Below are 141,354 nucleotides of genomic sequence, written 5' to 3' on the forward strand. Positions count from 1 at the left end.
GCCATGATGTGTATACAACCAGAGCAAGTGATGTCAAGAATGAAAAAGTTCATACCTGCAACATGGTTACATAGTCCCATTTTTATCTTGAGTCTTTCTCCCTCTTCTACAAGACAAGAAAAGGAATGAATGCAATAATCAGTAGAACTTTGTCAATTAGAAATGACTTCCAGAGTGCAATGCAATCCTTCCTTTTGCAAGTACAAGCCTTCTTTACTGCAAGGATGCTGGGGAAGTCAATAAGCAGATGTGGCAGATCTTATACTGGTGGTGTTAATAAAGACTAGAAAGACTCAATGCTTTTAAAATAGGGAAAATCACATAACACATATAAAGTAACACTTCCATCCCTGACAGTGTTCAAGGCCAGGCTGGTTGGGGCTCTCAACAACCTGGTCTAGTGAAAGGTATCCCTGCCCATGGCAGAGGGGTTTGAACTAGATGATCTTTAATCAATACAAACCATTCTATGATTCTATGACTCTATGATATTTCCTATTTGCATGTTTTAAGTAAGAGAAAAAGTGTGGGCTGTCTTGATCATTCAGTTCCTGTTTGATAATAAAATGTATGAATTAATCTAAAAAAGTATGAATTAATCTAAAAAGCTACATATATAAAACTAATAAGAGTCTCTCCACTCCTATTTTTGAATTTAAGACAGGATTGGGATAAAAAAGGAAGCCCAAACAACTCACAGTATAACATAAAGAGAATAAAATACATCATATCTTCATTAAAGGGATCTTAGCAGATTTGACTGACCATAAGGATTTGTAATATTCCAAAGGGATTGTGACAAAAATCATTGGTTTAAAGTTTCATACAAATCAATTATATCTCCTTCCAAGTACTTGGAAGTCTTTCAAAACCAAAAAAACTAGTTAAAAAGTGTTCTTTCTGGATATTTCCATTAATCTTTCAAACATCCACTTTGTCAGATAAATTGAACTCACTGAACACAAAATATCTACACATAGATAAACATCTTTGCATTTGTGGAATTCAAGCCACTGCCCCCATAGAGCTCAGAAGATGCAGAGTCATACTGATAGTTGTTTTACTAGATTGCTTGTTTCGTTGTGTGTGTTGTTTTTAGGGAAAAACATGTATCTCCATGGTTCCACCTAACTAATTAGAGAAAACTTGCTACCATGTGGGACTTATGTAACCCTTTCTGTGTTTAATTATTTGCTACTATATTTTTTTCTCATTAGGAATCCAAGTCACTAACCATGTTAGATGGAAAAATACAAGTGTAATGATGGCTGCAACTGGGTTTTGCCTCAGGAAATGCAGTTCTAACACATTGCCTCAAGTGCCTGCCTATATATTTGGAGATGGCCAAGATACACAATTTATACCATTCGGGCATTCTCCAGACATTAGAAGTGGGATAGAATTTTCTTTAATCCTAGATTTGCCCACTTTTCCACTTCACCAGCCAAAAAAATGTGTTTAGAGGATGCGTTGTAGGTGCCTGTGGCAACTGGATATATTTATCAGGGCATCTGTTGTTGCACCTTTTTACTGCTCTGTCAGAAAAATATTTCCTTTTATTATAATTGGAGTTTTCAGTTTTCTGTCAAGAAAGCCCTCCAATATTCAGAGAGCCTTTTGGTATGTGTTATTAGTGCCAAAAAATAAAGTTTTACCAGACATCTTCCCAACATTTAATTTATATGCATCACTGCCTATTTTTTATTAGGTGTTATTTGGTATCTTTTCCACTCTATCCCTCCTCACAGAAGAAGAAGAAGTCAACCCTTTTCTCTTAGTCTCCACTGTATATACGTATTACAATTTTAAGCCAAAACTGGGCTTTGTGACCACTATATGTTTTTTTCCCATAAACATGCAAGCTGTAAATTGTCAGTTTTTTAAGCCACCTGTGTAACAGTACAATCTGAGCTTCCTCTGCAAGTGTACTGCCATTTGTGTTTTAATTTTACAGTTATGCCCTGTATTTCCATAGGGAACCTCTCATTTCATTATCTCTCCTGGATAGTGATGCAGGGCACCAACTTCCATGATTACTGTACATGGCAGTCTGATGCTTTTAACCTGAAGGGGAGCTCAGCAGAAAATGTTGTAGCAGAAATGGACAGGGAAATCCCTGCTGTGGCTGCTGCACAGGTCTTGTGTCCCTCGTGCTCCCATTGTTGTGGTGCCAGGCTGGGTGCTACCATGGGCACTGTCCTCACTCTGCACATGGGGAAAAATAGGGCTAACAAAGATTTTACTGAAGGTTGTAGAGTTCTGGTGGGGCTGGGCCTCACTGGGAGGAAAGAGACAACTGAGGAGGCCAATCACCAGTCTTGTAGCTCTTTAAGAAGATCCTCAGGTCTGATTTTCTAGCTTGGCTTCAGACTTTCCTCCACACTATGAACATGCTTGGTGATCACTGGAATGTGCAATAACTTGGTGTTTGTCTCTGGACTGGATGCTGAATTGCAAAGTCAACCTGACCTCAAACCTGACTCACCACTACAGACTTGCCTGTGACCTGGACTTTTGGTCAAACTTGGCTCCAGTCACTGGACCCTGTCTGCTCTCCTCCCTCGGGGGCTGTGGCACTGTGCCAGTGCTGACCAGCTCTGCTTCTGCCTTGCCACCAGCCTCATTTCCTGTCTTGCCCTCCCTCAGGGGAAGGGAACCTGCCCTTGCTGCTCCCTGGCAAAGGCTTTCCCTCTGATCTAAACAAAAGAACACTGAAGCTTCTAAAAACTAATATTTTTAAAAAAATACAGGAAAAAAAAAAGCAACTGATTTTCTCCCCCTAACTTTCTCAAGAAGGTATTTTGAATGAGGAGTTTCAGGAACAAATCATCCCAAGAGGGCACCTGGTCTGGAACATTTTGCCTCAATGGCTGGAATGTGGCAGGTCTAAAAATCTGCTCTAAGTGCGTCCGAAATTCTTATAAATACTTCTGTGGCATTTTGCAAGAAATGGATGCAGGGGATGAGGAGAAACATAGAGAGAGGGGACTAGGTAAGTCAGTGAGGCATCGAGAAGGAGCTAGAGGAAGCAAAAGGAGCAGGTCAACCTTTCCTCTGCGGGAGCTCCAGTCACTCCTATGAAAGAAACATGAACCGAAAATTGACTCGAGCTGCTGCAACCAGATCGGATTCACCAGCATGGTGTAAGAGAACAGGCAGGAATTTCAAGTGGCATCTTGACCAGTCGCACTCGGAGCTGATGTACTTTTGAGAAGTATGGATGAACACTCTGGTTTAGAGAGCTAAATATTATTCCTGCTATTGCCATGGGACTGTATGTGCAAATGAATGTCATGCAAAAAGGGTTTAGCAGGAATGAAAATTATGACAGCCTACAAGACAAAACACTGAGTAGGGTAGTAGAAGTGAAAAGAACTCTTAAGTCAGACTCCTGAACTTAAGCCTTTGTTTAATCTCAGTGACTGATTTAACTATGAGGAAAAGAAAGCCTTTGCTCATGATGTATTCTTTTATCTTTCACTGAAAAAGCTTCTGCATATAAGACACAAAACTCACAGAGAAACACTGAGAAATCCCTGGTGAGATTTATCAGACATGAGAAATAGCACTGGTGTTTTGTATATTTGTGGTTCAAATATAAGTTCAATATGTACATATGCCATCTTGGAAGTGAAATGGAGCTGATAGTGCTTAAAGCAGCTGTAACTTTCCCCTCCCCACACACTAGAGAACCAAAAACTGGAGAAATCCCTCCTTGAAAAACTAAACATTTTCAAAAATACTTACTTTACTGTGTTCTGTTCATTAAATCTTTGGTTTATTTTTGCTTTGTTTCCCTCCCCCCCCCCCCCTTTCTTCCTTCCCCCTTTCACATGCAGCACAGATCATTTACAAAGAGAATTACAGGTGCCTTCTTGAGAGTAATGATCCAGGAGAAGAAGAAAGGGACAACAGACTTAGGATGTTTTCTATTTATAAATCCTAACCAAGAGGTTTCTGTTCCCTCTTATGCAAATTTACAAAACTGTCTTGTCTTGAAAACAACAACCAAACCACAAAACCATTCTGCTACTACTTTTCCAACCTTACTATAAAATAATTCAGATATTGAATACCCTAGTGCTTTGGGGCTTGTTTATTTTTTCATTTGTGTGTTGTTAAAGAACAATTTTTGTAAGGCTGACCTAATATATCTGTGATTTCTTGTGGGACTCTTGAATGGAAGTGCTAGGGAGGAGAAAAGCTTTTATGTGGCTTTCCCTTCCCCATTTCTTATTTCCTGATCTAGAACCATCTGATCTTGGCTTGTGCCTAAATGCAAATAAACCAAAGCTGTAATTGCGGTGTAATGGTGTCACTGACTTTACAGAAGAAGGTTTCATCACAATGTTCCCCCTTCTTCCCAAATCCCACTATAAACCAAAGAAAGAAACCACTTCAGAGCAAGGTGAGGAGAAGCCAGAAAATGGTTTGTGATGGCAGGAATTAGGGGAACTTAGTTGAAATTAGGGATAGCAATGTGTATTGCCATCACTCCATGACTTAATGAACTTCAACAAGCCTGAGTATTTTTAAAGGCCCTTGGGGCAGCAGAAAGAGAGTTTCAGATCTCTGAAAACACTGAAGTTTACTGGGGGGTTTCCATCAAATTACCAGCTGCTGTGGTTAAAAACAAATCCTGTCATAATCTACTTTGTTAATTCTTTGTTTGTAAAGAAAAAGAGTAGTACTCATAGACAAAAATCTTATGTAGGTCACTAAGGTTGCAAAAAATACTGTGTAAATGCTGTCATAAAACCAAACAAAGCAAAATTATTCTGCTGTGAATAACATGTGGTTACCATTTGTTTACAATTTAGTCCAGCTATCAAAACAAGCTAAACATTTTGCTAAATGGTTCACAGTCATTTTAGAAAGAACACAGATAAGGGGAGGCATATCCAGGATTTGCTCTTCTAGTGTCAGCAGTGCTGCTGAACCTCTGCTCCCTCTGCCTGGGCAATAGGCAAGCTACACAGGCTAATTGTATATGCTGCTCACTGTGCTGTCCACCGGTGAGCTGATCCCACTGAAGCCATCCCAACATTTTAAAAGAAAAGAAAGAAATGCAACAAATTCCCTCTTTGTTTCCTTTAATTCTTTATGATAGAAAGAATTTAGAAAGAAGAGTTGGGTCTGGGGTTGACAACACATAGTTTTCTTAGTATTCAAATGACTTAAGATCAGCAATTGTAACTTGTCTGGAGGATAAACAAGGAAATATTTTGCACTAAAGAGCTGTTGGAAGTGATGTGCAGAGGGGGAATGTCTGGTTGCCTGTGGAGGCTGAAGAGAGGCTTGCTTCAAAGCCAAGTTTCAAATATCATCTGTTTTCACTATAACACCATGTAACAAAACAAGCCTCAGTAAAATTTTCATTTAAGTGAGGGAGAATTTAGTTGTTTTGCTTTTTTTCCTTGTCATTTCTTCTCTAATTCAGAAAGATGTTTGAAGGAATTTTGTTTGCTTGGATCTTGAATGTAAATAAAGAATGTTCACTGCCCAGGAAGGGATGAAGTGTTGCAAATTGGAACTAAAAATATAATCACATTGGGAAGTTAGGGGTGTGTACGTGAGAATGTGTATGTGTAGATGCATTTTTTTTTGTGAAGTGAAAGAGCTTATATAACAAAAACTTTCAAAATATAAAGATAAAGATTCTGTCTATGATGAAGTTAAGCATCAATAAAAGTTTTTTTTCTCTCCCAAGTTCACTGTGTTTTCATATGTAGGCTAGACAAAAAGAGATCAAGCAAAACTATTAAGTGAAGACAGGCACTAAAGTGAATTTGCTACGCAAACCTAAAATCACAAATGCTGTCTATCTTCTAGCTAAGCTGAGGTGCATGTATTATTGGAGAAAGGACATAAAATGCATTGGTGGACAATTGCTTGCAACTGACAGATCCAAAACCTGACACAGATGAGCAAAATGACAGCTGATCCTAAGTTTCACTCTTACAGCAGGGCAGTAAGAATCTTGGCAGGTGATTTCCATGTGATAAGGAGGCTCCCACAACAGGGATACATACTGAAAAATTGCTGAAGTATGGCATTTGAAATTGCATGGCTGCTACCTGAACTGATTGTGTGACATCAGTTGTGGCTGTGGCTTGACTGTGTGCTCTGCGTGTGAATAAAATGGTAGTTTAGACTAAAACGAGAAGATGCAAAAAAGAAGCTCCAGAGTCAAAGACACATCCTCATGGAGGTACAGTCAATGCTCTACTTTATTCCAAAAGATACACACATTATCAAGGGTCCTACAGGGTTCATACGCTGTATTCTAACTTTCTATTGGTTACATTCTTTTTCACACACTATATCTATAACTTTATTGGTTCTACTAGCCAAGGCACATTTCCAGGCCGCCCCATCTTCTGGTTTCTCACACCCTGGATAACAACCTCCTTCCTTGTTTTCCTCTATGCAGCTTTCTGATATCTGCTGCTGGAGAACACAGGTCCCTGCCATTCGGCATGCAGGCTGGATTGTGCAAGCAGGCCTGAAGCAGTATATGTCCTGCATCATCTAAGATTCTCTCAACATTAGACACCCAACAGAGACATACTAAAAGCTAACAGACACACACACAGATCATAACCTCTTTTCAGAAATGAAAAAGGAAGCTCTTTCAGGGGAAGGTGGGGCTCGTGACTCCTGAAGTCAAGTTTTTGGGTCAGCAGTGCCCCCATTGTACATCATCTGGCAACCCCCCCCAAAATGACAGCACGTCCTTTACTTATCACACTGCCCTAGCAAAGGCATCTGAGGAAAAAATCCAGTGCCAAATACTTGGGCAAGATTGAGCAATTCAGTCCCTGGGAGAGGTGAGATTAGCAACACAGGGAGCAGCAGCCAGCTGGGGCCTGAGGATGGGAAGCTGCATTTGGTCCTGCTGGTGGCTGAGGCTCATTGCAATGCCTGGACATCCTGTGGAGAGTAACAGCATGTAATGGAGCAAAGGGATGGATGCCCAGGAGAGACAGGTCCTGGAAAAAACAGCTAGTGCAGGGTGTGCTGATATGTATGACGATATGGACACAATAATTGAAATGGAAAAAAACATCCAGAACAGGAGAAAGACAAATTTAGTTATGCAACACACTGTTTATACAGCAAAAGGAAAGTTTGTACTCCCACCTGATTTCCTGAGGACTGCCTTACACAACACCAGCACAGCGTGGTCCACTTGTGAGCACAATATAAATAATTCCCGAAGAGAACTGTCCTATTGTTCCTGTCCTCTCTGCCAAACCTTCAGTCACCACAAAAGCATGGCATCTCTCTTGATCCAAGCTGGTCACATTTTGAAATGTTTTCTGGTAACTGCATACTTAGAGCAAGAAGTTCAGGGAAATGAATAGAATTTGATTTCCTAGGGAGCTTGAGCATGTGCCTGACTGGCTTTGATTTCTAAGATGCAAGCTCTGTATTTCCTACAGCAGGGCTACAGACCACAGCCTTATGTTCATAAAAAGCTATGGGACACAACGGAAACCCTGTTTAACTGCACCTCAGATTCTAGCTGCTGATCAGACCAGTTGCCACTGGTTATAATCTCACTGGCAATGTATCAGTGTTGTGCTGTCCTGCTGATTGGCACAGGGCTTGAATGAAGAAAATCCAGGTGACAATCCTATATTTGAGTTAGGGCTGTGACCAGAGGTCTAAAAGCTTCTAACTAATGAGGGGCCCTAACCTTAGGAGAAAAACATGAATGAGAACTGAGCAGCACCCTTTTCTGGCATGGACTGTTACATTATCTCTCCTTTTTACTTAGCTATTTATTTTCATCAAACCCATAAGGACCCTGATCTTTGAGATGTCTTGCTCTCCCCAGTACACAAATGTGACTGAAACTAGCCAGTAGGTTCTGAAAGTTGAGAGAAAGTAAGGACAGACACATGTATAAAGTGATGGTTTTTCCATAGCAAATCTGGCTGAAATACTTTCCTCTATTAAACTACACAGAAGCCATCAGAGTCATCCTATAAAATGGAAATGCTCAAAAAAGAGCTTGGTTTTAAATATGGTAACAGGTAAGCTCAACAATGTTTGAAGAGCAAGGATGCCAGGAGGCTGGAAGAACCAGTAACAAAGCCTCACATTTACAACAGAGGAGGAGGCAAATACAGAAGCCAAATGTGAGGCAAGTTACAGTGAGAAAAATACTAATAATAAACCCCCACCCATGATACTTTAAATGTATTCAGCTGTTTTGAAATTTTCTTCTTGATGTATGCTTTTATGCAGGCAGGCAAGCTTTTGAGATCAGTTCCCTAAACCACATCAAACACATGATAAGGCATTATGGACCTAATCCATTTTTACAAAAATACTGGCTGTCCTGTGAGGAAAAGGCAAATGATGAAACAACTGAGAAAAACACAACTCATTCTCTCTGCTTGTTCCCCTCCCTACTTCTGATCTACTTTAAAAGTAGGTGAACTGGATCTCAACATGCAAAAGTATTCCCTTTTAAAAAGCTGTTGGGAAGCACTGAAGAGAAATCAACACTGCAAGCTGTTCATCATGAACAGTTTAGTTCTTACTGGGGAAAGATTCTCCATGCCCTGGAAAATGGTCCAAACTGTGCTGTAAGAAATCACATCAGGATTATGGAATCTGTTGGGAGCATGGAATCAACTGAATGCTAGAGATCATTTGTTTGAAAGCAAAAAGGATAATAATCACAGTTCTTAGGAGAGTTATTATTTAAACTGGACTTCACAAGTTTTCTTCCACTGTCCAATTCTTCACAGCTTGTTAATTCAAGTGTACTCAAGTTCTCACCACTACAAGTGACTGTAAGGATAAGGTTTATTAAACAGTTCATGGTAATCACCTATAAAAAAACCAGTTTGTATAAACACAAAAAATTACTCTCAGATCCCTTTCTTCTGCCCTTGTATTTTCAGCACTCAGGTACATACTCTTTTCATTAAAAGACTGGTCCCAAGCTTAGCATTCACTTTACTTCAACTTCTGACTCTACAGACCAGGACAGAAGCGATAATTTCTAGTGAACATATATTAGAACATACAAGAGCTTGAGAAGCAAAAATTATATTACCTAAATCAGGGAATACTGTTATCTATGAATTCATTCCTTCAGGGAGAGGGCACCAGTTTTGAAGTCTGAAGCAAAGAAAACCAACTGTCTGCACAGTGAATGTTTATTCAGAATTTTCCTTTCGACCCATTAACCTGAAAATGGGAACTACACTGAATGAGAAAATAATCCACTAGTTTAAGGTCAAGACACTGCCTTAATTTTTTTTTTTTTAAATGCAAATAAAACTGAGTGCTTCTCACCCAATGACCTGCATTTTAATTTATGGTCATTTCAACTTGTTTCTTCAGAATGTGTATAAGTATTTGGAGACACATCCTTTGCTAAGCTTGTTTCTGTCGCTCATTTTTTGTATGGTATGAGGTATATTATTTTAATTTTCTGCTTGATTTCCCTCATAATGAACTAGCCCATGGAGCTCCCTTAAAATAATAATGTATTAGCAAAGTTAGACAGTCAAAACCAAAGTAGGAATATCCAGAGCTTCCCAAATCAATGCAAATATTTTTGGGAGCAGTAGCAAACTTGTAATTTAGCACTGAACATCAGTCTCTGCTCACAGCTGGAGTAAAATCTTGGTGTCAGGAAAAGGGACTGCAGGAACACTGCAGTGTTTCTCACATCTTCCCTTAAAGTGCTCTATTGATTTTTACCAGAGACAGAACTGCAAAATTAAGCAAGCCACAGGCCCCAGCTAATGTGGCAGTTCCTGTTTTGCTTGTAAAGTGGCCTGAATGAAGACACCATCACATGAAGTAGCAGAACAACGCTTTGGACACTAACGCGGGCATTTGATCTGCAGGCATCTCAGACAACAGGATGCAAAATGTTCTCAAGGGTAAGAAAATATACATCCCATTTTGCAGACAAATCCACCGGAAGACTGTTACCTCCTATCAGCTTTTGAGAGAGAAAACTGAATTCCCAGAAAGATTAAGCCTGTGATAGACTTAAGTTTCATGCTACACAACACTATGGAAAGAAAAATTGACCTGATCACATGCAACTCAAAGTTCTGATCTTAGCAATGTTCTCTTTTTCCAAGTACAGGCTATAGTTTGTTATAATTTTTTTTTGCAGAATGTCAAACTATACACTTACTGGTGTAAATAATACACGCTGGAAAGAAAAACAAGAGAGAGGAAGAGACTCAGCTTGGAAAAAGAACCATCAATTTTCTTTTCAAATGTAGCTGAACAGAAGAGTTGAGAGGGAACAGATTAATGATTACAAGTGCTAAACCAGGACTTCACTGTAAAGTTATTATCATGTCCAGATGTTGGTTTTGCCTTTGACAGTTTTTTGAGGTTTCACTTACGTAAATACAGATATACATCTAGTCTAAGGGCATCTACCTGCATTTAAAATGCCTGTAATGCCTTCAGGAAACTGACCTTCATGCATTCTGCACTCCTGTTCATCCTCAAAATGAGGAATATGGTGATGGGATAAAAAAGTTTGTTTAAACATTGAATATAGAATTTACTAATAGTACATAATTACTATTAACAGATGCATTCAACAGTTTTTCCAGCAACATACTGCAGTAGTTTTCATGCCTACAAATTGTAATATTGGCCCAGATGATGAGTTCAGATCCATGCAAAATTTGGGTTTATTAGATGTGTATTTACTGACATCTCTTAATGCATACTGCATCTTTTAAAAGTTCTTTGCTCTTAGAAGCCTTTAAAAATAAAAGTCCCTTAAAAAATGGACTTCTTCCCTTGAAAGTATTACGTATATCTGATTACTGTGCAGCCAAGTTGAAACACTCCCTCCATCTTCTATTCCAAAAGAGATGGCAAATAACGAGCAAGTTGGAATATTCTCTGCTTATAGTGTTTAGCTTGTGGTTAAGGACTTTCCAACTTTCTGCGTTAGCTCCATCTCACTAGAAAACTGCTGTAGATCAAGGAGGACTAGCACGGCTGACATAATTCAGTCTCAAACCAATCCTCCCACACTTAATAGCTCCTTGTGTCCTAAACTGAAACATCTCAGATTGAATTTGGCTACAATTTAAAAGTAAAGGGATGAAGGATGTGTTCAGCAGATGACACTGGCAGGAACAGAATAGCCTAATGTGGTCAGAGGTTCTGAAGGTGGTGTTGGCACTATGGTTGCTGATACACTGAACGTAAAAAGGGAAGGTTTTATCTATTTTTTTCCCTCTGGTTCTTCACAATTAGACATTTGGATTTTTTTTGTGCAGTGTGCCACCACTCAACTGCGAGGTAAGACAAAGTGGCAAGATTTTTCTTAATGTTTCTGCAAATTACCAATGTTCCACTATTCCAAAGTAAAAATCTATCTGGAAAAAACCCTGAAAGTCTTAAGCAGTTAAATTCACCATGCCTACCAATGAAATTGTTATTCTGTGGCATATATAATTACCAATTAATTATCCCTTATTTAACAAGTGACTGTTGGCTAGAGGTTCTCTTTTTCGTTCCTCATAAATGTACATCTGCAGTGATCTAAAAGAGATTTTTTTTTCCCGACTAAAATTCCTTTACACAAAAAGTTTCTTCAGAATGTTAAACAACTGAAGTTATACCTCCTTAAACGTCTTTTAGTAACCTTGTTTACTTCTCTAGAAAAATAGTTAACCACTATGTCTCAAGGCAACTCTTAAACCATGCTACTTCCTTACATAGGTTCGTATCAGTTTAAAAGTATCGAACATACAGTCCTCAATAATTTCAGTCTTCCTTAAATTTGCTTGTTAGAATAGAGTTTATGGGATGATCAGTTCTCCTCTAGTCAGAGTGCCACCTTGGCTTAGGTTAAACTCCAAACCCCAATTTTCAACACTCTCTCCTTAAGGTAGCAGGTTGATGTAACTTCAGCATGATTAGTTTTGGAGAAACACAAATAGCAGAGATTTCAGCAGAATTTTCACTATCTTGCTTAGAACAACACACAGGAATAAAATAGAATCACAACTTTGGTTTACAAAGTATAACTTTAATTATACAGACTCCTTAAATGAGTTTTTAAATATAGATTTTAGAAAGTCACCAGTGTTTCAATACACACTTTCTGAAATAACATTATCACATTTACTTTTGAAATACTTATTGCTAATATGTTAATATCTGTCGACTTTTACCAAGTGCTAACTATTGAATATTTTTGTTTAAGTGTTCAATAATTAACCCATCACTGAAATACCATCTCTAGACATTCTCTAGTGCATATATGCTTTTGTAGGGATTCAGGCATTACTCTGATTTACAGGTTATGGAGAGCATAAATATGTCTGCTAGACTCAGATGTGAGCCATGTTTAAGCTACAGAAAAAAAAAAAAGGCAGCTAACCCACTGAAGTGGCATAAGTAACTAAGAGAGAAGGTATTGACTCAGTCATAAGGCTAACAAACTTACATACTTAGCTTCAGTTTTAGTCTTTTCTTGGTCTCAGAAGAATGTGAAATACCAGAAAATTAATGATTGCCTGGCACACAGCACTCTGGTATAATCAAAATAATCTGGGGAATTCAAATAGATTGTGAAGAATTTCATGTGGAACAAATTATATTAAAGAAGATTCTTAATGAAATGTCATTTTTGACTCATGGTAGTTTGGAGAGGAGTCTTCAGGGCCAGTCAGGCTTGAAGTGTATTTCTTTATATTGTTCCCCAATGTATACATCAAGAGGTGGTAAGGTAGTTTTATCATTATACAAACTGAATTTTACATTCTTTGCCGAAATTATCAGCAAAGGCACCAACTTGGAGGGGATTCCTCATCCTATGGAAACTGCTCATCCAGAGCTTCTTTTGAATAAGCCCAACAGCAGCCAGAAAGTGGTTTCAACAGACCCACATGACAGTGGACAAGTAGAGAATTCTATTAATAATAATAGAATCAATAATTCTATTCTATTAATAATCACCCAGTCCCTTGCTTTTGTCACAGTATCACCTTCAAACCAATCTTGAAATGTTGGTAGCTTTCTACAACACTGCAAGCTGAATTCGATACATAACTCTTCTACAAAGTAGGAGTTTCTTTAACAACTTTGTGCAGATTCTACGGTGGCATTGAATAGCAGGATATGCTTTGAAAATAGACTCAAATTGGGTTTTAATATTTTTTCACTTGTATTTTAGTTTCAAAACAGAGTATCACTGATTTGCAATCACTATAAGATAGCTGACTTACACGTAATTCTTGTCATGTCACTGCAGATATAGTATATTGGGAAAAAAGTACAATTCATCAAATTTTCATTTTCAAAAGTTACTTTACTTGTAAGTTATGAGACAGAAAGAAAGCAACTTAGGTTAAATGTTTTACAAACAAAATCTAAAAATGATCAGAATGCAGTTTTAGAGACTTGGAGGTTTAGAGGTGTGGAATTCTTAGAGTTCTATGAAGTAATTCCTGAAGAATCAGAAATGAATCTGAAATTATGCAGCATAAAAACTGCAAGGATCTCATGATTCATTTTTATAGTGGAAAGGTTCAGGTTGAAACATGCTGCCTGTTCAAACTTTCTGGAAGAGAATGCAGGGCGTCTTAGTTCTTAAAAACGCTGTCGGATAAATCGCGTCACCCATGTGACCCACGCAAAACCATTGTCTGCTAAAGCTCCAAACACATGAGCACTTAACAGGGGTTTCCAAAGGCTGAAATCAGTCTCTTCAGTCACTAAATGAAGATTCACTATCAGAACTGTCTTCTGGTTTGCCATCATCTCCCCAAGCAGGCACAGGGGCATCTGGGGTCCTGCAGGCAACAAAAACATTCTATGTTGCAAATCCAGCTGAGAACAGAAGCAACCCAGTATTAAAGCTAATGTGCTTTCCCTACAACTGCATACACTTTATTTCCACAACATTTAACACATTAACTGTTTATGGTTCACAAACTCACACCTTAGTGGTATTGCTTCACCTACACCTGAAAGATAAACACTAGAAACTGTAACTCACTGGACATCAAAACTTTGCAGACATCAGACTGAATGCACACCTTTGAGGTTGTTTGAAGTAATGACAGATCACTAAGAAGTGGCAAACACTTGTAGAAAGAGTTGAAAGCAGGCAGTAATGATTAATTCAATTTTTTTCAATCTTCAGAGGTTCTAGGGCTGAAAGGAACATTCTGTACACCACTGAGCAGTGTAAATAGTACATGAAAAAATAAGACAGGAAATGAACAATATTGTATCCAACTAAAACTGCAGGGATAATTTAGAGAAGCAAAAAAAGAATTACTCACAGTGGAATTTGGCTAGAACATTGGGTTAAATTTGACATGCAAGAACAGCCATGGGATTTTTATGGACTACAAATGATCAAACCTCTAGTATTTAGTTTTAAAGGGAATATTTAAAAGGGATCTTAATATCATGGCAAAACATTTGCTTGGGGAATCTACTGGAGATGGAGGGGAGAGAAGCAAGCCATCTAAAGAGTAACTAACACTACTGCCTGAAGATGTTGGCTCTCTGGAGTCTCCCTTCTGAGTATGTAATTAGTTTGACATACAAGCAAGACTGAGCCTGATGAATTCTGAAAACGAGGTAGAATATATGCAAATAATTATACTTGGGAAAAAATGATATTCAGAGAAACCAGCTTCCTGTATGACAGTTAACATCTCTTGGATAAAATATCGCATTTTAAACTGAGCTGATAATTATATTTTTCATCCTGTTCTTATTTATCTTGGTGGTTCAGAATTTCTTTCCAACTTTAGTTCTGTTTATTATAATTTGTCTGTTGTGAATCCCTAAGGTACCCTCAAAGTGTTTCTAAACACTTTGGGTGCAAAGATGAGACGTGTGTTAAAGAACTGTAGAAGAGCCTTCTCCCTCTCCCCTGCACACCTCTAAAACAAATTAAGAAAGCATTTGCTTTCTCATGCAAATACCACTTCACAATATTATTCCTTGTTGCCGTGGTAATGACAAAACAGAAGAGCTGTGCAAAGACATGTGATCTGGAGAGAACAGTGCAAAACTCTCGTCTAACAAGAAGAGGAAGATGGCACTGAATTCCTTTAGTTTGTGAGAGGTGGACAAACTCTTCTGGAGTTGAAGGCAGGCAAGAGAGGAAAGGTAAGAAATGGAAGTTAAAAATAAATAAATTGGGAGTTTGACAGAATAGGCAGTTACCAAATGCTGTAAAAAGCTGAGGAAGGAGCAATAACAGAAGTGGAACAGCCAAAAGAAAAGAGTAGAAACAACTCTATATTATTAGAATTAGCATATCTACAGCCACAAAAACCATGCTCAGTCACTGGCAAGTAGATGGGAGAGTGTGCAATAAGTGAGTGAGCCCACAGCAATATGCACATTTTCCTAATTTTCTTTGGGACTGAGTGACTAGGCCTAAGGAACCTGAAGACCCAAAAATTGTGGTGTGAATGGCAAGATACATGTAAAAAAAGAACTCTATAATATCCAGACAAGAAAGCAAGAAAATTGAAAGAATAGCCACCCTCCACTCCTTAAAATATTCTGCATTATGCACCTTGCCAAACAATTAGCTTTCTTTAACCAGTTTTCAAACCCACAACATTTGAAAGAAAATCTGACTAAGCATTATTATTGCACAGAATCTTTGAAGATGGACTTTGGGACCAAACATATTCTGCAAGCCTCAATATACAGTAATAATGTTTCTGTCTTAACCCAAACCAGAAAACCCGAAAGCAGATTTTTTTTAAAAAACAGCTTTTGAAATTTTAACCTTTTATTAATCTACTACAAAAATCCACTCAAACACAAAGAAACAACAGCATTTATGGAAAGGTATGGACTTGAAATGCCGAGTAAAAAATATAACACATTTAATACACATATAGAAAAACCATGTTTGATAACCCTCAGACTTGCACAGGGTCTTACTTCTGCTCTTTTTCCTATTTCTCATTCAATCAGTAAAAAATACCAACTGAGGAATAACTATTTTAGGTTTATTTAGACACTGAGAAGTAGCTGGGAGATAAATTGACTGAGCATGTGATGATACTTCAGGTTTATTTTATTAAACAAGTTGCTAGTTTCAGAATAAGCCTTTACAAAATGTAATAAGACTTCACTGGAAAGGAAACATGGACTTTCTAATACACTGACAGTTTCTGAAGAGGATGTAAAAGTGCTTCAAACAGTTTGGTGGCTATAATGTAAGAATGACAGTTAATACTTTCATCTATTTAACAAATTCTGTGAAATATTACAGTAAAGCTAAATTAAATGTCAAATGTAAAATAATCCTAAAATTAATGTTTATGGTCACTATGACAAGTAGCTTTGAAAATTAGTATCTATTCTTAGTAGTCTTCACATCAGGTTAACTCAATCAACAGCCAAAATTTCAAACTGCTGACTTCAATTTACACTGACAATGCTGAAGTCAAGTTGTACACTCCATCTGCTGAGGGAATCTGGAAACAACTGTGCTGTCCCTCATGCATCCAGCAAAATAAAATTGAGTTTGTTCTTATTAGTCTACAGTTTTGACATTTTGTTATTGAAGCGTTGAAAGAAAACATCTGGGAAAAACCTCACACCCTAAACAGTGCAGTGAAAATGGCTACTGACATTTTATTTGATTTCTCAATGCTAAATGCATGTTGGGAAACGCTACACTGTCATTGCTATGTCCTTCTCCTTGAACCTCATCACCTCTGGTTGGCTTGGAAGAAGTGCTTTCATATCCCCTTAAGCCTGGATGGTAAAGTCCTGCAGCTTGCTGCTGGGAGGGTACAGTACTGACCCACGTACATTCTAGTCTCTGTATATCCTGGGACATGCCTTGGACTAGACAATGCTGAAAAGACAGCTCACACTTGAGCTTATATCCCTTCTCCTTTGATAATGATGGGCCTCTTCAGGCCTGTAAAATGCTAAAAAAAGCCTTTCATGGAAGACTTCAAAACCTGTTTTAATGCTGATAACTTAGACTCATAACATCTTGAGCAAGCTTTTCTAAGCACACTTCTTTCAAAGTTTTGTAAATGCATGTTGCACACCAGACCTACACAAAGGTACAAATTACTTACTCGAGAAGATCTGGATTTAGTCCTTCAGAAATCATTTTGTTTCGTATTGCCATTACAGGAACACCCTGTGTAGCAGGAGGAAGAATAACATGAAACTGCTGGACACAAACCAGTGAACTAAATTATGCAGGTTCATTTAAGCCACACTTTCATACAAATTTATGCAGGTCACTTGTCAAACAAGAAGATGGAATGATAATCTTAGCTGCCATCTGTATGAATCTAGAAGCAAGGAATGATTAAGATTAAAGGCCCTTTTAATCCATTTTATATTTATGGCAAAACATCTAGAGAAAGTTGCAGAGAGAGAATCAAGTCTGGAGACATACATTTGCATATCATGCAGACAAAACCAGGAAGGTGAAGTTATCTGTATGGATAAAAATGTGGAGAAAGCACAAAGACATCACAGGACAGCTGTGCTAGGAAGATAAAGAAGACTTGGACATGCTGAACGCATACCCAAGAGAGAGAGGAAAACCAGGAAAGTGCATCTGCTACCACTCCAGAAGGATACCTTAAGGCAGTGAGAAAAACTGGAAAAGTCTAAAAAGCATGCAGAACAAGGCAAGCAGGACATGAGAACAGAAGCACAATTTAAAAGTGACTTGTCTGAATACAAATGTTTGTGCAGTCAGGCTTAAATTTTCTATGACTTGGGGACAGATTTCAGCCAACTATGTACATGTTAAAAAAATTCCTTCCTCTCACTGCAAGTCATTCCACAGCTTCTGCACTTTATTTTATTCATCAACACCTAAACATCCCATCATCTTGGATCACATACCCAAGACCCACTTTATCTTATGAGAGATACATTCCAATAAACTCCTCCTGTGTTTCCACTAAAGCCGCTCAAAGGCAACTTGTTGCTTTGCCATCTCCTGTTGGAAACCATCAGAAATACCATCTGGATCACTCCATGCCAATACAGGATATGGTGGGGGGGTGGGCAGCTGGGGTGGAAAAGAAGGATACAATTTCTGATTTGAAAGGGACAAAGCTACAGCTCTTCTAGCAAATGCAGGAGAGGCCTCACAAGCCAAATGAAAAGTAGTGTAGGACTCTTTTTGCATAGAAGAAGTATCTTTTGTCCAAAAGTAAGTAAAACAGTGATAAAACAAAGGGCAGCCAGAGAAATATGTGGTGCTCTCGACTAGCTAACCTGGCAAAGTGCATACTAAGGTAGCTGCTTACTGTGTTTTGCTTGTGCAGTTTCACAGTAAGAATCACAATCAAGACTTGTGCATGAACATTCTGGAATAGCACACAGACAGGTACATAGTATCAGCAATCTATCAGGCACATTAGCAAAAATGTCACTCAAATAGTTGCATGGTAATAGCCTGAAATAAAGAACTTCTCAGTATTTCACAACTAATGTACAATACGGAGGTGAATATTTTGAATATTCACTTGAATATTTCATGACAGCTTAAAAATTCACTTATTATAGTATAGACATGGACAGCACAGATTGTGGGTCTATAAACCATTTTGTACTAATGCTTTTTAAAGCAAAAATGAAATTGAGTCAGGTCAGGCAAAGCAAAATTCATATTTGCTTTTAGTCAAAGGGAACTTGGTACAGGAACTTCTGAGAATGGGTTGTTCTTATGTTGACACTTGGAGTAGTGCTTTATTCCAACATTGTGTGCATCAAAATCTGCAAGAAAAAACCTCTCAGTACCTTTATATATCACGGATTTACAAAACTAATGCAAAGTTTAATCAAAACACCCTTTAACAGTGGACTTCTTTCCCCGAAGGAAAACAATTAAGATTGTACTTATATCTGTTAGATCTGTATACAATCTTATATCTGTATACAATCAAGGCATTACAATTACTTTATCCTTCATGGTTTCATAAGTCTTAATCTGGAAAAATGTTTTAATACTAATATTCTAATACTGCTAAATCTTACTAAAATGAAACAGAAACCTATTTTAAATCTAAAGATTAACTACATTGAGCACACAGGTCCACTGAAATGGCACATTTGTACTTTTCTAACCTACAAGCCAGTACTAAATTTCCATGGTATTTGTCTTGTTTAGTTAAGATTTGAAGTAATCCAAGTCACTGCATACTCAACAGTGCACCCCAGCCCTACTCCCAGACAGATCCTGCAGATCAGGAAGCGTACATGTCCTGGAGAAGCCACAGTGCAAGTGGCAATCTTGTTGTAATATGGGTTTTATTTTTCCATAGCGCACAAAAACTCCTGAAGATCGGTGCACTCTCCACGTTTGGTTTTTATTTCAGTCCTTAAAAGCCAGGACCAATCTATTATCAGGTCAGTCAGAGTCCTGGCATCTATACAGCCATTTCTGGTGTTTAGAATCAAGTCAGACTATTTGTACGTTAAACATGAAGTTTATCTCAAATCGCAGACTGCTCCTGTCCCACTGTCAATAGAAGCATTCCAAACATTTATTTTAGCAAATATGATACTGCTTTTTAAAGATTTGTTTGAATATTGTTGTTGTATATTTTAAAAAGTAAGAATTTAGTATGTTCAACTGCACTCCATCAAAATGAGTTTGTCACTATTTCACAGGAGAACTACCTTTAGTGCAGAATGGTGCTAATTCTTATACACTACAAATACAGTGAGCAATAAATAAATCGTCAGTTCAAAAAAATCTTCAGCTAGAAACTTAATTTGGGCAAATAAATGACACCAACTGAAATACTTGACTGGAGGAGAAGACAAGTTTGGCAAATACAAAAACAGACATTAAATTGTAGTATGTTAGTTTGACTTTCCTACCGCACTGTTTACAACTGGCACAGGAGTCCCCAGGAACTGCCAGTACAAAGGAGAAATATGGAAAGTGAGATCTCACTCCTCTAACAGTCACAAAAAATTCAAAGTAATTAGACCATCCAGCACTTTCACATTGACTTTGAAGTCTGGCATTAAATCAATACACTAACACAGTGTTCAACTCTGCTACTATCCCACTGCTAAATTTTCCAAGTGGTTTGTAACAAGCTACCCATAAAGTGCCAATTTGTGATTCAAGTGAAAAACAAGGTCTGGAACATCATCCAAAAGACCAAGCACACCAATTGTAATAATTTCTCTGAAGAATGAGTGAAATTGAGAAGTTAGTTTTAACATTTTACTAATACTATGACATAGTCATACTTTCCAGAATTATAATATGTATCATAGAGGAAATTTTCCACTGACAGATCGAAAATAAAGACAGGTTATTTTCTGTTTCCAATCTCATTTTTAATTTTGTGGATGTGAAAAAAAGAGCTCTTAAAAATGTCATGAATAGTCTCCCATTCATCCTTTCATTCCTTCATTAGCTTTCACACGTGTAAATATTGAGATTACATTCATTTCTTTCCTATTTATCTGTAGAACAGAACACAGATAAAGAGGTTAACAAAACCTGCATCATGAATAACAGGAAACTGAAGTGGAACCACACAGTGAAGCAATCACTGTATCTCTATTTTAGTCTCTACAAAAACATGAAGTACTCCTGTTCTGGATTATACTAGCAAAGCTGTATTTTGTACCCTACAGCAAAACCAAACTGTAATCATGTCTGTATGCAGGGAATGACTCCAATTCTGCCAGAATAACTACATTTTCAGTGGCATCTTCTGTGACTCCAGCTAATATCACTTTGCATTACACATTTCACACCTTCAGTTCACAAGTATATCAGCAGAATTTCATAGAAATATCTTGCCAGGAGCTGTCTGAGGGAATATATGACATTAACTCATTTATTAGAGAAGATGTGCTAGAAATATTGTGATGTTATCCTAGCTTAAAGATTACTGCTGCAATATATGTTTTCAGACATTAAATGTTCACTTACAGCTGTGTGTGACATTCCACCTAAAAATAAAAGAGTAGCCAAAGAATGACACGAGAACTGACTTACCACTTGTACCATTTTGAGATATCTGGCATATCTTGGATCCTTGGCCACAGTTGTGACATTTTCTGTAACTACCTCCGTTTTCTGTAATCCTTCTTCCTGTACACTGTTCTGCTGTATATGAAGAAGACAACCTTTAATGGGTAGGTTGTACAGACCAGGTGCATGAAGAGATTTCAATCCATGAAATTTGATATTTAAGGTGAAGTGCAACTCTTCTTCATCAAGATTACAAGTTATTGAACAATACATGAAAACTCAAAAAGCCTCTAATAGCCCTGTTAAATCGTACTTAGTGAATAACACAGCACTAAAGCTAAGCGTTCCTTTCATAAAAAAATACTTTTAAGGATTATATCTATAAATCTCCTCCAGTAGTCCAATGCATTTTTTCCTCAAAATATTTATTTGATCCCCTAACAAATGTTTCATACAGATCATGTAACTTTTAAACTCTACCTTTCAGTATAAATCATTATCTAAAGGATAACGTAATGAAATCAAAGAATCCTTGAAAGTATTTAATTTAAATAAAATGAAAAACGACAAGAACTTCTACTACTATTTAAAGGAACACAGAAAACTGTATTTTTACTATAAAACCAACCATTTGAAAGCAGCACTGGAAACCTCCTTTCAGAAATATCTGAACTTTATATACTTAAATATACTTTATTAACTTTAATATCTGGGAAGAAGAACATTTTAAAGAAAATAAAATAATGGTGAGTTGTAGCACTAAACCTGCATTATATGGAAAAACTGTGGTTTAAACAGGTTTTAAAATGGCTTTTGGTGGTCTCTTTGCAAACACATGCTTCTTCTTCCCAGCAGCCCCCGTGTTACCCATGCAGGAATGTCCTGGGAAGGTGTCCTGAGGTGTTTCCCATTGGCCTTTGTTAACACCTTCTTGTGATTGGGTGTTCCTGTAAGCCCCTTGAGACTTCTAATTGGTTACTCTGTGAATCCTCCTAAACCCTATAAATGTAACATCCCCAACAATAAACACTCTCTTGCCTCCTCTCCACGCCTGGTGTCCTGTCTCCCTGCGGGCCATGGGGCCACGTGCGGGGGGGAGGGGGGAGCACCTCTCCCCTCCAGGCTCAGGGCCTGAAAAGCCCCCTGAGAAACCCCTGGAGTTCCCTTTCCCCATCCTTCAAATCGTCACAATGGTTCTTCAGACGGAAACGGAACTAGAACTGGGCCGCCCCATGTCGTGGGTGGGGAAAGGGATCCAGAGTGAGTCATTTTCTGACGTGGCTGAAACACACAGTGCTGTCCATTCTGTCTCTCATGCTGCTGCCTGCAAATCAGAGTTATAATCTCTGACAGGCAGGCAAAAGCAGCAGAGCACTCCTGCTACTGCTGCTCCACAGCAACTTCCACCAACTAAGAGAATGAGCAGAGGTTGAAGATTCCCTGAGAAGAAACCGTAAGGGGAAACTGGGAAAAGAAGTCCACCTACAAATGGGCCGAAAAGCCTCACTTAGTTAAGTGGTGATCACAGGATTTAAGTCTGGGTTAAAAAACTAACTATCCATACATATAAACCCCACAAAACAACACAAAATTAATTGCAGGGATAGGATCTTAATGTTGATTGCTTGTAATAAGTTGGCATTTTCTGTACATAGAGAATAATATACAGAATATATTATAGACTGTATACAGAATATATAACTATGCTTCATTACTTACTCCAGATTGAGGTGATACTGCTGTCTGTTGATCTGTAGTAGCTTGTGCCACAGGACCATTTGTAACATTATTTGTATTTGCACTGGACACTTCAAATTTGACATCTTCTAGGCCAGGAATAGAGGATAACTGAATGCATAAAACACCATCAAATAAGCAATAGGCACATCAGAAGTTTACATGTACCATAAAACCTGCAGCATGCTGCCTACCATATATTGCTCAGCTAGGCTTTACATTAGTAAAACTGTAGCTCTTTATCACTAGTTTTGGTATTTTGATTGGGGAAAAAAGACCCCAAAATCTCTCTATTCAGGTGGCTTCCACAATAAAAAATCCAAACCAGTCCATTGGAGCTGTCACAGTTAACACAGAGGCGCAGCACAGGAAAGGCTTCCACACCTTCCCAGAATTTTGCTGCTGCACTTACCAACCACACAAGAGCCATGCCATCTCTGCTACTTCTACAGTGAAAGAAATCATGACAAGAATAGCTCTATCACCTAACAGATGGATGACTGGTTACAAATTTTTCAATTTTCTACACATTTCACTCTTTTTTAAGGGAATGCTGAGAGTGGGTATTAAACACAATGCATATTTATTTGAAGAAAGTTCTATTTAACACAATTATGAAGAATTCTGCAAAAATCATCAATACTGATAATTCATAAATATTTTGATATAAATGAGTTATTAAGCACTGTTCATACTATTACACTATTTTTTTCACAAAGATCTTAATGAACAGTTTCAAAATGTCCCTCCCCTGCTCCCAGAAAAGCCAACCAAAATTGCCTCCCTCATTACTGAAAGAAGTACTGGTTAAAAAAAGCACAGTGGGTGGCTTATTGTCTTTGGGATTTTGATTTTAGTGGTTTTTTTTTTCTTTTAGGAAATTATATACTATATAAGACCCTAGATCATATCCTTTTGTCATTTCAGCTAAAGAAGATACATCCGACACATTTGCAGTAGCTTAGACTCACATAAGATCCCATTTCAACATCAAAGACTTACAAGGCTTCTATCTAGTTACTTATACCAGTTGAAATCCTTGTAGCCCATACAAAGATAATTCTGTTTTATAAATGGAGCAAAAATTTCTTTATTAGAGTTTGCTAGCAAATGCTATTTTGTACTGCAACCCTGAAACACAGGCTGCATATCAGAATATCCGAAAACGTCTCTCCATTTTCTTAAAAACAAACATCGCAATAAAATCAACACAAGTAAGGTACCAAATAGTTCAGCTGCCTTTTCAAGATCCACGTGCTCCTTTGCTGTTCCATATGCTTAACAGAGACAAACTCAACGTTTCTACTATGTGCTGATGGTTCCTTTCTTCCGTATCAACTACACGTTCAAATGTTACACGGTATAAGTAGCAAGGCAGGAAAAGAGGATTTTTGACATCAGGATTCCGTATTAGCTCCTTCAAATCATTTTGAAAACCTATTTGCTCAATTCAGACTACGAAAAGGAAGATAGTTTATGTAATCCAGGAGGCTGTCACTGCTAGAAGAACAAAGTCTATATACGTACAAACCTTTGCATCCAGAATATTGAGTGTTGTTTCGATCTGTTGAATACGGAGAGAGAGTGCTGACAATTTCTACAACAGGAAACAGTCAGGATGTGAAAACACTTCCCTAGGCAATTCTACATATAAAACAGTTTGCATCTAGATAAAAAAAATCACTGTTGTCTTCTACCTGTTGGAGGCAGAGTGTAAATGAGATGATCACATTAGGAAATAAATGAAGCAATGACAACTCAGTACAGTAGCTACAGTGGTTCAGATTTTAAATAATTTTACTCTGCAGTTAGTTTTCCCAAATAATGACTGACAGAAATGAAGACAGACTATGTACAAAAGAAAGCCAAAGTAAATAGGGTATTCCTTTGGGGAACTGGAGACTAATGGTACATATACTGTACTCTCACAGTTATCAAAAGATCTTTCTTCAAAGCTTTTTCCAAATGTGGAAGATGAAAAGATGTGATATGTGCATATGTAACAGAGCAAATACAAAGAGAAAATCTGATAAATACAGCAGATAATTCGAAGTCTGTACAGTCAAAATGCACAATGAATCAGAACTAACCAGACACTTTATATGCTCCAAGTCCACCTCAATCAAATTTCGACACTTTTTTAAATACAACTCAAGTTTTTCTAAATTACTCTATAAGAACTGTCAGTCTTTTAACTAATCATTACCATACTCTACCAGACCTGTCCAAGAGAAGTTGGCTAGCACCCTGGCTGGCAGATATGTACCACTCTGACAGCTTTCTGGCATGTTGGCAAGATTCTGCCTGGCTCTGAGGCAGAACTTTAACACCCTAAGAAAAAGACAGTTCTGCCAATATGCTAGAAAAAGTAGAAAGAGACTGACAGGAGTTAGTCTTTTTGGATAGTGCACTGACTTGTTTACAGATGGTCCTTTGTTCATGAAGAGGAGTTAGTTCCTATTGGAAGGAACTATGTGCCCTACATGTAGCTGGGTAAGGGGGAGGAAAGATGTACAGAAGGCAATTATGTAACTTTATGGGTCTATTTGACTAGACAAGAGCCAAGAAATTTAGAGTTAAGGATGGTGTCAGCCCTAATTTTGAATTTCTTGGCTTCTGCTGACTTATACCATGACCTTTCACATTAAAAACACTTTGGTACTTCACAGACACAAAAAACTTTTCAAGGAGTTTATAAAGCAACTATTTAGTCTCTTTAGGTTAGCTAATAACTGTTTTATTAGGTGGACTTCACAGCCCTGCTCCATGCTCAAAGTGGCTTTAAATATCTGTGTTCTGATTTCCAGAGTGCCTATGTAAAAGGCAATATTGAGATTGTGTGACAAGGGAGTTTTGGACAAACGACAACAGCATCATTAGGTGGTTACACTGTCCCATGTACCAAATTACAAGGAGTTTAAAAATCTAGGAAAAATTACTTTTTCTCCTCTGAAGCACCATATATTGATGCAGTAGCCAAATTTTATACTTGTCACGGGTCTGGCTCTAAACTTTACTAACAAGTAACAGAATTTCTCAGATTACACGGCTTAGTCTAATTGGAGTTGACTGCTGCCCTAGCCCAGCTGGCTAGGGCTGTATAGAAGTCTTTGTTGAATAAACTAATGAACAGTTACAAAAAAACCACTAAAGACAAAAAGGTTAAGCTCAAAGCCACATTAGAAAACACCCTTTCTACAAGGGAGGAAGCACTCTTGTCCTGTTCAGTGGACAATACTAGTCTTGTTGGTCTGCTATATTTTCACTGAATCTAAAGTCACCACAAAAATTAATTAGCCCTAAATATTTTTATTTTTCTCTTTTTTTTACAGCAAACTGAAGTTAAGGGCTTCAAGTTCTATACTAACCAGTTACCAAAACCATCATTTTTTCTACATCAAAATTATTTACATTCAGAGCTCAGAGTATCACCCTTTTTAATTAAAGGTGGTAAAATCTGAAAGAAAGTTCTGATGCACCATAGGTATATGGCATCCTTCTTCTATAACAAGTCAACAGATACAGATGAAGTTGCTCAGAACAAATCCCATGTATCAAAAAGTTCAAAGACTGTGCCAAATGCAAAAGTTTAAGAAAACAGGATTGAATGTGGCATAATCAACAGTTCACGTGGATTCCTTGGGGAAAAAATCTGTCTTAAGCACTTACTCAAGAGAAACCTTGAATAGAAAGCAGACTAATTTTTTTTGTTGTAAGCTACCAGTGCTACTGCATCAAAAATATTTAAATGAAGGGTTCTCATTTCTAGATTTCTTTTAATTGTAAAAACTAACAGCTGGGAAAATAATAAACATACCTCTTCACAAACAGTAGAAAAGCGGTTCAGAAACTGCACTGTATGAACCACAAACTGGTTTAGAAACGCTACAGTTCTTTTCTGCTGAATAGCAGGAACCTGCATCAAAAAATGTAAGAAAATTAGGTTACACAGCTATTTCAATTTTCAGATTTGGATTCAAATATCTGCTAAAAAATGCCGATGCTTTAGAAGAAATTATTTTGGAAATCTGTTTTAAGTGTGCTTGCTATAAATGCCTGCATATACAAATCCTTTTTTAAGACACAGATACATATATGTGCATTCATACAAATCCTTGCCACTAAAAATCTACTAACATGACAGTTGAGAATTTGCAGGATACATAGAAAAAGCAACAAGACCTACATAAATGAAGGACTGTTATCTTGTTTAGGAAAACGGATTTAGATGAAATTGTGAAATTTCCTGAAAATTTGTGTTAATGTTTCTTAAAATCGGTGAGGAAATTACAATCTCTCCTTTTGAATTTTAAGAAGGAAAAGCAAACTTGGTCATCCATATTAATACTCAGATGCAACCAACAGCATCACCAAAAATAAAGTGTAGTGATGTCACTGTCTCAGTATTTAGTGGCTACCCATACTGTTTCTTACTTGTAAGCCCAGACTACCCTAAAATTACCAAAAATTATTTTCCAAGTGAGATCCAATACTCACATACTTTTCAGTATAAAAGGTAGAATCTTAAGTTTGTCAAAAAAAGGTCTGGTGCCCATAATGTAACAGACAATTGGCATTTTTATTTAAATCATTACAGAAGACTGGAATCAGGAACTTTCACACAAAAGTTTATATATAAAATTATAGTGCCTCAAGATTAATTACCATGGACAATTGTTTTAACCTTCAGAGAGTAAATTTGCCTATGAAATTGTCATTGGTTGAAGTGAAAGATTTAAAAGGAAAAATTGCAGCCAAGCTTCAGCTGCACTGAACATCAGTTTGTGAACAGAGTGAACAATTTTAAAACGTCCTGATTTTTTTCTGACACTTTAGGTGCTACTATCTCAAGTCTTCAGCCTGTGCACCTGTATAGCTGGGTTTGCTCAAGTTCAGTTCTGTGGTTCCAAAACTAGTCAAACAGTGCTTACGATCTTAGCAGAAACCTGTGGGGTGGCACAGAGGATGGAAGGACCATTGGGGCAACTGAACTGCCCAGTCTTTATGCTCAGTATTTGGGAAACAAAGTTTTTTTTAAAAAAAAAAAAGTTTTTGCATCTATAAAAGACATGAATAATCAGCTTTGCACGGGATGTGCCTCACAGACAGACGACTGAAACGGCTTAGTCTTTAAACATAACGCTACCGCAGACTTTGCGGCAAAACCCACTGGAAAAGGTGAACCCCGGAGACACGGCTGAGGACAAGAGCCCGCTTGCTCCCGGCTTGTCCCCGCTGCGGGAACTCGGCCGGCGGTGCCAGGGCGGCCCCGGCCCCTCATCCCACAGGGAGCTCCCCCCGCCCGCGGTCCCGGGCCGGGCAGCGGGGCCAGGCGGGGACACGGGGCTCGCCCAGCACCAGGGCCAGCGCAGCCGCCGCCGGCGGAGGAGGAGGAGGCGCGACAGCTCCGCACCCCCGGGCCACAGCAGCCCGTACCTTGGTGAGGTCAATGCCGGAGCCCACGATGGGCAGCCCGTCCTCGTCCATCCCCGCGGGGCCGGGGACGACCCCGCAGCCGCTCCGCGCACCCCGGAACCCCCTCGGCCCGGAAACAAAACCTGCGCTCGGCGGGGCGGGGCCGAGCCCGCTCCCGGCGCGGCTCCTCCTGGGAAGCGCAGTTCCTCCTGGGAAGTGCAGTCCCGGGCAGCAGCCGCCGTGGCCCAGCTGCTCGTTAAGTATTAACGTGCTGCTTTTCCCCGAGTTTGTGCGGTGTCAGTGGTCCCAGCCGCTGGCGTGGTCCTGAGGATCCCACTGACTCACAGCACTCCACAGCCTCAGGACGTGGCCCTGGATAATGCTGTTTGGGGAGATAAAGTGTCATCCCCTGCGGTCAAAGGTCAAGGAAAGAATGAGAAAAGCCAGTGAAGAAACCGCATCTGTGCTCGTATGCATTATTTGGGTGGGGAGGGGCCTCGCTTCGAATGCGGGGGATAAAAATAAGGAGAACTGAATGACCTTGGGTTTTTCTGAACAGGACAACACATGGCTGCAATAATGTATAAATGATTCCTGTACCTTAATGCTTATAGAAAAGGAAAAAAAGGGGCAGGTAAGCATAAGCATGGCCTGTCTACAACGTTTTTGTTTTGTTCAGCAGTACCTGTCACTGGTTTCAGCTCATCCTCATGCTCAGGGAGTAGGTAGGTCTACCCTTTCAGCCAAGGAACCTCAGAGGTACCAGGCTCCAAGGAAATGGGGACTAGACCAGAGGTTTTCAGGTGTTCCTCTGGAAAAATTCCCTAACTGTAAAATAACCAAACTCTTCTTTTTTCTTTTTTTCTAATTTTAGAGTGGTTGCTTGTATTCTTTTTCTCTACAACAGTTTCAAAGGACCGCGCCATTTAGAAGTGGGGTCCCAATATGAAGATGGGCTGAACCCTTCCAGTGCACTGCATCATCAGAAGGGGTTTCTTGCCTCTCTCTCCCCCCTACATATGCCCATTTCACCATTTGTCTGTTATAGCACACAGTGATCCTTCCCTTTAGGTGGTTCCAGTCACCATCTTGGTGGAGAACTAGTGTTAGAGGGTCTGTTTTCTGCTTGGTTCACAAATCAAATCAGCCAAAGTGTTTGTTGAACACCAGAGTCTGGTGAGCAGGGTTACAGAGTAAGACCTAGTTGGTTTTGGTAGCAAAAATACAGTTAACTCTGCTACCTCATGCAACTTCATCCGTGACATTTCAGCAGAAAGGCATCAGAAGTACTTCTTTGTTGGCACACACATCTGATTTTTTGTGTTGTGCTTGATTGAGCTCTACTGGCTGAAATTGATAGGCACAGTGAAAGCTTAGGAACAGGACCTGAACTCCTGGTACTGCCAATTTGTCTGCCATCTATGCTAATAACATTTTGAACATGATGTCTACAGTTCTACAGTTACATACAACAGATTGGGAGCTGAACAGAAAGTATACTTAACCCCATCTTGTTATTAAATAATTTCTGCATCTTCTACAGGTCTTCTGTAACCTAAGACATCTATTCTCTGGGATGGCCAGACAACTGATTGGGATCAAAACCATTAAAGAGCAAGTCATTAGAAATCTGAGGACATGTTGCCTCTATGGAGAGTCAGGACTGGCAACTGCATACAGAACATGCATCTACCCTACCCCAAGCTGATTAACTGTGAATGAAAGATGAGAAATGACCTTTAAATCCCCAGAGATGTGGCTCCAGACAGAACATTACATGCACTTGCATCTGTAAGTAAAACCAACTCAAACAGTATATGGAAGTAGTATTTACTGGGTTATTCCATGAAAACTGTCATTGACTCTCAGAATTCATTCTCATGCTAGCCAGGAATAATTGAAAAAAATCTATCCTTTGGAAAAGGCCTGGGATGTCAAACTGCACACTGACTTCCCAGTTCTGATGTGTGGGCTAAGTTTTGGAGAATCTAAGCTAAGCAATGAAAAAATCCTAGAATGATGATGTTTGTTATAACATTCAACAAAAGACTATCAACAGTTCAACCTATTAGGTAAAACTTTGCTTCATTTAAATTCAAAGGTTTTGTACTACTGGAAGGCAAGACAAATTGGGGTGATCTGGAGTCCTCGTTTACAGCAGTAAATCCAAACAGACTGTAGTGAGGAAAATATTTGGTGTGAAAATTCTCCATGGTTACATCTGAATACTGCCACATTTAATAAACCCCCCCCCAAATTCAGGGCAGTTAAGAAACTACCATAGTCTGAGGCTATGAGTTGAAAGCTTCTCCTGTGATGAGATGAATAAGGATGCACTAATTACTGTAATACTCTGAAGATTAAACCCCAAATGTGCTATGCCAATTTTGGTTTAAAATTTACCAAAATTCTCAATTTACTTCCAAATTATTATAGTTAAGCATTCTACAAATGCACAGACAGAAACAATGGTGGCTTACCTAGAGCACTTAGTTCTATTACTCAGGTTTACATAAAATTCTCATTTATTTACTGAAGCAGCTTTTTTTTTTTTATTACTTTCACAACATATTTATTAATAACCTGCTGTCAAAAGCACATCATGATTACTCTCTTACTGAGATAGTATAAAAAAGTTTTTTGTCTATACTGCTTGAATTACTGAACAACTTGTGATTCATACTATGCTTTGGAGTGCTGACGTGTTGTTGGCAATTTCTCACCTTTCCCAAAGGAAGGGCAGTGGGCTAATCTACAAAGTTCAGTGAGTTTAGCTTTCAGTTCCCACCTTATAGGTGTTGTGTAAATTTGTGTTGGGCAAAGGAGCTGCTTGTTTAAATTATTTAAGTGAATTATCTTGCCACCTTAATTACCTCAAAACCCCCCACTAAATTATATTCAAGAATTAATCTCATTTATCATAAAGTGTCTATAATACAAGTTTTCCAGGCGATGGCACAAAAAATTAATGATGTAAATACATAGTCAGATCTTATCTGAATGTTTTGGTCTGTAAAGCTGGATAAGAAATCTCACAAGAATATGCTCTACTGTGAACTTTCTGGTACTTCCTGCTTTTAATTTGGCCAAACATACTACATAAAAAAGTGCAACGCAGCACTTTTTCTCCCAGCTGGAGTTAGGAAATGCAGGGTATGAAAAGTGAAAAAACAGACAACAGAGGAAAACGATCCAAATTTTCCAAAACTTCTTACAAAAGTTTTAATTGAACTGGTTTGCTCAGCTGTAACTATAAGTGACTGATCTCCCAATGAGAGGATTTATAAAAAATAATTGAGTAATAATATCTTGATTTATTGTGTGTACTATTTGAAAATATACTTTGTACCAGCACTCATACTGAATGATACATGTCAAATTGAGGAATAAGTATTAAACAGTACCTAACTGCTGGCAGTTTATACCCTGTGTATGTGTTCATGCATATGGAGGCATTTAAAGGCCCGGTCATGTAGCTCCACCTTTCCGTGAGGGAAAGATTAAAGACTGTTTCAGAGTTACTGAAATGAAGTTTAGTTGAACATTAGTATTTTTAAAATGTTAACTGTCAGGATGCTGAGGCTAACTTGGAGTGCAAAAGCCGTGTGTACAGAAAACTGATCAAAGCTCTGTCTCCATCATTAGTAAAAAATATTTGTCTTGTGATTAGGGTACACTGAAAAGTAAAGGGAGGAACATGGGTTTCAAAGCATTGAAACCAACCTGCTATATATAATTTTATTTTGCACAAAATCAGAGCCTCTGGTCAACTGCAAAACAAAACTGCACAAGCTGAGAAAAACTGGCAAGTGCTACTGTAGCTCACAAGGTTCGTATGCATCTTGTGTGCTTATATACTGTTACAGGTCCCAGGACACAACACTGGGTTAGAATCAGCCCAGAACTCAAACAGCTATACAACTGAGAGACAAGTTAAACAGAAACAAAAAGCTGATCCAAAAAAATCTCCAGACATGCTGTCACCTGATCCTCCACAAGGGGCAATAGTTGTTTTTAATGAGGTGGTCCAATGAACAGCTGAAAAGGTCAGTGTGGATTAACATTTGCTTGATTTCCCACAGAGTGTTCTAAATCTGTGCCTGCAAAGGGTATTCAGGTAAAGTTTTCTCTATGAAACTGATATTGCCTCAATGATTCTTCTCTCAACTGAATTTAAGCTAAAAACCTCCCCTATCTGTATGATCTTGGTATGTCAGAGTATGCACAAATCTCGGAAACGGAGTTCAGAGAATTATCAACCCTTGACAGTTAAACAGACTGAGAAATACAAATGTTAGGTGTTATGTAGGTTTATTTTTAAAAAAAAGAAAAGAAAATGGAAAGTAAATGATAAATCATTTGGAGTTCTCTGAAAATGGCTTGTCATGTTGCAGTTTTCCAAGCACTGTGCTAAGGCAACATCAGAGGATTAACTAATTATTTTGTATGGAAGAACATGCTAAAAACATTAGCTGCTTGCCTTTTTGTTTGTTTGTTTGTTTTTGTTTTTTGTTTTATATCCACATTACTTTTTGCCAGTATAAAATGAAGAGCCTGGAACTTGGCAAGATCATTCTTTGGTAAACAGTTTTAAGTAGTCCTTAAAAACAGTATTAAAATTGAGCATTGTGGCTTCTGAATTAACTACAGAACAAAAGAATTTCTGCCCTTTATCCTCTTGAATCTTAAGCAATTCTAAATCAAAAAAGTCTCAGTCAGAGTGCACCTGCACATACCTAATGCAAACTGCCCTTGTCAATATGAGTACTGGGTATAGTGTATGATATTCTGCATAGCTAAGAGCTCTGAAAAGCTTTGCTCTGAGAAAGGACAGAAAAAAGCCAAATCTGTTTCAGTTTCACTACACACCAGAAGGACAGTAATGCCCCAGACCAATCCTTCCTTCCAGATCCACAAAGAATTTTATCTGTGTCTGCAAGCGAATTAAAGCACCTGTTAAGCCTGCAATCTCTGGTCTAACTATGGATACAAGATAAACAAAGCACTGTTATCTTGAAATATCTTCCACTCTCCTTATTTTACACTTTAAGCACACACCAATCAAGACTGGAACTTATAAGGAACTTTATATTCATCTTTTAGGTAAATTTCAGTGGCAGTTGTAAAGCAAAAGTTCTCAAGGAACTAAAATAAGTCTTACATTTTAAAAGGTGACTGTACTCTCACTTATTGTTGTCCTACTTCTGAATTGGTTTTATGTGTCCTGCATAAATAGGAACAAACAACAGAACAATTTGAAATATAACTACTGCTGATAAGGATGGCTATGATGCTACAAGGAGCTGTTACACTAGCTGAACATCTTGATGTCCCTTCACTTGCAAAAACGTGCAAAAAAGATACTGAAGACAGGAGTTATGTCTGTCTTTTTCTTCCTTTACTTCATTTCTGGGTCTTGTATGGGAAGGACAGGAAAAATATGCTTCTAGAAAGCAGAATGTCTTTGGTTTTTCCTGTAAAGGCTGGAAGTAAAAGGCTGTAAACAGAAAAAACCCCACCATGCTGTTTGACATGCTTGAAGTAAATCCCTCTGTCATCTTAAGAGAAATAATACTGCTTCAAATCATCATTCTGATTTTACCATTAGCTTCTTCACTGTTCGTGGTAATTTAAAAAACGTTCAGGGACAACATTTTTTTTCTTATAAGACAGTGATGGTTGGGAAAGTTAATACAGAGACAGGTGTTCTTTCTGTAGGTACTCTGGACAATTTCAGAGTACTTGAGCTGTGTTAGTGAGATCGTCAGACTGGGGTTGCTGGACATAAAAGCCCTTAAAAAACACTTAAAAATTAATTTTACACCAAATACTATATTTAAAAAGTACATTTTATTTTAAGAGAAATAACCAAGTATCAGATGTACGATAACCAATTTTACAAAAGCTCTTACAATTGCAAGCTAAAAATCAAACACAAATGATTCATACCTTACTTGTTCCTTTCTTATGTTCTCCAAGTGAATAAATACAATTACAAAGAGTAAATGTCTTCATTTTAATAGAAAACAGGCATTATGCTGTAAAGTTTCATATTAAAGGCAAATGATTATTTTACATTTCAGTTACCCAGAAGAAAATTTTATGATCTCCTCCAACTGCACATAATGGAAGAGTTCTGTGCCATGTCAAACCAGACCCTACAGCTGCAGTTCCAGTAAGAATGGGCTTCAAAAAAAGACAGAGAGAGAGAGAAATATCAATGCAACTTCCCTTATAAATGATTTCTATACCACGTATACCAAGTTGCATAGACAAATAAACACTACAGATTAAGTACTCCTTAACAAATACAGTTAAAATACAACAGAAATTCAACTGAAAAATCTGATTCTCCTCTTAGTTTCCATAGCTACTTACTGCATTTAAGTACAGCAGAATAGTCCATAATAACATATTGTTTCAACTATTTACATTATTATAAATGTTATTGTTATTTTAAAGGCATACTTTCAAACTTAAAAGCCTTTTTAAATGAAATTATTTCTGTTATTTCAGTGTGCTCACAAATAGTATGTTTGGAGGTAATACTCTTACTGTAAGTAGTACAAATGTATGCTGACTCCAGCAAAACCAAAATATTTCCTATGCTTTGCATTTTCATTCATGATTTAGAACGCAATTAGTTCAAACCAGTAAAATACAAAACTAGCTGGTTTTAGCCTCCTTAGTATTAGAAATATCGACAAATTTATTAAATAACAGGTTATAGGTGGTTTTCTTCCCCTTAGCACTGATATGGCAAAGAAAACTAAAACATATAGATCAAGCAGCCTTTAAAATAGCAGGTTAGGTGTGCTGCAATTTTTTTTCCTTAGTATGGATGTCACAAAACAAAATAAAATAGGTACAACAAGAATAATTTCTGGATGGTTTGGGCTAGTTTTTAATTGTAGCTTTTTAGTATTATGAGGAGAACAGATGAGACTCAAAAATTTACCTGGGGATGTCCTAAGTGATGAACCAGCAGTTGAGTAGTTGTCTTTCCTGGATATCCAGTGGTTGCAAACAGATTTTCATTCACTCGGGACCATCTATGAATAAAATGAATGTACTTTTCAAATACTGCTGTCACATGATCAGTAGTGCATACAAAGTGGAGTTCTCTCCCTTGTGACTGTGTGAGGATGTCAGATATTCTACTAACAGAGAATAAATTTAGCCAAATGGCTTGTAAATGCCTCATATGCATGTTGTTGTTAAAAAGAAAAAAAATCATGGGAATGTAACGTGTATACTAAATGTGGGTCTATAAACTTTATACACCAAGTTTATATAAAGTTTATAGACCAAGTTCCCCTAAAAATGACTTAACTGAGACCAGGTTCCTAAACTCACAACTGCTTGTATAAACATAGATTTATAGATTTGTATAGACAAACCCCACAGAATACAGACACCACATACCTGAACAACCTGGCTCGATCAACATGGACGGGTCGCTTATCCTGTGGATAACTAAAACAGACATTCAGGGTTGCTCTGCAAACAACTACAGCTCATAATGTAAGTACCAAAAGCATGTATCATTTAAACAGTGAAAGGGACACATTGTCTACTCTCTGTGAAGCACCTGAGGGAAAAATAGAGCATTCCTGCAGCTTACATCTCAGTTTGGAGTAGGAAAATTGAAGTAGTTATCCAGTTTATTATGGATCAATAATTATCTATTTATGACTTAGAATGAAACTTTAACACATAAAACTTAAAATGAGAGGTAAACAGTGAGATTCTGTCTCAAATGGACAAAAAGACAGACAATGTTATTTTTAACAGATAAATATTGATAGATAAAGATGAAACAAAGAATACCAGGGAATGGTCTGTACTGATATCATAATTACTGATAATTGTTAATTTATTTACTGAATAGTTTATGCAATATATAGTGCATTGGGACTATATGATTAATATGATTAAGGCACTGGAGCATCTCTCTTACAAAGAAAGGCTGAGGAAGCTGGGCCTGTTCAGCCTAAAGAAGAGGTAACTGAGGTGGAACCTCATCACTGTAAGTATCTGAAGGGAGGGCGTCAAGAGGATGGACCAGGCTCCTCCCAGTGGTGCCAAGCAACAGGACAAGAGGCAATGGGCAGAAACTGATGCACAGGAAGTTCTACCAGAAAAAGAGGAATAAATTCTTTACTGTGTGAGTGACAGATTGCCCGGAGATTCCAAGACCTGTCTGGATGCAATCCTGTCCCCTGTGCTCTAGGATGACCTTGCTTGAGCAGGATGGTTGGACCAGACGAACCACTGTGGTCCCTTCCAACCTGACCCATTCTGTGACTCTGTGACTGACACGTTGTATTAGCCAAGTAGCTGCATCTCCTCACGTACTGATTAAGAACAGAATAAAGAAACCTCTCTCATAGGTATAAAAATACCTGGAGCGAGTGATATCCCAGATCAGCCAATCACTTCCAGCAACTGCTCCAATTTTAAGAGTATTTTTTAAACACCAGTCTGCTGACATCAGTGGTGTTTGTTCACACTCTAGGGAGAGAATGGCCTGCTGTGTAATTAGATCATAGAATCGGATTGTTCCATTCTTCTCTGCTACCATCAGCTGTTAAAGAGAAATTAATAGAATGTGGTAAACTTAGCATGTAATGAAACAATACCTTTTCTACTCTATAGAAAACTTAAGAGTACATTTAAGCAAACATTAATAATACTAAAATAGATACAATTTTTCACTTTGTACCAGAAAACATTCTCCTGGACCCTCTTCTACCAATAAATAAAAAGCACTTTAATCTATACTACTGTTACACTGTTATACATAATTATTTTAACTCTATGTATCTATAGGTATCTATGTATATAATTTTGGTGGTTAGAAACACCAGTTCTTAACCACCAATGCACTGTGCTTTTAGAATTTTAAAGCAAAATGTTATTATTTTAGAATGGAAAAGTTCCTTTTCTGAGTTAAAAGAACTGACTGACAGACATAGTGCTGTAAAAAAGAAAGGGTTATCAAGCACTGGAACAGGGTGCCCAAGGAAGTGGTGGAGTCACCATCATTGGAGGTGTTCAAGAAACAATTGGACCTGGCACTTCGTTGATATGGTGGTGTTTGGTCAAAGGTTGGACTCGATGATCTTAGGTGTCTTTTCCAACCTAAATGATTCTGTGATTCTAAACACAGTATTAATCAGTGTAACTGTACAATCTGATTTTATATAACATCTCTTACTTCATCCTGTAACAGTTTGCAACAGATTTTATCTAAACTTTTTCCATTAAAGTAATACATTCAAGCAGTTGTTAATTACGTACTGTAGGAAGAGCTTCCTGATTAAATCATAGAATGATAGAAGGTTTGGGCTGGAAGGGATCTTAAAGATCATCCAGCTCCAATCCCCCTGCCATAGATATGGAGATGTTCCACTAGACCAGGTTGCTTAGGGCTCCATCCAACCTGTCCTTGAACTCTTCATGGAATGAGCATCCACAATTCTGAGCAGCCTGTTCCAATGCCCAGATGACAAAATGAGATTTTTCTCCATGAGGTGCATTGGTTCTTAGATAGTCATGAACAATAATTAAGAAAGGCAAAGAACCATAAGAAACACTACTCTGATCACATTTAAGTTTGTTTGGAAAAACAGAACTGTCACCAAAACATGCTTTTCTGCAAACTAAAGGACATGGTGCAGTAAGCATTTTCACCTGCAATAAGCTTTTCAGTAACTACTAAGTCTGTAAAGTTTTATGAGCATTTTGAAGGGGCTTTCCTTTAAAAAAATATGAAATCCTGTGCCTATCTCTGATAAGAGTCAATAAAAAGACATGCTAATAATAAGTAAGATCGTGTACTATTGCAATATTTTTTAGCAAAGCTAGTAATTTTGTTGTGCTAACAAAGTTGCCCAGTAACAAACAGCAGCTAACGCGTTCAAGTGTGATCCTGTCTGGATCAACAGTTTTCCAAGCTTTCTTAGTAAGGACAGATACTGATATTGGTGAAAATGTGATGAGAATAGAGCTCCTTCTTCCCTATTGCTATGTAAATACTTTGATATCTTATTTGACTGCTTTCTTCTGTTTTAAGTATGTTTTTTGTGGTAACCTGAACAACTATTTGTAGCTGCTTAACACAGTTACTGATAGGCACAACAGGAATAATAAATCCAAGACAGCAGGGACTAGACCCTTAATGGAGCTGGATATTTGGATACATATCAGCTGATTCATCCTCCCCAGTACAATAATCAGATAAGTACAAAATCACAGTCCATTGATTTGATTTTTCAAAATGTATTTCATATATGGCAAGCAAGAGCAACAACAAAAAAATCCCTTGCTAACTTCAAACAGATACTTTTCAAAGCTTGGCATGCACTATAAGAGTCTGTGTTTCTGGTGAACTGTGTTACCGTAACTGAGTAAAACCCAAGCTTTTCTCTGGTAAGCTTTTCTCTGGTATTAATCTGTAAGTTAATATGCAATCAGCAGAACAGTTATCAACAACAACAGATGTATGTAATAAAGATGGAATATTTCTGATGGGAGGAGTAAGGGACTGAGGGTAAAATGACAAGAATGGTAACGAGAATTAATTTACAGTCACTTCACATTAGCAGATCCAACGGATATCCAGTTACAATGTACACTAGCTCCCCAAACTTCAATGATACAGCATCAAAGATTCATAGTTTAGTTAAGTCCCCCTCCTGTTTTTTTAAAGGTGATGAGGGTGAGAAGCTGAAAACCACAACCTTAAAAGCCTCCTCAGGATGCCAGCAAACACTCATTCCAGGAGAACGTAAAACAAAATGGGCCTTCTCATTTCCTTCCAAATCCCAGACCCTTAAAAAAAAAAAAAATAAATTGACTGCAAATACATTAACTTTCAGTGCCTCAATACATTCACAAAGGAAGTGACCAAATAGTGTTCATGCTGTATCACTTCAGGAAGTCAGTAAGAGTGGTCAGTGCTGCAGATAATGTATTTTAACACTGATGAGCCAGGCAGAGCCTCCATTTAAGTATCAAAATAATTTGACAATTTAGTTATCTGAACATGATATCTGGATGAGATGCTCCCACTTTTTTCATAAGTCACCACTACGCCTTTGTACTGTACCATAAACTCAGTGTTGGTCCAGTTGATACAAGCAACTTAGAATGTAGTACCAAGAAACTTAAATCATCCACATTGCCATGTAAAGGATAAGACCATGCATTAAAGTATTTTGGTTGCCTAATATATGAGTTTCCAGCATTTCCTGGTAAGACAAGTTTGAGTAATGGAAATATAAGAATCCAGAAATGAAGCTAAGGTAAACAAAAGGATCTATGGCAGAGGTAACATGAGGCAACAAAGGGTCTTGGCAAGCTTTCAACAAATAAATCACATGGGACAGTTTATTCTTTTCCTTTAGAAAGACTTGCAGTAAGTATCAAGCAGCCATAACAATGTTAAAAAATCAGCAATATTTGGACAATATGGATTGACAAGGAAGTGTATGCTGAAACTCCAAAATTAGGTGATGACTGAGTTTTCTTTGGATACATTCAATATGACTGTTAATGAGCTATGAAGCTACTTTGTTTATAAAATGCAACAAAACCAAAACTGAACCTCACAGAAACTGATTTTTTCCCTACAAAATCAGTAGCTCAGTTGTAGGACAAACACATCACAGTTGTGAATATCAGCCTGAACTACAAGGCTGAATACTATTTATATGCATTTGGACACTGAAACATACACATATATCCTTCCTCTCTGACATGCAAAACCTTGGAAACAGCCAATTTTTAAAGTTGTGTTCTGCCCAGTCTTTTGAGTTAGATGAGTGGCTACATACTATTATTGTTTATTTTAGAGGATTTTTGCTGACTTCCTCCAGACTTTTTCAGTTTATATCTCACCAGGGTGCTTAGAGTCTTATATTTAAGAGATTTCAAAAAACTCTTAAATAATACATCATAAGTCTAGACAAAATATATGGGAATAAAGTAAATATATTTAATGAACAATGTTGTTTTCTTGTGCCAAACCACAACAGATCAAATATTTGTTCTCCCTGCAGAAAACACAGGGTCTCTAATCTTGAAGAATCAGTGTCCTTATTAAAAAAAGTCAAAACAAAAAGCTGACAAGTGTTTAAAAAATGAAATATCTACTTGATTAGGTAATTTAGAAACATACAATACTTTCTTCTACTGCCAAAAATTTTGCCTTGTAGATTTGTCCAAGTCAAATCAACACTTTCCATGTGTATTTACTGTGCAGGGAGAAAATTATGATACAACAGAAGATGGTGAATCATTTTGGCAAAAGGAACAAGCCATGATGTTTCCTTCCCTGAGGTGAGTGATGTTATTAGGTGTTGAGACCGAAATTTATATTTTTACCTCCCTAACTTTGTTATTTATAAAGTTACCAGACTTGTATCTTGTACTTTGTAGGAATGGCAGGACTGCTAGTAACAAAGAGTGGAGGGAAGGGATAAAAGCCCCTCTTATATTTCTTTCTTTCTTTCTTGATATCAACGATGGTCTAATTTAGTTTTGAAAAAAAGAAAACCCAAACAAAGCCCCAAAAAACCAAACCAAGCAATACATATCAAAGTAGATCTTTGTCTGAATGCAGCAAGTCTACACAATTACATATGTGTTCAATTTCTTTGTGACTAACCCAAGTAAAAAATGTGCAAAGACCAAAAATTAGCCAAAATGAATTTCAATTACTCAGTTACTCAGTAATCATAACCAAATCAGCTACAGATGCTAAAGAAAACCCCTCTACTTTTGTCTACATTCCTATCATGTAAATCAATCCAAGACGACTGAGCATTTTGTCTCCCATTCAAAACTCTTGAAACTTTACTAATATTATCACAATTTTATACCAAAGTAAACTACTGTCTACTTTTCTCCAAACATCTGTATCTTTCATAAACCTGCAATGTGTCACCCTCTTAATTCTCCTCCTCCCTTCATCAACTATTGTTGTATAGACTTGTTACTGGGCTTGTGGTATTTTTTTCTGATGTTTAAAAAAAGCTCCACAAAAATTTAATGGGGAAAAGTCTGAATGACTGCAGTTGAAATAATGGCCAAAGTTTGATTAATGGAAAGTCTCAAAAATAATATGTAACCTGCTCAGTAAATTAATTATTTTTTAAAGTAACTAAGGACTGAGAAATTATATACTGCAATACTCTCAACATTTAAACAAACACAAAATACAGACACAGTTGCAAATGCTGTTAAATCTTGAGATATTAGAACATTTCTCTTGTCACTCACATCCTGTAATTAAACAAAGAAATGACAACTGCAGTTATCTCAAAGCTTGAAGATATTCAAGCTCCCTTGGATCAACTATATTTTATGTCATATGCATGAATATGGATAATGACATGCTGCATATGTGCATTAATTTCATCATACAATGGACTTTTATTACAGTCGGCAAAGTATTTATTTGAACTCTGAAAACCTGTCTTGTGGCAATGGAGATGATCCTTATTTTATATTCTAATTTTCTGAATTATGAATAATTCTAACTAGCAGAATCAAATCCTAACTGCACTTGCTGCAATAGTAAAAGAACGAAACCATATTGCAATCTTCAGGCATTTCTCAAATCACCAGAAGATGGAAGTAAAAGTAGGAATTCTTCCAAAAGAAGATTTCAAATAATTTTAGTGAGTGGGGTGAGGGCTAGAACAAACCTTGACATCCGATAAGATTCCCAACCACAAAGAATGATCAACTATACTTGAACCATTACTCAAACATTATTCATATCCAATGTGGTTTTGTTGTTTTGTTGGGTTTTTAATATCTAACTTTAATATGTTTCTTTATATCTCCATCAGAAATATTCCATGTGCAAGGAAAATCCTATCACTTCTGAAAAGCTTAGAGGACTATAGAGAAAGGAAAGATTCCTTTTACTGAAATCACACAAAGGTAAAGTGAAATTGTTCCTAACTGAGCACAAGGAGTGAGGATATCTCACTAAAGGAAAATGGAAGTGGACAGATTAGTTAACACTGCAGAGAACACAACCAACATTGGCCTTATCTAAGGTCTTCTGCCAACTCCATATGGATGTGGTTATCAAAGATCTGGAGGGTACTATGCAGGACACATAAGAATAGAAGGCTGAAGTGGAATTGCAGAAATTCCTTCTACTGGTCAGGTGAAATATTCAAGACAATTTCTAGTAATTTATTTTATTTTACTGACAAAGAATTCAAGTTATCTAATGCGAAACCAGAGACCACACAGCATTTTTGAAAAAATGTGAAGCTTCATTTCTATCCTTTCAACCAAAAAAAAAAAAAAAGTCTGCTAAGAGTTATCAGGTTATTGTTTCCAATACAGATGTAAAACTAAATGCTGTAGTATGACTTTTACTGAGAAACTGAACTGCAATTCTGCCAATGACTTTCTAAAATACAAGTTGACTTCTAAACAAATCTAATGCAATTATTTCTATTTAAAAATAATTTATAGGCTAGACTGTGTTCTAGCACTGTGTGACCCTTAACATAAATAATAATGTGCCACACAGGAAATTACTACATCATCCTCGTATTTTGAAGACTTCCTAACTAAAAGCCTATTCACCCACACTTAAGACCAGACTGAAATAAGATTCCAAGTATTTGCTTCGGAAAGTGTTTTTTTTTTTAAGCTGATGGGAGAGCAGTTAATGTTCGCACTGCGGTTGTGAAGTACAACACAAGTTGGTTAATATTTGCATTGTGACTGTAAAGTATAACAGAATTGTGTAAGACCACATTCAGGGGAACAGGGATACATATAAAAAGTGGGTAAATTTAAAAACTGGACTCTTAAAAAATATTCAACAGTCTTCTTTATTTTCCTCAATTATAATGCAGAACTAGCTTGATAAATTGGAGTGAGCATACCTCAGAAAGGACAGGTATTTTGGTGTGACATTTCTTATATGAAGAGAGATTGGAGAATCCAATCACACAAATGGATGAAGATAGAACAACATGAAATAAGACACCTTTTATAAAAACATTGGTAAAAATCCATAACTGACTGCACTAAAATGGGAAGATACAAATAAAATATAATTTTTATAGGTAGAAATAAGTGATAATGACAACTTTTCAATACAGCCAAAGGCTGAAATATTTATTGAGTACACAAGGTAAGATTCAAGTGCAATGTGCAACATGTGCTGGCAATACATTAAAGGACACAAGACAAACAAAATAAACAAGAGTTACCATTAGCTTTCCTACATATTGTCTAGAGAAAAACCTACACAAAATAACTGGGGCATAAGAGTACCATGTAAAAAATATATGCTTCAGATTACCCCCCCTAAAACCAGATGGAACACATTTTGATAGTCTAGTTGATTTAGCTTTCAGAGATATCAAACTTTTCCCCCAAATCTCTGTCCAGGGAGCAGAGCTAACCTTCTGATGGACTGGCATTTATGTTACATGCAACATAAACACTCAACTTCACAGTGACTGATAAATTAATTCACAAAATCATTCTCTATGAAGTGACATGAACCATGGCCTAAGCAATTGAACAGAACTCAGAAAGAAATCAAAGGGAAGGAAATGCACAGATAGAGTGGAAGACAATGCAATCGTACATTCTTTTGCACACAAAGAGAGAGGAAGACGATGTAGTTTAAGGAATAATTAAAATTAAAGAAAAAGAGAGAGTGAGGGAGGGAAAGGTATGGATCAGTCCTTTTCAACTTTTTAAAATACAAACTTCTATGATACCAAGGAATGGACAAGCAGATTACTTTAATTACACATAAACATTATATAGAATTTTGACACTGAAATATGAAAGTTAGATTATGAAAGAACTAGACTTAAAGGAAAACAATTAGATTAAATTCAAGAGGCAATTTACTTTTCTGCCATGACCATATTTGGCTTTCAGCAGTAATGTAGAAATATCCTAAATTTGATTTTTGACTGCACATAAGAGATATTTACTTTTGTTACTTCAGTTGCACTTAATTTGTTATCACATAAGATATATAAATGAAACTGAGTCAAATTTTTGTTTAACATAATGTTAGTTATTTCAGCTATTTCCTCTGCCATTTCTTTAGGATTTTGCAATGAAACATTAGAAATATTTTTCTATTTTTAAAGAAACATTACAGCAATTCTGAAATGTGTAAACAAGTGAAATGAAGCAAAATTTTAAAACTGCAATATCCTGCCAAAGATACAGTTTAACTCTATGCTTATGAACAGCTTCATCCATCTTGAAATATAGCCATGCCTGGGACCAAAAAAGAAAGTAATATATGATATTTAGGACTCGGGATTTGAATTTTTCAATCAACTTTCCAGATGTAATTTTTAGCTACAGGAACTTAGATTTTTAATATAAATACAGTTGTAAGTAACTGTAACACAGTGAGTTTTAAGAGTGTTCCAAAGGTGTCTTCTTTCAGAAAAGCAATTTTTTTAAGGCAATATTAGTTTTGACATTTTTGGTGCAGTGAAACATTAGATTATTAAAGTGTACTGCATATTTACATACCAACACCTCTTTACTTGTCTGTGAACGCACATAACACTTACTCACAACCACCTGACACAGATGACCACTGCAAATATTTTTATGCAAGAGTATTTTTAGTTCAGCTCTACTTCACAGCTGGAAAAAAGTCTTGTGTTGTGAGATCAAGGCCAACAAAGACAACATGCAAGAAACAACAAGCATTCCTGAGTGACACAGCAGCAGCTGAAAGGTAAGAATACTGAATAGAACCAGTATCTGACTTACACTGTCTGTCCTCCAGACTTACACTGTCTGTCCTCCAGCCAAAATGACTGAACCCAGCTCTGAGATGCCACTGTTGCAGCAGCTTGTGGCATGTTGTTGCATGTTGAGTACGTGCAAACTGAAAATCTCACTTCCTTAAGTCTCTGCTAAACTTACTGCTAAACTTTCTACTGAGTGAAAGCCAAAGAAGACCTAAACATGTTTGTATATATTCATTATGTACTGAAATATTGTATTACACCTTTATTAAGACTTAAAAGTGGAACTCAAAACTTTGTGTCCTTGTACTAACTGTTAAAGAACTTTATTCCACCGGTATTAACAGATGATGTGTCCTGAGAACAATTTCAGAATAGAAACTCAGTACAGACAGGAGAATTACTCCTCTTCTTACATTACTGCTGAAGCAAATTACACAGTAAGTTAAGAATGATTTTGGTAAGTCCCAAGGAATGCATTTTCCATTAGTTTTGAAAGTGTAACCTTTAAATTCAATAGAAAAGGTCTTCATGCCCCACATGTATGAATGGAAAAAATAAGAACTCAAGTAGCCAAAAAAAATCCTACTTATTTCCCATGGCTTTTAACCAAAGACTTTATGGTTTATGGCATAAAATGTCCTTCATAGTTACTAAGCTGAAATCTTGTTAGTATATATTAATTATATCATTTTTAATTCCTTTTAAAGTAGTATCAATTAGACTACTGGTTTTAAAACAGTTTTCTTTCATCCCAGGAACACTGAGCATTTCATAAAATAAACAAAAAAAGGCCACCTGGTCAAACAGCTTTTTGCTGAATAAGCCCAATATGAGTTTAGATTTAATAAAGAAATCAAGGAGAGGAAATAAATCAGAACAAGCTACACATAAGTCATACATTTCTACTATTCATTCCTAATGATTTCTGTTGGAAATACAGACAGGGCATCTATGGAGAATCTGCCTACTCGTCAAAGTAGCATTTCTGAGTTCCTCATGGGTGTTAAAATCACAGGCCTTTAAGATTTTCTATTTAGGTAGGACAGAGTAGCTCAACTAAAGCTACTAAACTGTGATTTATATCAGTTGATATAAATCTCATACATAAAATCTCATACACTGAGTAATCTTTCTAAGATCCAATCAATTCTTTCCTAACAGGTAGAAGATGGCTTTAATGAAAAATGACATTTTTTTCCCTGAGTCATTTATATAGGAATTGATATGGTGGTAACTTCAAAGATCAAATATACAATTCATATAATCGGAGAAGAAACTAAAACAGTTCCTCAATTGAGAAAGTTTTGAATTATCACAGTTATCACAGAGAAAAGATGATGCTTTCTCAACTCTTGCTGCTCTGCTGCAGTGACCTGCAAAGCCTGCACAGCTGCCCTTCTGCCACTCCAGCTGCTTTGAAGGGATAAGAATAGCAGCTTTTAGCAGATTCAAGGACTCTATTAGAAGAGGAAGATGAGTGACCTTTTAATAAGGAAAAACTCCTGTACTACAAAACTTTAACCAGCCTTTTCCAAAGCATTAAACCATGTTTCCCTTCTACTTCCAGTAATATATATCTAAATACATGGGTTTGAAGCAGCTATAATCATGGTATTTTGAGCTGCCAGTACCACTGTGTAAGTATTATAATGATTTTAGGCTATGTCATCCTCACCTCCTGGTAAGGCTAATAAATTTGGGTAAGCAGACAAGTTCACATGTGTTGATTTTAAACTTGACTCGTCTGATGACAGAATGGATAGAGAGGGTCTATATAATTCAGAGCTGAGCTATGCATGGCTTTTATTACTGTCCAGCATGGGAAAAAACAGTGTATGCAATTCCAAGACACAATAGTTTTTTTCACATTGAGTCTAGTTGGTTCAAAATATTGTTTTGAAAAAAAAAGAACTCAAGTCACAACAAAAAGCCAGTCTGCAACCTATGTTAACAAGAACAGTCCATTTTTTGTCTTGTTAGTGGACTGGCTTTGTCAGTGGGCCATGAAGGCCAACTAAAAATAAAAAAATAAATGCTTATTTGTTTAAGTGAACATGTAAGGTATTCACACATAGAAAAAGTCAAACACTACTATTTCAATAGTGCTTTGAACAGAATGCATACCTGCAGGTGTGATCATCACTTACGCTTGCAACCTCTTGACCTTCACTGGGAGCAAACACCAGATCATTAATGTAATCTGAGTGGCCATCAAATGTCTGTCAACCAGAAAAAAATAAATACTTTTACTTTAGAGAAAAAAAAAAATACTTTTACCTTAGAGCTGCCTGCTCCATCAGCCCACAATGTATTTAATAGAACTGCTAATGGAAAGATGTGTAAGATAAAACTATCATTTTACATAGAAGGTAAAACAAATGTTTATCGGTAACTGGGTTTCTTTAAAATATCTAATTCATGTGTAGATTCACACTGTAGGTGAAAATACCCCCTCACTATTCTTTGTAGTTACCACAGAGGTCAGTTTGATGCTTTTGCTTGACAGAGATCAGTGAATCATACTAGAGCTTTTTATCCTTCTTTTGACCACTGAATTTTGAAGGTAGAAGATAACAAATCTCAGAAACAAAGAGGAGAATGAGCAGGAAGTGAATGTGTGCATGATCTACCCATATTAAAGAACTCTGATTACTGGTAAGAAACTCTGAGCTCTGAATAGTAATTTTTCCTACGGGTTCCTGCAAGCAGCAATACAGTTTATCCTGAAGGAGCAATAAACCAGCCACTTATCCAGCACATGTCCTTTTCCAAGCAGTCAGTGCACAAATTGCCTAAGAGGATAGGTCTACTAAAGATGGCAAGCCAAAAGGCTACCTTTAGAAAAAACAGTGAAAAAACACGCAGTGAAAGAAGAAGAAATAGAAGACAATGCACCATCAAGACCTTGAGAAAATCAAAAATGAGGAAAAGCAGTAGAAGCAAAATCAAGCAAGTCATACAGTACCTCAGCAATTACCCACAATTTCTTTTAAGCATTTGAGAAGAGCAAACACAGTGCATTGTGCTCTCTGCTTTACAAGCTGTTGTGCTTAAGAGAAAACAAAATGGGGTATAGCTCACATTCTTCTTTTACTATGAATTAACAGATCATCCATTCTCAAATAATAGGAGACAAGCACTCATGGTGTGAACGCACATGTGAACTGCCAATCAAAAGCAAACATCTGATGTTCTATCAGAAAGCATAAAGTCATTTCAATGGAAACCTTGTTACTGTGTAATTCTTCTCATCTGATGCTTCTTAATCGTGACATTTTTATTTCTGACTACTGCAAATAATTTATCTGTAACAAAACCCAATTTAGCAGCACAGCTTTTCTGAAGGAAAAAAACCCTCCAGTTTTAGTAAAAATTAAGTTATATAATTCTTATGTATTTTGAAGACTGTTCAGTTATCTTGGCCATAATATCAAAACACCTCTTCCCCCCCTTAATTCTATTAAGTGTTTTGTATTTATCTACAGACATCAGTAATCTTTTGAAGTTTACAGTATCATCAAAAACCTAAAGTTAAATTACTTATACACATTTAGTAATAAGCAAGTATGCAAAAGTCATCTCACTTAGGGTCCAGTTAAAGTTTAAAGTACTTTCAAATTCATTCACGTGGGGGCTAGGTATGAATAAATCATCTCAGGTCTCATTAGAAAAAAATCAGCTTTCTCTGTCTGTGCATTTATACATATTTACTCTCATTAAATACATCTGTGGTGTTTTTGACACGCAAATGTCCATATGTAGATATATCTGGTATTGTTCCATCCTCTTCTATTCAGTCCCACTGATTAAGTCTCAAGGCATAGCTGCTCTTGTTTTGCCCAGCAAGGTATCATAAAAATGAGACAAAAATATCCTATGGATAATAGCATGAGATGGAGAGATTGCAGAGGAAAACAAGGTCAAATGAAAACAAGTTCCACAATTTCTGAAAGGGAAACACACCACCTTGTCTCTAAGTATAGCTATTCTGAGGAACAAATTCAGAACCGATAAAAAAAAATATTTCTCAAGCACACACAAGAACTAAATCCCCCTCTCTAAAAATTTTATGAATTCTTCACCAATTCAGTAGAGAAACATTTCCAGCAGCCAACTTTATTTTTTCCAATAGGTCCTAATTTTATTAAAACCTAATGGATTATACCAGAATGAATATATCATAAGACGATGCTAAACTATTTAGACAGAAATGCCAATTTTTTGAAAATTTTCAGCATTCTGAAAAATGCCTCATTTTACTCCCACGGTTCTGATGAAATATGCTTTTTATTAAACAAAATTTGAAGCAGGAGAAGGAAGCCATAACTCATTTCCAAATGAAAACCTCAAAAGAAGAAAAAGGTTTCATGAAGATCCATCAGTCATATTTTACCTTTTGTTTTTTTTTGTTGTGGGCTTGATCCAACCCATAAATTTTGGATTAGTTGTGTTGACAAAGTAATGGAAAACTCGGTGTGCTTCAAGTTCCTTCTTGATGATTACATCAAGACAGCCTTTCCATGGGGAAAACAGAGTAAGATTACTCAGTCTATCCCTCCAGAAGCAACACATACAAATTGTTTACTATAAAAGACAAAATGTTCAGAGATTACATTGTGACTGTAATCACATACTTCCTTCAGCATTGTTTGCAGGTTCTGTACCTCTCCTGAAAATCCCATGTGTTAAGTATGCATTATATAATGGATAAAAGTTTTCCATGCGTTCATTCTGAATTCAACCTAAGGTTTATGAAACAGGCTTCCTGAGGTATCAGTAACTGTTACTAAGAAGCCACTGTATCAAACTTTATTGAAAGCCAGCTCAGGGTAGTAGCTCATGGAGAGTTTGTGAACAGTTGAGACTCTGCATGTGCTTTAAATCAGAGTTAGGCTTTATTTTTTTCTTGACAAGAAGTCTAATGATTGTCTAGGGATAAGAAATTAAGACCATTACCCAGAGAAAGGATTTTCCGCACTTTCTATCAAAAAACCCCAGAAGACATTTCTGGAAGACAACTTTTACCAATATAAACAATAAACACACTAGTCCACATTCTTTCTTTTCATTAATGAGTTGCCTGCTAATAGGTAAAAATAGCTATCACAGTACGTTCTTAATAAAGTTCTTAGACTGTTAATTCCAGTGATGGAGCTGGCACAAACAACTTTAACAAACAACTTTAACAGCTTTACTGTTAAATTCAAGCCATTTGTATTGAATAGGCACCAAACAATTACAGAATCATTAAGGCTGGAAAAGACCTCTGAGATCATTGTGTCCAATCATTAACCTAACACTGCCAGGTCCACCACTAAAGCAGGTCCCTGAGCACCACATCTACATGTGTTTTGAATGCTTCCAGGGACAGTGATTACACTACTTCCCTGGGCAGCCTCACCACCCCTCTAGAGAAGACATTTTTCCTAATATCCAATCTAAACCTCCTCTGGCACAACTTGAAGCCATTTCCTATCGTTCTATCGCTTGCTACCTGGAGAAGAGACTGACTCCCATCTGGTTACAACCTCCTTTCAAGCCAGTTGTAGAAGGTGATAAGGTCTTCCCTGAGCCTCCTCTTCTCCAGACTAAACACCCTCTGCTCTCTCAGCTGCTCCTCATAGGATTTGTGCTCCAGACTCTTCACCAGCCTTGTGGCTGGACACGTTCCAGCACCTTCAATGTCTTTCTTGTCATGAGGGGCCCAAAACTGAACACAGGATTTGAGGTGCTGAGTACAGAGGGACAATCACTCCCCTAGTCCCGCTGGCCACACTCTTTCTGATACAAGCCTTGTTAATCCAAAATAAATTAAAAAATTAAGAATTTAGATGCTGAATTTAAGTCAATGAAGTCTGTAGTACCAGGCTCATCCCACTGTTTCATTATTTCCACTTATTATCCACCCATCAGTTACAATGTTAAAGTAACTTCACATTCTGCTAAAAAGTTAAAAGATTTAATTCACACCTTAACATTAAAGTCTGTTGTCTGAAATACCATAAAACTGGCAGATACGACATAAATAGATAACTTTAATAAGGAATGACAGAACTTTTAGAACTATTTGGTCAGAAATGCTATCCAAGTTGATAATAAATATGTCAGTTATCCCACTGCCTTGGTGGCAAAGTCACATAAATTGACCAAAAATGAAAGAAGGAAATTAAAGGTATGTGCATGTATGAAGCAACATAAAAAGCATTTTCTTTAAAGACATTTTGGCTTTGGTAACATCCATCTTTACTTCTTATGCCATGCTTTTATTCATTCTGTTATCAGTATGACCAGATAAGTGACATCCACAATTCATTTAGCATGACAACTGTCATTGTCTTACTAATACAAGCCAACAAACCACAAAAAAAGTGTATTATTTTCTCCTTTATACCCAATAAACCACTCTCAGCAAAAGAGGCATTATTATATTCTAAAGCAGTAAAAACCAAGGAACACTCCCCCAGGTTTCTTTGTATTAATTAGCTTTGCTTATTCTTAGATAAGACCTCACAAAAAAAAAAAATTCAAACTGGATAGCACAGATATCTAACTGACAGTAGTACTCGGACTGGGACATTGTTTCAAAGGAAGGACTTTGAGGAAAATCAAAAGATCATGTAGCCGATAATTACAGTTATTCCCACTCTAAAACCAGAAATGTATATACAATACAATAATTATCCCTAAAGATGATGGATATAGGATCTGTCACAGTTCTGTGCTCTATCTCATACAGTACATCAAGCAAAATGAGCCAGAACAACAGTTAAAGATTAGACTTCACTAAAGACTAAATTACCTTTTAAAAATCAGTTTAGCTGCCCTTACCTTAAATTCATTCTTGTCTTGAAGGTCTGAAGTAAAGAGTCTTAACTTCCTATCAGAAGCTGCAGTACAAAACCTGTACTCAACAGACAAAAAAAGGCCTTTCAGTCAATCAACATTGCAATGGTTGACTTTTTAGCAGTTTTCCTTCACTTTAAACCTGCAAAGTGACACGCAAAGGAAAAATCAGATTTTGAAAAATACCAAAAGCATCTATCTTAGCTTTTCTGCTTTGGCAACAAGTAGAGTTATAATTGGAACTTATCAATAGTGTGTATCAAGTGCCAAGAATACTTTTCCATAGACAGAAACACAAAACATTTCACAAAGCTAAATCTCAACCAATTATCAATTATCCATTAGCTGAAATGTCTTTCATAACTGCCATCGAAACTTCCCTTGGAAGAAGTTAAGAGGCAGAGCACAGAAAAGAACCCTCATTATCAGTGGTCTAAAATACCAAAACATAAAATTCATAAACCAATTTCTAACATATTTAAACCAAAATACTGTACAAAAACGCAGCAGTAAGCAACTATCATAATTCTGAAGAATCATACAAACTATTGAGAACATTTTAATTCTTAAGTGCACATTTAATAGCTAACTATCATTCTAAGATTTACACCTCAGTGTCTCTCATAAATAGTAGTTGATCTGCTCTAAAACACAGCAGACTATGCAGACCACTACAAATAAATAGCTTTAAATAGCTTTATAGAGGAAGCCATTACAATGATCTCGTACTTAGAAAAGTTCTTAAATCCTTTTTCACAGATGTACAAAGAATGAACTAACTACATCTGAGGTCCATGAAAATAATGAAAAAAGTATTATTTACTGCTTGTTCACTGGGGACAGGGTCAAGGGGCACAAGAAGTAGAACAAAAAAACAAACAAATGAACAAAACCAAACAAATCACCAACAAAAAAATAAGATAATGTTCTACTGAAGTGTTCAGAGACTTCATCAGTGATTTCTCAAGAGTTAGATTTCACTCATAAGCTTTGAACAGTCTAGTATTAAGGAACTAGGGAAAACAGATAGGAGACAAGGATTCATTGTACTCATTTAGTGTAAGTACCTTATCTGGGGAGGTATAGCATCAAGTCTAGTTTCAGGACTCCATGCTATGGCGTCAACTCTGATTCCGTGGTGAAATGTTCTTAGTGTCTTATATTGCATGCCTTCCACTTCTGCATCCTCCTCCTACAGAAATATTGCAGTTAGGTGATTCAGAACAATGTCTTGGTGACTTCTAACAAATCAGATTGATATGAAATGGAAAGGCTTTCAAAATTACACATATCTGGGATCTTTTTAGATTGTAACACCATCAAATTGAAAACCTGGAACACAAGGAAAGTATTAACTTGAAATATTTAAGTACTTAAAAATACATTAAATGACTGTAGTCTCAAGCCAGAGGCCAGAGCAGAGTGAAAAAACAAGGACTGACTTGCAAAGATGCTGAGCTCATTCTTTGTCCAGGTAGCATCTTCACAGATACAACTAAAGCCACTTATAACAGCAGGGTAAGTAAGTACACACTGCAGTGAGGGGAAACAACGTGAGCAAAAGCAAGGATGTCATTTAAGCTCCCTTTTCTCTGAGCTGCTTTTACACTATGGAAAAATGCTAGCACTTTCAGAACAGCAGTCTTCAAACAGCAGGAGCTAGAAAGGTGACCTCTATCATCTAACTATAATTACAAACTTGTTTATTCTTCCCATTGGTGAGAACACCGGATGGTGAGAAAAATGAGACGAGCTGGGGTTGTGGACTCCATCAGTCAGTTGACCTCCAAAAAACTTCCACAAGTTTTCAAAATATCTAATGGATACTTCTACAAAATTTTCTCTATGTCATAATTCTGGTTTATGGTAAAGAACCTTCTGTATGCCTTCTGCATAATGTAGAGGCTAAGCAGAACCTAGCTGAGGATGCATGACAATATCTACAGTATTCAATGCTTCTCAACAGGGAGCAAGAACAGCATTTTCCTCCCCTACTTTGACATACTCAATGACTCCACACGTAGAAGAGAAGTTATGAAAATTATAGAAAAACTACCTTGTACCAGTGGTTGTCAAAATTTTAATTGCTTCCTTTTCAAGGCCTACACTAGAAACAAGGTAGAGAGCAATACAGATGACAGTATGTTTTTATGGTCTTTCAGAAAAAATTCCAACAATAAGACCTCTGGGAATAACAATAATAAAAATACCAGTTATGCTATTATTCATAATAGACAAAGTACAAAAATAATACTGTATAATAGAGAAGTGAGATGAAGGAAAAAAAACTTAAAAATTTCAAACCATTGTCTCCAATTGATTTTCAAGCATCTAGGCAAAAAACTCCACCTAATTAAAAACATCTTATACAGCATAAGAATATACAGTACTTGGTATTTCACATTTTAAAAACTTTCACAATATGATGACTAAATAATTTCAAGGTAAGAAAACACATTTTACTGTTTCCAACAGTCTGTGAGAGAGATCCAATAAAAACAATTGGGGGGAAAAAAAATTAGGTAATTATTTCCACAGTCCTTCAGCAGAAGAAATACCTACAAAATTAGCACAGACATGTTAGTTCTAACCTTGAAAGTAGTTGTAATCTTTTCTGTTTCACAGGCTAGCTGAAAGCTTTCGAAGATAATTTAATCTAAATAGCAAATGTATGTAGAACAAAATATAACTGTGCAAAAATGTGCCAATTACCAATAAAGAACAATGAGCAAAACAGAGATTAAGTCACATATTTCCTAAGTTGGGCATTTAAGTTCTGAGACATTCACCAACATTAGAAGAGATACTAACATGGGATTACTCTTCCAGTAGAATACTTCCGATTTCTTTGCAGTCTACTCAGAGGGTACAGTGATAGAATGAGAGGTAACAATTTTAAATGGAAAGAGGGCCAGTTTACATTAGATATTAGGAAGAAACACTTTACTGTGAGGGTGGTGAGGCACAGGAAAAGATTGCCCAGAGAAGTTGTGGATGCCCATCCCTGGAATTCTTCAAGGACAGGTTGGATGGGGCTTTGAGCAACCTGGTCCAGTGGAAGGAGGAACTAGATGACCTTTAAGATCCCTTCCAATCCAAACCATTCTGTGATTCTATGATTCTCATCAAAAGGAACTTTATACCATCCCATTTATATCAGCAAGATGGTATTATATCAGTGTGTATTTTATATATATATATACAAACATATATATATATTTCTATTTTCCTGAAGAACAAGTATCCCAGACTTGTTAATGTAATAAACAAGTAAAATTGTCCCGTTTACATAGGGAGAAGAGGAAAGTGGCCAGTCTTCCTATAGCAGAGGTGCTGGCAAAGGAAGTTTCAGGACACAACTAATAAAATCAATAATAGCACAGACTAACCTGAAATCTGCAGGTCCCAATAACTACGTAATTATTGCCACCATAAGCAATGAGGGAACACGCATCTCCACTGTCAAAGGGATTGAATTTTACCACATGCACATAATCTTCACAATCCACAGTGTAAGCAATGTTTCTAGTAGAATCTTGCTTCATTTTCAGTGGACTAAGTCAAGGTATCACGGAAGCAATGTCTTCTCCAGGATGAAAATCTACATTCCTACACAGAAAGTTTTAAAAAGCAAGGATTACTCATTTGCATAAAGAAAAAATGTAAAAGGTATATGTGCCAGAGCAAATCAAAATTTCCTGAAACATCATATTTAAGAACATAAAAGCTGCACTTAAGCTTATTATTTTCAGATGTAATGTAGTTTCATCAATTAAAATATTTACTAACCTAGCATATGTTCAAAACTCTCTACAGACTTCAGCAATGACTGCAGATTTTGTGCTACTCTTGGCAACTCAATAGCAATACAAGAAATTAAGTATGTGCACACACCAGAAAAGTCACATACTGTATTTTAAAATTTTCAACAAATTACAAGAAATGACACATTACTACCTTAAAATTCTCTTTTTGTCTACCTCTTTAAAGATTATCAAACTACAAGTAGAGTTAACCAAAGCTACAGAACTGCAAATAAAAGTAACCATGCATAATCTTTAAACATGATTTCATGATTTATGCCTCCCCAACTGCAGAGTACCTATTACCTCTATGTACTAGAACTTGTACTTTACTGTATTTAACCAATTTAATAAAAAATCAGGTTCTTGTGCTAGTGATTTCAGAATCAGTCCTTTTAGTCCCAGTACAGATTTGATGTTAGTTTAAGCCCTTTTGGGAAATCAGACTTTTAACTACACAGCTCGTGGAAAACCAGCTTGAAATCTCAGACCTTTGCTGTGTTAATGATCTAAAGGTCTCAGCATCCAAGACTGAACATTTTGGTTGGGAGTCAGCCAGGTTTGACACGGGCATTACTCAGACACAGAGAGGCTCTCCACAGTTGTGTGTTTATTTATCAATTCATCCAACAAACCACCACTATAAACACTTAAGCCATATAACTTGCATAGCTTTGCTCCTAAGGCCAAATGCAAGTTCTAACCCTATCTGTAGTTTTCTTCCTTTAAGGCTTCCCACAAATACAAGCCATTATAGAACGATAGAGTGTTAAGGGGTTGGAATGGACCTTAAGGACCACCCAGTCCCAAATCCCCTGTCCCGGGCAGGGACACTTCCCACTAGACCAGGTTGCTCAAGGCCTTATCCAACCTGGCTTTGAACACTGCCAGGGTTGGGGTATCCATGGGCAACTTGTTCCAGTGTCTCACCACCCTCACAGTGAAGAATTTCTTTCTAATATCTATCTAAATTTGCCCTTTCAGGTTGTACCCGTTAATCCTTGTCCTGTCACCGCAGCTCCTGACAGAGTCCCTCTCTGGCTTCCCTGTAGGCTCCCTTCAGATACTGGATGGTTGCTGTGAGGTCTCCACGCAACCTTCCCTTCTCCAGCCTGAAGAGCCCCAGCTTCCTCAGCCTGAACCATCAGCCATCAGACTAGTTTTAAGTGAAAATACCAAAAATATCATTAGCTCCATGACTTCAGGAAACACGCTTAGGGCAACCGAGCCGCGTGGGTGCCCGCTACCTCCGCCCATCCATCCGCCTCCTTTACCCTCGTACTTCCCCCTTTGTCCCTTCAGGGCGCAGCTGCTACTCCCCGGGGAGGCTGCCCCGGCTCCTCCGGCCCGGGGGTCCCCCTACCCGCACCTCAGAGGCCCCTCTGCGGACCCGGCCCCCGCACGGACCCCGCACGGCCACCGCCGGTCCCGCTCCAGCTCCGCCCCTCCCGCGCCGGGAGCGCTCCCTGTGCTTCCGGGGCAGCGGCGCCCGCGCCCATTGGGCAGCGCGGCGGATTTGAACGGAGCCCGCGGGGCCCCGGGAGCGGCCGCACTTCCCGCTGGAAGCGCCGCCGGCAGAGCGGGAGCGCCCCGGCCGGCCCGGGCTCGGGGGTAAAGGCGCTCCAGGAGCGGCGCGGGGGTCGTGGCTGTTCCCGGGGCGGGACCGTGGGAAGGGGAAGGGGCTCCCTGGGGAGGGCGCAGCGGGAGCTTTTTCGGTGCTGGTGATGCCAATGCCGGCTCTCAGGGGTTAGGGGTTGCTCCGCAGGGTTTTTGGCTTGTTCGGGCTGTTTGCCCGGGAGTTTGCTCGGAGTGGCAGGTATTGGCCCTTGGAAACCTCTCGGAGCAGGGAGAAAGGGAAAAGCCTCCGGAGAGGTTTTAATCTGTCCCACGCTGACTTGCAGCTGCCCAGGTTTCAGAACTCTGTGGCCCCCATGTGACTTCATGTCAGTGGAAAAACAATAAAGTAGGTTGTCCTCTTCAGAGGTTTTGGAGAGTGAGAAGGTGTAGTTGCTGTTGCAGTCTTGCTTGTTGTCTGATGTCTCCTGCTTTCCCTGCCCCTCGCACATGCTTCATCCCGTTTTCCAGTCGTGCCAATCACCAAAAAACAAACGCAATGTGAGCTCTGCCTTAGGTAGGTGAAATAAAGCAAACAATTGGTTTTGTGTTCTGGAACTAAGCAGTATGGGTATTGCTCCTCTACTATCACTGTGGTGTTAGGGAACTTTGTTTCAGAAGAGAACAGATTTAAAGGCAAATTTTTACTACAGTGTCTAGTACCTATGTCTTGACAAATGCAAGAAGGTGAAAAAGATCAAAGCATGGAGTAGTCCAATTATTGTCAGAGGAAATAGGGGAGATAAAGACTTACAGAATTAAAAAAAAAATAAAGAAAGACTACATAGGTAACAAAAGTATTTAGAGTTGTCTTAGTTAGTAAGTCTTAGAAATACTAAATCTCTTTTTCCAGGTTTCAAACATGCTCATATACCCTGATCTGAATGTATAGTGAATGCAGAAACTACAGGAGACACTCTGAGACTGCTTTTGGAGACAAAAAGACTGTCATATTTGTGATAACATTCTTTTATGTTGGTATAATGTACAAGGAAATTAAGGGATCTTCATGAAGGCGTGACATACTTTTAACCCCTTATCTTCACAGTTGCTTTGTCACAGTGAGGCAAATCTGGTTAAGTGGAAAGAGTTTCTTGAAGGAACTTGATCTCTAAGAAGATACAACAGGATTTGCGCAGCTTATTGGAAGGCGAAGTCATGCATATACTTCTGGCATAGTTATATTCATTTTTCTCTTGATTATCTCTGTTTTCTACTCTAGACAATGATTACTTTCCAGCAAAAGATTTTAAACTTGGTCAAGTGTTTCAGAAGGCAATGGCGTTTGTTTTCAAACTCTGAAAGGACTACGGTATGTGGAGCAGACTGCATGCTGATGGCATTGCAACTGTCCATGGCTGAAGTCAATAAACAGGTTAGCATTCTTTTCAGTATGTTCTTGATACTTAAACTTCGTTCACTTACTGCTTAGGCACCAACATGAAATGGCACTTTTGGTCACTTCATTGCTCTTTGTTAAAACAGGGTGCATCTGAGGGTCAGATGCAGCAAGGCACTAAAATTAATATGATTATTGAATCAGGACTTAGGAAAAAGAACTGCAAGACAGATGGGAGGATGGAAGTGCGTTAAGTGTATATTTGAGCTCCAGAATTTAATATTAAACATTAACATATTTTTGCTGATCATGTAACTTCTGTTTATTTCCATCAAAATTTCCATGTTTCTTTTGTGCTGTAGATCGGAGTGGGAGAACTATGGCATTTGGGACACATCTTTTTTCTGAGTACTCCAAAACTTCTTTGGAATGACATGAGAATATCAGTATAAAACTGATTTGGTATAGTCTGCATGAGTTGTGCTTGCAACAGTCCATTTTTAGCTGCCATTTTTCCTGACACTCATCAGATGAAGAAGACCTATATAGACATATAAGTTGTGAGTGTGCACCCTGTACCAGTAGGAATTATATGGCTTTCTTTGCATCTGTACAAGAGGTGTCTGTCAAATGATGAAGGGGAGGTGTAACCCTGAGGTGCCTCTGAAAGAGGCACTGTGGCTTGTTAAAGCAGGGTGATTGGGCATTAGCAGTCATCTGAAACTTAGATACAGTTGCAATATACAATCAGACCTTTGCACGTGTTTAATCTAATAAGAACTGTTGCAATATTCGTTTTCATAACCTAAAGATATCTTTTGGGATCAGTGAACCTAATTATTGATGAAAATAATAAGTCCGTTGTTGGAAGACTTACCCAGATGTTGCAAAGTAAATCAAATATGGAGTACAAATCTTTAATCTGAAAAACCAAAACAAACATACCAAATCAACAAACACAGCACAAATGACAAAACCACACCAAAGTCAAATCTCCAAACCAATAAAAAACCCAAACAAACAGAAAACCTTCTTCAATCTGTGTATGCCTAGTTGCAACATATTATTGAAAAAAAATTGCCACTTGTGCTGGAAGAAGATTATATCTCCCAGGAACTATTTCCAGAACCACTTTTTAGTGTAAATGAGTTCATCACCAGAAAAAACTTTGTAGTCTAGAATGTGCAGACTGGGGGTATGTCTTGTCTAAACATTAAGTATAAAACTAGACAATTCATTCCCAATGTAATAAATGTCACAGCAAAAAACATTAGAATCCCAAGATTCTGTATTAGTACTCCATAAAATGTAAGATATTCCAACCAGGGGCCTGATGTCCTCGCAATACTTGTGTAGGTAAAATCGGAAGATTAGCATGTGTGCATCAAAATGAACTCCTGGAAAACTAATTACCTATGGAGGCAATCACTGTTTGTCATGTTTGTTGTGATTCTAAGGGAAAACTACAAACACTTTTCCAAAACCAACTCTGAGAATTAAAATGTGTTCTGTTGGATGCCAAAAAACACAGACATGAAAAAGATGATATTTTTATGGTTTGTTACTCCTTGTTTCCTAACAGCTTACAGTAAGTTTTTCCCTTCTACTAGAGATAACTAGTTTGTTCAATTATTTCCTTTTTCCTCCAGTGAAGATTCCTCTTTTCCAAAAGTATGTTTTCTTTCAGAGATGATCTAACAAAAATTATAGCAGTTATTTTCAAGTAATTGAATTTTAAAATATGTAGCTTCTACTTCAGCTCTGAAGAAAAACCAAATGTTAAGAACCTGATTTGGTTTTTCTGATTAGTTGGTCTAATAAGACAAATTATTGGTATGTATAAACCGTATGTGTGAATTAAAACTATTTTAGCATTTGCACGTGCTGCCTCTGAAGTTCAGTTTCTTCAGGTGGGTATATGTTCATAGTGTTAGATTAAAATGTGTCTGTTTTATTTTGTTCAGCACTGAAACTTCAAACTTAGATGTAAAGCATTACAGCTGTAGGCATGTTCCTTGTTAGGTCTCTGATTTAAATAAAGTATTTTTTTATTATTGGTGTAACACCTGTAGGATGGACATCTATTGTAATAATAAAGTCAATTACTGCAATAAAAATAATTGTGCTAATAGGCTATTGACTGGCTCTAATGGAAAAAAAAACAAAACCAAACCAAAAATCCAACCTACCACAAGCAGCAAAAAACCCTATTTTCTTTATGAGACTGGACAATTTTAATCAATTTGATGTTTTAACTGTTATCTCTATCTGCAGGAGAAATGAAAAATAACAAAGCTTTTTGAAGAACTCCTGGAAATTTTAAAAGTTTCATAATCTATTAGTCTTAAATTTCACCAGAATGAGGGTAGCAAACAGTCTGATAAACACTGATCAAGTAACAGAGATGAAAGAAAAAAGAAAATCTATGCTTTGAATTCCTCTGAAAATACTTTGTTTTGTACCACAGTCGTGGCCATATGGCATAAAGACAAGTGGCATAAGGTCTGTAGAGAAAGCGAATACCTTTTACCTAGATTTGTTAGTACAGATCTAAAATCTAGGAACACTTTCAAGGGAAGAACCTTTCTTAAGGTTAGAAATAGAAATAACAGTTTTCAAGATGAAGTTCAGTTGAGGCTAATTGTTTTGAGTGTATTTGCACTTGTGGATCAGAAGGGGTAGAAGATAGGTTATTAGGTCAAATAATTAGCTTGTCATTTTCAGACCATGGTTGTTTTAGGTAGTAGTGGGGAAAACCAAAATGTATAAAACAATTGTTTTTCCTGAAACTGTGAGTTTAAATTCTCAGACTACTCTTATAGGTGTTGTAAATCTCTTCTAGCACTAGAGCTGTCATACTGACAGAAAAAGTTCTTTAATGTTAATTTTAGAAATATATTTTCCCTTAGTGTTTGTATATTTCTGGTCTGTACAGAAGCAGTTTTGGTGTGTGGTTTGGTTCTACTCTGTGCTTCTGTGAGTGCATTTTGTATACTGACTGAAGAATGTTATGTTCTGCTCAGTATCTTGTATTTCTTGAAGTGATTTTCCCAAATTGTCCTGTTTCCATGATGGCAAATGAAGAAAAATGCAGAGTTGGTTTACAGTGTTAGTCCCTTAAACTGTTGTATCTGTCTCCCTTTTGGTAATGAGACTCTCCTACCAACCTGGAAGCAATATAATATGTTGCTTGTAACATATTGTAATGATGCTACCAAGAGACATTGTCTTGGCTGTTCTTCAGTATGATTAATTTTTCACAGAATCACAGAATGGTTGAAGTTGGAAGGGACCTCTGAAGTCAGCTTATCCAACCTCCCTCAAACAGGACAACCTGGCAATGCCAGTTGCCCAGGGCTTTCAGTTGCCCAGATGTCTTTCAAATGTCTCTGAGGATGGAGACTCCATAGCCTCCCTGAGCAACCTGTGCCAATACTTCAAAGTAAAAAAGCATTTCCTGATGTTCATAGGGAACCCGTGTGTGCTTCAGTTTGTGCCCATCACTTCTGGTCCTACCACTGGACACCTTAAGAAAGCCTGACGCCATCCTCTTTGCACCCTCCCTTCAGAAATTTATATGCATTGAGGAGATCCTTCATGAGCATTCTTTTCTCCAGCCTAAACAGCCCCAGCTTTCTCAGCCTTTCCTCATACCTGAGATGCTCCTGTCCCTTAATCGTCTTTGTGGATGATTAACTGAGCTTTGTTGGACTCCCTCCAGTATTGTCAGTGTGTCTCTCTTGTGCTGAGGAGCCCAGAACTGGTCACAGTACTTGAATGTGGTCTCACCAGTGCTGAGTAATCACCTCTACAAGGGGCAGGCTCTTCTTCAGAAAAAAGGTTGCAGTAATAAATATTTAATTGGATTTTTTTTTAAAAGCAAATGATTTACCGAGACTCTTCTACTGTAGTTTCCCATAACCTCTGTAACCAAATCATAAATACTTAAGTTATTGTTTCTTGTATTTTTGTGTTGCTTAACGGCTGGAGTTGTTTTAACTGTGTCAAAAAACTCTTGCTTACTTAAATATTGAGGCATCTTCCCCAACTTATCAATAGGACTTGTCTCCTTCTCCCTCCCACCTCTCTCCTCTGTAGTATTACAGGTGTTTGTTTTGAGGGGTAGAGGGGGGAGCATGAATGTGGTATGTGTGGGTTTTTGTTTTGTTTTGTTTGTTTCTAGCCAAGAGGGTTCTAAATTTTTGGTCATGTGTTTTTATTACCACTGTAATTGATATTGTTGACTTCAGAAATTACTGTTTTGTTGGCTGGATGACTACAATATTTGCTTTACCTGTTTCATGATTCTGTTGTTGCAACTGCTGTTCTATTGACCCGTACATACAGTAACTCTCTAGTTCTCCTTAAACAGAGAAGACCTCTACTCTCTTTGACCCTGGTGCTTTTTCCTTTGACACCCCCTGCTGTCCACACCCCACCCCTTCCCCCCAAAACAAAAAAAAGGTCTTCGGTACCCATGCCAAGTAATGCTGTAATTCCTGTAAGCTCGGGATATCGGCCTATACCTTCACTGCTTCTGCAGATTGCAATATAACAACTATCAGATGTCCATACACTTGTGTTTACATGAACCAGTTTCTAAATCTCTGCACGGCAATGTCAACATTTACTGTTATAGGATATTTAGTCAAAATGCTGCTTTATACTACTTCAATGAGCTTTTTATACCACTGTTTGGGAACTTCTCTGTGTGAGAGTGTATGCAAGCAACAAAGGCTTAGTAGGACTGGAGGTGACAAGACTGCAGAATCTCACAGAAACTCAAGGACAAAGCCAGAAACAATACTGCAGTCTAGGAGCATGCCTAAAAATAATAGAACTAGAGAAAACGTGGGTGATGGGTAAGCACAGCAGTCTTTTACACACATATTCCAAAAAAGGCTAGTGATCATATGTTTGTGGAAGGTGGGAGACAACGTTATTGCTGAAGTACACAACTTTCTGTTTTTTAAAGCAATTTTCTGTAAAAGTAAAGTGAAAAAAGTTGATTTTCTATGTAGTTAGCCCTAGAAAACTTGCAATACCTACAAAAATACTAAAAAATGGTGTCTTTAGGCATGTAATGTTGCTACTGGATTTCAGATATTCTAATATAAGAGTCCAAGGAAACTTAGCATATGACTCTATCTGGAAGTGAAGTGAATGGAACCAATAATATATTATTGGTTCTATGCATATGAAACAAAATACTTACCATGGCTATAATGGAATGAAAGCATGGGGCTTTTTGAAATTCCTTAAGCTAAGAGCCAGCTGACATATGCTTACTGCAAAACAGTACATTATTTCTTTAATTAATTTTAAAACCAGATACTTGACCAATGGACTGTGTAAGTAATAGAATACAGCATCACAGTGAACACCTGATCACGAAGGTTAGTGTCTGAAATGCAATTTTATTTGGATTTAAAATATTTTTGCAGCACTAATATAAACTTTGTTAATCTCTGTGAGCCCTTGATCTGGTGGGGAAAGGTTTTGATTTATTAGATACCATATGAAGTAGTACTTTAACTTAGTACTTCTGGAGGATTTTGTTTCAAAACAAAGTGAGAAAACATTTTTTTTCCCAATCTACTTCTGTTTTGATCTGTTTAAATTGGATTATTATATGATTACATGTTTAATTTTTCGAGAGGCTGAAATGCAAGTCAAGTGCTTTTCAGAAAACATATATGACATTTTGATATTCTGGTGATATGTGGAATAGCATGTAAGTTCATAGAGTTGATTTATCATAACCCATGCACAAATTAGAAGGCAAAAAGTGCTCTGAAAGTAATATGTATGAGTACTCTCATTTTCACTCCTAGTTTTTTTCCTAGACAATATCAAAATAATTGACTTTCAGGATTTTGGAATCATGTATTTAACCAGATCTGTTGAGAAAGTTGTGCTAAATATGCTAGAACCCTAAGGAGGCGTCATTTGTGTTGGATTGACTTAAATTACTGGTCTTTCTCATATTTTTGTGTTTAGTGTTATGTTCCCTTGCTAATGGTGTTTATAGGTAATTAATTTGCTTAATGTGAAAATGTCATGAAAGAGAATTAAACCGTTCCGGGTTTAATTAGACAGGCACTATCTGCCATTATGGGCATAGCAAAGCAAGGCTTGTTACTGGGTTGCAGGGCATTTATATTCTGTTACACAATGAATTACATGGCAGCTTTTTTTTACTGCCATGTGTTGGGGAATGCTTTAGACACCAGTAGCGTGGACTCTGTTTCTTTGATGAAAACTGGAAAATTTGCTACAATTGCAAAATTACTTATTGCACATAAATATGAGGTCTAACTCGAATGAGAGGAGCTTGGGTGAAAAAGTTTAGCAGCAGGAAGTGGGGCCTGGTACATAGATCAAAGAGCAGTGTGTGGGCAAAAATGAGGAGTCTAGTTGTGAAAGAGAAGGTGGTAAGAGCAAGGAGTTGGAAGAGAAGGCAGAGGGGCACTTGAGACAGGGAGACTGGGCCAGAAGCTGGATATGAGTGTGGTCTATGCTGTATAGTTAACGTTAGTTGTGGTGCTAGTAACAGATGGGTGTGCATTGCTTTAATGTATTTATTAGAAGGATCTAGCAACAATGTTATGCTAAAGTATAGCTGTACTAACACAGGAAAAAAAACACTCAGTTTTTTTGACACATTTTCCTAGATTACTGCCGGAAGCAGTGTTTACTGCCTTTGGGAAGTAAATACCTGCCATGCTGAAAACTATTTCTGCAAATAAATAACTTTTAGGCAAGAAGTAGTCCTATAACATTCAGTGTCTTTTCTTATGAGTAAAGACCAATATACATATCTGGTATTTTAAAGATCAGGAACAAATACTGCGTATAACAAAGTTCAACTGTAGATGCAAAGCACTGGAAGAACTTCAACTATAAGTAAGAATTTGTTTATTATAAACTTAGATGATAATAGTTTTTTCAAAAATATATATGCAACTTGTTTTAAATTTATTTTTTAAAGCTATGCTGAATATGAAACAATATTTTTTGCTTTTTTTTGTTTTCTATTAGCACCATGGAGACTTCACAGTATCACTTAGTGATGTGCTGGAAACTTGGAACTATTTGTTACATGACAAACTGGGATTATCATATGAAAACATGAAAGAACCTGAAAATTATGCTGATGTAAAAAAAGCCTATCACACCTTCTTAGCAAAAAGCAATATGTTAGATCTAGTAGACATATGTCAGAAGTGCTATAGTCTTGGACTTTTACCTGAAGATGAAAGCATAGCTCCTGTAAGTATTATGTTTGTTTGATCTCTGATGTTGTTTTGGCATATTTTTGGTTCTGTGGATTTATGACACTTTTAATTATACACAGGATCTCTGAGTTATTCATAAAAGTTACTTAGTGTTTCTATAGGGCAAGCACTTGAGTTTAAATTATTAGATATTTTAAAGAGATTTTAAATTTACTCAAAAATTATTTCTTCCTTTTGTCCTGCTGGATGGGTGAGCCCCACAACTCTTCTATGAATATATTGCTCCTTGCCATAAGTGGAAATGAAAAATTAACTGTAGAAACTTGGTAAAACTGGAATAAATCTTAGTAATTAACACGTGCCGTGGAGTTTTGGACATATGTTGATATGCAACCATTATATTTTTAATTATTCCCATTTTGAAAATACTATTCTCTTTAAGCAAAAACTTTGATTTATGTTTAGTTCCATGTTAATTTTTTCAGAATCCAAAAGAGGTTCCACTTCAACCACTCAGTCACAGCTCTGTTGCAGTTTGTTGCAGGTCTTTTGTTTGTTTGGGGTTTTTTTATGTGTTTTTTCCCTCACTGTTTTCACGAGAAAGACAGAGAACTTGAGTGGGTTAATGAGCTCTTCCTAAACTTGGCATAAGATATTAAATATTCTCCAAAACATAGGTTGTACTTTTAAAGACTAAAACCAAAAGTAGGTTGTAAGGGCTGTGTTAACCTCAAGCATGACCAAACTGGCAGAGACGTAGGTTTACACCAGGTTTTAAAACCACTTTTGCTTTCTAGTCATCTTCATATTGAAGTTTATTCTGATCTTTTTATTAAAGGTTCAATTGTTGGAATTCATTTCTGGTATAACTAATGTGCAAGAAAATAATGGTTCTGTTCTTCCTACTCCTTCTACACAAGTTGACAGACAGGGCCAGGAGAATGTGAAGGTAAAAATTATTCCTGTCTGTTGTAATGTTCTGTTTGTATTGAAAAGTTAAAATATAGCATCGTTTCCTTTTTCAATTTTGGTATTCAAATGTGACTGGTTTAAAAAATATAGAACCTGTGTATTCAAACTCTGTATGATTTGAGTGCATTGTAGGTGTGTACGGGGCTATGTGCTGAAATTTATGTCTGGGAGACAGTCCTTTTGTTGCAGGCACCTAATGTAGACTTAATCTGCATTGAAACACCAGGGAATAAATTTTTCTACACGTACAGCATCACTCAGACATTGTCTTGAGTAAGCGTTAAATGATTTTCCCAATGCTGCAAAATGAAGTAAACTTCTTTGATTTCATTTTGTTAACTCATACTCCCTTACATACAGAAGAAATCTAAATAACCACTGTAGAGGCAACTGTAGCAAAGCAAACAAAGTTTGGCTGTCCTGTAGAGGAATTGAGGACTCTCTAGGAGTACTGGGTTCTTTCCTTTTACCCTTTCAACCACCAAAATAAGAACTTCTGAATGCTATATAACAATGCTTGAAATGCTCTAGCTTTACTCATTTCCAAACTTGCTTTTCCCATAAGTGGCAATTTCAAATCAATATTTCAGTATAACTCAAAATATTTCTGAACAAGAAAATATTTTCTGAACTCTCACCTAAATAGCACTTGTACCACTAACATAATGGCTTTCTTGCTGCTCTGACTTGTGCAGTAAAAATATTCTTTGCTTTTTTATATTCTCTTAGGTCTGTCTTTGCAGGCTGGCACACATACATGTTAGGTTTTGATACTGTCTGCATTTTTGTTGTATACATTCTGTTGAATAAGAAGACATTCCATAGGAGATATAAGTTTTCTCATTGTACTTTCCTCTATTAATGGCCTTTTTTTGATCTTTACTTGTAGCAAAACTGCAAATTCTTCTGTCCTGGGACAGAATTTGTCCTGTTATTCTTACAGGGTCCAGAACATTGCTGCAGTATTAGCAATTACAATGTTATATTTTGGTTATGTGGGTCAGGCTGGGTCACAATTTTTTGTCCAAACTCAGTCAGTGGAGTTTCTTTGATTGAAATCCCCTGGAAGTCAAGAGAAAAATCACTTGCAGAGCTGGCAAGTAGTTTAAAATCTTAGTCTATTTGAAGTTAATGACAAATTCTTAGTTAGTTTAATGTTTGCCTTGGGATAGAAAAGGTATATATGTGAAGACATTTTTAACTAGAAATTTATAACCAATTTTAATAACTAGAGATCCGACTCTCAAATATTTTGTGAATATTCAAGAATAGGATGTGTAATTCTTGATTATTTGCCATGTTTGCTTTTCATCAAGGCTTCCAGAGTCCTCACAAATAAAGTAGCATTTTGGAATTATGCAAGGTGAATTTCTTACTCTTCCAGAAATCATATCAGTACATGTCTAATTAGCTTTAAAATAAAATGGAACATAATTTAGCAGTGGGGTGACCAATTTGTTTTCTTATACAGGCATCAATCCTGGCAAAGAAGTCTGTCTGTTCATATTTAAACCTGTTGGTGAATTCTAAGGATGATCTGGCATTGGCTCACATTCTAAATGTTCCTGACAGAGGACTTGGTAGAGAAGCCTTCACTAACCTGAAACATGCCTCACAGGAGAAGAAAATGTCCATTTTCCTGGTATGTGTGTCAAATGAAACTCCTGTCAGAGTCAGTGAACTTCCTGTGTAGGGATAGGACTCCTCAGACTTTTCCTGCTCCACCATGTCCCTCCCTTAGGAGACAGTTCTCTGCAAACTTCTCCTTCCTGTGGGCTGCAGTTCTCTGTAGACTGCTCCAGTGTGGGTCCATTCCATGGGATGCGGTCCTTTAGGGACAAACTGCTCCAGCATGGGACCCCTACAGGATCACAAGTCCTGCCAGCAAACCTGCTCCAGCATGGGCTCCTCTCTGCATGGATCCACAGGTCCTGCCAGGAGCCTGCTGCAGCACTGGCCTTCTAGAGGGGTCACAGCCTCCTCTCTTTGGCTGCTGTTGTGCAGTTTTGGTTTTGGTTTTCCCAGGAGCTGTTGCTGGTGGGCTCAGTCTGTCTTGGAGCTGGCTGGCAGTGGCTCTATCATATATAGGGAAAACTTCTAGCAGCTTCTCACAGCAGCCACCCTTGTACCACCTGCCTACCAAAACCTGATCATACAAGCTCAATACAGCAATGAGATTTAGTTTAATAAATATCAGAATGCAGTATTAACATTAACCAAACCAAGCTACTAATAATGCATTACAATGTGTTTCAGTTTTGAAGTGCTGTAGGTGTTTTGGTTAAATAGTAAACCAGCATTTTTATGCATGTTTGTCAAAGTTTAGACATCTGGAACCTGAAATATTTCTATGAAGAAATTTCTTTTTCTTAGAGCAATCTGGTGACAAAATCCCTCCTTTGAAATGTAGACTAGAACAGAGGCCGAAGTTTGTAAGTGTAGTATTGCATTTTTTTTCAGATTTGACTCAGAATTTGGGGAGAGTAATGCTTTCTAGTCACTTGTAGCTTAATCAGTCTTGAAATAGTCTTTGAGATGAGATTGATATGGGACATTTCTGCTCATTTTTACTCTCAAAGGCAGAGAACTAGAAAAAAACCCCTTCAGACAGTTTCGTAGTCTTTCTCAATGCCCTTGTATAGGAATTTAGAAAGCTACAGCATAAACATACAGTGCTCCCAGAGGCTTGTTGCTAAAGAATCTAGTCTGGTATGTAAGGTGCATTTATCCTTGCAGTAGTTATAGTCAGCACAGAGCCATCTAAAAAGTAGTTCAGATAGGGTAAATAAGAATTTTTTTCTCCAAAGAACCACTGTAGTCCCTCATATTCAAAATAATCATTAAATTTTGCAGCAGAGTAGTCTTAGTGCAGACAAGGATAAAACAATAGGGGTATGTAGCAGGCACTGAAGCAGCTGCATTCTTAATTTTTGTTGTTTAATGAATACAGAAAATTTGTGAAATCTTGGTTCCAGTATTAATTATTTTAGCTCCTAATACTCTGTTAACATTGTAAGAAGCCTGTATGTGTTGGGACAGGATTTACTACCTCTTCTTCACAGTTACCAGAGGGAAAACTTCTCTACCATGTAAAGAAGTCTTCTTTTCTGGCATTTGTCTTGTAGAAATCTTTCAAACCTAGAATATTTTCCCTTGGGAAGGCAAGGTCCTATGAACTGTGTACTTGATCCACAGGAAATCTTTAGTACAAAGACAGGAATACTGGCAGGTTTACTTTCTTTGCTGGAGTAATTCCAGTTTTACTCTTTCCAGTCCTAAGATCTTTATGATTTAGCTCCGGAGTCTGAAATTAAAACTTATATGTGGAATTAATATTACTGAATGTGTGTCAAGTGTATTGGATTATCTTTACTTTCACTTTTCTCAACAACTGCTAGGATTTTTGTTCTGACTGTTACCTTAAGATTTCAGGGGTTGTACTCCAAGGTATACTGCTTTTGACACATCTCTTGTTTTCATTGTTTTGTAGCATATAAAAATATATAGAACTTTAAGAATGATAGAAGCCTTGTCATCATTTTTCATAAGATTTGAATATACATGATTTGCATCTCTGAAAATAGGTATAATACTGAAGTCAACTTTTACATGTTTATCTTAAAATTGTTCTTGGGTCATAGACAGCCTTCAATATAAGAGTAGTTTTTCTGAGGCCAGCATGAGTGTTTAAAGAGCATCAATAGCAAGAGTTCTATACCCTGTTTTAATAAGTTTTTTTCTACGCTTTCAAAGGGCTAATATAAATATCAGATTCACTGGGTCATTTTAACTTTGGCTTATATTTTCTTTTTTTAATAATACTGAACTATTTAAGTATTGATCTTGCAAATATTTGTGGTGAGATGTCCAAAACTTTTCATTGAGGCGTTCTATTGATTTCAGATAAATTATTTCTGCTATCAGCCAGCTGTTATACACTGTTTGGAAAACTGTGGGAGAGGCCCACTTCAACCTGTGCACAGTTCATGTATGTCTACAGTTTCATATTTCTGAATATTTCTCCTAATAGATGGCAACATCTTTTATCCGAACCATAGAACTTGGAGGAAGAGACTGTGCATCTTCTTTATATGATCCTTTAAGAGCCCATGTAAAGGGGCTCTCCAACTTTGTTACTTTTATTGACAAGCTGCAAGAAATTGTTGGTGAAATCTTAAATCCCAGGTAATAGATTTTTTGTTATATTTTTGTCTTGTTGAGCACCTCTTATTCTTGTGCATGTGTTCCAACAAGAAGGAACAAAAGAAAATCAAATAATGTACTTATTTAATAATTCAGAGTAAGTGAAAATTAAACCTTGTTTTAAAATATAACTAATTGAAAAACAATTGGGGTAAAATTATGGCTTTTCAAAGAGTTTTTTTGGTATTAAATTTTTGTCAAATCTATGTATGTATGGTGAATTGGTTAGTTCCCTAGTTGTAAATGAGCTTACAAAGATTTCTATCTTGTGAGTCTGGTAAGTACATAAACTGACATGCGCTTTACTTCTTGATAGTTAATGACCTCCTTTTTGTCATTTAATTCTTTTTACTCTTGTGTAAAGGAGTCTTTATTGCTGCAAAAAATGACAATGTTGGTTATTTAGCCTTTCTTTTTTTCTTTATTTTAGCTACATAAGTGAAGCATATGAATTATTTCTTAGGAAGGCTCTGATGGAGTAGCTGATTTTGAATGTTTTTGAAGAACTGAATTTAGTCTTTTGGGTAGGCTTATAAATGTGTGATTAATTAGAGAAGTGGAAATGTAACACAGGAATTTGAATTGATAAGTGCTGGCATTGCTACAGACAGAAGAACTATTTTCTTAAGCTTTATAGAAATTAGTAATTTTTTAAATTTACAATCAGTAATTTTTCCATACAAAACTTTAGCAAATCAGCTGTAATAGTTCTGTCCTTGATACTAAAGACTCTTTTTTTAGTTTGAATTGAATCTAATCCTCACAGCAGAAAACAAGATGTTATAAGCAAAACCATAAGCGTTATTTAAGTTTCTGTTCAGTTTACGTTGAATCTGGAAGCAGAAGTATTTCTGAAGTTGTTTTGCAGTTTTTTTCTTACTTTTTTATTCTACTTCTTTGTTCTTTCAACATTCTGGGTGCCAAAGTTGTACTGTCTGTGCTGGTGATTAAAGAAAACTCTTAGCTCAACGTATACTATATGCTTTTTTCTTTATTTAAATCCTATCTAACACTGTACATTGACTAAAAAATGAGAAATGGAAAAACATTTATGTGCATGAACTTACTTTTCACAATGGAAAGACCACATTATCAGGTATACACAGTTCAGAAAAATATAACATAAAATGCTACATCTTGTTAATTATCCCTCTATTTAAAGGGGAGGATGTTTACATGTGACAAAAATCAGAGTGGTATAGTTGCTGGGAATTATCAGTTTCTAATTGCATGAATTCTTTAGAGCTTGGAAATTCTTTTTGGCATTGAGATATTTATTCTGTAGCTTTCCATGCTGTACCTGCTGTCCCATTTATTCTGGGATATAAAACTTGTTAAATTCAGATTCCGGTGTGCTCATTAAGTTGAGAGAATACATACAGGTATCACTGGTGGTCTCCCTGAGTGGAAGCTGATGGTACTGTGGTGTTTCTAGTATCTCTCTCTATGGACCTTATAACCTCAAAACGTAAAATACTAATATTGTCTTTATATATGTATCTATATAGTAACTCGGTGCTTATAGAAATATACCAACCAGTTAGCTGTCTTTGAAAGAATCTTCATTACTATGCTCATGTTCTCCAATATTATAGATCTAGTATATGCAGCTTAGAAACAGTGAGGGTGACAGCACTGGTCAACAAAAAGATGTTTTTAAGTCTTTGGTATGTCACATAAAGGAAGACTGTCTGTGTGTCCTGCCTGTGATATGGCAGTTGTTGTGAATTTCAGAGGATGCGGTTTTACACAAGAGATTTGTAAAACTCCTGCAAACTAAAGAGCAGAGTTAAAAAAGCAGCAATGCAACAGAAGTTTCTATTGCTTTGTCTTTAGAAGCCTGCTGAGAAACCCAGGAGCAAACTGGACAACCTGTCTGCTGCGCTGCTGTTTCTCTGATGCAGAGATTAGCAAACCTGCGATAACCAGGTGTCTGTATTTGCTACGTCACTAGAAAACTGAAGTATTTTTGGTTGTTTACTTAGTGATTGGAGGTCTGTTATTTCAGTTTCGTCTTGATACAGTGGAGATCTTATGAAACTTGTACCTGCACAATTTACAAAGTAGCTAAAAACGTGCTGGGACATGGTGGGACACATGCTGAAAAATGTTTTCTTCATCTACTTCAATCAAGTCCTTTGCTTTGGAAATCTGGAAACCAAACTGAAGATGCTGGACACTGGTGGGATTTGCTTAAGGATATCTTGAACATAGTGGGAGATATTGTGCAACCAAGTAACTCCTAATCTGTGGAGAATTAAAAAAATGTGTTTCTCGTCTCCCCATCATTCAGCTAAGAAAGTGAACAGTAGATGAGATGAGGGAAGGAAAATCTGTCAAACAGAGAAGAAATTTAATGAAACTATGATGATTTGTTTTAACTGTGGCACTCCTGATAGCAGGAGATATGGAAAGATAGAATGAACTTTGGCAGTTTCAAGGTGTATTCACTGAGCAGAACAAACATTCTCACAAATCTCTGGCATGCTGAAATAGTTCAAGTTTGCCTCTCCTTGTTCTCCAGATGCTTAAGATTAGAAGAAATCGCTAATCTTTCAAGAATCAGTAACATGAACATTCCTTAACATTTGAGGATGCTATAAAACTTGTAATGCTAAAACTGTTTATAGATACTGTACATATAAGACTTGGACAATGTTTATACAGTAAATGGAGAGCTTGGATGTTCTTTTTTGTGCCTGCTTCTTGTCAAGGAACATATCAACAATGTATTTGTCAGTGAAGTGGATGACTATTATACACCTTAGGGTCTGAAAATTCTTGTTGGTGTGAATGAAAAAATGCAGTACTAATTAATCATTCTGGAAATTCTTTTCTTTAAGGCCAAAAGAACTTAATATATTTCTGGAATGACTTTTTTCAAGCTCGGTAAAAGTGTGACTTAAAACTGAACGATGGGAAGTCTTTTGTCGTATTGGTTGCTGCACTTGATGGTTCATATAGGGGAGGTGTGCATATACATATATATACTGGTTTTGTGGAGTAGGAAAGTTGGGAGATTGGCAGCACATCTTCTCCTAGGAGTTGGGCCCTGCCCTCGGTGCAGGCAGTGACCACTGGGTGTCACCATCGCCCAGCTCACATCGGAGCTCGTTCGAGCTCTCCGTGTTGTTTCACTCAACCCATTGGAGTAACAGCGGAGCTTCGGAGCGGGTTTGCATTTCGGGTCCCTGAGCAGCCTCCTGCAGCCGGTTGTAGCAGTTATACAGCTCACCTTGATCATGTGGATTAGTGCATTCAGCTTTCCCTTGACAGAGAAAAATACTATTTCTTGTATGTTGCCTTTGTGAAACTGTGACTGCATCTGGAGATGCAGTATTTTGGGAAAGACAGCATATTGTACTTTATCTGGGCTTGTGCTGAATGTTTGAGTTAATTGGACAGCTTTCACGCAGCACTGAAGTTTTGTGGTCTAAAGTTACTGGAAAGTTGTGTGAGTGAATGCAAAACATTGTATATAGGATTCCTTAAACTTAGAATCATAGAGTAATTCAGGTTGGAAGGAACATCGGGAAGTTTTTGGTCCAACATCCCACTCAAACCAGGGTTAATTATGGGGTCAGCTCAGGTTAATCAGGGCTTTATTCAGTCGGGCTTTGTGCAGACTCCATCCTTGGAGGTTTTCAATCTCCCTCTTGGCAACCTGTTCCACTGCTTGTGTCTTCATGGTGAAAAGTTGTGGGTTTTCTTTCTTATATAAAGTTGGGACCTCTCTTGTTTCAATTTATGTCTATTGTCTCTTTTCACTAACTGTCAACATGAGGAGGCTGCCTCTGTCTTCTTGGTTGCCACCTTGTAGTTATTGGAAAGCTGTCAGTAAATCCTCTCAGAGCCTTCTCTTCTCCAGACTGAACAAGCTGTTCCCTTAGCTGCTTCTCACAGGGCATGTCTCCCTGACCATCTTGGCAGCCCACTGCTGAACTCACTCCAGTTTATCAGTGTCTTTCCTGGACTGGGGGCCCAGAACTGGATGCAGTATTCTAAATTTGGTCCAACGAGTGCTGATTAGAGAGGGATAATCACATTCCTCAGACTACTGGCTACGCTACTGTTAATGCAGCCAAGGATACTGTAGGCCTTCTTTGCTGCCAAGGCATACTCCTGGCTCAGGGCTAGCTTGCTGAACATGCACCAAGACTCCCAGGTTCTTTTACATAGAGCTGCTCCCCAGCCTGTATCATTGCAAGGGATTATTCCTTTCCAAGACTTTGCATGTGTTGTTAAATTTTGTATGGTTCCTGTCAGCCCGTTCCTTTTGTCTGTTTAGGTATCTTTGCGTGGCAGCTCTACCCTCAAGCATATCGACAGTTCCATCCAATTTGGTATCATCTGCAAACTTCATAAGCATGTATTTTTATCACTGAGTCACTACCAAAGACAACAGAAAAAAGCAGGTTTCACGATTGGCCCCTATGGTACTCCATTTTTACTGGCCTCCAGATAAAGTGCAACATGTTTACTACTTTCTGAGCTCGATCATCTAACCAGTTTTTTCCTTATCTAATTGTCCATCCAACCAGACTGTCTTTTTTTTCTTGCAGTGATTTACTTCTCTCTTTGTCATGGACCTCCCCTGGTCACCATGACTTTTCAGAGATGGTATAGAGTGGTCTGATGGGTGCATTTGCCAGTTCTATTAATATTCTTGAATGCAATCCATTTGGTTCTGTGTGCTTGTATGTACTCAGTACTGGCAAGTGAAGTCTGATTTGATCTTTATCCACTGCTGACAATTCTTTTCTGAAAGTGTTCTCTAACCAGGAGCCTGGGAGACCATCTTGGTGAAGACTGAGGCAAAGAAAGCAGACAGTCCCTCAATTTCATCTGTGTCCACACTGTTGGACTGTGCCTTTCAGCAAAGGTTCCTCATTGTCTTTGTTCAGTAGGTGAAGCTCCTTTAACATTCCTTGTGATTCTCAGCTCCAGCTGAACTTTGATTTTCCTGACAACAAACCTAGATGCCCAGGCAATGTTTCTAGATAGTTTGTAACCCATCCCTTCTTCACCATCCTGTGTGAAGCCCTTTTGCATTCAAACTGTCATCAGTTCACTGTTTGAGCCAAACTGGTCTACCAATATTTCTACATATTTCCCTAAGCATTGTGATGCTTGTAGTATTATTGTGCTTGTAGTATTATTTTTGTATAATATAATTAATGTTATTATAATTAATAGCATCAAATTTCCTGAGCTCCTTTACCATTTATAACTTTCTCACATGAGATTCCATGGCTGCTTATCAAGAATCTTATTCTGGGAAGAATACTTGTTTAGTTTTACAGAAACTTTATCACCAGACTTAAGTAACTTAGCTTGGTATGGAGAATATGAAGAGTCTCTCCAGTTTCTTCCACCAAACTAAAAGAGAAATTTTAGCCAATACAGCAAAATCATTATCAGCAGCAATGTGGAAAAATACACAGCAAGAGAATTCTTTTTTGCTGTGTTTTTATCATGGATCTAATGATCTGCAAAACTCCAAAGGGTCTAAGGTAGAGTCTTCACCTAATATAAACTTCTGTAGGGTTTAAGAAATTAGAGTAATAATGCAGGCATCCATTGTTTGAGGTGGAATTTTTATATAAATTCCATCAAAACACTGTAAGTATTTTGATATAGTTATTTTTTATTTTACAGATGTATTCAATATCTAGATAAGTTCACTGATATGATTTTATTGTTGAAATTTTGAAATCTAAGTTAACGTGAACTACTAATTTTCTTAATTTATTCCTATAACATAACTAGAAAAAAACACATTAGAGTTACCTTAAAGGCACAGCTCCTGCTCTGTTAGGAGCATTTGTATTTTGTACTGTTTCCTATATAAATTTTGTCCCACTCTTCTACCCAGGTAAATGAAGCTGACATCTGCTGCTTTGTGTCTGAGAATGGAATTACTGCTGCTCTCTTTCTATAGCTCTAAATTAAAAAAATTAGATAACTGTTCAGTTTTTATCAGGTTCTAAGACATCTTATAAATCCATAACAAAGAAAAAAGGCTGTGATCTCCACCCCACTCCATGATCACTAGGTGTTTGTGATCTGTTGTAAGATATTTGTTCCTACTGCCTAAGTCAGATAGCTATATCTTTATCATCTATTTTTTACCTCTGCTGAAGTTGAAATGAATGAATTAAAATGTTGACCTTAGTGTAATAGAATATTTATATATTCTTTTCTGTTCTTGGAATAGGCTTGAGGAGTCTGTTCTGCTTTTTATCAGATTTTGAGTATTGTCCATTTTCCTCAACTTTTTTTTCTTCTTTATGCTACTTTAGTCTTTTCCACAAAAGATCTATTTCTAGAAAATAAATAAAAGTACTCTTCATCATATTATTTTTTCATACTAAGGCCTCAATTCTGTAAGAAGAGTTCTTGCCAATGCCATTTAGATTTTTGGTAAGGAGAGGAGTTTGTTTAAGTGTAATCTCAGTAGGAACCAAATAGACAAAGCATGCTCTTAGTTTCTTATAAATTAGTTACCTCTACATAAAAAAAAGATGGTTTGCTAAGGAAAAGGAGGTGGAAATAGTCAGCTGGGACTGAGATGATATAAGGTGAGAAGGGTTCAAGTGGGCACAAGATCTGAGAATATTTTTAGTAGAAGCAACCAATGAGAGAAGATATGATTTGTCTGATGCCTAGTTAACAGGTAGAGTTTTACATTGTACTTTTTTTTAAACTCTCTTTAGAAACACTGGTTCAAATAAGGCATTTTTAGCATATGATTCATTTTATCTACATGTAGACATCTGTTTTTCTCTAGCTCACAAGACAGGTGAACTGAATCCCACCTGAAATGTCTACTCTTTTAGTGCTGGTTAAAGCTGAAAAAGTGAAGTTATTCCTTCTGTCAGTTGATCTAAAATGTTTGTGAATTTTTTAATTGAAAAAAAAGTTAATTTAACATTGTAAAACTAAGCATTTAGTGGCTGCTAGTGAAGTCTTAGTTAAGTAGCCTGAGATAGTCTTTAATTGTGTAATCACATGCTTTCCCCTCATCCACCCACCTGGCAGTCCTGGCTGTTGTGGATAAGAAAAAAAGAGTGTAAATTTAGACTGTGTAATGGAAGAAGGTAGTGTTTGACCCTTTCCAGCTGGTGAGGCAAATGAAGAATAGCGATTATCTTAATTAACTGTGCAGGTGCCCAGTGCTACTTGTATAATAATAGTTTTTCTTCCAGCATACGTACATATATATATATATTAAATGTGTGGAAATGATAAGATGTAGATAAGGTCAATATATCTGTAGACAGAAAGAATTGAATCTAGTTTTCATGGGGAATTTCAGTCAATCCTTTCACCTGCTTGTTTGTCTTGGAGTTCTAGGTTCGGTGCAGTATTTATGGAACAGATACTCCTCATTTAATACAATACTTTTCTCTTTTGAGGATATTATTTTGAAAAGTGTAAGTTTAGGATTGAGGAAAATAGAGCAGTTTGGCAAGAAGCATCAAGAGACTTGGCTACAATTCCTATGTGCACCTCTGAAACACAACTCTTCTTCAGCAGTGCTTTCTTCTTACCTCTGGACAGCTTGCAGTGGATTTTATTTTCCTCCCTTTGAACTTTTCATTCTTTTGTGGTTAAATTGAGTTGTGGGGTTTGGAGCAGTGGTGCAACAGCATCTATTTTATTTTTTTTTTAAACTGTCCTTTCTAAGATCTGGATGAGTCTTGACTTGTGGACAGAGAGACTTGACATAGTAACTTTTCTTTTGGCCATGTACTTACATTGTGCTTAAATTTCTGCAAAGGGTAATTTTTTCTACTTAATGAAGCCTGCAAATCTGATATGAATTGAATAATCTTTAATCTGTAAAAGTGTGGAATTGCTGAGAATTGTGGGGAAATACTTGGATTTTACCCAGAAAAAAGAAAAAAAAAAAAAGAAAAGCTTCATGTTAACTTCAGGTTTTCTAAGTTATTTGCAGGAGTCTTGTTCAACCAGAATAAACCAAAACAGTAAAGTCCCTGGCTCAGTTCCCTTCATGTATTTTAACTGGAAACAATATAAACAAACTATTTTTCCTCTGACTCAATTCTTATTCTTACCTAGTTCTGCCCAATTATTTTATATTTTATATGAACGTAGACATGCAGAGTTTCATGTGGTGGAGGTTCTCCCAACTAGAATTCTAAAATTGATCTTCAGAATATACCTTTCTTTGAATTTGCAGAGTAATCTTTTAGGGTAATTCGGCAGGAGTGTGAAGGACAGCAGTAAGCATAGAGGAACTTGAAAATAAGTTATCAAGTCACTCTTGGCTGTGTGACCTGGAGTAATAAAGCCATTACTTCGGGTTTTTGACAGAACTGTGATTTGCAGCATTATAGATGTATCTAAAAATTCTATTGTAAGTGCCAGTAGCAACTCAAGAGTTCAAGGTCTGTGAGTAAATATGGAGTTGTTTTGTACCGTCCATGGTATGGTTAAATCTGTGGTGTCCGAGCTATATTGATGTTAGGTTACAGTCCACATGCTGCATTTCTGCTTTGATCTGGATTATAAACCTAATTAATAAAAAAAAAAAAAAGCTTTTAGGAAGAGGTACATTCTGATGCAGGAGAGTTGAGTAGTTCTTGTAACACCTTATTTTCTTTGCCCAAACTCAAGCAATGATAAAGCATACTTAATGTTTTGTGTAGATAATGGACAAAATTATTAAGCTTTTAGCTCGAGGGTTTATTCTGTCTTTCACAAAGTCTTAATTAGTTAAGACACGTTTGCTGAAGAAAGAGATTATCAGAATGTGCCTTTATAGCAAACAGTGATGTTCACGTGGTCTAATTGCTATCTATTTAAATAGAATTGAAAGCAGATTGGAATTTTGAAGCACCTTCACAAAGCACAGAAGACTCAGAAATTTAATAGGGTATTAAATGGGAATGCATGTTTGAGTGAAAAATGTTGTTTACTCTTAAAAGTTTATGAGCAAAACAGTAACTGTAGGTTTGAAGAATGTACTTCTCTTTGAACTTTTAAGAAGTTAGTTTTGTGTTGCAGCTCTAAGTATTATTAAATGCTAAATTCATTACCTTTCCTTATAATTTTCGGGGTTTTTTTATTTTTTAGCAAACTATTATGTTGGACAATACTTCTACACTGCTGTTTGATTTAAAAGATCAAAGCTGTTCTCTTTGATTAACTGTGAAGACTGGCTATGTTCAACATTAATAGGTATACTAAAGTGTTGCCAAGATTAATGTGGAGATGACCCTGTGCCTATTTTCAGAATCGCAGGGGGGCGAATTCTGTCAACAGTGAAGATGCATTTGATAAAAGGCCGAAGCAATGGGGATCCTTTCTGTCAGGCAGTAGAGGAAGTTGTACAAGATTTGGATTTGAAGATTAAAAATATTATCGATTCACAACAGGAAATCTTGACTGCTAGCACTACTGGAGTCAGTCCAACACGGGTAATGGGACTTCTTTTGTTCTTTTTACTATTTAGCTTTTATAAGAAAGCAAATGTCTTTCGCCTGTTTTGTTCTTTTCTATTTTTAAAGGAATATCTGTAATCTTTTCCTAACAGTACAGAGTAGTAGTGTCATTTCCTCTACACCATAGTTTTAAACCTGTTGAAAGACTTACACTTCAGGATTACACTGTGGATTTCAAATAGCGGATTTGCTTAAATTAAATTTCTTACCTCGAAATTAATTTATTTGTGCAGTTATTATAGATGTAAATACTTAAATGTGTTGGGTTTGCCACTAATTGAAAGGCAGTAAATCTCTAACAAATTTCCAAACAAAAGAAACTCATGAAAGTAGAATTAAGATTTGAGAACATATATCAGTAATTTTTGATTAAAATACACAAGTTTAATTAGTTCAGCATCAAGTATTTCAAAGTGTAAGACATTTAAAATAAGGTTAAATATGAAAAAAGTCTAAAACATGGTGAAATGTGGAGCGGGAGTGGAATAAAAATAAAAACCTCAAGCATTTAATATATAAGTTTTTTTTCTTTTGGTGTTTCAAGACACTAATGAAACTATTAATGATTTTAATAATTTTAATCATTTTAATGATTTTAATAATTTTAGTAATGGAAGGAATCAGGGTATTTAAAATTCTGTAAGACAAGTATAGAGAGCACAATAAAGGAGTCTGGTAAGAACGGGTGGAGGGGTCCTATTCTGATTAATTGGTGATAAATTACATTAATTTGAAAAAGTCAAGTCTGTTTTGCCCATGATGGTAATTGGTAAGTGAATAACCTGTCCTCATCTCCACCCCTTGAGCTTTTTTTCAAGATGTTTTCCTGTTTTGTTTAGGAGGAGGAAGGATAGAGCAGCTTGGCGAGCAACTGGCAGCTTGTCAGGGTCAACCCACCATAGTCCTTTGTGGTGCTCAGTGTGGGCCTGAGGAATTAGAGATAAGGACAGTAGTTGAGAGAGGTAATGGGCAAAATGTGGACTGAACATTGACAGAGAGCAGTGTAAGTGTGTGAGGAATTTTTTTTATGTAATTGTGAAGGGATGAGGGGTAGAGTGTTTATAAATTGTTTCCCTTTGTCAGTGTCGTGTTTGTTATTTTGGTTTTGGTGTAGGAAATTTTTTGTTGATGTAAATGAAGTCTCGTGAAGATTTGTGATGAAGGTATATTTTAATGATTATTCTTAAACGTGATTCATAGAGACAAGGGGTGGAAAAGGGAGATTAGACAAATATTAAGACGGTGATATCAAGCGGCATCTGTTAGTGGAGCTTGGTGTGGAAGAACATTTTACTAAACATATAGAACAGTAGGTTACATTTTGTAATGAAAAAAGAAAGCAAAATTGAAAAAGTCCCATAAGATTTCCAAATTAATTAGAGCTCTATAAAGAAAATAGAGCATCTGAACTGTTCCATTAGGATCTCAGGACAGCAAAGATTAACGCTTTGTGCTGGCTTTTACATAGAACTTGGGTTTTTTGTTTTGATTTTCAATTAATAAAGAAACTCCCAAACCCCGATGCTCTATTTTTTCAGGAAAAATTATTATATTCAGAGTAAGTTCTACTTTTGATAGGATGTTATGTTTTTTCATATGTAAGAGATTGAATTATTTCTTTGAGTGCAAATTTAAAATATGATCTTAACTATAGAGGTGAAAATTATGCCTCCACTAGCTCCTGGGAAGGCTACTTCCTCATAAAATGTACCTGAAAAGAGTTACTTTGTTAGAAAAATGTTTACTTTTCTCCTGGCAGTGGCAGTTTTCTTCCATCATTGCTCAGTTTTCCTGCAAATACCTGTTTTATAAGAATCTAGAGCTCCAGGAAAAGTTATTACTTTATGCAGCAGGAAACAGTACTTCATGTTGAAGCCTGCACGAGTGGCTAATAGGAATTATGATTAATTTCTTCCTAAGAAAATTACTGCTGTAAATGGGATCTGGCTGGTGTTTCTGGAACTAACTAGAATAATCTGAAGTAGCCAATGGTCATTACCCTTGAAAGACTGAGCAACTATTTTATTTAAAAAATAATTTGATTCATGATTTTAAGCTTACTTATTAACCAGGTTTTTTTATTAAAGGGATTATTGTCTTACCCAGAGTTCTTATTGTGCCTTGGACAATAGGATTTTTGCCCGTGTTTAGTTCAATGGGGCGCCATTGTTGTAGTATTTGAGATTTCTGAAGGTTATTTTTTGGTAGTTAGGAGGTCATGTTATTTTCTAAAGATTATTTTTTCCTTTGTGTATTATCAGTCAAAATTATTCCAAATTTGTACTTTTGTCATTAAGACAAGTTTACCATGACACATGTGACATTCAATAAAAATCTATGTTGTGGTGATGTAATGACTGAAGAGGTTCAGAATAAATTTTGAGGAAATTAAACAGTACTGAAATAGGCCAATTCTGTAAAGCCAAGTAAGAACCATTTCTGTAATTGCTATTTCTAGCTATTGATTATAACTTATAGTAGCTGACTGACATGTGTTGCTATGGTTTCTTGAAAGCTACATACACTAATTGATGTAATCAAATACAGAGAGAAATAGAATTTTATCTTTTCAAGACTGTGTTTAAAGCAGTTCACTGATTAGATAAATGCAGTTCACTGCTTGTCTTGTCCTTCAGAATATAGTCAGAGTATTCAGTGTTGCTGTGTATTGGTAAATAAGAAAGCCTATAGTTTTTTAAAAACTACTACTGTGTACTAAGCCCTCAATTTCTCTGTGGAATTCCTAGTACCTTTAAAGAAAAATGTAGCAAACTTGCAGTTCTTAGTCCCATAGTGGCTATGGATTTCTCCATCTGTACTGCTCACTGTTGCATTGAGCACTTCCAGATGTGGATTATTATTTTCTTTAAGGAATTCTTTATTCTTGTGAAAAATCATGAGGAATTCACCCTGTTTCAAACAACAGGAAATGGTGCCAAAGTACCTCTGTTGTCAAATATTGATGGAAATCTCACTTTTAACCAACTGCTTTAGCAGATTCAGTTGGTCAGAGGGGTGGACTTCACCAGAATGTTTTTGTGTACCAGAAAATGGTGTGTTAATTTTCACTGCAGTTTCATCACAGATTTGTATATTTTTCTGTGTGACTTGCTCATCAGTGTGTACTTGTACCTGGTAGTGATCTAAACTCTACTAATTCCTTGGGATAAGAAAAACTTTCCCATGGAGAAGTTTGCCATGTTTACTGCAAAAGGGAAGGAGGGAGTTCTTACACCTTGTGCTGATGTGGGTTGCTTTTGGAGGTGAGATATTGGTCTGACTTGTTGACCTTTCCTGTTTTATATTCCTTCTTATTTACTTTCAGCCAAAATTGCATTCCATAAATCATGGCACTGCATATTGTGGCAGAGATACTGTAAAGGTCTTACTAGTTCTTCTGGATGAAGAATCTGTCCATCCTCCTACCCAGAACAAAGCAGATCTGTTATATGACAATGAAAGCTTAAATTTATTTGGAATCACCTCTGTTTTGACACTCTTCAGGTGAGTATTAAAAGGTTTTTTTGGGTTTGTGTTGTGCTAGTTTGTTTGGTTTTTTTTTTTTAAAGATCCAATACTGAGTGTCTAACAAAGCGTTGATGTTACTTACACAAGGCAAATGACCAAAGTGCAGTCTACTGTGAGATTAGGTGTAAAGGGAAAGCATTTTTAGCGGAGTCTTGAGTTTTCAAAAGTATTCTACCTTCTAATTTGTATTTTCTGTAACTTCAAGATACTTTTGTAACATGGACTTTGAGTACATTTCTGGGCTGCACAAACCCCATGAAGATAATCCTTTGCAGCACATTGCAAATACTCATCTCTTTAGTTTGTACTTCGAAGTTCAAATATGGGCTGTCCAGTGACAGATTAATATTTAATTTCAAGATACCTAAGTTGGAAGATGGAAGATCTTAAAAGTTGAAGAATTGAAGAGTTCCACTAGATTTATTGTTCAACCTCTTTTATGAAACGAAAGGAGCAAGCACATTCTAATAAAACTTTAAAAAAAATTTTAGCTATTAGGAATTCTAAATAAACCTATAATCATTTTAATATAAAAGTTTATAACAACACACTATGGAATATTTCTTTCACTTCTCAAATACCTGTGGATAGCTGTAGCTATATGTTCCTATTTCATTATGTAACAAGCTTGAAATAACCCTGATTTCAGTCTTTTGTTTTTCCATTGCTTCAGATTCAGGTTAATGCTCTGTGTAAATAGAATCAAGGCCCACATGAATTCCTCTGAAACAAACACTGCTATTCAGAGCTAGAAACTTGACTCTTTTTTTTTTTTTTAAAGCAACTCTCCAAATTAAAATAGACTTTAAATCATTTATTTCTGAAGAAGATTGCCCACTGGGTTCTTTGGTTTCACTCACTTCACTTAATTTTTCAGCTAAACTAATTTTCTTGAATATTCCCCAAAAGGATAAGACATTTATTTGACCTCAAATCTTCTTGGTGTAGGTACAAGCAGGTACTGCTATCTGAGAATTTATATAATAATCTAGACAATTGTTGTGTTTTCCTTAGTAATTCCTATTGGTCAATTTGGTTTAGATTTTATGTTCCAATATATAACTTTCTAAATATTTATCTATGTGTTTCCATATACAAATTGGATTTAGGATTAATTTGCTCTAAGAATTGAAATTATGATCCTAAATAATTATTTTAGGAATAAAAAATGAAACTTGCAAACAACACCTATTATCAATTTTTATCAAATCTTTGTGTTCTTCATCTGTCTAGCAGCTGTAAGGTTTCAATTGCTTTATGAATGCTGAACACTTCAATATTCCACTGAATAGCAGCTAAGGTGTCACTCTGATTTGTGCCAATGTGCAGGCATCCCTACAGTACACTTTTTAGTTATGTCTCAAGTATTTGATCAAGAGTGTTTGCAGCTTTTTTTGTCCATCTGTTATTAGTAGTAAATCTGGAACACTTTACCCCATCTATGGAAGTATCTTTGGTAATAAACATCACCACAGTTTTCAGATTCTTGATAGTCTGAGTTTGTGCATCAGATGGTTGGTCACCTCATATGATAGTTTTTGGTTTATGTTTTTCAACCACATAGTAGTTATTATTTTGAGATTTTTCAAAATGCTTTTTTTTTGTTTCTAGAGATTTCATTACTCAAGAATCCTAGAATATATTTAATTTATTGTGAGTAGTTTTGTCTGGATTCTGGTTGGAGAGAGCACTGTTACTTTTCAGGTGAAGACTGAGATCATATGAGAGCATCTTTTTTCTCAAAACATCGGCATTGCAAGAAGTTTTTTTCTTTGTTTTACTCTTAATAAACTTCTAGATAGATTAGGTAGATTTATCTCTCTGCACTGAAATCTTGAAAAAAGCTGCTACTGAGAAGCAGCTACTCTGTTGTTTAATATTTTACAGGCTTTAATTAAAAATATTTTCATCATAATTTGTGAAATGCATGCTTATTTGGAAACTGAAAATATAAGCCCTGTATTACATCCCTTTGTTTTAGAAGTTTCTAAACCAAGCTGAAGTTTTTCTTACTTAATCTGCCCTTTAGTATATCCTTCACATATTTTCCTTCTGCAAGCACCTCATTCCAATCTGCTGGAAAATATTCTCCTTAGATATCATTATAGAAGTTCAAATAAAATTCTCTTGCTAAATTTTTTGTATTTTGAAGATATGTGCAAGGCAGAAGTGTGCTATTTTTACCATAGCATTTGAAATTTTTTTTAAGCAAATATAAAAATGTAGTGATTATATTGAAATCAAAGTAAGGAGGTTCTGATGTAATTAATGATATTATTTATGTTTTAGAGTTAAGTTTTACGTGACCATGGATTAAATATTTTCATAACTTTTTGCAATAAAGGTTCTCTCTTTCTGGTTTTTGCAAGTTCAACAGGTATTCAACATTTGAGGCACCTTTGTGTTTGCTGTGGATTTTTGTATCCTTCCCAACATCTTTCTGTTCTACTAATGTTAAAACCAGTAATTATTTCATGCTCATTTATTTTCTTGCTTTTTTAAAAATTTCCTTCTGTTTAAAGAATACCCATGTTGATGTGGTGTTCTAAACGAAGAATCTCTTGAAAACCCATTTCTGTGGGCACTGACAAGAAACTAACCTATCCATGCACTGCAGAAGCAGTGATGATTTAATCAATCTCTTGTCTGGAGGAAACATCAGTTATGAGAAAAAACAAGATGCTGAGAATTTTTTTCATGGGTTACAAAGACGATTCGTGAACCAGAACAATAGCATGGACATTATCATGATGAAGCTGCATCTATTGGTAATTAATAGCAGAACCATTGCAAGGCCATGCAAAAGTTCTTCGCAGCAGACAACTAGAAATAAACAAATAAAGAAGTTTTATTTATGAAAAAATTGAATAAAATTAGCTAAATAAATAAAATAAAGAGTGAATTATTGTTGAAAAACCTGTCCTTGTGTGCACACTGGTCTGCCATGAGCTTACACAGGGAACTAATTATTTACAAATGCACAGATTAGTTTTTATTTCAAGACCAAAAACCCCCCTTTATATGCATCAATAATTTCTTGCAATATATATGCATCAAATATTTTCATCGATATAACTATTTACATACTACAATGAAGAGGGTGGAAACATTTTGTATATTTCTGTTGAAAAATCTATAAATATGAGGCAAATTATATTGAATATCAACCAGACGCTATAGAAGGGGGTGTAAATAGAATGGTGGGTTGGAAACTCATCACCAGCATGACATGTAATAATACTGTGGCTGCAGAGCCACAATATTTTAAACATACTGCAAAATGATACCAGAAATTGGAGCTGTAGGTTTGGTTTCATTGTGCTCTCTTCAGTTGTCACAGTACATGTGGTTACTAAGGAAGGTACTTGCCTTCCTGTTCCTGAGGAACTAGGTATGGTAACAATTTTTCTTAACTAATTGCTTACATGTTCTAAATACTTCTTATCTCTTTTTAATGTAGATCTCCGACACAATCCAATGGATCTTCTCCAAAACCTCTTAGACAACGTATTCAGAAATCTACGAAGGAAAAAGTAATTAAGGTACTGTGTAGAAATTGCTACGCAAATATGAAGGCACTAAAATAATAGTGATAAAATGAAAATAACAGTGTTAAAATACCCAAATACCTGGCTGAAATGTATCCCATTGCTGAAGAAGTGTCATTGTGATTAGCTTGTGGTAATTGGCCCAACTCGAACAGTATTGTGATATGAATGGAAATATCTAAAACTCCAGAAGAGAAAGGCTCTAAACTTAAAAGCACTTCCTAATGAAGATTTCTTAATGGAGGTAAACTGGATTAATCTTTATCTCTTCGTTTACCCATCTGTGTGTTTCAGGACCATAGCAATAAAACAAGCTAGTGGAAAACAGAGGTAAAACTGAACATAGGCACCTGATTTCAGTTCTGATAATACAGGCATTGTGGAAGTGTAATAATGACTTTTTCATTGCTTTTTTCTCTTTTGATGCTTTTTCTTTGTACCAATCTGAGGACGTTTGCATAACATTGCTTTGTGAACAATAAAATAAAGATGTTAGGGTTTACTACTTTGTAGATGAAATGGAGCATTACAAGAATATGTTGGTATTGTGGGAGACACTATTAAAAAGAACAACTTCAATGTTTGCAAAAATTGCAGTCTTCCAGTGTACTGCATTTACATAGTTGTTTTTCTTCAAAATTGCCAAACTTGCATGTTGTGATTATGAAGGGAGGCAGAGCTTGTCTTCCGCAGTATTTCAACAGAGAGCTAAATAAAAGTAGCAACATAATATTTTTTACAAACTGACAGCGTGTAAAAACACAAACATAATTAGTATATAAGGGGTGTTTTAAGCCATCAGAATTAGTTCCAGAACAATGGAAGATATCTTTCTGTCACTGGACATGAGGTAAACTTGAACACAATAGCACATATCTAAGAGGCAGAAAGACATTAAAATCAAAAGCACTATCAGTATTTCTAGCATGCATTTTAAATATGATCCAAGTTAATTCTGAGTCTTTTTTTTGGGATTGAGGGAATGATGGGCATTTTGGACACATGTACTAATTATGGTGAAATTTAGTTTGAAAGCCATAGGCAAATTATGAAAGATTGAAGCTGAAAAAGAATGTTCTTTATATTAATTTTATATAAACAACACATTTAAATTGCAGCTTTACTCAATTAATAGCAAAAATGTGTTATGGTGTTTACATAAAATGTTGAAATAGATAATTTTCTTATCTAAATGGAGGTTTTGTAACCGGATCCATGAACAGCTGTGTTCATTATCAAAGTGCAAAAATGATTATCTAAAGTAATTACCTGTGACATTTGAGACATTTGCTGGAAACATATGTTTTTAACAGAAACAATCAAAAAATATGAGTTTAGAGACTGATTCATATTATGAAAATATTTTAAATTTTTTGGAAACAATTTTATTAATTTAAAAATGGATTAACTACTCTGATTTCTGTGCAAATAGTAGTTCTTTCAGATGCCTCTGAATAGATGAGTTCTACTTCAGGAGCAGGAATTGCTTGCAAAAGTTCATTATGGCAGTCTGCTGTGCTGCTTTTGTGGTGCCTGACTCTGATAAGGGTTCTGTGACTCCTATGATTATTGTTAATTTAATACTTGTCCTAGTCTTGCTTTACTGTGATTGATGAAATAGAAGTACCTGTAGCAAAATGGAACAAAACATCTGATTTTAGCCAATAATTTTTGAGATCTTTCAGTCAACTTCTAGGACTGAGTTTGATGCTTACTAGGTGCCTAATATAATTGAGGAAGATTATATCAAAATATAAATTACCTTTTGTCTTATGGAAACCAAAATTCAAAGTGAACAAGTGACAGGTCTAAAGTCTGTGGTTCACACTCCTAAACTTAATTTGGCATGTTAGAAGACTGTAAAGGTTACTTAGTATTATCTTTTCTAGATTAAATTAATGATGGTGAACTCTCTTCCCTGTTTTAGCAATGTGGCTGGTAACATGAGCAACATGTTGAACTGAATAGCTGCTTGGAGCTATACAAGTCACATCTTAGAGCAACACTGAGGCTGCTTAACTGCCTCTAGTAATCACAATCAGTCTTCTTTATGGCTTTCTTCTATTATATCCTATTGTACCAGTGAGACCACGTACAGCATGGAACTGAGGCCAAATATCTCAAGATGTTTTTCCATTTAAAAAAGTGAAAATAAAATCATGCAGGTCAGAGTGTAAATATTCCTCAGTTATACCCTCAGCGTAGGGTCCTCTTACTCAAGGTAAGATGTCTGAGTGTTTTACATTATCTTTGCAATTCTCTTTTCTGTGTATTGGCTAAACATTGGCATCTAAACTATGCTATATTCCTGTGAAGTATGGAATTATTATTCTGGTATTCCTCTGCTCACCTTAGTCGTGCTTCTCCTTCCAGTCAACTGAAATGGCTGTTACCAAAAAACTAGTGACTTTTGTAACTAAAACTTGCATAGTTCTCTATCATTCATATTTGATCTCCATCCTCTCACATAAAATCCTACTTTCTTTCTTAAAATGTTGATCTTCCATTTTGTCTTTTTCTGTTTTTTTCTCTCTACCTTCCTAACAATTTCTGCAGTTTCTTTTGCATGTTTCTACTCCTTCGTTTTCTTTCTTTTTGTATGAAGACATTTTTAGGTCCCTGTCTTTCTCTTCATTTCTTTTTCTGTACCTTCTTTGTGACTGAATACATCTGAATACAAATGGAACTTCAGCTATCAACAGTTCACACACCTACAACTGACCTAAGTGTCCCTCATGTCAAAACTGACATCTTTTGTTAATTCTATACCATCTTGTGGATACCCAGCTTTTGATCTTGATATGTCTGTCTTTCCTGGTATATTTAACACTGAAGATGACATTGTACATGTTGTATTTCTACTCCATAACACCTCTGGGATATGTTTTTCTCTATCTATATGTCTACTCAACTGTAATTTAGTAAGTACTCATTTTACTTTCTAAGATGCTGCTGTGTATTTTTCTTGGACTTGATAGTTGTGGCTTTGGCCTACTTTTCTTCACTGAGATTGCCATATAAAAAGTTGTATTTAAAGTGATTAGACACTAGATGCCATTCTACTGTTTGTATCTCAGTCTGTTCCTTTATGTTGTGGTACATATAAGCCTACTTGTTTTAACCTCTCCAAATCCATTGATTATTTCTGATTTGCTGCTTTGAGGTATCTGTTCTTGCTTACGTTCAACCTGCAATACCAGTATTCATTGTTCATTTGTTAATTTTCAGATGAGCCCTTTTAGCTGTCTTTTATACTGTTTCTTATGGCTGAAGGGATTTCCTATAGTGATCTGCAGAACTCATTATACTCCTTTAAAACCTTTTTCAGTACCTTTAAATCAACCTCTCCCCAAGCCTTAGCAGTGTTTTGTGTTGAGATGGATGCCCATTACAATGACTAACTTCAGTTCCTTTCTCTGTGAATCCATATATTTCTTGTCTTGGATTGTATTGTCTCTTGGTAGAAATAAATTTTGCTATGTCCTTACTGTACAGCACATAGCACAAAGAATTCCTTGTCTATGACCATAAATCTCAAGTCCTGTAGTAATATGTACCACCTTCATACACTGAGTATCAGTCTTCATTATTATTCCATGCAACCATTTTGAAATAGGTACAGGTTGCTTGTAAAATTCACAGTTCGTTATGCAGAATGCACTTATGTTAGCAATCAATTCAGAAGAGCTATCAGACATTTGTTTTTTGAATAAGAGAATAGCAGTATGATGTTTCTTTTCAATATCTGTGGTTCTTCAGAGAAGTTTCTTTTGCTGTATGTGTGATGGTAGCTTTAGTTACAAAAGATTGCCCTAAGGACCTTTTTACCATGCTGACTCTGATAGGTGTTAGATGGTTAGTCTATAATATAAATTGAGATCTCTCATTAGAACTTGTCCCACAAAAATTTCCTTTTCCATGATATTTGAGAGAAGAAAAATACACTAATGGTGATTAGTTTGCTTGTATGCTGAGTCCCATCAATATATATGTGTTAAATAAAGAAATTTTGGACAATCTAGAAAGTAAAAAAAGAAACAGCTAAACTAAAAATAAATTTAAAGAAAAAGTGAGAGAGAAAATTGTTATGTCCTCTCTTTCTTTAAGAGGAACTGATCTCTCAACTTCTGTAGAATTATGTAGAGGAGTGCAGATTGATAATATTTTAGATCTAGGGCACACCATCATGTGTATGTGTTTCAGTATCTGAAAATATGGGCAGTGGATAAAAAAACCAGATAGTTATGAACTGGAATTGCTGTTCAAAAAAAAAAAATAGTCTGTGGATATTTCCATTGTGCCAAAACAAATGCCTGGCAACAGTTAGTGACAAAGAAATATTTTTGTCTTTCAATCCTCATTAAATACTGGAAGAAATGCAGAAAGATCACCTAACTATAATGGCATTTATTAGGAAGAAAAGCTGGTGCTCTTACTCCTTGAGGAGAAAGAAGTCTGGGGAACAAGCATGTTGCATTGTTCCATTTTCTCTAGCAGAAGTAGGTAAGAAAAATAATAAGAAATTCCTTTAAAAGTCTACCTTTGAGAGACAATGTGGTTTCAGGTTTGTTAGCTATTGTTTCAGTGAAATGTCTTCTGGTGAAGGGTACTTCGTAGAAGGAATCTTTAGTACAGAAAGGTCTGTAGAACATCTATTGAGTTATGTCTTGTCAGCTGTCCTTACCACTCTTTTCTGCTTTACAGAAATATGTAGAAAACTTAATTGTACAGGGGAGAATTATTTTATCTGAAAAGGGTTCATCCAACCTTATGTTTGCTTCTTTGAATCATACTTCTGTTAATATGAAATGGGTAGGTACCCCGTTGTCTGACTACTTATTTTGTTGATTTCAATGGGGTTATTAAAGTCCTGCTTAGTGGTGTGAGAGGGGAATGGACAGACTGTTACAATAAGCTACTTTGTTTTGGTTGAAGAGCAATTTAGGACAACAAAAATATTGCATATTAAGATTTTCATCTTTCTTCTGCACTGCAAAATATGAATGAAACTTGTGAGTTGTAGGTAAAATACTGTTCCTGAACTAAGGGGATTGGGTGAAACTGAGAACTTCAGGAGTTAAGAAGGGAAGGACAAAAGTTATTAGGCTGTGAGCATGCAGTATATAAGAGAGTAACAGATCTTTTTTTGTAAATTTAAGATTGTTTTGGCCTTTTGATATATTACTTTAGAAATCCTGCTGCATTGTTAACACACTTACCCTGAAACAGCTGCAAGGACTTTCAGTAGTTTGGCATGTTTTTTTTCTTCATGTAACCGGAGACAACCTTTCCTATATGAGGCACTATTTCCCTCCAACTGGGAACATAACTGCAGTTTTAGTTTTAAAAAGAATTTGTGGCTTAAGAACTCTAACAAATCTTGGCATGCTTGAAGTTCATTGTAATTTTACTGTGTATAGAAATCTTTCCAAGAAAAAAACTCCACAAAGCAAAAAATCTCTGTCTGCCTTTCTCATGTGACTTTTTCATGTCTCTATAAAATGACTTAATATCTAGCTTCATGCTCTGCTCTTATTTTTCATTTCTTAGTTCTCTAAGTGCTGTTACTTGAGAGAATTGTTTTGCCTGTTTGTAATTCCAGGACAAATAAATTATGACTTGGAAAACTGTCAACAGGAAGTTATCAAGAGTTTTCTTTATGCCCACTATAATTGTGAACAGAAAATTCATAGCAATAGAGAAGACAATCTTCCTCATGTAGTAGTCTCATCTATTGTAGCAAGAAATATTTATTTCCTAAGCAGACTATAATTGTGGAGAACAGAGAACACTAAAGTCACTAGTAGTTTAGTAGAGGATAGAAGAGAAGGAAAAGGTTATGTTTAGCACAGTATCTGAAGAAAAACTTGGTGTCGGTTGATAAACCACATTTATATAGAAAACACCATTTTTGTTTCTACAAGACCCCTAAATTACTTTATTTAGGATCCATAGCTGTGAGTTTTGAATACTTTCAAAAACCAATAGTGAAGTGATTTGAGACTTATATTCTCAAAACAGTAGCAGGTTATTTTGAGATAGCAAAAGGCTGGTACAATGTCATGCTAAAAAAAATAAAATTATACTTTTGGTACAATTAAAACCTGGGCTATTCAGGATATTTTTTATGCTTGAATAACATGATGCCTTGGTTTGGCAATGATACCATTTATTGTTTTGTTACTCTTCCCCTTGCACCCTCTTCCCTTCTTCAGCTTTCTCTTTCAACTTACCTTGAATATTTTTTTTAAAAGGACAAGAGTAAGGGTGGAGAAAATAAATTTTCTTTTTATCTCTTTTTCTCATCCAGATAGTACTCTAGTTGTTTGGCTAGAAAATAAAAACATGTGTTTGTTGTTACTGATGCAGGTTTTCAAATTCTATTATGCCATTCCAGTGTATAAAACCCAAATCTCAACTTTCTTAGTGACTAAATATTGGCAGTACTGTCTGTATGCAGATGCTGAAAGGAGATCTGGAATAGATTATAATCTAACTTTCAGAAATAAATAGAGCATACACCATTAATATTCCATATAAAAATGAATGTTTTATATGGGCATCTCAAACAACTGAAAAATTTCTTTAGATACAGATATCAAGGTGGGAGAATGTCCTTCTTTATCTACTCATTAGGACTCCTGATTGACCTACTTGTGCTGAAACACTGTCTTAAATTCTATTATACTTTCTTCCAGCTGAACAGTGATAACAGTGAACCCTTTTTTTCTTAAATGCAGCAGTATTTCTTTCTTGATATAGGGATAACAGCAACATGCCACTTGCTTGTGAAGAGGAGAGGGGATACTAAGTCTTGAGTTCATTGCATGCCATTTGCGTGCAACTACTCAATTAGCAAACTGATCTCCCAACATTTTTCCTCTCCCAGACCTGTGGGTCATTGGGGTGGTGCTCTTAAAGCAGTGGATTTCAGGGAATTTAATATAAAAGAACTCTAAGTGCTTTTTCTGAAGCTTTTTATTTTATTCTAAGAGCTTTTTCAAGCTGTTGACTGCCTTCATTATGTGTGCTTCAATTAAGTTTTAGGTTGATCTTTCTTCTTAAAAACATTCCAATGAAGCTCTATTTCCTAATTCAATGTTAAACTTCTGCCTCTTTATGCTGCCTTCAGGCTGTTAAAATTTGCTCATTGCTACCTCACCCAGTGTAATACAGTTCTTTTTATTACTGATTATACATTCCTACACCGGTTAGAAGGTTTGATTCCTTCAACAAATTGTGTCTTACACTCTTTATATATACCCTCTAGATTAGCATTAGCATCAACAGTCTGATTTTGTAGAGCTTTGTGTACTGTTTGCACGTGACTACATGGTATGTGATGCAACACGTTTTTAAAGGTTCAGTGAAGTTGAGACACAGGTGGATTTTTCAGGATTTCAACTTGATTTCTGTCTTTTGACTCCACATATTCTGTCCTTGCAAACTTAATCAGTGAAGTGTCAGATGGGAGTGGTAAAAAGAAACCCTATGTTCATTAAAAAAATAACTGGATTTATTGTTAGTTGTAGGCTTGCTTGCTCATGTTTGGTGTTCTTCGTGCTGTATTTATTATAGATTCAGCAACTTAGCACAAACTGTAGCTTACTTGTCTCTTGCAATGTGAATATGCAGTAGAAATATGTGCAAGTTATTGTTGCATAATTTTTTATGTGTGTCATTTGCTGAACAGTAATTGAAAATTGAGGAATTTTTAAAGGATTAAGATGAAGTTTTTCAGAAACATATCAAATACAGAAAAATATTTTTCACTTATATTACAGTAACCTTAAACTTAAAGGAAACATAAGTCCTTTATCTTAATATTGTAATTGTACAATAGGATGTTGATTAAGTTTAAACTAGACAGCTGCTTATCCTTCAAAACACTTTCTGAAAAGAGCATAAAGTTAATGATATATACAGTCTACAGATTCCTTACAATGGGCACCGATTTCTTCTCTCTGGCAACCAGCAATAAGACCTGAGGGATTGGCATGGAGCTTTTTGGGGGGGTTAGGTTGGATATTAGGAAAAAGTTCTTTACCTGGACGATGGTTGGGCACTGGAATGGCTCCCCAGGAAAGTGGTCACAGCACCAAGCTCAACAGAGTTCAAGACAATGCTCTCTGGCACGTGGTGGGATTCATGGGGCTTTCCTGTGCAGGTCCAGGGATTGGACTCAATGATCCTTGCGAGTCCTTTCCAACTCAGGATATTCAATGATTCTACTTAAAAGGTCAGTGAGCTGAGGCATAATCTTGAAGCATACAAAACCTTGTAAATGTATGAACTATGTATATGGTCTTATTTTGGTAAATGTTTTAAGTACAGAGCAGATTAACACTTAAAAAAGATTTGAATTGTTGAGAGTCAGGCTAGCTGGTTCACCCTGTTAAATCTGCTTTTCTTTCCCAATCTGTTGTCTGGTGCAGATAAATTGCAGTTTGGGAATGATGGACAACTGGGAAAATTGGGACTTTTTAAGTCTTGAAGGGAATACTGAGCTTTAAAGTAAAACCACATATGTACAGACACATTAAACTAGAAAGATCAACTATGTTTCTGTAAATGAATGGAATATTTTTTGCAAATATACTAGGTATGTTCATCCGGCCAGCAGAAGAGATATGTTCATCCGGTATCATGAAGAGATAATTAAGTTGTATTTCAGTGATAAGCTTAGGTCTATTATCTTATATGCATGAAAGCAGTATCTGATGAAAGTGGCAGAAATTGTGACTGAATTTTGGGGATGAAGTCCTCTGTGAAAGGAGGCTTCTGGGAACACTATTTTCTTTCCTTCTGTCTAAATCTGAGAATTTGAGTTGGAAGAAAATTATATCTCGAAGGGTCAAATCAGAACTGTAAGTTTTTATCATGCTAATGCTAAGAAGAAAAATAGACTTGCATAATGCAATCTTTTTAATCAGAAAAGTGGCTATAAACCTCTTATTCAACAAATTACTCCTACTATATAGTTATATAGCAACATTTCTTCTGTAACAGTGTTTCTTGCTTGTTCTTTTTCTTGATGTTTGTGCTGTAGCACCTATTCAGCTCAAATTTATTTGAATTCACCTGTGCTATTGTAATAGAATTATTAGCTAAAAATCCAGATTTATTGTAATTATCTACTCTGTGCTATATGTTTCAACATAATTTGTATAATCTAGTACACTTTCAAATAGAAGTGAGGGCAGATTTTGTCTTTCAGAATCTATAGCATTTACGATCAGTTGTAAAGAAAGTACCACACTTGACCTGAAATTCTAAGCTGATATGAAGCTGTGACTTAAGTGTAAACTGAGAAAATTCGACCTGTAACCACTAATTCCATTATATATGGATATACTGAAAAAATTTATTTAATTTTTTATATTTGAACCAAATATTTTGATTTATCTGTGCTATGAGACTACGTTCCCTGCTTCTGAGACTAGGAGGTGGAGATGAGTATGCAGAATCAGGTACAGAAGGGTTCTTCAATACTGTAGATTTCTGGCAACTTAGGCTATTATGGGTATGTTCTGGCAAACGTGGAGTTAGACACTGGCATTCAGTGTTAAAATGGCTTTATTTTGTGAGTAAATGGGAATCTGAAATAATACTTTATATTCCACTTTTAGGTATAAGTATAGTGAAGCTTAGTTTATATTATCTATCATTCCTTTTCTGTGTTGCTGTTACACTTTCCTCTATGTACAGGTTGGTTAAGTGGAGAGACTCATCCTGTATTTGGCATTTATGAACTGACATCTCAAAGATGATGACCTATACATGTAAAAATTGACTGTAGTAGCTATGACACTCAAAGCAGTAGCGTCTGCAGCCTGCTAAAAGAAGGGGTTAACTTAAGGCAGAGAGCCTTAAGTTGAAGCTCTAATGGTTAATGTGTAACTTTCTGAAAAAGTTGAAAAAAAGATTTTTTTAAATTATTCTAGGACTTTTAATAGCATAATATGAGTATGCTTGAAAGCCCTTAACTTTGTAAATGAACACTTAATTTTTTTTTTTTTAATGTGAGCATACTCTTTTTTTCTAGTATTTTATGTGAAAAGAATGGGAAAGCTTGTTTTACTAATCTTGCAGGTGTTGTTTTTTACTTTTGTGAATACTTAAAGCTAATAGCAGATTGCTATTTGCAGATGAAGCAATCTTCAATTAAATCCCAGTTTGCATGTACATATAAAAATGATTTGAGTGAAATGGGTCATCAGCATTCTCTTGAAATTCCAACCTGCAAACATCCTGCACCAAAGCAACACCTGAAAGCTGGATATGGGACAGGTAAGCTGTGGTAGGATTGAATAAGAAAATGTGATAGCTAATATTTGAAATGCTATCCAAAAAACCTTTAGTAGAACTCAAGTATAACTATGTTTTCAAGAAAAAAAAAAAAGTCTCATTGTTCTGTGCATGCTATAATCAGTTAAATCTCTGAATTAAAATTGTGATGCTAATACTTTGAAAATATGAATGTTTGAAAATTACGTGTTGATGCTATCTTGAGGTAAAAAACCTATATGTGTTACATATATTACATAACGTTTGTTCTTATTTTACAAAAGTCAGCTAAGTGAAATCTGTACTTTTGCCATTAAAAGGGGAGAGAAATGTTTTAATCCACTTCAAATTACATCATATACAAAATTTCTATACCCTTTAAACCTCTTTTCCAATATCTTAAAGTTATATCTTAAAGTTATAAATCCACTTCCTTAAGTTAGTTGCTATTATATGTTTTAGAGCAATACCATTTTGTGACAATATAACAAATGTGATTGCAATGGCCAGCATAGCTTTGTTTTATTGATGGAACATTAGTTTTGATTAAAAAAAATAACGTGACAGTCTTGGTATAAAAGGGATGTATATTCCCAGGTAACTTTTTATTTCTTCACATGTTTTTTATATTCTTACATGACAGAAGGTACAAATTCATGTCTTGATGTACCAGTGCTTGGAACTATTTCTGAAAGTCTTCACCAGACTAGAAGTTGTACAGAAATGGGAAAGCTGAGTTGTCAGCCAAGGAACAAGAACTCCAGGAATGAACAGATGGATGTGAATAATGACAAAGTAATCTGTGACAAGGAAAGTGAACCATCTTTGCAAAAAAATGCTAAAAGACTTAAGACTTCAAACAACTCTCAGAAGGAATTGGACAGCAAAATTGGGGGTAGAAGAAAACAGACCAAAACTTCAAGTAAGAATAAGTTGATTGCTGGTCAGGCAAAATTAACTCAATTTTTTCGACTATAGGTTTTTGTTTTGACACACATGGTATGTTGACAGTTGTAAAATTTTGTGAGAAAAAGGGTGAAATTCATGAATTACTTCCTTTCATACTCAAATAATTGAAAGTAGCTTGTTGTATAATATTAGACAACTTATTACAAGTCTGGATTATGCTGAAGTCTTTTATTTTATAATAACAATACATTGTTAGTAATTGCAGTACGTGCTTTTTGGTGATGATTTACATATCCCTCTACAATGTGATGGGAAACTATTTTTGGATGCGTATGTATAGCCACACTAAAACACAGTAACTTCAAATTGCATTAAATTCACAATAAAATGTTTAATCTTCAAAGATGGTTGTGCCGATCAATAGTTTTCATGCTTGCCAACAAGGTCGATAGACTCTTCCCAGCATACACCTGAGGACTAAGGGAGGAAAAAAAACAAACTGAAGGTTTAAATCTGCAAAGAACTAGAATTCTTATGGCTTCTGAAAACATTAATTTAAAAAATGCTCCCTCCCCTGTGCACTGATTCACAACAGGCATGGAGTTTCTACGTGAAATTTTATCAAATTGCTATATTGACATTGCACTGTACTTCACCAGAATGAAATGATTTTTTACGTAAAAATAAAATTTATTTACTGTCAAAATCTCTTCTTCCTATAGGGAATTTAGCTGAATTTTCTTCATCTGTGGTTTCTCTTTCCTGTATTGGTTCAATATTTTGAATTTCAGTGTCAGCTGGAAAAGCCATGGCTCCCTTCAGTAGTTGTTTTCTACCTAAGTTGATTGGCCTAACATGATTTAAGAAATCACGTCTGGAACCCGTGTCCTGTTTTGAGGGAAAACAAGAGTAGTGGTTTATCTTTATTTACAGTCAGTTGTGTTCACATTTTATACTTTATACTTCACAGTGCAACTATTTTATGTTTATAGGTTAAAAGTAATGACCTGCATTACATCTTTGGCTGAAAAGGTTTAATGGTAAAGAACATAATGAAATAATGAGCCTCATGTTTGGCGAAGTTAAAAACCTGTTGCTGCATATAGGGACATGCTGAATCAAACATAAATATAGGCTTTCTCCCCCCCCCGCAAGCTTTGGCTACATATAGTTCTGTAAAAATCAGATTTAATTCAACTGTCCAAGTTACACATTCAAAATCCTGGCACTAGATACTTAAAGCTGAAAATTTTTTTCTTGACTATGGTATGTTAAACTGATATTTTTGTATATTTACCAGGTTGTTGCTTTAAATTATTGTACTTGCTTTCTAAAGGGGTATAAATAAATTTCCTTTTTATAATTAAGCCAAAATGTAAAACTGAACTCACCAAAAACTCCATGTTTCCATCATTCTTTTCATTGAAAACAATGCTGTCTTCAGTCTTGTAATGCTTCAGCAAAGGTATAGCTCCTCTGTTCAGAGCTTTATCTCCATTTCGAAGAGTTTTTCCTAGATTTAGTGTGGTTAGCAACATATCTTCATCTTCTACCTCTTGCAGAGATTTTGAAACTGAGAGTAGAAAACCTTGAGAAAAAAGAGAGAGGGAGAGAATTAATATGTATGATGAGATACACATTCTTAGTTATTTAACACTTGCATAGAAGTTCAGCAGTTCTCAAATGTTAAGAAAGCTTTTCCAGTTGTAAATTAACACATTCTCCATTTGTGCCCACTTTATATATTTTACAGGTTGAATGGAAACTACTTCAGTGGCTGATGAGTTCACCCTTTTAAAATGACTCATATTAAGGAGTAACCTTTTCTATAATCCTCCTAATCCCATCTGTTGTTTAGAACTAAAACTTTCCTTTATCATGGATAATTTGTTTTTGTATGTTTTCAGAACAGCACAGATTAGTTCCTTTCAATGGGTCAGTATAATGAAGGTCACAGAAAAAGTGATGTCCATTTGTGTTGTTTATAAAGACTTACCTCCAGTTAAGGCAACTCAAGAAAAGGAACTAATCTACTTAAGTAAGGAAGACTGTTGTAAAGATATGATCTATCATAGCTTTTGATCAAAACTTGATTCACTAGAGTTGAAGATCTTGAAATTTAATGATAGCTTAGACTGCTACCATGTTAGAGCTGAAATTATTAGTTTGTATTTTGATGTCCATTGTATGAGGTTGCATTATTCAGAGTTAATGTCTAGAAATATTTATTAATACTTAAATAACTGTATTTGTTTTCATTTTCTTACTGAAAGTGGACCTTTCTCAGCTACAAATATCACATAGTCAAATATGCTAAGAATGTAGAAAGAAAAGTAAACTTCAGTTTTTCTTTTAAAAAGTCTTTGAAATGTCTCTGTTACCCTGTGGAAGGAAATGCAGAAATTTCCACATACCGTCTCTGGAGGTTGTTGGGGTTTTTTTACCTTATCTGGAAGGCAAATGGACCAGCAGAAATGTAGCTAATCTCTTAATGTCAGTGATACAAACCACCTATTCAGTGACTGTGTGCCTCTTAGCTAGTAATTTATATTTGTTTTATCTTTTATCTTAGTGCAGGGTATCAAACATCCTGCTATTCAAAGCAAACCACTAGGAAATTGAGCTCTGATCACTGGTTACTTGCTGGACACACACCTACCTTGCCAAAGTAACTTCCCGATAAGAAGTTTAATGGCAAAATATGTCATCCAATCTCTTCTTGCTACTTTGTATTTTTCCCTCACATTATGTATTTGTATAGTTTTGTTCAATTAATAAAGCACTGGAGGAATGCTTTGGAGCTGTGTTGGCAGCAAACTTTTCTTTTATGTTCTGGTATGTATTAGGAGTTGGGGAAAAAGGTCTCAACCCAGTAACTGTGTATGTGAAACGAGCTTCTGCTTATGTGAAGCTACAGCACCCACAGGTAAGCAGAGTCTATCACACATTGTTCACTTTCGAATTCTTCTCGCAAAGAACAGTTCCAGTGAGTACAACTGACCTGGATCATTTGGAAAGCCCATCTGCAGTGTCTATCTAGTTGTCTACTATGAGACATAAGCCCATGTCTATGAAAGAATATAAGATCAGGGCAGACTTGTGGTATTCCCCTCAATATACTCCACTGCTTCTTAAACTGGTGGTTAATTTCTAAGTTTTGTTGGATATCTAAGGTGGTTCTAGTGATAATTAGTAGAACCTTCTAATTAGACTACTAAGAAATCAATAGCATATGTCTAAAAATTCAATAACTTATCTAAACTGCTCTGAGCAGGCAGAAAACTTTCATACACCTGCAGATTTGCAATGTGTATGGCTGTGTACAGCTCTTAATAATGCCTTTGGGAATCCTAACACTCTGATGTCTACATATTTTCCTTTTCATCCTGCAACTTTCAATTTTAGTAAAAATGTATAATGTTTTAATAGATCAACTTCTGTGTTTATCATCGTTTATGAAATTGTTTTTTATTTTTGGATAATAGATAGTAACCCAATATTGCTTCCAGAACAATAATAATTATTTTGAGAAACTCTTCTTGCTTCTGTGTTACATGTAGTAACAACAAAATACAAACTCTTAACATCTGAAATCTCACATGTTATATATGAGTAAATAAAATCTAGGTGATAATGTGCCTGGAATTTCTCTCATATTCATTTTAAATTCTTCTAGGAATGGATTACAAAACAATTGTAATAGTTTCTTTTAGTCTTGTAAATAGTTTCTTTTAGTCTGTAACGCCATATGCAAGTGCTTGAACCTAATACCTAGTATTGACTGAACAATAAATAAACCAGATATATATTGTATAAAGTCAATTTTGTTTCCCCCTATTATCAGAATTGAAAAACTTTGCAATGCAAGAGAGACTATTTAAGCAACCTTAATAAATCATTTTAGTGAATTGTTAAATAGCACAAAAATACTTGGTCGATATTAATTTGCCCAGTGGCATGCTATTTCTGATTTTAAAAGGTGGTTTGGGGTTTTTTTGTTTGTTTTATTTTTAGTTTGGATCTTTGGATTTTATACAAACAGCTGTAATTTAGTCCTTTTAGAGTGCAGTTAGAAGATATTTGACATTTGAAGAAATGCCACAAATACTGAAACTTTGGAAGACTGATTTAAAACCAAATCCAAACTCTTCATAATACTTGTTCATTCGTGTGATCCTCTAGTAGCAGGGAAGGAAATGCCGACTCTTTCTTATCCCTGCAGAGTATAAAAACATGGAGTTATGTGCATGGTGTGTATTTCCGGGCTACTAAAACATTTGGGTATTTTTAATAACAACATAACATCCTCTTCAGTTGATAAATAACTGAATATATCATATTTTTTGTAGCAGAATGAAGAAATCTCTTTTTATTTATTTTATTAAAAGATCCATTTTAGCAGTAGCTTTATCAGTATACATTGTGTATTGTGTCAGACAGGTGAAATTGTTTTAATTTCTCAGGCATAGATTTTATTTTTTTCTGATCCTTTTTCTTGTGATATTGGACACAGTAAAAAGAATAGAATGGTGGTATAAATTGATTTGTGCATTTTAATTAGCACTGATACAAATGGAGGTAAAAATATTCCAGAAAGGATTTATAGAATCTAGCAAGCACATTTGCCAAGAAGTTGGCTACAGCCACTCAGAAGGAAGTAATGAGGTTGTGAGTTGTATCTGAAAGCCTAATCTTTTCCTGGGTACTAACTGTATCAATTCTGTTTGCTCATACATTTACTCATTTTGGAACCAGATCCTGGAACTTTCTCAAGAAAGTGGACACTTGCTTTCAGTGACCCCATGATGCAGACTGTCCATCTAAATACCTAAATGTTTTAGTTCCAAAACACTCCCACCCCAAATCCAACAAGCAGATGCTAAAGTGGAGATTCTTTGTGCAATAATGGAAAGAACATGCCAGCTGTTCAGAGGACATATGAGAGGTAATTAGCACACTTCATTATATTGACTGTAAGAAATTAAGACTTGCCTAGCACCATTTTGTTGTCCCTCCCTGCTGAACTGGTAGTCACCTAGAATCAGCAAGATGATTTAGCATAAAGTAGGCACAATGCTGCTTATAACAGTACAACCTTGGACTTGTGCAGGAGCACAGCTCTAAATATTTTGAGTACTTAAAGTCATCTTCTGTATATGTGCCTGGAGAATGAACAAGAGAAGGGTGGGGGTGAATCCCCCACAAACTAGATGACTTTTAGTGAATTTCTGCCCAAGATCCAGAGTAGCCATTTCAGTTCTCTGTTGAATTATTGTCTGTGTGTTTATAGAATGAAATGTTGCATTTGTTTGTGTTAAAAATTAATTTCACAGTCAGAAAAACTTTAAAATATTTTCTGCTGTTTGTTTTGAAAACCATTTCAGAATTTCATTTGGAGGAACTGCATAGAAATGTAAATATTTCCTAAGGAATTGTACAACAGAAGAACTGAATGATGTGTGTATAGTTCCTTCTGGCAAAGTTAATGATAGGCATGTTGGTCACCATGTCTGTTCCTTAATAATATAATGAAATGGTCTGTTCTTGTAGGAATAATTTGCCAATACGCTATGTTTAGAAATAATTGAACTGTTCCTTTTATTGTTTAAGAATAAATTAAAAACCTCTAAAACCTGTCCCCCTCTTCCCAACAAGTGATTTTCTTATTCTGAAGGACCTTTTGCAAAACAGTTCATATGTAAGTCTATTAAGGGATTTCCAATTAATCAGTACAGTGGAAAGAGGAAAAGAGGAAGGAAGATTCCTCAAGCAATATTAGCTTCTTAATTAAGAAAAAAGCAGTGGTGATAGTGAATGTGCTGAGTAAAACTAGACTACTGGGCAGAAATTGAACAGCAGAATTATAAACATTGACCTGTTGGTTACAGCAGATAAATTTTTATCTGCTGTTAGCTTCACAATAAATCTGTAAGCAGAGAACCTTATTAGTGTCATAACCCAAATAATAACTTTGGACTTTAGAGTATAGATGAAATCGTTATATTATTTTTTTTAAGCTTTATTAACCTCAGTTTCCTTTTAGAATACTTTGCTATGTCTACCAGAATGCCCTGATTTTATGTGTATCTTTTTAGACTATTTTGTTTCTCTTCATTCAAATGTACCTCATGAAAAAGCTGTATCTTTGTGGTGGTTAACCCTGGCTGGACACTGGACGCCCAGCAAAGCTGTTCGACTGCTTCAGCTGGACAGGGGAGAGGAAATATAACTTAAGGCTTATGGGTTGAGATAAGGGCAGGGAAAGATCTCTCAGCAATTAGAGTCGTGAGAAAAACAGATTCAACATGGAGGAGTTAATTTAATTTGTTACCAATAAAATTAGATTAGGGTAATGAGAAAATAAAACCAAATCTAAAAAACACCTTCATACCACCCCTCCTTTCTTCCCAGGCTCAACTTCACTCCCCATTTTCTTCCCCTTCCTCTCCCCCAGTAGTGTAGAGGGATAGGGAATGGTGGATTTGGTCTGTTCATCAAATGTTTTCTCTGCTGCTCCTCACTCCTCAGGAGTAGGACTCGGATTCTTCCCCTGCTCCAGTGTGGTGTCTCTTCTATGGGAGATAATCCTCCACAAACTTCCCCTTCCCATGGGCTGCAGTTCTTCACAAACTGCTCCAGCATGGGTCCCTTCCATGGTGTGCAGTCCTTTGGGAACAGACAACATGGGTCCCCCATGGGGTCACAAATCCACCAGACCTCCGTGGGCTGCAGGGAGACAGCTCCTTCACCATGGGCTGCAGGGGAATCTCTGCTCTGGCACCTGGAGCACCTCCTCCACCTCCTTCTTCACTGAACTTGGTGACTGCAGAGTTGTTTCTCTTACAAGGTCTCACTCCTCTCTCCAGGGGCAATTGTGCAGGGGTTATTTGTCCCTTAAGTGTGTTATCAGAGAGGCACTGCCACTGTTGCTTGTGGAGCTCGGCCTTGGACAGCAGTGGGTCTGTCTTGGAGCCAGCTGGCATTGGCTTCACTGGACACATAGGAAGCTTCTGGCAGCTTCTCACAGCAGTCACTCCCGTAGCCCCCTCTCTTCCCACTACCAAAACATGGCCATGCAAAGTCAAGTACAATTTTATATATCTCTCTTTGCATTTGCATTCATATTCTCTAAAAAGAGTTTGAAATATTCTGTTTTCATGTAAAAATTTGCATTTCTGAGAGAAGTCCCTGGTGGCCAAAATTACTGTGGATAAGCCACTGTCAATTACTCTGAAACCAACCAATAGCAGAAACTTCTCATGAGAATAGTAAAGAGAATAAGAAAGACTGGGCCCCTTTTCTTTGCAGGCAGATTAGAGGGTTTCAGCCAAGAAAAAACACAGGAAAAAGCAGGAGGTACAACTGCAATTTTGAACTTTATTTGAGTACAGGATATCTGGGAGAGGCTATGAAGCTGGCTATCCAGTGCAAATCTGCTAACATTCCTGTGATTTCTACTCTTCATCATTACTGTTCATATGGTTTTGATAGTGCTGAGGTGAGTCGTTTGTTTTGCATAACTAACACTAAGGCAGGAGCATTTCTTTAGAAGTATTGTCTCTTGAAAGTTCTTCAGCAATGCTACTGGGACTGCTAGGGGATTAAGCCTTCTAAAGGGCAGTGAATTCTGTTATTATAATCATAATCATAAGACTGACCATGGCTTGCATTTGAGCGGAGCAACAGTTCTTCTCTTTGCTATTATGTGAAGGAAATCTGGATAAGACAAAAGAATGTTATTACCAGTATTGTCACTGGTCTTATCCATAAATTCTACAGAGCTTGTACTTTTATTCCACACAGATCAGTAGAGGTTCTCTTACTGAGCTGAATCCTCTGAGTCTATTTGCATAATGAAAGTTGACATGCTTCTCTCATGGGCCTATAAGAAGAATGAAACCAACTCTACCACAATTTCTCTTTCTCAGAGCAACTGTACAGTAAACTGGCTCTTTGTAAAAATCTGAATAACTTGCTGATTTTTTTGCCAATAATGTTAATCTTTATTTAATTCTTTTTTTATTTCATTCTCTTTGAAAAAGAATTGCATTTTCATCTGAATTGTTTCTACTAATTTTTTTTTTCTTGTAACAGAGTATAAGCCTCAGTTGTTAAGAATCTTGTTGCTTGTGAAACAGTAACATTACATTATGAATCTATGAAGTACTTTTACTCTGCTTTGGATGTGAGGTATGTTTTTGAGGTACGCTATTTTGTAAGTAATTCTTTAAATAAACGCAAAAGACAGAGGTGTTCACATACAGAAAAGCTCTAGTATTCTTCTCATGCGGTAAGCTGAGTCACACGCCTAAGGTGTGGTTCTGGGTTTCTCCTCCTGCATTCTGGCACAAGGAATCAGTTACTTTTAAATTCTGTATTGTGAAGTGAAATTCAAACCTACAAAGGACCCATGAGTTATTCTCTCTTTGTTTTGCCATACTGGTCCTTGACACTGGCTAGTCTACTGTTTACTCCACAAGAGGTTGGACCTAGATGATATTTAAGGTCCCTTCCAACCCAAACCATTCTGTGATGTTATTCCTGCCATCCATATGGTGTAAGCACTATGGTGTACAGAACGTTACAAGGTTTGTGTTCTCTTAATTATTTCAATGCTTGTGATTGTTACTCAAGGTCTAGGAGTGACATTATGATTTAGTGACTATTGTATCCTTGCAACGTATTTTTTTTACTGTTATCTATGCCAGCAATCTAACCAAAATGTATCTGCTTCTGTTATACCGATTACAGTCAGGTCTTTTTCATCCCAAGCATGTGAACTTTGTATATGATTGAAACATCTGTCTCACAGACTCTGAGGAAGAGTAATTGCAGTCTGTTAATCATGCAGTTTTTACTCTGTATTACCTTTGTTTGCAGATGAAACTGTGCCACCACTGATACTCGAAAGTACAGCCAGATACTTGTAAAAGTTTTCAAACGTAACTGCACAGAATGGCAGTCACACTGGAGATTCTCAGGGAAGCTGTCCAGGAGAAATCAGCTAAGTTTCTGGACAAATTACGTACCTCTATGCCAGCGTGCCTTGTAATTCCCATAAATGAGGGCTTGTTGGAGTCAGCCAAATTACTCTGGCATATGTCAGCTTCTTCAGTGTTGACAATCCAGATGGGTGGATTGTTGCTATCCAGTGCTTTCTGCAAACTTTGAACAAGTCTGTAAACACTGGCGCCAGGATTAACTGTGGCAGCAGTCCACTGGACAGATGAGCATAAAGGTCTGCAAAGATCAGTGCCACAAGGTAAAGAATTACACAAAACTTTATTTAATTAGAAGAAAAACCAACCTGCTTTTAAATTACCTTATTCTAGTTATGACCTCCTGCTGTTTTAATCAGAGATGTCTTTTATGGATGATAACATTGCTTTTAGTGAAATATCAGTCATTATTTGCATTGATATAGAATCATGAAAAATTGACCTTATCCAGAGTTGTGTATTTTATAAGACTCGGTCTGTTAACCTAGTATATCCTTATGTTTAGCACTTGTTTTGCATATTTTGTACTTTGAATATTAAGGGTCATTTTCCCAAAGGCAATCAACAACAACTATGTTCTTTGATAAATGTACTGCTGCAATAACTTTTGCCAGGCATTATGACTTCAACTCGGTCATTCATTTAGACGCCAAGTTTTGGTGAGAAGTATTATTTACAGCTGAAATTACTCTGTCTCTCCACTTTGGGGGATGCCGTCTGCCATGCCTGGTTGTATCCACACTGATTCACATTCAAAGAATAATTACTTGCCAACAGTATATCTGATTCTCTGACATTATCAGCATGCATCCCATGTCATACTCTGTTTTCATTTTTACTGGTGCTGCCTGCTATGGACATGGAGTTGTAAGTGACTTTTAAATGAGCAAAGTAATCAAGGGTTCCTACCCTCTATGCTGTACATTTGGGTATAAGGCAGCTGAATACACATGATATTTCTGTATGAGATCTTAATTTTTTTAAGTTGAAGTGCTACATATATGCAAAGAACAGAGCCAACATCTTCAACCAGAAGACTCATTGCTACTTTGCATGGATAGTGGTTCTTTTTGGATATGTAGTGATTTGCCAGTGTTGTTCTACTGCACTGAACATTCCTTGCCATCTACTGAACCCTTGTTTATTGTATCCCACTGCAGACCATCTAGCCCTTTAAAATAATGGGACTGTTGGGGGGGGAGGGGGAATCCCCACCACTGTCTTAATTGGTATTATGAAGGGATGGTACAATCTGAAATCCCACCTATGTTTTTGACAGATGTTTTTCTTGACCAAAATGTGAGACAAAGATTACATTTACCCATGCCTAATTAAAAATATGTGGAAACTTGAGCTACTAATAATTTCACAGATTTCTTACATAAATACTGCTTTTTATTGAAATGTTAGCCTTTAGCTATTTTTCTGAACTGCTAAAATTGGATTCAGTTGAACTAATTTACAATTTCTAAGATATTACTAATATGCAGTCATGGTCAAATTTGGTGGCCACTACCTGTTGGTTCAGAGTTGCTGTCTATAATTGTAAACATTACTTCTAAATAAACATGTTAGGCAATTTCTGGCAAGGGAAAGTCAAACTTTTTTATCATAAAATCTAAAAATTCCTTTCTGCTGGAAGGGCAACACAGCAGGTCACAAGCATTCCAGGAGACATCTGGAGTGAACTGATGATGCCTTCTTGACACAGGCTGACTGAGGAGCTGATGAGGTGAAGCACTCTAATGGACATGATACCAATAATTAGGAACTGGATGTGAAGATTATGGCTAAAGTGGCCATAAATTGATGATGTTCAGGACCCTGAGAGAAAATAACACGGCAAATAATATCACAACTTTGAGTTTCAGAGGAATACTTTGCTCTGTTTAGAGTTCTGGTTGGGACAATCCCATATGGTTGTCCAAGGAGAGAGGAGGGATCCATGATTGCTGAGTCACCTCCTCTAAACTCACGACTTCCATTTGAAAGTAAAGAGAAGCTGATGGGAGGCCTATGTTGGTCAATAAGAAGCTCCTAAGAAAGCTCAGTCATAACCATTACAGGATGTGGAAGTAGGGACTTGGGAGATGAGAGAAACGCTGCCTGTGTGTGTGTGAACTGGCTTGGAAAAAACAAAGACTAAATGGAATTAGAGCTGGTGAGGAGTGTGAAGGGCAAAAATGAGTTCTACAGCTTTATTGGCAGAAAAAAAGGAAAGAATTTGGAAAATATATGTCTGCTGCTGAACAGAGAAGGGTGCTGGGCACCAAAGGACATAGAAAAGCTAGGATACTCAGTGCAGACTTTGGAGGATTTGCCCTCAGGAATCCAATGTTCCTGAGTCCAGAGGGAGCATCTGGAGTAGTAAGAACTTTTCTGTAGAGAAGAATCAAGTTGGGGGGCCTTTAAACAAACTGGACATACATAAGGGGGGGGGGGGTGTCTCTGCTTTGAGTGGTGTGCTGGACTAGGTCATAACAAGGTCCAGTCAAACCTCAACTAATTTAAAATGCTGAATTTACTTTTACATCACAGTGGAATATGTTTGCTAAATTTAGATTTTCCTAAACATTAGTATGCTAAACATTAGTTTCACTTTTTTTCATTTCTATCTCCTGCTTCAATAGATCTATATTTAACCTGCATTGTTTACCTGATTTATTAATTAATCTAGAAAAGAATCTAATACTCAACAAAAATGTTTTCTCTGGAATGTAAAAGTGAGTAGAGGCAAGTTTAATAACACCATGATCTGTAAGTAATTGGAGTGAATTGTTTTTCTTTCTGATCTTTTATAATGAAAATTATTCTTGTTTATTAATTTAATGAATAAATGTCCGAGTTTAACATTAGCATAAATACTTTTAACCTGAAGTGATCAACTTTTTCTTTCTGTCTTGCAAATAAAAAATATCTCTCTTGTGATATCACTGCTCTCTGCATGAACCATTTTAATAATTATCAACTTTCCTCAGCATTTATATTTGTGAGTTCTACCTTGTACACATTTATCATGATGTTTATATTAAAATGTAATTACATTAATGTATTTTATGTCAATATATTTTATAAAACCATAGATCAGTCCAGATAATGTAACACAAGACTTTTGACTATGGAAACATTATTAGTGAGAAATGATGAAGAGCCACATATATAGCCATATATATTCATTGGTAGAAAGTGGTAAAGAGCTTTTTTTTCCCCAATATTTAATGAATGTGCAACAAATTCATATTTATGACATTCTGTGGGGTTGTGGAGCATGAATAGAAACAGAATTTGAAGAAAATAAAGAGAAGGTAACATGTGTGCTATAGTTCTATACTTTTTGTCAGTTTTGTACAAAGAATATGACCTACTCAACTTCTTAATCTGATTTGATTTCTGATTTATGCGTAATATATAATAGTAACTCTAAACTGGTGGCAAGATATGAAAATGTCCAGGTTAGAGGCCAAGCTGTTTTGTTTGCCTCCTCCTTACATACATAAGTTTAAAGAGAAAAAAAAATGTTTCTTGTTATAATTATGATATTTTGATAGTAAATTACTGCTTAAGCTCAATTACGTACTAGTCTCTTTTTGGAACTCTCCCTGCAGCATTATTTCTGATTACATAATCTCTTGAGTATTTTTGTAGATGAAGTCATAGATAATCTAAAAAACCAACAGTGTTTTGATGTTAGAAAAATGTGTCAATTGCAATCATCTAGATTTTTTCCTGTTGTCGAATTTTCTTTCATAAACAGGCAAACATTTCTAGAATGGTAAGGAAATTGTTTATCATCAGCATACTAAAATGGGTGCAAAAGCTAAACAGTTACATATGACATTGATTATATTGAATAAGATCATCCCTGCAGTATTTTCCACATGATGATTGTGCAAAATCATGCTTCCGATGACTTAATTGCAGTTCTTTACATAATTTTTCATTAGAAATAGTCAAGCTCTACATTTTGCTAGGTATTGTCTTTAACTTTACATATTTTTGTGAGAGCTGTAGTGCTTAATGAAAAATTGGTTTTAATTACCAAGAGAAGCTGAATAACATTTCCTTCCCATTTTAAACACTAACTTGTTACTTCTTGTAATAATTTAGAGATTAAGCTCATCACATCAGTAAGCATTTCATCAACCAAAAGAGGTCACTGAAGTGAAATTTATAATTAGACTTAGACATATACCAGTTTTAGGAAACAGCAGAATTTGATCATCAGATGTTGAACTAGAATTGTGAAAATGTGGTGAAATAGTAGGGTTTATTAATATAAAAATTAATTGTTAATTATAGTTTAAAATACAAATCGAAGAAGTTTTTGTGGATGGTATTTTCCATTCTTTATTTTGAAAAGTATGATAAATGTTGAACTAAGCCAGGAAATTAAAATGCAGAGTAACCTTGTGTGTATGTGCCGAGATTTACAATAATTTGCAGACGTAGTGGGTCTCTGTCATATAAGAATTTCATATTTGGGAGGCTGAGGTCTTAGGGTCTCACAAATGTCAAATCCATGACATATGTAAGTAGGGTCACCAAATACATTCTGTATATACCATCTCCTACAGAACAATTGTTTTGAGATTAAAAGGTCTGAATGCAACTTTCTTGCATTCCTTGGTCAAAAGCAGACAGAGTATTTAATTAGTATTAGTCCAAAAGACCTCAGATGTAGAAAATGAATATAAATACAAAATACTTTTGATATTGACCAGCAATGACTTTTCATTAAAGTAAAACTATCTGCGTACACATACACATAATAAAAAACATAGTAAATTTAGTTTTCTTCAAGTAGTCTGGGGCTGGAAAATGGGTCTCATTGAGATTTTTCCACTGGACTGCTTAGCCAGAGGATGACACGTCTGATCTTAAATGTTGCAATGTCACAAGCTTAGAAAGAGCTGTTTTTGGCATATGACTACAGAGAACTCAAGCTAGAGGCAGAGTACTTGGTATTTGGGGAGAATTCACAGGGAGTGTAAATGTTTCTCTGTCATGATATTTGATACTAATAACAGCAGTTACTAGTATTAGTTATTAGCTTATTGGAATCCCTAAATGCTAGGCATGTTAGTGTTGACAAAGGGTGTCAAAAGGCAAATAATGCAGTCAGTAATAAATGTTGTAATGTTGCATCTTGTTTAAGTGTCTGGCAATACTGGATCTTGGAGACATCTGGCTACTTTTTTAAAAGAAAAGTAAGACATCAGATATGTATGGCAGTATTAATTGTGAGTTTGTAGGAAAGGGTTATATTTGTCTGTGGCTATAAGTCCTTTCTTGATGTGACCTCTGCATGCTGAACAAACAGAAGCTCTCCCTACCTACTGATAGTACCTTGTTACTTGCAGGTCTAACATCATTTTTGCAACTGTGAAGAAGACTATGGTTCCTTTTCTCTTCACCTTCACAAAAATTATAATCCTTAATTTTTCTGTAATCTCTTCTTATAAACATAGCTTGTTTTTAAAATGTATGTTCTTTCCTAAGATCCATGGTTAGTCTGTAAATTAAAATCAAGAATGCTTATTAGCTCCTATATCAATGGAACTGTATCTCAGTTAATGATATTCTATTTGCAATACCTAGGAAAGAAATGTACTTTTTGAATTGACATTAAATAAGTTGAAAATGCAAGATAACTCTGGAAGTTCATGGAAGGTGGCCTTGTGCTTTTGGGAATTGGTGAGATATCAGTTCTTTCTTTGATAGATCAGTCTCAATATAATAAGAGGTTCATATAGACACATATGGTAAATTATGCACTTGCTGTTCTTGTAAGTTTTCCAGTTAGGAAGGAGATTTAATTGGTAAATCAATTTTAATGCCTAAAATAAAAGTAAATGCAGAAATATATTTGTTTTCTCTGTTTTGCCATATAAAGCTTGGATCAGCAGGAAGTATGTTCTGTATAGTTTTTCAAATGGTGTTCGATAGTCACAAAACTAATGAGAGACCATCCCTCTTAGGCTTTGCAGTCCCTGTATTTGGAGATGAACTGTCCAAATGGCTACTCTAAGAGCAAGAAACTGAACCACACAGTAGTTGCATAAAAATTGTGTTTTAGCATGACTGACTGCATATGCACCCACTGGAAGATGTATTCTGTTAACAGAACAAATACCTGCATAGATGGTTAGGTTCATGTACACATATCTGAGAGCATGACTGGAGCCCAGCATTTGCTTTTTCTTCATGTAAGCAAAAATCTTTGGAGTGAAGGAAATAGAAACTGTGTCTTTGCATGGTAATAGTAACAACCAGAGATCTTCTGTTTTTCATCTGCTGCAGGTAGGTATGCGAGAGGTATTATATTTGATTTTGCATATATTTTTCTGGCATACAACGTACAAAAGTATGTTTCCAGATGTTATGAACTATTCATTCACTTCTACAGCTTAATCTTTCTCTATATCTCTTATCATTTCTTCATTAGTGTAACATACTCCACTTTTTCTGTATAATTTATTCCTAGAGTTGGAATGCCCTCTCCAATACAGCATCCTTGCATTTTTTGTAAGGAACATTGTAGCTTTAAGGTTTCATGATCTTTTCTGGCAGGGTAGTGAGTCTTTTTGGTTGTTTGGTTAGTATTTGTTTTGTTTTGTGGGGGTTTTTGTTTGTTTGGGGAGTTTGGTTGGTTGGTTGGGGTTTGTTTGTTTGTTTGTGTGTGTGTGTGTAATAAAGCTTGTAAAGTTCTCTAAATAATTTCTGTATCTCCTCTAGTAATTTGCCATTATTCTAGCATATTTCAAATTCACTTTCAAAAATCTTAAGATATGGATTAAATTGTTTTAGGCATAGGCTAGTGAAGAAACATGGGGGCGTAATAGTTGCCTATGTATACTGTATCTTTTTAAGTTATAAGGAACAGAGGTTACAAATAATAAGGCAATATTAAAATTATAAATCGAAATAGGTTAAAAAGGGATTTGGGGTGATAATTCTGACCAAAAAAAAAGTTAGGAAATTATGGAACACATTTTATTCTTTTTCAATTCATTCGTTTACCACATAACCTATTTGAAGTCCTTGAAAATTCTCTGAGTTTGGAGCATCAGCTCTTGTAAAATAATAAGACAATGAGTAATTTAATGGTAGGAGTTTAAACTATGAATGACAAAGTTTAAACCAGGAGCTGGACCTGTAGTTAGCTAATAAGAGAAGCTTTGAGCTATATCTTATAACTTCATTCTTTTATTCTTGACTTCTCTGATGTGTATGGTGGTTTGGGTGAGGTAAATAAGGTAACTAGAAGTTGTGTAATTTATTCATAGGGTTCATTTGTCACTTTCAGAAGTGAAATGAGTTAAGCACTAAACAGAAGAGTCAAAATAAGGTCTGTCTGAAGTATACACAGATATACAGTTATCATGTTTTAATGAGAACACTTGCTATAGTGTGACCTTTCATGAAAAAAAACATATATACACAGCCATAAAAAGAATTTTCGTTAAGAATTTATTCTGTTGAAGTGTATTTGTGCTAAATGCTTCTGAAAGTGAGAAACTACTGGTAACAGGAATGCTATTTATGAAAGGGGTGACAAAGAACTGCTGCAAATGAGATGATAAATAATCACGTTTACTTTATCCTGGTTAGAGAATAAAAAGCAAAGTGGATTTATATCAACAAAGCACTTAACCCATTTTTAAGTTATTCATGTCAATAGTATAACCAGTGATTAACTCTTGTAACTCCTGCGTTTTGCAGTGGTGGTGCTGTTTAAACACTACATTTGCAATGATTACACTGTTCTATTGCCATCAAAATTCCTAAAAATGTTTTTTTAATGTCACTGTATATCTCCTATTGTGTAGCTGGGGCAGGTAGTATACTACAGTAGGATTGCCGGCAACATTGTAAGAGCTCTTTCCCTGTTCCATTTGATTTCTTACCTAATCAGGGAAATTTAGTACAATGATGGTGAATATTAGTACTTGTCACTGGCATTTAATTTTACCCTTAAAAGAAAAAAAACTACATTAGTGTAATACTATCTTACACTGATTTGAAAAAAAGTATAGTTTAGCAGAAAGCTGGGGAACAATACTTCTCTCTGACGTGCAACATCCTGTTCAGTTCTTAGATTTATATCTGTCTGGCTCCAGAAACTGATAGGAAGTAAGAGCATTTGCACTACACATTTTACATGTGCTTCACTAGACCTATGTAATTTATTCACCTGTAGATTTTTCACTGAGAAATGTGCTTGTGGTTTAACATTGTATCTGAATTTATTAACTAACCTTGTCTGATCTGCAAACAGGGGGAAAAAGGCACAAAATTAACATGATGCTATTCTCCTTCTACCCATGACCCAATGGTCAGGCAATTTGTATATTGTTTGTTTTTGGTGGAACATCTTTTACTTTTCACTGAGTGAAAATAGTACAGCTGATCACAGCTCCTGTTCTACCTGTCTGCAGGAGGTCTCATCCACTTGTTCTTCCTTGCCAGGTAGCTTAGAACAGATATCCAATATAATATCACCCACACTGATCTGCTCTTTAATGCTTATTGATAAACTCTTGGTTGCCTCCATGCATAGAGGTCAACTCCACTGCCTCATCTTCCTGGCCTGTCCTTCCTAAAGAACCTGTTTCCATCCATATCAATACTGTAGATATAGTATCCATCATACCATGTCTCCATGATCATAACAAGATCATATTCCTGCAACTGCGCATAGATCTCTTAATTCCTCGTGTTTATTGCCCATCCATTGGACATTAGTGTACAGACTGATTTCCCAGAAAGGGTTTGAAGTTTTTTTCCATAGCATTGCTTTACAAGCACTTCCTTGCTTACATACAAATATTTGAGGTGATCCTGCTTAAGCTATTTTGTGGTCACTTTCATTCACAACACTTCAGGTTCTTTGCCAGCTGGGTCCCTCAGTCCCTCACACAGCTGCTGGTGACTCTCTCCCTTCCCTGTGAAGATCTAAGAGCCTGAATCTCTCCTGAAAACGGGTCTTCATTTTCTGTATTGCTCAGGTGTTTCTGGAAGTTTTACAGAAGAGATGTTATAAACTCACTTCTAGAAATCATGCCTGTCACATTTGTTGAATTCATGTCTGTACCTTGAAGACTGGGGAGAGCAAAGTTCAGCATCTAAAATGCTTTCTGTGATAATTTCTAAATTGTTTGTAAACATTTAAAACCACAGTAATTCATACATATCCTAGGTGATAGAACTCCACTTACTGATTTATGTGCCAGACACATCTGTAAATAACCTCAGCTGAGTTTCTATAGTTCAGTGTCTAATAAAAAATCTTGATTTAACTGCATAAGTTGCAAAGTTTATTGTCATAATACAGCCTGTAAAACAGCAATTGAACTTCTTTTGCTGTAAGCAGTGAAATGTAAGCTTCAAAACCTTACACTAAATATTCAAGGAAATGAACTTCAAGAAATCTTACTCATTGCAGAACTCATTGTCATCCTGTTATTTTGAAGTAATAACTTGCATAGAGTTAATATACTTGAAACTATGGATCTGAAAATCAAAATATTACTTTCTGTAGTTGCTCACAGTAAGGCAAATATTATAAAACAGTAGAGTCATAAAAATAATAGAAATACATTTAAAAAGAGAAAGCATTTCTTGTGTTCTATTGATACACATTCAAATACATAAAAGATATGTTAACTCTCTGAAGTAGTGTACCATATGCAAGAATACCACTGTTTTCCAAATCCTAAATCATCATAGCTATTCACTATGACAATAATTTTAGGGATGAAATAAAACTTTGAGTGCCATTAGTTTAAACTTATGTGGAAAGATGTTTATGGTACTACTGGAAATGCTCCATTGAATTGCACTTATTTCCTAGGTTTATATTGGGCTAAAAGAAGTCATTAGCAATCTGGATTTTGAGAGCATTGTTGGTACAATACGGTGGTGTGAGTCACCAGAATCTTAGTGTCATAAAAATTGCAGCCGGAAGGAAAAATAATAATAGTTTGCTCAGAGTAGTGCATCTCATTTAGTGTATTATACTCATTGCCTTTTTATGTCTTGTTTTTCAAAATATGAAGTTAGTGCTGGTAAAAGGTACTGACTGACTCGGAGTTTTGAAACTTTTCCTCTGTCCTTGAACAGACAAAGCATATGCAGCAGCAGTTTGTGTCTGTGTACAGATGTAGCACAGGCAGCAGAATTGCCACCTTCCCCCCGTGATTCGACAATATGCCTTGAACGTGATTTAGATCACTGATGGCAACCTTCTGGGCTGCATATTGAAGCTGTCATGCTTTCCCATTGTTGATAGAACACAGTGGTGCCTTTACTGCTGCTGTGTCAGAGTCCACTTTTCCATTTTCTCTTGCTCTGATGGGTGAGATGAACTGGTATGATGACGATGATGGCAATATTAGCAGATGATTAAGAAAAGTTAGTCCTCAGTTAACCCTTAGTTCCTTTAAGAGGCAAGATAACAATTTAAGGAGACTGGGCATATCTCCATTTCTGACTTAATGTTTACTTTTTAGGCAACCTATAAATGTAACCTCCAGTGCTTTCTGATATACACAGATCCTTCCCTAGAATTCACTATGTATCTAGTTTTCCATTAAAAAATATTGAAAGGAAGAAAGCAAGCATTAGTTTGGAAGTGAAAAAGTGGAAGAGTCTGTGATTTAATTTATGGGGAGCAAAAAAAGAAAATTAATTTGGGGTCCATCCCATGGAAATATAGTTTCTGTCAATTGAGTAAGTTACAGTATTTTGGCCAAACACAGATAAAACTAATTATTTTGGCAAAGTGGTAAGCTTTGATTATCATACACTAGAAATGACAAAACAGTCCCAAGTAGGATGATTTTTATCTAGATGGGGAATGTTCAGTATAACCAGATGTGAATCTGTAGCAACAGATTGTTCAGGATCTTGAATATAGATAAAGTTATGTCTTGAGATTTGTTTACTGGTAGCTATTATATATGAATATATTTTTTGTTCATGTCTTGTGAAAAACTGAGAGGATATCCCTTATACCAATTTTAACCTTTCAGTTATTTCTACTCCAAATTTCCTGAACTCTTATTCTACCCAGTGTTCATAACACTGCCATGGCTAGTTCTTTTTTCCTGGAGACTTCTTGTGTTTGCAGCCATACAGAGCATGAAAAAGAAGGGATAGTATCAGCTTTTTTAGCACAGGCTTCCCAGACTGCACAGTAATAGAAAAGGCAGCTACTAAAAACCTCTGCTACTGGGAGGCCTCATGTACCAAAAGTAGCACTGTTGGAAGTCCATCATTGACTTTGTAGATTCAGTGATATTAACATAATTGAAAATACATATTTTTTGATGGTTTTGTGTTCTATAATCATGATATGTATTGATGATGTTATTTCATGTGTCACAACAATTCTTAATGCTTCATGAGGAATTTTTATAAGCATGGGCACTTTAATACACATTTGATGGAAGGGGAATGTTCACTGGATAGCTTTATTTCTTTAATGTTAAGATGCATTTTTGCAAAGTGGGATTTTTCCCTTACACATAAGTAACACACCAGGGAGCAACTTCTTTTTCTTTCAAGGCAAGTTGTAATAGAGCATAAAGCATGGCACAAACTTGTTCCTCACCGTAAGTGTTTCTACAGTTTATCTCTCTGAGACAGAACTTATAGGACCATCTGCCTAAAGAATACAAATAGATGACTTCATATATTTATGCAAGGTCCTAACCTCTCAAAAAATTGTGCTTACCATAAGCACTTAAAACATTTATAAGAATTTATACTACTCTAATATCTCTTATAACGTGCTTATGTGCTGGTTTATTTTAAAAATGTTTTTTAATTTCTTAAAACAGCAAACCAAGCAAAACCATAACCTGACCCCAAAAATCCTAATCAATGTACATTGGGTAGGCCAGAGCTGCTTGAAGTTAAATATAGACTTGATCAAAACTGGGCTCCAAATCTTGTTTTAAAGTGCTCAAGTATGATCCAAAAATACGTCTTTGGAACTTGCTTAAACTACAGTATTTGGAAGCACAAATGATTACTCCTATTGAAGTTATTATGACTTTTAAATGTGTTACTTTTACAAGAAAAGATACTGACTTCTCTGTAGCTACTTGCTGCTGCTATGTATTAGTGAACCTGGATGATTATCAAAAACCTAGAAAGTTACTAGAAGTCTAAGAAGGAAAAAAGCATACTTAAATTACAGCTGAGTTTTTCAGGTTAATAGCTGCCTGAATGGCAAATGCTCATAAGTTCTTCTTGGTAAGTTCTGTGTAAGAATTGTGGCTGTGAGGCTTCATCTGGGTGATGAAAGTAATTTTCTTCATGGACTGTTTTTTTGCTTTTTATCACTTAAATTTGCTTTTGATTATGATAGAATTTTGATAGCAACAAAAATGAGCATCTTATTTCTTTGGTAATTAAAAGTAATAGAGGCTAATTTTCTTTCCTTTTCATTTTTTTAAGGAGATCTTAACTTTTTCCTATTTAACAGCAAAGAACTAGTCAGAAGAGCATTTGCACTGTGTCTGTCTACTTTGTAATTAGTAGAATAATACATTTGTTTTCTTGGAGTATGTCTTGGATTTCAGTGTGATGCAAAAACACTGAAGAAGATTGTAAGAGAAGGTCACAGAATTGCTATCTGTAGCAATCTCTTAAGTCAGTCATAGCTATGTCCATCAATGCCTTTTACTTTTGCATGTCTTTGCTTTAATGAAATAAACATCTGATCCTAGGATTTTAGATTTTTAGTTGTTTTGTGCCAGAGACCTTTCGGTCTCTTTTCCAGATGAATGCATAGTTAGGACAATTCATTAATAAATAATATATTTAGCCATAGTTTGTGCCAAAAATAATTAAAGTAATTCTAAATTTTAGTTAGAACATGGATCCAACAACTTGATTTAGTTTCTTGCATTATTTCATAATTCTGACTCATATGTCCTCCTTTCTTTAATTTTTGAATACAGTCATTAGAGGTCTATCTCTCTAGTCTTCCCACAATAACGTTTACTAAGCAAATTTCCTAAAATTTGAAGAATCAATTAAAGAAGTTAAAATTTCAGATGTGGTAAGAACTAATCATATATATATATATATATATGTATAACAGAACTTTTTAAATTAAAATCTTGACTTGTATGAAAATGTAGTAAGAAACTTGTTGTTGGAGGAAATACTTTAAAGCATTTTAAAATTGACCATAATAAAAGAAAAACTATCTTTAACAGTTTTTCTCCTACAGTTACTGTGTAGAACTTTGTCAGAGTCCTAGGTAGTTCTTTATTTCTTCAGAGTCACCTGGTTTCTACTGCATTGTCTGGTTTTGGAGTTTAGCATGGGCATTTAGGGCCCCAGGCAGAGAGCAGGATCTGCAGTCACAATAAATTTAAGAAAGAATCCCATGAAAATGCTAATTAAATAATGGAAAGCAGGTAATGGGTTTAATAATCCAGGTTCATTTTTTTAATCAGCTCTTTTACTTTAGGAAGCAGCCCACCTGTGAACAGCAAAGTGAGAAAAATGGAGCTTGTACTTTGAAATCCTTCAGTTGTAGATACCTGAATGAAGCAAAACTATTTAGGGTCACTGCAGTTTTGATTGCATCTCCTATATCTTAAGCAAATGGAAAAAACATCATCAGGAAAAGAGGAATATAGATATAGAAGAAAGTTGTAAGACCTTAAATCAAGACTCAGCTTCTGTCTGCCTGTGTCAGGACCTGTATAAAGTCTGGCAGTACTTTTGGCCTTTGGGAAAATATATCTGCTGACTCACCAAAATTGATCTTATTTTGGGAGGCTCATATAATATCATCTATCCAAAACCAGGCATAGACATCACAGAGAGGTGATATTTCTCTCAGAGTTAGACAGTACAGTTGTTGCTTCTCATTTCACCCCACAGGATCTTTGACATCTTTACCTGTTGTCAGTGAGTTAAGTGTTTAGAGATTGAAATTGCCCTAGCTGTGACATAGTTCAGTCAAAGTAAAGTTGAAGAGTTCTTTTCTTGATTCAACTTCTACAGGAACTGCATCTTGGACTTCAATAAGCTTTAAAGACAATCTGTCAGGTTTGTCAGCAATCTCAAAACTGCTTTTTTTTGACAGAAAATGTTGTTCTTCCCTTCTTATTGGATTGATTACCCTTAAAAAGGTTGGAACCACTGATGATATTGCTCAGTCATGCAGCTCATCTCATTAGTTTTGAGTAATATCGACTGGGTTAAATATATGTCCAGAAATGAAAAATTCCCATTGTAGATTTGATCAGAGTTCCAGGAGCCTATCTGATAGGCAAATAAATTCTTTACATGCCCTTTGGTGACATCATTTTGTTCTTGGTGATCTGAGTTTGTCTTAAGTGTTCACTTATTCCCCTTTTTTGCCCTCCCTTTTTGTTATTAAATGTTTCTCTCTGGTTTAGTCAGTGTTCCTTGACTATTCAGAAATGATCCAAACTTTGTAATGCTCTCTCACCAAGGACTGTGAATTTCTGTTCCATAAAACTATCTACCCAGTATTTTTTTTTTGTATAGAGTATAAAATCTATGTTTGGAAATAATTCATTTCCAGTTTGTAAGTTATATATTTCTTCAGAGAACTGTCACTTACAGCAGCCATTGTAATAACTGTCTGCACGTTTATCTTCATTATACAAATGGGATAAATTTTGAAAGACTGCACAAAGGAGTTTACTTCGTTTTAACTGATTTTTTTTTTAAAAGATGTGTTACAATCAATGTCAGTATTGCCAAATATGTAAAATTTTGCAACGAGATTCAATTAATTATTTCTCCTAAGATGGCTAACATCCTGTATTTCCTCCAAGATTTTAGTATGACTTCATTCTGCACCATGTCAAATTATGTTTCTAGTCTAGGCCAACAAACACTGTGTAAGAACACATTTTCTCTAGTGGAAAAATGGAATCTTGACTAATTAATTCTTGATTGATATTTATTTTGCTTTTACCTTTTTTTTTTTGGTGTTGGCATTTTCTATGCAGCAGAAAATCACCAGTTTTCAATCAAATATACTTGTGTGTTTCAAGAAAAACTGATATTTCTTTTAGAACAGAGGAAATTAGCTTTACTTAAAAGATCTGTAGCTGTCAGTGGAAATTAGTCTCAAGCAGAAGTAGTTAAGGAAAATAAATTAACGTTAGTAAATTAACTTAAATTTAAGAAATCTCTTCTTGGTTGTTGTCTGATTGCAATTCCTATTTCCTACTAGCTAACTGGAAGCTTTATATAATTTCAGTGCACTAACACAGGAGTCTCAGCTCATATTGTTTGTCCCTTAGCTGGATTTCTTCTAATTTCTTTTCAGTTTTAGTCAGAAACCCTGTTGGCTTTTTAAGAGATTTGCAATCTGTAGCAGTCATATTATACAGAACAAGAGGAAGAGTCTGTGCTTGGTCTTCTGTTTAACAGGAAGGCTGTCTTCAACAGAAGTGCTCCACTGCTATTGCTTTTGCAACATATCATTACAATCAGTATCATTTGTTCCATGCTTTTTCAGCATCTGTGAAGCAGCAGCTGGTTACTGCTTTCTTCATCATCAAAGTGCTTTCAAGGACATTGGACTAGAAACTTCCAGGAGAATTTTATTAATTTGCAAACACGGGAATGTGAGTATTTCAGTGTTGGTTTCAAATGTAGGTCAAGTAAGATGTTAAAAAATATTGGGGAAGGCTCATCCACCGTGGGAATGTGTGTGTTGACCAAATATGAAAAATCTTCTTGGAAGCGATGGAATTCTTCTTATAATTTTGATGGCTCTCCATTATTTTGATGGATTTAATTTTCTTCTTTATAATTTCATTTTATTTTGCTAAGGATACCAGAAATAAAACTGGTCCCTTTAAATTTTCATGTTGACATAAAATGTCTACATTTGATACACTTCACTCTTGGAATTTATGCAGGTCTGACACAAATGAATCTTCTTCAGAGACATCTTGGCACATTCTAGCCACCTGTAATTCTTCTCCAACATTGAACATCTACAAATTGCACTTAATTGGTAACCACCAGTCTACATTTAACTTATGTGAAGTTTGGCAGTAAAACCAAAAAGATTTGGCCATTTCAACTTAGAAGGCGTCTTGCTATTGGCATCTCCTTTGCTTATTTGTTCTCACATGGAAGTGGAATTCCATTTTTATGGCAAAACTATCAAGATATATGTCGTGAAGAGGCAGTTTCTGTCTCAGCTAATTGGCAACTTGTTTTTAATTCAGTATAAACTTGGGAAAGTTCAGATACAGAATGGCCAACACTTCAATGCTTTAAATAGGTAAGAAAAGGTAGTAGAAGCCTTAGGGGACAAAAGAATATTAGATTATCTTAGTGCTCTGTCACATTCTTCATTTAGTTAAGGCCAACCCATTGCAGATGATGTAAACAATAGCTAAAGTTGGATACCATTAAATATACAGCCAAATAAATGGCTTTGAACATACTTTAAGATGACACATGTGTGCTATTTGTTAGACCTAGAAATTCAAATTAATTCTTGCTTTCAAAGTTCTTTTGGAATGGGTGAGACTGGTCATTTTGGAAAGAGATGCAATAAATTTGCTATTTGGATTTGTCCACCTGCCAGCTTATTGCTGAAGTATCCATAATTCCATTGCACTTCCCTTGGTAAATATAAATTAAAGTAATTAATTAGCTACTATAATTTTCCCCAGAAAACCTAATTTATTTTATTCTGTTGTTATAAAATCATAGAGTTATTGAGGTGGTAAGGGAGCAACCTCCCTGCTTAAAGCAGGGTCAACTGCAGCACATCGTTCATGTCTGTGTGTAGGTGGGTTTGAACATCTTCAGGAGTGAAGACTTCACAACTTCTCTGGGCAACCTATTCTGGTGTTCTACTCTGTCATTAAAAAAGGGGTTTTTTTACATGTGAGTGCAATTTCTGTTATTTTATGATCCACTCTCCTCTATAACTTTAATTGGTTACTATTAGAAATAGTCTGGCTCTGTCTTTCTCTACTGCCTTGCATCTGATATTTATACACATTCATAAAATCTCCCCTGAATCTTTCTTCTCATGGCTAAATGGTCCCAGCTCTCTCTCCCTTTCCTCATATATCAAAAATTGGAAATTATTCTGGTAGGTGAGGAAACCATATTTTATATCTTTTATTACAATTCTAAAGTCGATCCCAACTCCCTTATTGATGCATTTTTGTTATTCCTAATACTTTTTTTATAGGTATGCTGATCCTAACAACATCACATTCTTCCCTCCTCCCCATATATTAAAATAACTCCTATTACCTCTGCATATCTCTTTACTGTGTAAAGTGAAATAATATGTATAATCATAAAATATTTCTCATTGCAGTTTAAAAAATGAAAAAATTACAACACGCGTCTGCAGTTGTATTACACTTAAGGTGCAGTGATTAGAACTAATACTGTGGAATACTAAAGTACATTTATTTTAAAAGTATTTTGATTTCTGCCACTAGGAGGTTTGTGTCCTTTCATATAATCAGCTCCAGAAAAATCTTGTTTTGGTTCACCCTGTTCATAAAATCATTTCCCCTTGGTTCAATAGTCTGTTCTTTGCTCCCTCAAAATGGCCTAAAAGCATTTCCTCACTCTGCCTTTTCTTGCATTTCTGCATTACTTTAGAAAATAATAATAATAATAAAATCTGCAATCTAATCTTTCTAAATTACAAAACCATTGACAGAAGCTATGTTTTCCCTAGCTTTTTTTTCAGTAACATCTATCTTATTTCTAACTAGCCCTCCTTATTCAAAATTTATTTCCCCTGAAATAATTTGTAATTTCTAAGGATAAATATTCTCCAATTGCAAGTTTGCACTAATATGTAGTCTTCTCTATGCACTATCTTTCACCAGATACAATTCAGTGAGGGATAAGAAATGTGATCTCAAATGAAACAGATCAGGCAAAAGATTTTCACTGGGCTTGTATGCAGTAACAAGTGCTAAATGTTAAGATTTTTTTACACTAATTCAGGTTCTCACTTAGAGGCATCTCACTTAGAATCTTATTCTGAAGAAATTTGTAAAAGGCTTTTAGTCTCTTTCTTGCAAATCTTTGCACCTACAAATTAAATAAAAAAAAAATCAATAGTAGAACACATTTTTTTTCTATTTGAATATGACTTTAAAAAAATCACTATTTCGTACAAATTGCAAGATATAAAAATAAGTAGTAAAACTCATTACTCTGAAATAAATCAAGGTGTTGATCAAGTACTCAGGATTAAGGATACCCCATCTCCCTTTCTTTCCACGTTGATTTCAAAATGCAGATATATGAACTCTATTTAGATGTTAAGAAGAAATTCTTCACTGTGAGGATGGTGAGGGACTGGAGCAGGTTGCCCAGAGAAGTTGTGGATGTTCCATACCTGGAGGTGTTCAAGGCCAGGTTGGATGAGCCCCTGATCAACCTGGTCTAGTGGAAAGTATCCCTGCCCATTGCAGGGGGGTTAGAACTAAATCATGCTTAAGGTCCCTTCCAACTTAAGCTTTTCCATGTTTAGCTATGGAAATAGAGGGTTTTTTTCTGTCTTATTGGTTTGTCTCATGTGCTAGTCTTCATATTAACCTTTAGGTAATATTTTCATCTATCAAAGAGAGTTTAATTTAGAAACCCCCTTAAGATAATGTTTAAATCCTAAAATCCTCTTTTCCCTCCCTTTCCCTTTTCCCCTTCCCTATGCGTTTATGAGCTTTGTTATTGCGGGGAATGCTACTGTATCCATATAACATTTTTCAGTAACTGCATGATACTAGAGCTCTTGTCTTGCATCAATCATATCAAGCCAAAATCTATGATTTATAATCAATAAATTTCTTGACTGCAGTGGGAGTTTTGCTCAATTTAAGACCTGCAGCATTTGGTCTGTAGTTTTTCCTGTACTAAAAAAACTTGATCATGTTTTCATGAAATAAACCTAGTGTTCTTTTCTATTGGTTTTTCCTTTCCAGGATCTCGTTTCCTCTAAGACATCTGGCATATAAAATTGGCTGACAGGAATGTTGCCTGGTGCATGAGCCTCGGAATGTTAGCGCTCTAAAGCTCAGTGCCATATCATGAGCATGTTTTTCATAATGTTGGGAAGGATAAGTTTCCAGTTTATTCTTGTGCACAGACTCAGGATTTTTCTTTTAACAGTGCCTTCACCAGTTATATGTAGGAGCTAAACCTGTAGATGGTAATGTACAGAGAGCCACTATGCGTTCAATTAACCACTCTCAAGACATCAGAGCCGAAAGGCTTGATTTCCTCTCTGAATTGAATGCCATGAATGCATTCACAACGATTGTAGATGATTTTCCCCCAACTTGTGTTTTTACTTATCTGTTACAGGGTTGATGGACTGTAAAAATATTTGCTTTGCAGAATAGTCATGCTCTATGTCTTTCTAGTAAAACAAACAAAACCAAACACCAACCTAAAATCATTCTTTGGTTTCATTAATATGAGAGGTATCCATTGATCATACTAAATCTTGGATGGGGCTCTTAGGCAGGCTTATAGCTGAACTATTTTTAGTTTTCTAATATCAGGAATATATAATTGAAATATTCTGAGCTGCTGTCATCTACTGCACATAGCATATATAAGTGGTATTATTCCATTAGTCAGACTTGCATCACATTTGAGCTGTCATATATTCAGATATACCGAAGTCAGAGAGCTGCAGCTTCTCTCAAAACCCTCTAAAGGTTCTGTGTCTGTCATATTAGATGGTCAGGTGGGTGCCAAATTCACTGAAGCTCACTGAACTGAATACACTGAGGTTAAAATTGCTGCAAAACGTTAGAAAAGTAAAGCTATGGAGCAAACAGGTGTGGTGTGAGGTGGCGGAGTAAGAAAAAAGCAGGGCTGAAAGCAAGCAAACAGTAAAGGATTTGTTAAAATCAAGGAGGAGAGAAACCAAATATGCACTGTTTAAGCTTCCTCAGAGATAGTCTAGTCAGTCATCCCTGGTGTACTTTCCCTATTCACCAATTTCTCAGGCTCTTTTCTCCTTGGTATCACTGCTCTTCTTTCTTGCTCACAGCAGGCTGATGCTTTCTCATATGTAGGTTCCCACTGTATTGGCATATTTGATTTTCCTTTCCTGTATGGTTTTCCTTAATTCTGCAGTACGAAAAAATTTTCACTTTTGACTGCTTTACATCTGTGGAATTCCAAGGGGAGAAATCAGATCTATTTATTCTAGTCCACAACAAATATAACAACGAAGTATACCCTACTAGCTGTAAATATCTCCACACTACCACTCTAATAAATGATAAGTGTTTAAACTTCCAGTATTTTCATTGCTATAGAGGTAGTGAACTTGATTTCTGTTTAATGAAAGATAGCAAGTCACCAAATTATGCACTTTTTAAAAAACTCTTATTTTAGAGAGCTGAACATTTTGCATGCTGAGGATAGCCCTGAGTCTCTGCTGAGAATTTGCTCCAGAGACAGAACCTAAAATAATATAGCCACAGAAAGGATACTGCATGAATCTGAAATCTCTGTCTGCTTCATATTTCAGCTACTGGTTTTACACAAAGGAAAAAGTTTCTTGTTTGTCAGATGTAAAATAAGGCTTACTATATTACATACATGTACAGTTTAGTGGAACATCTTTTAAAAATTTGGAGGTAGGTTATTTATAATTTCCAGTAAATTACATTATTTTTCAGAAGACTGTGTACATAATGGATTTTCAAATTTACAGTAAAAGCAGATTTCAACGTCTTCTATGCAGAATTAAAAAGAACTGTGTAGAATATGAATTTTGAACTCAAGTATGCATACTGTAATATTCTGCTCAATGTTTAGCATTTCTTCTGCACTGTATAGATTCATTAATATCGCTTGCCTGTCAGACAATGCAGTTAATGGAATGCAATAATCTTTTTAAGGTGTTTTATTTACTCTGCCATGTCTTTCCAAGACTAAAAGAAGCCCAAACTTTTCATGTTTTCTTGTATGTCATGTTTCCTAGACCAACAGTCATTTTTGCATCCCTTTGGTACTTTCCATTCAACACCGTACATGGACTTTGATACAAAAACTGAGTACATCATTCCAGTGGAAGCCTTAATGCTTCTGAAATGCCTGTATTTTCTTTCCACTCCTCCTCCTCTAGTTTCAAAGGTGCATTTTACCATGAATTACCTCCATTGGAAACGAAAGAAATAGTTATGTAAATTTAGTTTGTTAAAGATGAAGATTATTTCTTCTCATATAATTAAATTTATGTGCAAAACATAAGAGCCTTTTTTTCTTCACTGTGATTTTTTTAGTGTTAGAATGTGAGAAATTCATCACACAGGGGTTGTAATTTTGAATCTATAACATGATGTTATGTGAGTGAAAGTTGTTCTAGGTTGCTAAATGAGAAGGCTTATCAAAATTTCTCAGTCCTTGATTTTGGGCTATTAGAGAGGTGAAACATTAATATTTAAAATGGCTCAACTTATGTATATTTATAGGATAAATCTATAACACTTTCAGAGGGCATTTTTCTCCACCGTTTAAGAGTAAGGCCTGAAAACTAAAATTTTCAATAGTTACAAGTAGTTGTGATGAATGAGTGCAAATTCACAGTGGAGAAAAACAGAAATTTCTTGGAAATTCCTCTTGCTTTTTTTCTCTAGTGAATCAAGCAGATGCTAAGCTAAAGTTGGAAGTTAAAGTTAGCAGAAGTGACATGTAATAAAGAAATCAGAAATCACTTTTTCAGTGTTTCAAGATGTCTAGAATTCTACAGAGAGATAGGTATTTGCTTGTTTATATGGATGACCAAATTTAGTACTTCAGCCCCAAAGATGTAACTGGGTCAGCTGGCATTCTTTTTCAAGTTTCTACTGTGGACTAGCTCCTTTTTTTCAAACTGAAGTTGAAAACTTTAATCAGCTAGTAAATTAGAGAGTACTGTTACAGCTTATTTTCTGAAAATCTTGCATCCTTCATAAGTACAAGACCCTTAAATCTTACTGTCAGATGGTGGTCAGAAGAGGGGTCTCAGTAGTGATTCAAGACATATTGGTTGGGTATTTTCTTGAATTAGTTCATTTTTCTTTTTTGTCTTTTTGAAGTTTTTGCCCTTTTGACAAAGAGTAATGTCTGTTGTGCAGCCTTACTGACAAAGCAAGGGTTGAAAAATATGTAGCCATTGCTGATTTCTTCTAATTCAATATCAGTTAATTCCTTACATGATTTAAGTTCTTGTTTTGATCCCAAAGATTTCTCAAGAGATTATTAGGGAGAGAGACAAAATCCCCTCACCATCTCTTTTGGCAGCTGAATTTCTATCTGTGTTTTTTCAGGAGACCAATGAGACTATGTTTTGACAGAAGAATAATAAAAATAAACCCGTTACGGGTACATATATAGTTCAGATTGTAATTGAAACTGGTACATGGTAAGTGTTTACACTGAGTGTAGAAACCTATATCTGTTTTTGTTTACAGTCCTATTCATAAGTCTATGAGGTCCAGTCTGAGGACTGTACTATATAGTGTTTTCAGTAAGATTTATAGGTTGATGTCAGGATGCCTTGCTGTCTTTTACCTTCTTAATTTGCAATCTGGTAGATTCTAATGTCTGAGACTTAATTTTTAGGATGTTGTGTTGCAAGTAGGATAAACATATTTCTCACATATATGTATATAAATATATATATACTTATAAATATATATACCTTATAGATTTATCTAACACTATGTTCAAATGAATGTAATAACCTAATTTTTCTTTGAAATTACTCTGAAAAGTCTGGATTGACTTTATGTATTTGTTTTAGCACATAGGTTACTTTTTTCAACAAATAAAGAATTTGAAACAGTGATTAGGAATGGTTAAAAGGCAAACTTAAAAACACAGGCAACAAACTTTAACGTATGAAGTAACATTGCCCCATGACATAAAGATAGATAATATCTTTGTAACTGGATAAGGACATAATAAAAATTTTGAAGGCCTTGACAGTACTTCCTCTTGGTTTCAGTACCTTTCTCATCAAGTCTATCTTACACTTGATCCTCTACCCAATCAAGAATAATAGAATGGCTGCAGCAAAATATTTGATTTTAACAGTGAATATAAAACCAGAGCTGGAATTCTTGAGTGCTGCTCTTGGTTTAGTTATGGTTTAGCTGTATATTTTTTTGAAAGTTAGCTATAGAATTTGGTCTTTCCCTTTTGTCTGATGCAAAACGAAGATAATTCTGCTTCATTTTCTTCTGCAAAACACTGTGAGATGTTCCAGAAGTAGAAAGAATTATTCATTCACAATCTCATAACTTAATTACTTGTTCTAGTTACTATCAACTTTTTGGTTATGTTCAAATTATATGGCATACCACCTTGATAATGTGTTCAGGCTTCAGTAATCTGTGGTACCACATGATACATTTCTAAACTGAGAATTTTAGAGGGGCCTTCATCCTTAAGGATTATGTATTAACTGTTATGCTTCAATTTTTACATTTTTACTTCTGGCTTTTCAGTTTCCTGAAACTTTTCAGATTAAAATTTTGCAGAGTTATTTTCCTGAGTAGTATCTGTAATTGTATGAACACTCTGAAATTGGGCGAGTAGTAGATATTTCTGCATAAGGGGGCAGGCTGGATAGGAAAGAATCCACTGTATTATTATAAATTATTTAGGATTTTTTTTTGCCAAGTATTGAACAAAATTTTTTTGAATGGAAAAGACGTTCCAAATAAAAATTGCTTTTGTTTGTTCCATTGTTTGTGTTGATACATTGGTATTTTAAAATTGTATATTGTGGTTGAGAGAGTTTAAGAAATGAATGTAACAGGTCAGGAATAAATCATAAGATACTGGAGGACCACTGTGATGTCATTGGTTAAATTCTGATTTTTTTTTAATCAAGGTGCCAGGGAGAATTTGCCTCTAGCTGGCACTAGTGTATTGAATGATATTGGGAAGCTATTCTGTCCAATCCATACTAAAACGAAAACATTGTGATTTATTTCCTACCTTTCGGAGAGGCATAATGAAGGTTTTTTAATATTCTTTGGAAATTTATCTGCTGCTGGGAAGGCTGAAGGAGTAGTAAACACTGAAAAGAGGAAGATAAAAGTCTTTCTTAGTGGCCTAGAGTTACTCTTACATGGAAGACAGATAACATGGAAAATACTTTCTGAGGTGTTCTCTAGATGTATAATTACTAGAACATGAGAGATGTGGAAAGAATATTTAGCACTGATATTTTTTGTACAAAGGAAGTTGTTCACACAGAACACAAAAGTTGAAAAAGAAGGAGAGAGAAAAACGAAGTGCTTATGGTACTGATGAAAGCTCAAGATAATGCCAGCAAGGATAGTTTTGGAACACACTGTGTAATAAAAGACATTTTCTGAAGCAATAGTTTGTCAAGATATTGGAAAATTGCTTTCAGATGAAAATTCAAACACGTGTTCGCTGAGTATTCTTATCTTGCAGTCTACAACTTCACAAGGGGAAGCAGAAGGGCAATCACTGATCTCTTCTCTCTGGTAACCAGGGACAGGCCCGAGGGGATGGCCTGAAGCTGTGTCAAGGGAGGTTTAGGTTGGAGTGGTTGGGCACTGGAATAGGCTTCCCAGGGTCATAGCACCAAGCCTGACAGAGTTCAAGAAGTGTTTGGACAACAGTCTCAGGCACGTGGTGTGACTCTTGGTGCTGTCCTGTGCAGGGCCAGGAGCTGGACTTCAATGACCCTTGTGTGTCCCTTTGAACTCAGAATATTGTATGATTGTATATTGTGTTAGCTTAACGTGATTATATAGATACTTTCTAGGAAGCTAACTTTAACAATTGAGGTGACAGCTCCTCAGTTAACAGTTTTACCTGAAAAGTAAAGATCCAGCTGCATAAAGAAAACCAGAGGCTGTAAAGAAATTAAAAATACGTATGTTGTTAGGAATCAATGAATAACTTTACCCTATTAGAATCTTCTTTCAAAAGTCAAAGAAAGAATATGTGGATTTGTTTGTTTGTTTGTTTGTTTGTTTTTTTTCTTTTTTTTTTCTTGCATTGGACAAGGGAATAGAAAAAAGTAAAGGAATGGAGAAAAGAAGAGAGCCCATATGAAAAAAGTAGCTAGCAGAACAAAATCAAATCAAGGGTTTTGTACTCTGACAGGGGGAAAGAATCTGAGTTATATGAAATATAGGAAGCCTGAAGTTTATAATTTGTTATTTATCTGAAAGGCATATAGTAATTTAAAATCCTTAAATAAAACAAGGTTTAAATGTACAACTTATTAAATATTGCTGTAGAATGTCAGTGAAGTAAGTAAAAATAATAGAGAAAAATTAAAAAAGTATAAAACTCATTGCATAGCTTTCTGCTGAATAGCAAAAGGCACATAATGAATTAAAAAAGAAAAATATAACAGTATATCTATATTAATAGAATTAAATTACATAAAAAATACATCTGGACTTAGAATTTTAATAATTATAATAATATCACTTTTATTATTGAGAAACATTGTAAATGGGCCTACTGATTGTATGTATTTATGTACTGATTCAAATACCTTACTGAGTCTTGGCCAAAGACTTGGATGGCATTTCTATTCTGCTAATTCTGTTACTGCACTGGTGCTTAAAATGAGTAAGTTTTCATATTAACTGGTACAGTTTTTCTGGCTGACATAGCAGAGAACATGTAGTATTTGAATGAAGATTGAAAGATGGGTAAAAAATTATAAATGGTGTTTAAACAGGATAAGAACAGCAGGAATTGTGTTTGATAGTAAGTTGTACTTGCAGAAAAAACTACTTGAAGCATTTCGTCTCAAGTCAATTGCTTATTTATCGATTACTAAAACAACAAGGGAATGTGCTTCAAGCAGTACAGGGTTGTTTTCAGCATGTTAAATTACCAAGAAATTTACTGACTGATTTGGCTCTAGGAGTGTACAAAAAATATTTGAAGCTGGGAAGTACCAACAATGATAACAATATCCAGATGAAGATCTGCAGAAAAGGCAATAATATGAAGAATTTTTTGAAAAGTAGGGATTTGAAGAATGTGAAATGAAAAAAACTCTGCCCTGCACAGTATGAATACTGATTCTGGTAGGGATTCTGCAGTCAGGTAATTTTAGTAAAATCTATATGAATCCAGACATAGGTACCAGATTGATTCTCTGTAATGTGTACTAGAATACAAATGATGGATGTGACAGAAACATAAATTATTTGAAAGAATTAAGGGAAATTATGTCTGAAATACCAATGCCTAGACCAAAACTGAACAAAAACTGGCAGATTCTCTGTGGTCTGTTAATGGTGGAAATAACTGATTTTCCCTGCTCCATCTGCTTGTGAACCTAAAAGATCTTCAAGTGATTACAGTTGTGTAGTGTGTTCTGTGCCCAGAGCCATACCATGAGAGGCTGAGGACATGCTTTGTGGTGTAGTACTGGGCACCCAAACAGTGCTGGCACTGTGGCTGTCACCTTCCCCCCCACACCCCATTTTAAGTTAATTGCATGCTAATTATGCATAGAGTCAGTGGGAGATCTGTTTTGATTCTCATGTTTAACCTGATGGCATTCAAAACTTTTTCTCTCCCTTCTTGACAGCATGCCCAAATAAGTAGACTTACCAACTTTTTTTGTTACAAGGACTGGGAAGACATTTGCTGTTTTTCCTACAACATTGGGTTGTGATGTAGCGAGATTAGGTGATATATGGAACAGAAGGAAAAAGCAAACAAAAAGAGTGAAAACTACTTAGTAGAGAGAGCACACGCTGAGAAGTGAGTCCTGGAGAGCTTGGAGTCTGATCCAAAGACAGTGCATTTTAATCTAAATGGTTGTTTTATTAAATTTTAAGTCCAAGCGCTCCCTAAACAAACAAAACCAGCCCAGTGGTAATCTGCAAATCCTGCTTTAATCTTTGTTTTATCTCAGTTTGACTAACACTTTTCTTCCTGTTCTGTTCAATTTCTTCTCAGTGTTTTGGTTGTCAAAATACAGAGATGACAAATGACTTCTTTGCAGAAAACCAGCAGAAAATGTGTGTACTTCTGATGCATCGTGCAACATGTGAAAACTGTTATGAATGTTAATAGCTCTGTCACCCTCTTGCTTCGTAAGACATACTTCTCAGAGGTAACTCAAAGATGAAAGACTGGCTTAAAATGAGCACTGATCAACTTTATCTAAAAGGTATGTACAAGAGATAAAAGTAAAAATATAAGGATGTAACCCAAAATTAAGGCAATAATGTGTCAATAGAGGGTATTTTTAACCAAGTGTAAAGCAGTATGAAAATACAGGACAAAACCACACATAGCTGTAAAAAAAAAATTCAGTTTAGTTCTCCATACAGAGTGTAAACTTTGCACTAATAAAATAAGAACATCTTCCATGACATAATTAACAGCTTATGTTGATAGTCCTAATTTTACTAAGTTTCCACAAGTCCTCTGGCCTTCAGGTAGCAATGGATTTCTAGACTGATTTTTGTCTTAATTGTGATCCAAAAACTGTTCCAAGTTAGGCAATAAAGAAGATAATTTCAAAGTCAATATCCAGGCTTGGTTAATCTGCAGCAAGTCTTAAATCAAAAGCTCCTATAAATTAAATTCTCTGTATCTGAGGAAGTGCACAGTTGAAGAAAGAAGGTGACCACTGAAGTTATTTTTTCTTAACTATTAGTAATTTCTTAGACATTTCCTCAATCCCTGTGGAGTGTTCTTATTTTGCTTGTGTTACCATACAGGCATATTTATTAACAAGTAGATGTCATTCACGCAGAATTAAAAATTTGTAGTAATGTATGCAATGGTGATAAAATGCAATATGACACTGTGTGCAATACGATAAAAACTTTTTAAAATGGTGATTAAGATTACAAATTAATGGATTTTTTAAATTTTCCTTGGCCACATTGCCAAAACCACAAGTTGTGGTCTCTGTTAATTGCATCTCATCATGAGAAAGTAAGAATGAAAATATGTCTACTATTGTTGAGTGATTATTTTTAAACTGAAATCTCCATAAATTACTCAAGTATTATAATAAGACGGTGTGGGTTTACACATTATTGCCTGTGAATATTTAAATACAGAGAAATTTGCTTGAAGGATATTACTTCAGGGATTATGCACTTAGAGATTGTGCTTTTAGAGTCTAGAAGGTCTACTGTGCCAGCAGGATAAAAATACAAGAAGTCAGAGTAAAGATAAGATGGGGAAATCAGTCCAGGAAACTGTTTTACCCTACAGCCAAAATCAATATTTAAGGAACAATGCTAAAACAAAGTAACGTAATAAAACTGCTACCCTCCACTGATATACAATTTAGGGGTTTCCTCAGCCAGATACCTTTTCTTTCTGTTTTTTCTGTGGTAAGGCTGTCCTCAAGCCTCTGATTGCCTTAATATCACCTATAAACTTGGTTGCTCTTACCTTCCGCTCCTTCTCCTGCTCATTTAGGAAAAGGTTGAACAGTATAGGTGCTAGAACAGATTGTAGCAAGATTTCACATACAGTGCCCCTCCACAATCAACTGGCCATTCTTGCTGATTTATCTCTTCTGCTTTTTAATCAGCAGTGTGGAGGTATGACGAACTTGCCTCTCATTCCTTGATAGTTTAGCTTTTTAAAGAACTTTGGGTTAGGGACCTAATTTACAAAAATTTAGGAAATTTAGGACCACGCTGATCTTCCTTGACTATGTGCTTATGACTTCTTCTAGAGAAATCCCAACATGTTTCTGAGGCTTGACTTCACAACAGCCATCCTCCTTTTCCTGCAAGATACCATATTTATCATATAATATTTATTCACATACCCACATATTCTGTTCTTGAGAACAGAATAGAAGAGATACAAGGCATAGCAGTTTGTAGTTCCTTCACTGTTCCTTGAATATTTTTTAAATAGTCTGTATACGTTAGCTACCATCTAGTTCTAATTTAGCAAGGAGCTTTTGAGTGAGTGGCTGTATACCTGAGTTCAGTTATCTTCACCTGGGGGTGAATACAGTTGGCTCTTGGTCATTCATTTCTATTAATTTTATCTATAGGTTCCATAATTTCATCTGCTGATACTTCATTTCATTGAGGCTCTGGAGCCCCTAGTTAACTTCCTATGTCATTTCTACTTTAGGATGAATGAAGCCTGCTCGTCCTGTTAAGGTATGTCCTGATTTTGGTATATTCTGAGAATTGAAATGTATTGCCAGGGAAGAGAAAGGAAGAGTGCAAATTGCTGCAAAATCTATATGGATGAGGAATTTTCAACGCATTTTTTATTAACCATAATCCTTTATTAGACCTCACAGAGGTGTAAACTATACATACAAATACATTAGAAAGATACCCTCTTAACAGTAATGCTTCACATTTTGGACCTGATACCAAGAGGGTTGCAAACATTTCAGTACATTCTACAAACCAAAGGGTGCATTAGCCTTTATGTATACAGAGTGACAAAGCCCTTTACTGAAATCAAAGTAGATAAAAGTGAAAATCAGTCAACTACCTCTTCCAACCTTTACCTACCATAAATGCATATAAAAGCCTTTAAAAGCATGAATACACTATTATTTATGGAGCAAAGTTTACTGTTCTAGACAGCTCATAGAGAGAGGGGAAGAGAATGGTCAAGATGGCATTACATGAACTGCAAACTATCAAAACTCCTTGAATTTTTTTTATATTTGTACATATCAGCTCCATTTTTTTTGATTTATTGGTTGTTACTAGAAAAGCTTATAAGTGCTAAATGGGGAGAATAGCGCAACAAAGACATTGTTGAGGTATTTGGGGGATTCTGCAACACAATGATGTTACATACACAGTATGAAATATTATTTGTCATCAAGTAGTGACATTGTATTATGAGTAAGCACAAGAAAATAAAAAAGAAAGAATAAATCCAGTTAGAACTTTAATAGAGAGTTTAAATGGTTTTTAGCAAATGAACATTTAACACTTGTCACTGTTTGGTTATAATGACTTGAAATGTTAATAGTAGCATTATTCAGTAGTGAAATCAGAAATTCATGTATCCACATTCATGCTTTGCACTACGGAACCCCAGTGTTAGTCAGGATACCAATTGAACTACAACACTGAAGAAAGGGAGGATAGTTATTCCTATTGGAAAGGCTGTCCTCCTGAAAACCAAGTGCTATTGATCTCTTCATTTAGCACTCTGAGTGGCTTTGTGGATACTTTTGAAAGGGAGAAAGATCATATATGATTTGATCCCCGAATCACAGAATATGTTGAGTTGGAAGGGACCCACAAGGTTCAGAGTCCAACTCGTAGCCCTGCACAGGACCATGCCCAAGAGTCACACCATGACTATTGGCAGCAGGTGGTGCTGCTTCTTCTACTTTAACTTTGTTTCCTAAAATCCTTAGGTTTGAAAAATATGTTTAATATTCAACCCAAAGACTCCAAGGATTAAGAAACTTTGAAACAGAACCATCACATTTTGATAAATGCAACGTGAAGTGCCAGAGTACAGGTAAAGCTGTTCTGATGCTTTCAGTGGAGCATTTTATGACTCATGTTTGATGAGGTTTAGTTTAATCAGGTAACTATTATCATTATACACTTTTGACAATTATTTTTTCACAGTACACAGAATTTCTATAGAATTCTTTTGAACTAACTCCTTAGAAATTGTAATAAATGAAAATGTATGATTTATATACTGTATCATGCAGTGTCGTTTGGATGTTTTGCATGTACTTTATTCGAACTTGTCTCTCAGTGGAAATAATAGAGTATCGTCATTCTTATGCAGTATTTATATCAATTTCATTTGGAATTCTAAACTGAAAAAAATTTAGGCTAGAATTCATCTCTGTGCACAAAATAAGGAAATTACACCTCTTTACTGGTAACACTTCAGTCTGTTGGTCTTGGATCCTTTGTCTTTGACCATTGTTAAAGTGAGCTTTTTTTCACACTGCAAGCCAGGTTAATGGCAGTAAACCAGGAAGAGTGAAACATTCATTTGATTTTAAAATTTACAACGTTAAATATTTCACTAAAAATATGAATTTCATTTAATCAGTTGTATATATAGTTATCTGGTTAAACCTTTTTCTTTAACATGAGTACATGAAGCATGATCCTATCCATCATGATAGAATCCTTTTTGTTCTGTAGGTATTTTGTTGTTGCTTTAGAGGAACGAGATGATACTAAATAAATGGAAAATACAATAAGATGAAATGTCTTTGATTTAGTTAAAAAATGGTTCATACCTTTAAAATACCAACTGCATTTGTTTTGTTTCTTAAGAACATCAATCAAGTGTGAATATGTAAATATTTCAGGTGGATGTAAGTATGTTAAATACTTGTGGGAAAGAATGTTTAGCAGCAGAAGTATCATGTTGATGCTTTTTATGACTTATGTGAGCCAAACTGGCAAAATAAAAAGTTATCGAAGAGCACAGAAAATCAAGAATTATTATAAATAATTTGGGAGATAAGAATTTACAGTGCTAAGTCTTTTCCACTTCTGAAATAGTTAAGAGTGCTGTAGAGAGACATGAATTATTCTTACAAAACCCATATAATTAACAAATTAATAGTTGAGGTGATGACAGAAATTTTCATTCTGCTCTGTTTATATTACTCATTATTCTTGCTTTGAAGAGATGCTTACACTTAAAAAATCTCCCTTAACAAAAGTAATTTGGAGAAAAATGAAATAAAAGAAAAAATTTAATTTATGTTTTCATAATATGGCTCTCAGAGTTAGTATTTTATATCTGTATTTAAACAGATAAATATGTTTGCCTGATGACAACAAAGAAGTGTCTTACGGTTTAAATATCAGTCATTTCTTTAGGTGTGAAAAACAAAGACAGGATCTAAATTGTGACACCCATATTATACAATGTTCTTCTAAAATGAGATTCCAGTTGGATTACTGAATATAATCCATGAGATCTGAAGAGTAAAAAGCAAAAATTTTAAATTTTACTTGACAGGAAAAAGAAGAAAAGCATACTACACACATGCACACTCACATGCACATAGACATGCACACATTATAACAATATGCATATATACACACATATATACATACATGTACATACATGTGTCTATATATATGTGTATATATATACAGATACACACACCCTTTATGCAACTAGTATAAGATTTCCTAATGTAAGCATCAGGGAGGTCCTCATTTTGGTTTCTGCTAGAATGGTATCTCTATACTGTACTACATGTAATCAAGCTTCAGACATTCCCATAACACCCTTCATGTAAAATATCAAAAGTTTTTATATATCAGATACTGTGTGTTCGGACACTTATAGTCCAGTAGAATATTCCAATGCTGTGAGAAGCAAAATGTATAGTGTAGGATTAGAATGGGTAAAAACTTTGTGTTAATTTTTTTTTCCTTCATTCAAGATAACTTTAATCTTAAGTTGTTTTACTTAATGGTACTTCCACACACAAATTAGATAATTAGTAACCTCATTAAGAAAAATTCTTTATTTTACGTGGATTGTGCCCGAGAGGAAAAAAATCTCAATCACTTGAAAGCCTCATCTCCTCCTCCTTACCCCTCCCCCCGGAATCAAAACAAAGTGAATCAAAACAAAACAACTCCCCCAAACAAAGAGACAAACAATAAAATTATGTTGCGATAGTGTTTTAACTAGGTTTGCTGGGGGGAGGGAGGAATAAATATTGGGTTTGAATAGAAGTTGAGTGTTTGGAATACTTATTTGCACTGAACAGTATCCTTAAAAGAGGGACCAGTATAGGTAGAGTCCCCAAATAAATTATTACTATTTCTTTTCAGACTAAAAATAAAACATTTTAAATATATTGATTATACCTTCATCAGAATGTAAGTATTCTATCTGGCCTATAGGTTCCAAGAATCTCTATTTGGGCTTAACTTACCATAATTTCAAAACAAAGCAATGAAATGTGAAATTTTGCACATTAGGATTTCCATAGTGACCACATAAAGTAATAAAAAAAAAAAATTCACAGACTCTTAGCCATATATTTCAACTTTTTTTCACAATTTAAACTAGTGAGAATTAAAAAAAAAACATCGGTTTCCTAATAGGAATATTTTCTTTATTATTATTATTCCCTTTTAAAATCAGATGTGTTTGTGCCTTTTGGGGCTTTTTTAAGAATATTAACTTTCAGGGGGCATGCCATGAGTGAGAAAGTAATCAGGTAAAAATTAAAATATATTCTCAATGAAAATCTCGATCATATCATGCCACTGACTAAGCCAAACTCTCCACTGATTTCAGGCTAGAGTGTGGCTTAAAAATCTCTGGTATGATACAGGACTCTCATTGATCTGTACAGGCTTTCAGTCATATCCGTTGTTCCCTGACTTCTGATGCTTTTCTTCATCTGTCTTACTTGTAATAAAGATTCAGAATTGCATTTAAAGTCTATGGATTTTTGGGGCATTTTGACTCTTATTCCTGCTCACCTCCATTGATACAAGATTTTTTTGTCATTTTCTGAGTGACAAAAAGTTGAAAAGTTATGGCTAGTTTTATTTCTATTTTAATAACCATACCTATATAATTGTCATTTTCATACATTAAAAAAATATTTATGCTTTCTTTTATATTTTAGTCAAGTACTTTCTTAAACAAAACAATAGCACCACTTTGG

At 35.9% G+C, this 141,354-nt stretch overlaps 4 protein-coding genes across 10 annotated transcripts; 1 reads left to right on the forward strand and 3 right to left on the reverse strand.

The window, feature by feature from the left end:
• Positions 1-12,025: 12,025 nt before the first annotated feature.
• WASHC3 (WASH complex subunit 3) lies at positions 12,026-28,274 on the reverse strand. Of its 2 annotated transcripts, none has more exons than XM_027664162.1 (7): positions 28,166-28,274; positions 26,547-26,645; positions 24,261-24,326; positions 22,712-22,840; positions 21,017-21,124; positions 17,100-17,164; positions 12,026-13,814 (listed from the first exon to the last, which is right to left on the reverse strand). In XM_027664162.1, exons 1-7 carry the CDS (start codon positions 28,214-28,216, stop codon positions 13,730-13,732), a joined length of 603 nt encoding a protein of 200 aa, XP_027519963.1. In that variant the 5' UTR covers positions 28,217-28,274; the 3' UTR covers positions 12,026-13,729. The 2 variants fall into 2 exon arrangements, with proteins under 2 accessions (XP_027519963.1, XP_027519955.1); XM_027664154.1 differs by having other exon boundaries at positions 21,017-21,127.
• Positions 28,275-33,956: 5,682 nt separating this feature from the next.
• NUP37 (nucleoporin 37) lies at positions 33,957-57,033 on the reverse strand. Of its 2 annotated transcripts, none has more exons than XM_027665257.1 (10): positions 56,941-57,033; positions 55,158-55,377; positions 52,836-52,960; positions 51,754-51,826; positions 47,050-47,144; positions 38,890-38,980; positions 36,550-36,731; positions 35,570-35,620; positions 35,103-35,196; positions 33,957-34,330 (listed from the first exon to the last, which is right to left on the reverse strand). In XM_027665257.1, the coding sequence occupies exons 2-10, from the start codon at positions 55,311-55,313 to the stop codon at positions 34,217-34,219; spliced, it is 981 nt and encodes a 326-aa protein (XP_027521058.1). In that variant the 5' UTR covers positions 55,314-55,377; positions 56,941-57,033; the 3' UTR covers positions 33,957-34,216. The 2 variants fall into 2 exon arrangements, with proteins under 2 accessions (XP_027521058.1, XP_027521068.1); XM_027665267.1 differs by lacking the exon at positions 56,941-57,033 and adding an exon at positions 56,063-56,081.
• An 82-nt stretch (positions 57,034-57,115) lies between these two features.
• On the forward strand, positions 57,116-98,914 carry PARPBP (PARP1 binding protein). 5 transcript variants are annotated; one of them, XM_027661487.1, is made up of 11 exons: positions 57,116-57,182; positions 58,408-58,560; positions 65,566-65,796; positions 66,601-66,711; positions 68,206-68,376; positions 70,765-70,919; positions 80,200-80,383; positions 83,733-83,911; positions 87,396-87,477; positions 97,632-97,773; positions 98,414-98,914. In XM_027661487.1, exons 2-11 carry the CDS (start codon positions 58,411-58,413, stop codon positions 98,746-98,748), a joined length of 1,740 nt encoding a protein of 579 aa, XP_027517288.1. In that variant the 5' UTR covers positions 57,116-57,182; positions 58,408-58,410; the 3' UTR covers positions 98,749-98,914. The 5 variants fall into 5 exon arrangements, 3 of the variants coding, with proteins under 3 accessions (XP_027517288.1, XP_027517279.1, XP_027517306.1); XM_027661478.1 differs by having other exon boundaries at positions 97,608-97,773; positions 98,414-98,780; XR_003530636.1 differs by lacking the exons at positions 87,396-87,477; positions 97,632-97,773; positions 98,414-98,914 and adding an exon at positions 81,247-81,369 and having other exon boundaries at positions 83,733-83,830.
• PMCH (pro-melanin concentrating hormone) lies at positions 98,834-100,377 on the reverse strand. Its single transcript, XM_027661514.1, has 3 exons — positions 100,071-100,377; positions 99,378-99,567; positions 98,834-99,156 (listed from the first exon to the last, which is right to left on the reverse strand). Exons 1-3 carry the CDS (start codon positions 100,317-100,319, stop codon positions 99,107-99,109), a joined length of 489 nt encoding a protein of 162 aa, XP_027517315.1. The 5' UTR covers positions 100,320-100,377; the 3' UTR covers positions 98,834-99,106.
• Between the last annotated feature and the right edge of the window lie 40,977 nt (positions 100,378-141,354).

This window comes from Corapipo altera, unplaced genomic scaffold, assembly GCF_003945725.1.
Source record: "Corapipo altera isolate COAL_440 unplaced genomic scaffold, ASM394572v1 1, whole genome shotgun sequence".
In the NCBI taxonomy this organism is placed as follows: domain Eukaryota; kingdom Metazoa; phylum Chordata; class Aves; order Passeriformes; family Pipridae; genus Corapipo; species Corapipo altera.

Bases quoted from the DNA above. Each gene is read 5' to 3' on its own strand.
- PARPBP (XM_027661478.1), top strand. From the start codon at position 58,411: ATGATTACTTTCCAGCAAAAGATTTTAAACTTGGTCAAGTGTTTCAGA. The intron at 68,377-70,764 runs GTATGTGTGTCA...TTCTCCTAATAG, and splicing joins AGAAAATGTCCATTTTCCTG to ATGGCAACATCTTTTATCCG. The intron at 97,774-98,413 runs GTAAGCTGTGGT...CTTACATGACAG, and splicing joins GAAAGCTGGATATGGGACAG to AAGGTACAAATTCATGTCTT.
- NUP37 (XM_027665257.1), bottom strand. From the start codon at position 55,313: ATGAAGCAAGATTCTACTAGAAACATTGCTTACACTGTGGATTGTGAA. The intron at 51,827-52,835 runs GTACTTACACTA...TGTTGAGTACAG, and splicing joins GCTATACCTCCCCAGATAAG to GTTTTGTACTGCAGCTTCTG. The intron at 36,732-38,889 runs GTTGTGGTTTTC...TCTCTTTAACAG, and splicing joins ATCCTGAGGAGGCTTTTAAG to CTGATGGTAGCAGAGAAGAA.
- PMCH (XM_027661514.1), bottom strand. From the start codon at position 100,319: ATGTGTATCTCATCATACATATTAATTCTCTCCCTCTCTCTTTTTTCT. The intron at 99,568-100,070 runs GTGAGTTCAGTT...CCCTCAAAACAG, and splicing joins ATGGAAACATGGAGTTTTTG to GACACGGGTTCCAGACGTGA. The intron at 99,157-99,377 runs GTAAATAAATTT...TTCCTCCCTTAG, and splicing joins AGGAAGAAGAGATTTTGACA to TCCTCAGGTGTATGCTGGGA.
- WASHC3 (XM_027664154.1), bottom strand. From the start codon at position 28,216: ATGGACGAGGACGGGCTGCCCATCGTGGGCTCCGGCATTGACCTCACC. The intron at 24,327-26,546 runs GTATGTTTATTA...TTCCTGTTGTAG, and splicing joins TTTCTACTGTTTGTGAAGAG to AAATTGTCAGCACTCTCTCT. The intron at 13,815-17,099 runs GTAAGTAATTTG...TGTTGCCTGCAG, and splicing joins CTAAATCCAGATCTTCTCGA to GACCCCAGATGCCCCTGTGC.